Source organism: Hippopotamus amphibius, chromosome 3, assembly GCF_030028045.1.
Source record: "Hippopotamus amphibius kiboko isolate mHipAmp2 chromosome 3, mHipAmp2.hap2, whole genome shotgun sequence".
NCBI classification, from domain to species: domain Eukaryota; kingdom Metazoa; phylum Chordata; class Mammalia; order Artiodactyla; family Hippopotamidae; genus Hippopotamus; species Hippopotamus amphibius.
The window spans coordinates 182,288,348-182,432,526 of record NC_080188.1 but is presented as its reverse complement, the minus strand read 5'-3'; the positions used below and the strand labels follow the sequence as shown (position 1 = coordinate 182,432,526).

The 144,179-nt window shown below is 37.5% G+C and overlaps 1 long non-coding RNA gene and 2 pseudogenes across 1 annotated transcript; 2 read left to right on the top strand and 1 right to left on the bottom strand.

Moving 5' to 3' along the window:
• Positions 1-39,737: 39,737 nt before the first annotated feature.
• LOC130849915 (uncharacterized) lies at positions 39,738-122,146 on the bottom strand. The gene is made up of 3 exons (XR_009052809.1): positions 121,946-122,146; positions 43,128-43,188; positions 39,738-39,867 (listed from the first exon to the last, which is right to left on the bottom strand). It is a non-coding gene; the product is annotated as an uncharacterized LOC130849915 (long non-coding RNA).
• On the top strand, positions 46,666-47,896 carry LOC130849914 (40S ribosomal protein S4, X isoform-like; annotated as a pseudogene).
• On the top strand, positions 77,393-78,886 carry LOC130849913 (protein phosphatase methylesterase 1-like; annotated as a pseudogene).
• Positions 122,147-144,179: the final 22,033 nt, after the last annotated feature.

The following is a 144,179-nucleotide window of genomic DNA, read 5'->3' as shown; positions in this document are numbered from 1 at the left end:
TGCCTTTCCATGAGTAAGATGATTCTGGTATTTCTGCCACTTTTGTTCATTAATTATTGAACATTTCGTTCAACAATTATTTATTGATTGTCTAGACTGTGTCAGGTATTGTGTTTGCTGCTGGACATATAAAGTAGGGTAAGATACAGTCCTTCCCCTGCTCCACAATCTTGATGTATTTGCAGAGAAAGGCTTATAAAAGATAATTTCAGTAGATAAGCATTATAACAAGTGTGCACCAACTCCAGTGATGAAACTAAAAGAGGCACAATTAACTGATTGGGAGGATTTGAGAGGGAAATGTTTCAGGGAGAAGAAGATCCTTGAATTAATTTCCCAAATTAGAATAGGTATTCTAAGGCAATTCTGATAATGGTGAGGGACGTACTGTATTAAAATACTTAGGCATGGAGCAGCTTGGCACCTTCAGGAAGCTATTAGTGATTTGACATGACAAAAGTGTGGGGTATGAGCAATAAAGTCCTAGGAAGTATATTGATAAATGAAGACAAGTCCTAGATCACAAAATACAATCACTTTCCGTATCTGTAGGTTCTGCATCCGCAAATTCAATCAACCGAGGATCAAAAATATTTTTAAAAAAGTACACAAAGTTCTAAAACCCAAAACACGAATTGGCTATGTACTGGTAACTATTTACCTATCATTAACTTTGTATTAGGTGTGATAAGTAATCTAGAGATGATTTAAAGTATATGGGAGGATGTGTGTAGGCTATCTGAAAATACTACATCATTTTATATAAGGGACTTGAGCATCCACAGATTTTGTATCCATGGGAGGTCCTGGAATGAATGCCCCGTGGATAATGAAGGATGATCATACCTTCCATGTATGCTATAGAATTTGGTGTTCACTTTGTAGGCAATGGGAAGCTATTAGAATACATTTAGGAGGAAAATAACATTGTCAGTTTTATGGTTTTAGACAACTCATTTGGGTAGCCATTTGGAGGATTAGTTAAAAACTCAAATTGACTGTTTCAAATCTGTGATCATTTAACCTACAGATTCAGAGGGTCTGTTAAATTCCTACAACTGCATACAAAATCTGTGTACCTATGTACTATTCTTGGGGAGAGGCCTATAACATACGTTTGACTTTCAGTCACCGCAAGAGGACGATATTGAAGGCTGGGAAGCAGGGTGACCAACTTATCACAGTTTGCCTGGGACTTTTCTGGTTTTAGTACCAAGAGTATTGCATGCTGGGAAAACTCTAAATTCCAAGCAAACTGAGACAGATAATCACTCTACTAAGAAGTCAGAAGACTTTGGCAATAGTTCCTGTAAAAGGAAATGAGAACTTGTTAGAGGAGAAGGAATGACCTTAAGGGGTATAAGCTACAGAAATGAGTGGCTAATGGGTTTAAAGTATGGGAGAAAGGATGGATTGAGGATAAAACCTATGTTTCTAGCTCTAGTTACTAAATTTATGCAGTTGTCATAAGAGAAAGTGTGTGTGTGAGTGTGTGTGTGTGTGCGCGTATATAAGGATGATTTCAACTTTGAACATCCTGATATTAAGTATTTATGAGACAGGGAGGGCTGTGGGGGAATGAATTGGGAGACTAGAATTGCCATATATACATTACTAATAAGAAAAAAAATACCAAATTGTATACTCTAAATATATGCAGTTTATTGTATGTTAACTGTATTTCAATAAAAGTTCTTAAAAAAAAAGTATATATGAGATTCTGATGGACATGCCCAATAGGAAGTTGGATATTTAGATTTAAAGTGGTAGAAAATATATCTAGGAGAGATATGTAATTTGTAAGTCATTCTATTATAACTATTAATTGAAATTTGAATAAGATTATTCAAAGATGACATGTATAGTGAGAAGTAATAGTCCAGGAACGTATTCTGGGGAGTTTCTACATTCAAGGACATCCATGGGAAAAAGAACCTGCAAAGCATATGAAAAAAGTCTGCTCAGTACTATAAGCAGATTACCAAGAGAAACTGCACTCTCAGAAGCCAAGAGAAGAAAGATTGTGATTTTTATTTATAAATTTAAAATTTTAAATATTTTCATGGAAATATTAGCAAATGTAAACAGAAATAAATTTGAATATAAAAACTGAAAAGGAGGAAATGAGATATTACTTGAAGCTTGTATGATTATAACTTAGAAACTTATTTGAAAATATGATTGAAGACAATAAGAGAATTCAATAAGCTGGCTAGATACAAAATATATACAGAAACCAATAGTTTTTGTTTATATGAACAATAAAGAGTTAGAAGATTTAATGCAAAAAGACAATCATTTACAATAGCAAAAATAAGAGTTAATATTAAATGCTACTATTGATGAATACTGACTGTTACGTGCTAGGCACTCTTCTAAGTGCTTTCATATGCCTACTCCACTTAATCCTCACAACTGTATTTTACAAATGAGAAAATGGATGCAAAGAAGAGTTTAAGTAACTTGCTTGTTTTTATACAGGAAATAAGTGACAGACCTACATTTTAAATGTAGGGAGTCTTAATCCATAGGCTGTGGTTTTAACTGTTATATTATGTAGTTAGCAACCTTAAGAAAGAAAAGTAGTAGGTAATACTCAGGAATATACTGAACAAGAAAGGCCCAAAATCTATATGAAGAAAATGTTAAAATGCTACCAATGGAGAAAGGAAGTGCTGGACAAATAGACTTGGATGGAAAAACTTAATATAAAAATATGTTCTCCCTAAACTCATCTATAAATAAAACTTAATTCCAATAAAAGTGACAATAATTTTCCTGTGAAACTAGTTTTAAAATTCATAAAAAAATTTTAAAAGGAAAAATTTCAGAAATGAAGAGTATTATTGAGGGGATAGCCCATCAGATATTTTAAAACTATTAAAATTTGCAACAATTAAAAAAAGGCAGTGATGGCACATGAGCAGACAGATAAATGGAATTCCAGAAATAAATTTAAGTGTATAAGGATTCAGCATAAAGATGACATTATATAATATATATCATATATCAGTGGAGGAGAAGATGGATGATTCAATAAACGGTATTTGACTAAGGGGGAACTCATCTGGAAAAAATGAATTCATATCTTATCACTTAAAGCTAGAGAAATTTGAGAAAATTGAAGAGTCCATTGTAAAAATACTAAAGCATAAAATTAATAGAAAAATAAATTACTATTGAATATACTAGTTTATGAGACACCTTCATGTGTGTGACACAAATGCAAAGGCCATAAGAAATCATATTGATCTGCAAATCAATCAATGTGATATATCATACTAACAAAATGAGAACTAAAAATAGCATATCATCTAAGTAGATGCAAAAAAAGACTTTTGACAGAATTCAACATCCATTTATGATAAAAACTCTCAACAAATTGAATATAGGGGGAATGTAACTTAACATAATAAAGGCCATATATGACAAACTCACAGCTAACATAACTAGCTCAATGGTGAAAAGCCAACAGCCTTTCTTCTAAGATCAGAAACAAGATAAGGATGTCTACTTTCACCACTGTTATTCAACATAGTACTGAAAGTCCTATATGAAGCAATTAAGCAAGGAAAAGAGATAAAAGATATCCAAATCAGAAAGAAAGAAGTAAAACTGTCATTATTTACAGATGACATGATACCACATATATAAAAACTCCTAAAGACTCCAACAAAAAACTATTATAATTAATAAATGAATTTAGCAAAGTTGTAGGAGGCAAAATTAATATACACAAATATATTGTTTCATACACAAATAACAAATATCAGAAAAATATCCTATTCACAATTGCATAAAAATGAATAAAATAGCTAGGGATAAACCTAACCAAGGAGGTGACAGACCTGTACATTAAAGACTATATGACACTGATGAAATAAGACACAAATAGATGGAAAGATATTCCACACTCATGGATTGGAAGAATTAACATTGTTAATATGTCCATACTCCCCTAGGTGATCTACAGAGTCAATGGAATCCCTGTTAAAATATCAGTGGCCTTTTTTTCACAGAAGTAAAACAAATAATTCTAAAATTTATATTTTAGAAACACAGAAAACCCTGAATAGCCAAAGCAATCTTGAGAAAGCAAAACAAAACTGGAGGTATCAGTCTCTCATTTCAAACTACACCAACAAAGCTGCAATAATCAAAACAGTATGGTGGTTCAATGGACAGATTAGAAAGTCCAGAAATAAACCCACACATATATGGACAATTAATTTGTGACCAAGGAGCAAAGAATATGCACTGGAGAAAGTACAGTCTCCTCAATAAATGGTGTTGGGAAAAATGGACAGCCACATGCAAAACAATGAAGCTAGACCACTCTCTTACACCATACATAAAAATTAAACCAAATGGAGTGAAACCTGAAACCATAAAATTTCTAGAAGAAAACATATACGGTAATCTCATTGACATCAGTCTTAGTGATATTTTTTGGATCTGACTCCAAAGACAAGGGGAACAAAAGTAAAACAATGAGGCTAAATCAAACTATAAAGCTTCTGCATAGTGAAGGAAATCATCAGAAAAAAAAAAAAAAAAGGCAACCTACTAAACAAGAGAAGATATTGTATTTGCAAGATATATCTGATAAGGGTTTAATATCCAAAATATACAAAGAACTCATAGGACTCAACACCAAAAAACAAACAACCTGATTTAAAAAAATGGGCAGAAGATCTGAATAGATATTTTTCCAAAGAATTCATACAATGGTCAAGAGGCACAAGAAAAAAGATGTTCTACATCACTAATTATCAGGGAAGTGAAAATTAAAAAATATAATGAGATATCACCTCATGCCTGTTGGAATGGTTATTATAGAAAAGAAGAAAAAACAAATGTTGGAGAGGATGTGGAAAAAAGGAAACCCTTGAACACTGTTGGTAATACTGTAAACTTTTGCAGCCACAATGGATAACTGTATGGGGATTCCTCATACCAATAGAACTAGAACCAAGATATGACCCAGATACTCCACTTCTGGGTATTTATCTGATGAACACAAAACACCAATTTGAAAAGATATATGCACCCATATATTCATTGCATCATTATTGACAATAGCCAAGATATGCAAACAACCTACACATCATTGATGAGTGGATGGATAAAGAATATGTGGCAGAGGGAGAAAGATGGCGGCAAAGTAGAGGGACGTGGAATGCATCCCCCTCCACAGATGCATTGGGAATGCACCGAAGGACGCAATAATTCCCACAGAGAACCAGCTGAACACCAGCAGACGGCCTCGGACACCAGAAAGGACCGCAAGGAGCCCGACATAACCGGTAGGGAGGCAACTACGAGGGCTCAAAGAGGGTGAAGCGGCGGAGCTGTGGCAGATGGGATGGAGTGAGAAACATACAGAGGGTCCACAGCGCAGCTCCGCGTCCCTGGACTGAGACGTTGATCCACAGCTAAACAGAGGGTCCGGGAGCAGGAGCGTGGGAACTGGAGAGCTGGTTCAGGGTGAGAAACATTGTTGCCAGTAAGGTGACGGACCGAGAGGACAGGAGAGAAGAGGTCCACGGCGAGGAGTGCCTGCCGCTGAGAGCTGCCCGGCCATGATGGCGGCTGGAGGCTGCAGGCTCACGGGCGGTGGGGAGGAGCTGCGGCCATAGCCTCTCTCTCTCTTTTGGCACCTCTGCAACAGGCAGTGGAGAGACGCCCTGCCAGCCACCTAAGGCGCTCAGGGATAACAAGCACCCTCAGGCACTTGGGCAGGGCTAGATTAAAACCCCTTGGAAAGCCAGCAGCAGGGAGGCTGCCGAGAAAAACAAACAAACAAAAAAACCGGAAAGAGGGCCAACTCTAAGACTTTCTGTTTACACCTGAGCCACCGGCGTCCCTCTGCAACAGGCACCTCCAAGCCTGACTGAAACAACAGTGCACCAGTGCTCATTCAATCCCAGGAGAAGGAGCCACTATTGTACCCTCTCCCTCCCCACACACCGATGCTTACAGATGAACAATAAAGGAACCTCTATTGGTCACAGAATAATGCAAAAAAACCCAAGGTGAGAAGGACACTTACAGCTGAGACTCTAAGGAAACAGAAATATTAGTATCAATTCCTATTGAACTGGTCCATTCTGGGATCAGTTCTGGATTTTTTTTTTCTTTTTTTCTCTCTCTGTCTCTTTTTTTCTTTATTAAATACGATCTTAGCCCTAAGGGATCTACAAGTTTTATAACATAATTTTTTAATGATATTTTTTATTCTTTTTTTTTTTTTTTTTGCCTTTTTATATACTTCTATATCTAGCTAAGTTTTTGGTAGTACGGACAATATATCTCTCATAATTTCTTTCATCCCTATCTTTTATACATTTCTATTCCTTTCTTTTTATTTGCATATTTCCAACCACACTACGCTCTTCTGTTCCCCTTTCTTCCAGCCTTTTTAAGTTTATTTTATCTTAACATACTTATAAGCAACACTATCGATCTGCTCAGACTCCTTGCTCTATTCTCCAGATGACGCATCGCCTTGGTATTTAATATTAGGTTTTTGTCTTTATCTTAGTTCTTAGTACAGTTGTCTAATTACATTCTGAGAATCTCCATTCTCTCTGGTGGTACTCTGGCTCTTTTATATATTTGATCCAAGCTTACAAAATCTCCCTGGATTAATGTTTGTATGTGTAAGGTGTTATTTGTTTGTTTGTTTGCTTTTGCTTTTGTCTCTGATGTGTTCTGTTTCAGTTGTCAATTTATGTTGGGTTTCTCTTTGAATATCTGATAGCACACTGGGGTTCTGTCAGGTCTGTCTAGAGCCTTATGTCCTAACAGATTCAGTAATTCTGTGTCTTATACATGTATGTGTTTCCTAGACTTAATATTTGTTTAATCCAATACTTGGACATTACTCTGAGGCTTGGACAGTCTTCTATCAACACCTCTATCGCCAGGACAAGCAACCCCAAAAGTTTGGACAACCATGAGGAAACAAAGAAACACCATGCAGGCAAAGGAGCAGGAAAAAACCCCACAAGACCAAATAAATGAGGAGGAAATAGGAAAAATGCTTGAAAAAGAATTTAGAGTAATGATAGTAAAAATGATACAAAATCTCGATAACAAAATAGAGAAAGTACAAGAAACAGTTCATAAGAACTCAGAAAAACAAACAGCAATGGATAACAAAATAACTGAAATTAAAAATACTCTAGATGCTATAACCAGCAGAATGACTGAGGCAGAAGAATGAATAAGTGAGTTGGAAGATAGAATGGGGGAAATAACTGCCACAGAGCAAGAAAAAGAAAAAAGAATAAAAAGATTAGAAGACAGTCTCAGAGACCTCAGTGATAACATTAAGTGTACCAACATTCGAATTATAGGCATCCCAGAAGAAGAAGAAAACAAGAAAGGGTCTGAGAAAATATTTGAAGAGGTTATAGTGGAAAATTCCCCAACATGGGAAAGGAAATAATTAACCAAGTCCAAGAAGCACAGAGAGTCCCATACAGAATAAACCCAAGGAGAAATACACCAAGATACATATTAATCAAACTAACAAAAATTAAACACAAAGAAAAAATATTAAAAGCAGCAAGAGAAAAGCAACAAACAACATATAAGGGAAAACCCATCAGGATAACAGCTGACCTTTCTACAGAAACTCTGCAGGCCAGAAGGGAATGGCAGGATATCCTGAAAGTCCTGAAAGAGAGAAACCTACAGCCAAGAATACTCTACCCTGCAAGAATCTCATTCAGATTTGAGGGAGAAATCAAAAGCTTTCCAGACAAGCAAAAGTTAAGAGAATTCAGCACCACCAAACCAGCCTTACAACAAGTGCTAAAGGAACTTCTCTAAGTAGGAAACACAAGAAAAGGAAAACACCTACAAATACAAACCCAAAACAATTCATAAAATGGTCATTGGAACACACATGTCAATAATCACTTTAAATGTAAATGGATTAAATGCTCCAACCAAAAGACACAGACTGGCTGAATGGATACAAAAACAAGACCCTTCTATATGCTGCCTACAAGAAACCCACTTCAGACCAAGGGATACATATAGACTGAAAGTCAAGGGATGGAAAAAGATATTCCATGTAAATGGAAGCCAAAAGAAAGCTGGAGTAGCAATACTCATATCAGACAAATTAGACTTGAAAGTAAAGACTATTACAAGAGACAAGGAAGGACACTACATAATGATCAAGGGATCCATTCAAGAAGAACATATCACAATGGTAAATATCTATGCCCCCAATATAGGAGCATCTCAATACATAAGGCAAATGCTAACAGCTATAAAAGGGGACATCGACAGTAACACAATAATAGTGGGAGACTTGAACACCCCACTTACATCAATGGACAGATCATCCAAACAGAAAATAAATAAAGACACACAAGCTTTAAATGACACATTAGACCATCTCGACTTCATTGATATTTATAGGACATTCCATCCAAAAACGACAGAATACACTTTCTTCTCAAGTGTATACAGAACATTTTCCAGGATAGATCACATCTTGGGTCACAAATCAAACCTCAGCAAATTCAAGAAAATTGAAATCGTATCAAGCATCTTCTCAGACCACAACACCATGAGACTAGATATCAATTACAGGAAAAAAACTGCAAAAAAGACAAACACATGGAGGCTAAACAATTCACTCTTAAATAACCAAGAAATCACTAAAGAAATCAAAGAGGAAATCAAAAAAAATCTAGAAACAAACAACAACGAAAACACAACAACCCAAAACCTATGGGACGCAGCAAAAGCAGTTCTAAGAGGGAAGTTTATAGCAATACAGTCCTACCTTAAGAAACAAGAAAATGATCAAATAAACAACCTAACCTTACACCTAAAACAACTAGAGAAAGAAGAACAAAGAAACCCCAAAGTGAGCAGAAGGAAAGAAATCATAAAGATCAGAGCAGAAATAAATGAAAAAGAAAGGAAGGACACCATAGCAAAAATAAATAAAACTAAAAGCTGGTTCTTTGACAAGATAAACAAAATTGATAAACCATTAGCCAGACTCATCAAGAAAAAAAGGGAGAAGATGCAAATCAACAGAATTAGAAATGAAAAAGGAGAAGTAACAACGGACACCTCAGAAATACAAAAGATCATGAGAGACTACTACAAGCAACTATATGCCAATAAATTGGATACCCTGGAAGAAATGGATAAATTCTTAAAAAAATACAATCTTCCAAGACTGAACCAGGAAGAAATAGAAACCATGAACAGACCAATCACAAGTACGGAAACTGAGACTGTGATTAAAAATCTCCCAACACACAAAAGCCCAGGACCAGATGGGTTCACGGGTGAATTCTATCAAACATTTAGAGAAGAGCTAACACCTATCCTTCTCAAACTCTTCCAAAATATTGCAGAAGGAGGAACACTCCCAAACTCATTCTACGAGGCTACCATCACCCTGATACCAAAACCAGGCAAAGATGTCACAAAAAAAGAAAACTACAGACCAATATCACTGATGAGTTTAGATGCAAAAATCCTCAACAAAATACCTGCTAACAGACTCCAACAGCACATTAAAAAAATCATACACCATGATCAAGTGGGGTTTATCTCTGGGATGCAAGGATTCTTCAATATACACCAACATGATACATCATATCAACAAACTGAAGGATAAAAACCATACGATCATCTCAATAGATGCAGAAAAAGCTTTTGACAAAGTTCAACATCCATTTATGATAAAAGCTCTCCAGAAAATGGGCATAGAAGGAAATTACCTCAACATAATAAAAGCCATATATGAGATACCAAAAGCCAACATTGTTCTCAATGGGGAAAAACTGGAAGAACTCCCTCTAAGAACAGGAACAAGACAAGGGTGTCCACTCTCACCATTGTTATTCAACATAGTTTTGGAAGTGTTAGCCACAGCAATCAGAGAAGAAAAAGAAATAAAAGGAATCCAAATTGGAAAAGAAGAAGTAAAATTGTCACTCTTTGCAGATGACATGATATTATATATAGAAAACCCTAAAGACTCTTTCAGAAAACTGCTAGCACTAATTGATGAGTTTAGTAATGTAGCAAGATACAAAATTAATGCGCAGAAATCTCTTGCATTCCTATACACTAACAACGGGAGAGCAGAAAGAGAAATTAAGGAAACTCTCCCATTCACCATTGCAACAAAAAGAATAAAATACCTAGGAATAAACCTGCCTAAGGAGGCCAAAGATCTGTATGCAGAAAACTTCAAGACATTGATGAAAGAAATCAAAGACGACACAAACAGATGGAGGGACATACCATGTTCCTGGATTGGAAGAATCAACATCGTGAAAATGTCTGTACTACCCAAAGCAATTTACAGATTCAATGCAATCCCGATCAAATGACCAATGGCATTTTTCACAGAACTAGAGCAAGAAATCTTACGATTTGTATGGAAACGCAAAAGACCCCGAATAGCCAAAGCAATCTTGAGAAGGAAAAATGGAGTTGGTGGAATCAGGCTTCCTGACTTCAAACTATACTACAAGGCCATAGTGATCAAGACAGTATGGTATGGGCACAAAAATAGAAAGGAAGATCAATGGAATAGAATAGAGAACTCAGAGGTAAGCCCAAACACATATGGGCACCTTATCTTTGACAAAGTAGGCACGAATATACAATGGAAAAAAGACAGCCTCTTCAATAAGTGGTGCTGGGAAAATTGGACAGCAACATGTAAAAGAATGAAATGAGAACACTTCCTAACACCATACACAAAAATAAACTCAAAATGCATTAAAGACCTACATGTAAGGCCAGACACTATAAAACTCCTAGAGGAAAACACAGGCAGAACACTCTATGACATCCATCAAAGCAAGATCCTTTTTGACCCACTTCCTCGAATAATGGAAATAAAATCAAGAATAAACAAATGGGACCTCATGAAACTTAAAAGCTTTTGCACAGCGAAAGAAACCATAAACAAGACAAGAAGGCAACCCTCAGAATGGGAAAAAATAATTGCCTATGAAACAACAGACAAAGGATTAACCTCCAAAATATACAAGCAGCTCATGCAGCTTAATGCCAAAAAAGCAAATAACCCAATCCACAAATGGGCGGAAGACCTAAATAGACATTTCTCCAAAGAAGACATACAGAGGGCCAACAAACACATGAAAAGATGCTCAACATCACTAATCATCAGAGAAATGCAAGTCAAAGCCACAATGAGGTATCACCTCACACCAATCAGAATGGCCATCATCACAAAATCTGGAAACAACAAATGTTGGAGAGGGTGTGGAGAAAAGGGAACTCTCTTGCACTGTTGGTGGGAATGTAAGTTGGTACAGCCACTATGGAAAACAATTTGGAGGTTCCTTAAAAAACTACAAATAGAACTACCATATGACCCAGTAATCCCACTACTGGGCATATACCCGAAGAAAACCATAATCCCAAAAGAAACTTGCACCATAATGTTTGTTGCAGCACTATTTACAATAGCCAGGACATGGAAGCAACCTAAATGCCCATCAACAAATGAATGGATAAGGAAGATGTGGCATATATATACAATGGAATATTACTCAGCTATAAAAAGGGATGGGATGGAGCTATATGTAATGAGGTGGATAGAACTACAGGCTGTCATACAGAGTGAAGTAAGTCAGAAAGAGAAGGACAAATATTGTATGCTAACTCACATATACGGAATCTGAAAATGGTACTGATGAACCCAGTGACAAGAACAAGGACGCAGATACAGAGAATGGATTGGAGAACTCGAGATTTGGGAGGGGGCAGGGGGTGAAGGGGAAGCTCAGATGAAGCGAGAGATTAGCATAGACATATATATACTACCAACTGTAAAATAGATAGTCAGTGGGAAGTTGTTGTATAACAAAGAGAGTCCAACTCGAGGATGGAAGATGCCTTAGAGGACTGGGGCGGGGAGGGTGGGGGGGATGCGAGCAGGGGGGAGTGAAGGGAGGGAGGGAATACGGGGATATGTGTATAAAAACAGATGATTGAACTTGGTGTACCTCCCCAAAAAATAATAAATAAATAAAAAAAAAAAGAATATGTGCATACACAGATGTGGAATACCACTTAGCCAAAATAAAGAGTGAAATCCTACCCTTTTCAACAACATGAATGGATCTTGAGAGTATTATGCTAAGTGAAGTAAGTCAGAAGAAGAAAGACAAATACCATATGGTTTTACTGATACGTGGAATTAAAAAAAAACAAAGGAAATAATATAAAATAAACACATGGACACAGAGCACAAATTAGTGGTTATTAGAGGGAAGGGGTTAGGGGGTGGGCAAAATGGATGAAGGAACTCCACTGTATGGTGATGGGCGGTAAATAGACATGTGGTGATCACTCTGTAGTGTACATAAATTTTGAACTATAATGCTGTACACCTGAAACTTATATACAGAAATCAATTTGATAAATTCAACTACATAAAATATTTAATCCTGATCAAACTTCTGTTAGGAAAATCAGAAGATAAATGATAAAGCGGGAAAACAGAACAACATAAGAAATATGCACTTTCCTTTTACTGAAAATAACTCATAAATCAAAAGAAACTCTCACAAAAGAAATCCATCATTACGAGATACAGACAAAAATCAATTATATATCTATTTTAAGAACTTTTATTGAGATACAGTTGACATACAATAAACTGCATATGTTTAAAGTGCACAATTTGATAATTTTTTTCTTATTAGTAATGTATATATGGCAATCCCAATCTCCCAATTCATTTCCCCCCAACCCTCGCTATATATATACATTTTTTTAAAGGATTTAATACATCAGCAGGTAATGGAAACTATAAAATTACATAACAGACTTGAAGAAACAGGTAAAATTTGTAGAAATTAAAATAAATGTACAACTAAAGTTGAAAGCTGAAAGGACAAATTTAGCAGGAAGGTAGATATAGCAAAAGAGAATTGAGGAACTGAAAAGTAGGTCAGATGAAAATTTTCACAATGAAACACAAAGGTTAAAAAGAGGTGGAAATACAGATGAAAGAGCGACACACTGGAATAAAGTGAGAAATTCTAACATAAGCTTAATCAGGATCCCCAAAAGAGAAGAGAGAACAATATTTGTTGCAATAATAACTGAGAATTTTTCATTACTAAAGAAGGATGCACCTCTACAAATAAATAAATTGTAAGCACGATGAACAAAAAGTCCATATCCATACCCAATTCCATTTTACTGAAATTAAAAAAAAAAAAATAAAGACAAGAAGGAAAAAAATCTATAAATCAGTAAGAGGAAAACCAACCAACCAAACAAAATAACTTAGTTATTTTCAGAGGAGCAAAAACTAGATAGAAAACTGACTCCTTATTAGCAAAAATAAAAGTCAGGATATGATATATGATCCGAAGGAAAGAGCTACCAATTTAGAATTCTATGACTGACAAATTATTCTTCAAAAATAAACTCAATATATTTAGACAGACCAAATTGAGTGATGTTGTCACAAGCAAGTCTATATACACAAAGGAAAATTCTAAATCATGCACTTCTAAAAGAAGAAAATGATCTCAAAGGAATATCCAAATTGCAAGATGGAAATAACAGAAAAGGGCTTATAAACGTGTGAAACTTCAAATTAATATTAACTGTATCGAAACTGTAATAATACTATCTAGTCTGAATGTTAAAATACATAATATACAGCATTATAATGCAGACCTTGGGAAAAGAGTAAATGGACTTAAAGTGACCTACAGTGTTTGTTTTCCTCTGGTTGAAAGTTAAAGTTAGTGATTAATATAAGATCTTGAAAACTTAAGGGTGCATATTAGAATTTTTAAAGTAACCATTGAAAGAATTCACAAAAAAATGTTTTTGTTATATATTAGTGTAAAAAACCATGCTCAAATTTAAAGGACAATAATAAGGCCCTTATATAAGGACTCTTCTATTAAATTAGAAGTCCTACACATCTTAGTAAAGCAAGGAAAAGAAATAAAAAATATAAAGATTGGAAAGGAAGAAACATATCTATTATTATGCCCAGATGATATGATTATGTACATTAAAAATCCAAAATATTCTATATAACTAATAAGAGATTTAACAAGCTAGCTAGATATACCAAAAATATATAAAAAAGTAATCATTTTCTATTTGCCCAAAAATTATTTAGATAAATTTAAGAGAAAGGTTTACTTTAACATCACAAGTATCAAGTAGCTAGCTAAGAATAATTCTACCAGATTTCTGCAAAGAGCCAAGTATAAACAAAAAATACTCAAAGAAGAAACTGTGAATGCTGCTATATTTAAAATGGATAACCAGCAAGGACCCACTGTATAGCACAGGGAACTCGACTCCATATTATTTAACAACCTAAATGGGAAAAGAATTTGAAAAAGGATAGATACATGTATATGTATATGCTATACACCTGAAACTATCACAACATTGTTAATTAAGTGTACTCCAATATAAAATAAAAAGTTAAAAAAAAGAAAGTCCCAGCTTCCCCTCCGCCCCCCCACCCCACCCCACCCCATGTCCACCAGTCCATTCTCTGCATCTGCATCTTTATTCTTGCCCTGTCACTGGGTTCATCAGTACCATTTTTTTATATTCCATACATGAGTTAGCATACGGTATTTATTTTTCTCTTTCTGGCTTACTTCGCTCTGTATACACTACCGACTGTAAAACAGCTCGTGGGAAGTTCCTGCATAACATAGGGAGATCAACTTGATGATGGGTGATGCCTTAGAGGGCCAGGACAGGGAGGGTAGGAGGGAGGGGATATGGGGATATATGTATAAATACAGCTGATTCACTTTGGTGTACCTCAAAAACTGGTACAAGAGTGTAAAGCAATTATATTCCAATAGAGAGCTTAAAAAAGAAAAAGAAAAAGTGTGGATGAGGAAAGGTCTTGCTATATAGATAGTGAGATTTGTAAAACTATTGTGATTAAAATAGTGTGGGATTAGTACAGGAATATACAAAGGGTTGAATGGCACGAATAGAAAACTAGGAAGGTGACCCACACATATACAGATGCTTAAATATATCAAAACTGGCTCTGTAGTCAGGGAAATGACAATCTTTTAAAGAAGTGGTAGTGGTAAAATCAGGTATTTGCATGGATGGCAGAATTTGTTTTTTGTTTTTTGTTTTTTTAATTTATTTTTATTTTATTTATTGGCTTCATTGGGTCTTCATTGCTGCACACAGGCTTTCTCTAATTGTGGCGAGTGGGGGCTACTCTCTATTGTGGTGCGCAGGCTTCTCATTGTGATGTCTTCTTGTGGAGCACGGGCTCTAGGCATGCAGGCTTCAGTAGTTGTGGCACGTGAGCTCAGCAGTTGTGGCTTACAGGCTCCAGAGAGCCGGCTCAGTAGTTGTGGTGCATGGGCTTAGTTGCTCCTCGGCATGTGGGATCTTCCTGGAGCACAGATCGAACCCATGTCCCCTGCATTGGCAGGCGGATTCTTAACCTCTGCACCACCAGGTAAGTCCCTGGATGGCAGAATTTGGAATCTGTTTCACACATGAACAATAGGGAGCTGTAAGGGGATTATTGATCTAAACATAAAAAAACAAACAAGAATTCTTTTACAAGATAATACAGGGAGATATCTTCATCATCTGGGGCCAGAAAATGATGTCCCCAACAAGATACAAAAGCTACAGACAATAAGAAAACAATTATTACATTTATGATATTAACAATGTAAAAAATGTGTTTAGCAAAAGATATCATTAAGAAAATGAAATGGCAAGCCACTCAAAACAACATACGTAATACATATAACTGACAAAAGGGTCATATCTGGAATATACAAAGAAGTATATATAACAAAACTATAAGCAAAAGATAAATGGCAAAAAGCAAACCTATGAAACACAGGGAAAGAGGTGGAACAGAGTTTTCATGAGAAAGTAAATGCAAATTCAATTCGCTAAACAGTAATTTAAAAAAATCTGAGAACATCAAATGGTAAGACTGTGGAGGAACCAGTAAACTCCTTCACTGCTGGGGCAACATAAATTGATCAAATCCATTGGGAAATAGTTGTAATTTTTTAGTCAATTTGAAGATGTATGTACCTCGTGCTTTAGCAACTTTACTTCTAGATTTATACCCTAGAGAAATGTGTGCTTAGAGGTATACAATACCATACAGGAAAAAAAAAAAAGCATTAGTCCTCCACTGCAAAAAGATAAATCTTTAAACTCAATTTTTATTGAGCAAAAGAAATCAGATCCCCCAATATATTCGGAACATGACTCCATTTATATAGAGAACAAAATTAAATTATATAATTTATGGATAAATATATAAGCAGTGATACTTTAAAGACAAGCAGGAAGTGATAATTATAAAAGCCAAAGGCAATGCCTCTCCCTAGATGGCTTGTGATTAGGAAGAAGAGAGGAGAGTGGAGAGCAGGGTTGAGTTGCTTCTGGGGAAAGGTCAGTATCTCATTTCTTTATATGGATGTCAGGTACACAGTAATTCACTTTCTGTTACTTCATTAAATTGAATATTTATATTTTGTTCACTTTTCAGTATTTATATTGCATTTCATAATTTAAAAACTTGAAAAAATAAAGAATGATTTTTTAAGCTCTTTATTGAAATATAATTGCTTTACACTCTTGTACCACCTTTTGAGGTACACCAAAGTGAATCAGCTATATTTATACATATATCCCCATATCCCCTCCCTCCCGCGACTCCCTCCCACGACTCCCTCCCGCTCTCCCTGTCCTGGCCCTCTAAGTCATCACCCATCATCGAGTTGATCTCCCTTTGTTATACAGCAACTTCCCACTTTGTTTATTGTTGATTTTATTTCCATTATTCTAGGAGGTGGGTCAAAAAGGATCTTGCTTTGATGGATGTCATAGAGTGTTCTGCCTATGTTTTCCTCTAGGAGTTTTATAGTGTTTGGCCTTACCTTTAGGCTTTAATCCATTTTGAGTTTATTTTTGTGTATGGTGTTAGGAAGTGTTCTCATTTCATTCTTTTACATGTTGCTGTCCAATTTTCCCAGCACCACTTATTGAAGAGGCTGTCTTTTTTCCATTGTATATTCATGCCTCCTTTGTCAAAGGTAAGCTGCCCATATGTGCTTGGGTTTACCTCTGAGTTCTCTATTCTGTTCCATTGATCTTCCTATTTTTGTGCCAGTACCATACAGTCTTGATCACTGTGGCCTTACAGTATAGTTTGAAGTCAGGAAGCCTAATGCCACCAACTCCATCTTCCCTTCTCAAGATTGCTTTGGCTATTTGGGGTCTTTTGCATTTCCATACAAATTGTAAGATTTCTTGCTCTAGTTCTGTGAAAAATGCTGTTGGTAACTTGATAGGGATTGCGTTGAATCTGTAAATTGCTTTGGGTAAGATAGTCATTTTCACAATGTTGATTCTTCCAATCCAAGAACATGGTATGTCCCTCCATCTGTTTGTATCATCTTTGATTTCTTTCATCAGTGTCTTGTAGTTTTCTGCATACAGGTCTTTGGCCTCCTTAGGCAGGTTTATTCCTAGGTATTTTATTCTTTTTGTTGCAATGGTAAATGGAAGAGTTTCCTTAATTTCTCTTTCTGTTCTTTCATTGTTAGTGTATACGAATGCAAGAGATTTCTGTGCATTAATTTTGTATCCTGCTACTTTACTAAATTCATCGATTAGTGCTAGCAGTTTTCTGGAAGAGTCTTTAGGGTTTTCTATGTATCCTATCATGTCATCTGCAAAGGGTGACTTTTTTACTTCTTCTTTTCTAATTTGGACTCCTTTTATTTCATTTTCGTCCCTGATTGCTGTGGCTAACACTTCCAAAACTGTGTTGAATAATAATGGTGAGAGTGGACACTCCAGTCTTGTTCCTGACCTTAGAGGGAATGCTTTCAGTTTTTCACCATTTAGAACAATGTTGGCTCTTGGTTTCTCATATATGGCTTTTATTATGTTGAGGTAATTTCCTTCTATGCCCATTTTCTGGAGAGCTTTTATCATAAATGAATGTTGAATTTTGTCAAAAGCCTTTTCTGCATCTATTGAGATGATCGTATGGTTTTTATCTTTCAAATGTTAATATGGTGTTTCACATTGATTGATTTGCGTATATTGAAGAATCCTTGCATTCCAGGGATAAACCCCACTTGATCATGGTGTATGATCTTTTTAATGTGCTGTTGGATTCTGTTAGCAGGTATTTTGTTGAGGATTTTTGCATCTATATTCATCAGGGATATTGGCCTATAATTTTCTTTTTTTCTGACATCTTTGCCTGGTTTTGGTATCAGGGTGATGGTGGCCTCGTAGAATGAGTTTGGGAGTGTTCCTCCTTCTGCTATATTTTGGAAGAGTTTGAGAAGGATAGGTGTTAGCTCTTCTCTAAATGCTTGATAGAATTTGCCTGTGAAGCCACCTGGCCCTGGGCTTTTGTTTGTTGGGAGATTTTTAATCACAGTCTCAATTTCCGTACTTGTGATTGGTCTGTTCATATGTTCTACTTCTTCCTGGTTCAGTCTCAGAAGACAGTACTTTTCTAAGAATTTGTCCATTTCTTCCAGGTTATCCTGGAAGGCATATAGTTGCTTGTAGGAGTCTCTCGTGATCCTTTGTATTTCTGCGGTGTCCGTTGTTACTTCTCTTTCATTTCTAATTCTGTTGATTTGCATCTTCTCCCTTTTCTTCCTGATGAGTCTGGCTAATGGTTTCTCAATTTTGTTTATCTTCTTAAAGAACCAGCTTTTAGTTTCATTGATCTTTGCTATTGTTTCCTTCATTTCTTTTTTATTTATTTTTGATCTGATCTTTATGATTTCCTTCCTTCTGCTCACTTTGGGGTTTGTTTATTCTTCTTTCTCTGTTTTAGGTGTAAGGTTAGGTTGTTTATTTGATATTTTTCTTGTTTCTTGAGGTAGGACTGTATTGCTATAAACGTCTCTCTTAGAACTGCTTTTGCTGCATCCCATAAGTTTTGGGTCATTGTGTTTTCATTGTCATTTGTTTCTAGATATTTTTTTGATTTCCTCTTTGATTTCTTTAGTGATTTCTTGGTTGTTTAATAGCGTATGGTTTAGCCTCCATGTGGTTGTATTTTTTACAGTTTTTTTCCTGTAATTGATATCTAGTCTCATGGCATTGTGGTCAGAGAAGATGCTTGATATGATTTCAATTTTTTTGAATTTACTGAGGCTTTATTTGTGACCCAAGATGTGATCTATCCTGGAAAATGTTCCATGTGCATTTGAGAAGAAAGTGTATTCTGTAGTTTTTAGATGGAATATCCTATAAATATCAATTAAGCTGAGATGTTCTAATGTGTCATTTAAAGCTTGTGTGTCCTTATTTATTTTCTGTTTGGATGATCTGTTCATTGATGTAAGTGGGGTGTTAAAGTCTCCTACTATTAAGAATGATTTTTTAAAAGGTTGAAGATTGATTCCTAGTGACCACCACTAGTCACAAAAGGGACGTCTTGGTGCTGGTGGAGCTTTGTTTATGAAAATTCATTGAGCTATACACTTATGATTAGGCATTTTTCACACAAATAAAATGTTTTAAAAAATTAAATTGAAAAGGATAGAGGAAGCTAAATAGGAAACAGTCAGTGTAGACAGTTCTTTGTGTAAGCTGAGGTTTGAGTGGCTGTGAAGCTTGATGTGTCTTGAGGGTGAAACAAACTTTTGGAATTTGTATTTTATAGAAGAGCCTTGAGCATATTTATAAGTCAGGAAAACAAAGAAGAGAAGATAACTAAGGGCATTACTCATTTTTAAAGATATGGGGAAGGAAGTAGGTGTACAGATGGAAAGATAGGGCTTGAGTAAGGACAAGGGTCCATTTTCCTTTGAAACTTGGGAGGAGGAAATCAGAAAGGGAAACCTTGTCATGGGTAGGAGAAAAGATAAGCTTGAGTGTATAAGTCATGTATTTAAAGGTTTAAGCCCCAGACTACAAAAGAACATAATATAACCTATCAAGGGAACAGATATAGGTTTTCTCTCCAAGAAGAACATGAAGGATTATAAATGTTACAGTGAATATGGAAAAAAGAGAATGGCTAGAGAACTCTTCAAGGATTGTTGAGGACTTCCCTGGTGGTGCAGTGGTTAAGAATCACCTGCCAATGCAGGGGACATGGGTTCGATCCCTGGTCTGGGAAGATCTCACATGCCTTGGAGTAACTAAGTCTGTGCACCACAATTACTGAGCCCACATGCTGCAACTACTGAAGCCCGCGTGTCTAGAGTTTGTGCTCTGCAACACGAGAAGCCCATGCACTGCAATGAAGAGTAGTCCCAGATCGCCACAACTAGAGAAAGCCCGTGTGCAGCAACGAAGACTCAACACAGCCAAATAAATAAATAAATACATCAAGTACAAAAAAAAGAAAGGATTGTTGAGTTGTGCTGATGGTTTAGCAGCATTGGGAGTCAATATATGCGGTGGCATTTATTTCCAGAGTTAAGAAGTTATCTTTAGCAGTTTAGGGATAGGGAATGAAGTAGAGAATGACTTGATTGAATGAAGATCGAAAATCTTCAATTAAATTTGGCAGAGGTTTATGGAAAAACAGGTTGAATTAACTGTTGAGTCCTATTGAGCGTACGGTTAGAGCGTACAAATGGGGCCTCGAATTTATAGGGAAAGAAGTAATATCAAAATAGGGTGATCCAATGAAACAATTGGAACGGTTGATGGACTATAGGTCTGGGAAAGGTAGAAGAAAAGGCAAATAAGAAAAAGGCAAGTAGGAGAATTGCACTGATACTTCACCCCAAACCAACTAATTCTCCCCAAAAGTCTGATCAGAGTCTGATCAAGATTTTCACTTTTACAATGGAATCTTCTAATTCTTCTCCCTAACACAAAACAGGATTCAATAGAATACCCGTTTTGTAACTTCAAGTAATAATTTTACACAGCTTCTCTTAAGAACAGGCCTGGAGAATAGCATTTCATTGAGACTCCACCTTATAAATAGGAACTTAAGTTAAATATCATGGGAGAGTAGGTAAGTCTGCAAAAAGAAAATCAAAGCACGTATTCCAAAGCTCCAATACGTATTTACTTTGGGCCATTCCCTATTTGAGTCATGGCTTGCCTTTGCACTTGGATGACAAGTTTTTGTAGGTCTCATATGGTTGGTTGGAAGAGTAGAACTCTGCCAGGAGTTCTTCCTAAACTGTTCATGGTCAGGAAAAAAGAAAGAAAAGAATCAGAGCAAAACTGTTCTGATTGCGGCTGAAACTGTTGCTGTCTGCTCCATCTGTGATTCTCTTCACAGGAAGTCGAGTTGCCTGAAACCTTGGTTAAAAGCCTCCTTTTCCCTCTCACTTTCACCCCCACCCCTGATTTCAGGACTCCAGTTGGTCTAGTTGTTGCTGTCATTTCCCACCCACCCACAGTGACATGCAATACCACCATGTTGAACAGAAAGGGTGCTGCCACAAGCGAGGTAAGAAGAATGAATCCATCAACCGGAAGGTAACTGGTGAGCAAAACTTCTGTTAGGTACAATGAAGGATATTAAAAATGCATAAGAAAATGCATATCTTTGTATGGTGACAGATGGCAACTAGATTTATCATGGTGGCATTTTGAACTGTATAGAAATATCAAATCGCCATGTTGTGTACCAGGAACTCACACAGTGTTGTAGGTCAATTATACTTCAAAAACAAACAAACAAACACTTATAAAAAAGAGATCAGATTTGTGGTTGCAGGAGACAGGGGTTGGGAGGAGGGGAAATTGGATAAAGGCAGTGAAAAGGTACAACTTCCAGTTATAAGATGAATAAGTATTAGGGGATGTAATGTACAACGGGGGTCCCCAACCTGTCCGGCCACGGACCAGTACTGGTCCTCAGCCTGTTAGGAATTGGGCCACACAGGAAGAGGTGAGCAGCAGGTGAGCAAGCAAAACTTCATCTACCCCTCCACATCGCTCGTGTTACCACCTGAAGCTCCCCACCACCCTTTGTCCCTGGAATAATTGTCTTCCATGAAACCAGTCTGTGGTGCCAAAAAGGTTGGGGACCGCTGATGTACAACATGAAAAAGATAATTAACACTGCCATATGTTGTAAATGAAAATTATTGACAGAATAAATTCTAAGAGTTCTCATCACAAGGAAAAACATTTTTTCTATTTCTTTAATGTTGCATCTATATGAGATGATGGGTGTTCACTAGACCATTTCATGGTGTATTAAGACAAATCATTATGTTGTACACCTTAAACTTACACAGTACTGTATGTTTATTATACCTCAATAAAAATGGGAAAAATGTTCATTCCCAGTGAGGAACTGTTTCATGTTAAGTAAAGCAGCCTTATGGGAACTCTTTCAAGGCTTGTACTTCAGTCTATTAATTGTCAATCTGTTCTCTTTGTTCTTGTGACTGTCCTATTCATATTATCTTCTATTTCCCAATAAAAGGCTCGCAATAGCCAATGTTGTCACTTGAAATCTCTGCATTTAATCAAGTCACAATTATTTGTGCCAGAGAAAGGAATAACTCAAAAACAATTTAGTTTGGAATTCGAATAAAATGTGTAATATTACTTGAAGTCTATTTGTCCTCCTCAATTTGGTTTGCTTAGGCTAATGATGAAACAAGATTGCATTTTCTGAGCACACACGAGAGAGCAGAGATACATGACTTGGCACTGGAGGTGGCGAGGGAAGCCACCCTAGGATAAAAAAATGGCAAATGATCCTGAATCACTTTCTTGTTGTTTTGGCCAAACACAAACAGCCTCAGAACATCTGGGATTTCCTCATTTTAGTTCCAAATTGTCAAATTTTCACACATTCTTGCTTTTTAGTGCTTGGGCTAAGGTATTTTTTTCTAATTTGATTTGTGTCCTCTTGCAAAACTGTTAAGAATTCCCATCAAACGGGGACCTTAGATTTTCCCATGTAGTCTCTCTCTTATAATGGCAGCTGGTGTGGAGGGAGGAAAAGAAAGACTAGAGATGAATAAAGAGAATTTCAGATTTAAAAGACAACAACAAAGTAAATTATTAAAGAACATTTCCTAAAATCTTTAATTTCAAAGAGATCTGTAATTTGAAATTGTGGCACACAGTAGAATGACAGCTTCCAGACATCTTAGAACCTCCCTAGAACTTCAACTTGCCCCTTCCAACTTTCACACTTTTGTCTGTCTTCTCTACTTTAGTTTATTGCCCTTAGCACTTTTCATTTTCTAATGTACAATATACTTTGCTTATTTTATCTTGTTTATACTTTGTCTTCAGCACTAGAATAAATATTTCCATGTTTCTGCATCGTACAGGCTATCTGAGAAAGAACACTAGTAAATTTGGTGAAAGGATGGATTGAATAAAAAATACATCTTGGATGTGAAGATAATGTATAGTGAATATGTTTTAAGGCTTGTCTAACCCAGAGTCATTTACTTACACTCCAGGGTAGTAAAAACCCAGGAAATTTCTCTTCCCCTCCCCAGATACTTATTTATATTCTAGTGTGAAGGACTTTCTTATTCTGGAAGGGAGAATGGGCTCATGTGACAGCCACCCTATATAAGCTTTGAGTCTCATAATTTCAGGGTTCCTCTCCTAAGGTACAATGCTGGTAAATGTTCAATGAACATCTGCCCTCATTGTATTGCCCTTGGGGGACTAGAAAAATGATGCTGAAATGCTCTGTGGGTAACAAACAATTTGTTTTCTGATTCAGAGATTTGTGTTTTCTGTCAGAAGCTATCTATCTATCATCTATCTATCTATCATCTATCTAGCTAGCTAGCTAGCTATCATTTATCTACCTATGTAAACAGACAATGGAAGGAAGGAAGGAAGGAAGGAAGGTTGGTTGTTAGAAAATCTTTATATTCCTTCATTGGATGGAAAATTCTACAGATAATAATGGAGGTCTATTCAACTTTTAGATATAAGTTGTTCTACACATATATTTTTCAGATCACTCTTGGTAATTTAAGGTGATGTTTGCAGTTCTATGTCAACAAAAAAGCAAAATAAAATTCAATTTTGAGAAAAAAAATGAGGACTAAAGAGGATTCAATAAGTTTGTTTTTAAAGTATTTACTAGAAAGTATGTAATTTGCTAAGTATAAAAATGATTAATCATTTATCTCTGACAAAAGTCTTAGTAAAAAATTGTCCAAGAAAAGGAATGGTAGTTTAGTTGAGATAATAACAAAGAACTCCTTTTCTGAGATAACATATACGAGGGTGAGTCAAAAATTATCCACTCTCTGGTTATATTAAAACTTCTGTTGGCTGCACTGTCTTATCAATGCTTTCCATTCAAGGCTACTGTCTTCCCAGTCACTGCTGTGCAGGTATCAAGGTGTTACATCAGTTCATCTATAACTGTGATGTGAGCCAAAATGGATGCCCCACTTGTGATTTGCATGAGAGAAGAGCAGTGTGCAGTGATTCGTTTTTTGTGGTCTGAGGGTGAACCTCGTGCTGTTATTTATTGAAGACTTTGTGTGCAGTATGGAAAAAGTGTTTTGTCGTGAAGAAGTGTGTATGAATGGATAGAGATGCTTATTGAAGAGCTGAAGCCCAAACTTTGGATTAAATGCACAGGACTGCTATCCAAGGCATTGTGATCTTTCATGACAACGTACATCCGCACACTTCTGCCTACACTGTCAACACTCTGCAAAAACTTTGTTTTGAGGTGTTAAAGCATCCTCCCTATACTCCTGATCTTGCTCCATTGGACTTTCACCTGTTTGGTCCCCTGAAAGCAGCCCTATGAGGAAGATTCACTTCTGATGAAGAAGCGAAGACAGTGGCACTTTCATGGCTCGCAGCTCAGCCTAAGACATTTTCTAATGAGGGAATACAAAAGCTTGTTGACAGATGGACAAAGTGTAATGAAAAGCAAAGGAGATTATGTCAAAAAATGATGTTTTTGTCTTTTCTAAAAGTTAATTTAAATAAATTCTACCGCCAGAGTGTGGGTCATTTTTGACTCACCCTTGTAAATCCATAAAGATGATCTCTTAAAACGACTAAAATGGGAAGAAGAATCATTTGGCCTAAGTTTTCTCAGGATGTGCTCAAAATATACTGAATTCTCCTCTGAACAGAAGAAATAACAAAACCTATTAAACCAAAATTCCAGAAACTTTTAACTTGCTCGTTTGCTGACATTTTGGGTATTGAGAAAAGCTTTAGTCAAATGAGCAACTTGTCAATTTATCTATAGCCATTTCAAGGTCCCCCCCCACCCAAGTCCATTAAGGTATAAAGTGAATCATCAAAAACTTCAAAAGGATTAATTTATGCACGTCTAGTTTCTGTAGTTAAGATATTTGAAAGCTCTTTACTCCCCCCAAGTTTTATGGTGATTCGGCTAAAAAAATCTCTCATTGGCAGAAACACATGTTAGCTACATTTATACACTCAAGAGAAACACCATAGAGACCAAAATATTATGTTACTAAGTTAATGATATGCATATCTTACAGAATTTTCTGTAATCGATATCTGTGACCAAGTTGGAAACAGATCAAACAGTTCCCCCAATGGAATCCCTGAGAGGCCCCTCCTCTGATTGCTTCACTCACTGACCATTACAGAATTTATTATATGCTTCACCTTCAGACGATAATTCACTGCCAGTGTATGATCCTACTACAGCTGCTGCATATATATTTGGGAATTTCCATCTTGCTGCTCAATGTCAATTATAATTATAATATTTATTTACTCACATGCTAACAAAAGCACTATGGTCCATACATTAGCTATATAGATATTCTTTTAGCTATATATACAGATATCCAGTGACCTAGGCAAAAACTGTGTACCCCAACTTTGAGAGAAGACGGTACAAGGAGGGTATAAAACACACTCAACATAATATTCTATATTTGTCTGTCGTGCCATTGAATGGTTTCAAAGCAGTTTCACTGGCATTTCATCTGATCTTCAGGACTACAAGGTGACCCATCTTCTGGTTTTCAGGGCTGTCATGTGTGACAGGTTTAGGCTCATTCTGAATGACCCTAAAAGGTAGACTAAACCAACAGATGAAAACTGTAAGGAATCACATTTTAACTTCCAGTAAAGGAGGCTTTTCTGCCTATTAGATCTCTGTGGGTACACTAGTTTGCTTTGTAGTTAGTGTGTTTCTTAATGAAAATATCTAATACAGTGATGAAAAGAAGTCAAGAATCCACTGAATAGCCAGATGAGATGACCTTTCAAATATCCTCAGATGTTGGAACCCTCAGTAAGTGCTCTAGGATTCCTTTAGTTAAGAATAGGTTGTAGGCATGGGAAGACACGGAGATCATGTCTCTCCACAACTAGAACAGTTACCGGAGGCCAGCGGGGGACCTGAGGCCCAAGCAGACTGCAGGAACCCCGCAGCAACCGGCTTGTGGGATCTTGATACACAAGCCCAGTGTCAGGCCTGCGTTCCTGAGGTGGGAGCTCTGAGGCCAAAACATTGGACTGACAGGGAAACCCAGTTCCCAGGAAATATCCTTTACCGTGAGGTCTCCCAGAGGTTCTCAACTTAACACCAAGACCCAGCAGGAACACAATCCCGCCCATCCAAAGTGGGGGGAAAATGAGATGACAAAAAAATATGCCACAGATGAAGGAACAAGGTAAAAATACACAAGACCAAATAAATGAAGAGGAAATAGGAAAATTGCCTGAAAAAGAATTCAGAGTTATGATAGTAAAGATGATCCAAAATCTACAAGATACAGTTAAAAAGGAATCATAAGAACTAAAGAGCAAACAAACAGTACTAGATAACAAAATAACTGAAATTAAAAATACTCTAGATGGTATAAACAGCAGAATAACTGAGGCAGAAGAATGAATAAGTGAATTAGAAGATAGAATAGGGGAAATAACTGCCACAGAGCAGGAAAAAGAAAAAAGAATAAAAAGAATGGAAGACAGTCTCAGAGACCTTGGTGAATACATTAAACACACAAACATTCGAATCATAGGCATCCCAGAAGAAGAAGAAAAAATGAAAGGGTCTGAGAAAATATTTGAAGAGGTTATAGTGGAAAACTTCCCCAACATGGGAAAGGAAATAATTAATCAAGTCCAAGAAGCACAGAGAGTCCCATACAGAATAAACCCAAGGAGAAATACACCAAGGCACATATTAATCAAACTAACAAAAATTAAACACAAAGGAAAAATATTAAAAGCAGCAAGAGAAAAGCAACAAACAACATATAAGGGAAAACCCATAAGGATAACAGTTGATCTTTCTACAGAAACTGTGCAGGCCTGAAGGGAGTGGCAGGATATATTGAAAGTCCTGAGAGAGAAAAACCTACAGCCAAGAATACTCTACCCAGCAAGAATCTCATTCAGATTTGAGGGAGAAATCAAAAGCTTTCCAGACAAGCAAAAGTTAAGAGAATTCAGCACCACCAAACCAGCCTTACAATAAGTGCTAAAGGAACTTTTCTAAGCAGGAAACACAAGAGAAGGAAAAGACCTACAAAAACAAACCCAAAACAATTAAGAAAATGGTAATAGGAACATACATGTCAATAATCACCTTAAATGTAAATGGATTAAATGCTCCAACCAAAAGACACAGACTGGCTGAATGGATACAAAAACAAGACCCTTCTATATGCTGTCTACAAGAAACCCACTTCAGACCAAGTGGCACATACAGACTTAAAGTAAAGGGATGGAAAAAGATATTCCATGCAAATGGAAGCCAAAAGAAAGCTGGAGTAGCAATATTCATATCAGACAAATTAGACTTGAAAGTAAAGACTATTACAAGAGACAAGGAAGGACACTACATAATGATCAAGGGATCAATCTAAGAAGAAGATATAACAATTGTAAATATCTATGCACCCAACATAGGAGCACCTCAATACATAAGGCAAATGCTAACAGCCATAAAAGGAGACATTGACAGTAACACAATAATAGTGGGAGACTTTACACCCCACTTACATCAATAGACAGATCATCCAAACAGAAAATAAATTAGGACACACAAGCTTTAAATGACACATTAGACCATTTCAACTTAATTGATATTTATAGGACATTCCATCCAAAAACTACAGAATACACTTTTTTCTCAAGTGCACGTGGAACATTCTCCAGGATAGATCACATCTTGGGTCACAAATCAAGCCTCAGTAAATTCAAAAAAATTGAAATCGTATCAAGCATTTTCTCTGACCACAATGCCATGAGACTAGATATCAATTACAGGAAAAAATCACTAAAAAATACAACCACATGGAGACTAAACAATATGCTATTAAACAACCAAGAAATCACTGAAGAAATCAAAGAGGAAATCAAAAAATACCTAGAAACAAATGACAATGAAAACACAATGACCCAAAACTTATGGGATGCAGCAAAAGCAGTCCTAAGAGAGACGTTTATAGCAATACAGTCCTACCTCAAGAAACAAGAAAAACATCAAATAAACAACCTAAACATATACCTAAAACAACTAGAGAAAGAAGAACAAAAAAACCCCAAAGTGAGCAGAAGGAAGGAAATCATAAAGATCAGATCAGAAATAAATAAAAAAGAAATGAAGGAAACAAGAGCAAAGATCAATGAAACTAAAAGCTGGTTCTTTGAGAAGATAAACAAAATTGAGAAACCATTAGCCAGACTCATCAGGAAAAAAAAGGGAGAAGATGCAAATCAACAGAATTAGAAATGAAAAAGGAGAAGTAACAACGGACACTGCAGAAATACAAAACATCATGAGAGACTACGACAAGCAACTATATGCCTTCCAGGATAACCTGGAAGAAATGGACAAATTCTTAGAAAAGTAGAGTCTTCTGAGACTGAACCAGGAAGAAGTAGAACATATGAACAGACCAATCACAAGTACGGAAATTGAGACTGTGATTAAAAATCTCCCAACAAACAAAAGCCCAGGGCCAGGTGGCTTCACAGGCAAATTCTATCAAGCATTTAGAGAAGAGCTAACACCTATCCTTCTCAAACTCATCCAAAATATAGCAGAAGGAGGAACACTCCCAAACTCATTCTACAAGGCCACCATCACCCTGATACCAAAACCAGGCAAAGATGTCAGAAAAAAAGAAAATTATAGGCCAATATCCCTGATGAATATAGATGCAAAAATCCTCAACAAAATACCTGCTAACAGAATCCAACAGCACATTAAAAAGATCATACACCATGATCAAGTGGGGTTTATCCCTGGAATGCAAGGATTCTTCAATATATGCAAATCAATCAATGTGAAACACCATATTAACATTTGAAAGATAAAAACCATACGATCATCTCAATAGATGCAGAAAAGGCTTTTGACAAAATTCAACATTCATTTATGATAAAAGCTCTCCAGAAAATGGGCATAGAAGGAAATTACTTCAACATAATAAAAGCCATATATGAGAAACCAAGAGCCAACATTGTTCTAAATGGTGAAAAACTGAAAGCATTCCCTCTAAGGTCAGGAACAAGACTGGGGTGTCCACTCTCACCATTATTATTCAACACAGTTTTGGAAGTGTTAGCCACAGCAGTCAGGGATGAAAATGAAATAAAAGGAGTCCAAATTGGAAAAGAAGAAGTAAAATTGTCACCCTTTGCAGATGACATGATAGGATACATAGAAAACCCTAAAGACTCTTCCAGAAAACTGCTAGCACTAATCGATGAATTTAGTAAAGTAGCAGGATACAAAATTAATGTTCAGAAATCTCTTGCATTCGTATACACTAACAATGAAAGAACAGAAAGAGAAATTAAGGAAACTCTTCCATTTACCATTGCAACAAAAAGAATAAAATACCTAGGAATAAACCTGCCTAAGGAGGCCAAAGACCTGTATGCAGAAAACTACAAGACACTGATGAAAGAAATCAAAGATGATACAAACAGATGGAGGGACATACCATGTTCTTGGATTGGAAGAATCAACATTGTGAAAATGACTATCTTACCCAAAGCAATTTACAGATTCAACGCAATCCCTATCAAATTACCAACGGCATTTTTCACAGAACTAGAATAAGAAATCTTACGATTTGTATGGAAACGCAAAAGACCCCGAATAGCCAAAGCAATCTTGAGAAGGGAAGATGGAGTTGGTGGCATGAGGCTTCCTGACTTCAAACTATACTATAAGGCCACAGTGATCAAGACTGTATGGTACTGGCACAAAAATAGGAAGATCAATGGAACAGAATAGAGAACTCAGAGGTAAACCCAAGCACATATGGGCAGCTTACCTTTGACAAAGGAGGCACGAATATACAATGGAAAAAAGACAGCCTCTTCAATAAGTGGTGCTGGGAAAATTGGACAGCAACATGTAAAAGAATGAAATGAGAACACTTCCTAACACCATACACAAAAATAAACTCAAAATGCATTAAAGACCTACATGTAAGGCCAGACACTATAAAACTCCTAGAGGAAAACATAGGCAGAGCACTCTATGACATCCATCAAAGCAAGATCCTTTTTGACCCACCTCCTAGAACAATGGAAGTAAAATCAAGAATAAACAAATGGGACCTAATGAAACTTAAAAGCTTTCGCACAGCAAAAGAATCCATAAACAAGACAAGAAGACAACCATCAGAATGGGAGAAAATACTTGCCAACAAAGCAATGGACAAAGGATTAATCTCCAAAATACACAAACAGCTCATACAGCTTAATACAGAAAAAGCAAATAACCCAATCCACAAATGGGAGGAAGACCTAAATAGACATTTCTCCAAAGAAGACATACAGAAGGCCAACAAACACATGAAAAGTTGCTCAACATCACTAATTATTAGAGAAATGCAGGTCAAAGCCACAATGAGGTATCACCTCACACCGGTCAGAATGGCCATCATCAAAAAATCTAGAGACAATACTTGTTGGAGAGGGTGTGGAAAAAAAGGAACTCTCCTGCACTGTTGGTGGGATTGTAAGCTGGTACAGCTACTATGGAAAACAGTTTGGAGGTTCCTTAAAAAACTACAAATAGAACTACCATATGACCCAGTAATCCCACTACTTGGCATATACCCAGAGAAAACCATGATCCAAAAAAGAAACAAGTAGCATAATGTTCATTGCAGCCCTATTTACAATAGCCAGGACATGGAAACAACCATCAACAGATGAATGGATAAAGAAGATGTGGCACATATACACAATGGAATATTACTCAGCCATAAAAAGGAATAAAATTGAACTACATGTCATGAGGTGGATAGACCTAGAGTCTGTCATACAGAGTGAAGTAAGCCAGAAAGAGGAAAACAAATACTGTATGCTAACACATATATATGGAATCTAAAGAAATGGTACTGATGAACCCAGTGACAGGCAAGAGTGGAGATACAGAAGGAGAGAATGAACTTGAGGACACGGGGCTGGGGTGAGGGGCAAAGGGGAAGTTGGGACGAGGTGAGAGAGTAGCATAGACATATTTACACTACCAGCTGTAAAACAGATAGCTAGTGGGAAGTTGCTGTATAACAAAAGGAGATCAACTTCATGAGAGATGCCTTGGAGGGCCAGGACAGGGAGGGTGGGGGGGAATCACGGGAGGGAGGGGATATGGGGATATGTATATAGATGCAGCTAATTCACTTTGGTGTACCTCAGAGACGGGTACAAGAGTGTAAAGCAAATATATTCCAATAAAGAGTTAAAAAAAAAAAAAAAAGAATAGGTTGTAGCTTGCTGTCCTTCAGATCCTAAGAATCTATCACCCCTCTCTTCCCTGTCTATATTCTTCAGTGCTACTGGACACATGCCCAGTTAAGACGAAGAACAGTTCAGCCATGGGCTGCAGCTGCTGCATGGCTGATGGATAAGACGGCCAGGAATGCACACTCTCTCTGTCTACTCCATGCCAGCAGGCTTGCCTGGTCTGAACAAAAATCCACTCAATCCGCCTGTTTGGCACTGTGCAGGCAACACATCTGGGTGCTTCACAAGATTTCTAACTAAAGCAAGGGGCTGATTTCAAACTATGTAGACCTAACATTAAATGCTCTGTTCCCCACTGGGCTGTGCCACAAGCCAGTGAAAGCTGGGAAAAGAATGAAAAAAAAAGTAGATATACATACATGTATAACTGATTCACTTTGCTGTACACTTGAAACTAATACAACATTGTAAATCAACTATACTGCAATAAAAAATTTTTTAAAAAGTTGGCACCATGAAATTCATGGGATCTTGGAGCAGCAAAGGGTCTCAGAGATTTTACCCCACGTTTCTCAGAATATGTTCCATGGAAACACTGCCTTGTGAAAGGCTCCTTGGGAAGAAAATGAACTGTTATCAAAGAAATTAAAAAAATATTGCATATTAGGATCTTTCTAGAAGATTCACAGTGCACATTTATTTATTAAATGTTTTGAGAAGTCTCATGGCAAAGAAGCTTCAGTAAATGGAGATCTGATCAACACTATTTTTTTCCTTTGCATGATGGTCATTAAGAGCCTATAGAAAATACACTGGGGTATAACGACATTTTACGACCAAACCTTCCTTTTTACATATGAAGAAACTTAGATCCAGAGAAATAAAGTGACTTGTCCCAGGCTGAATAAGCTGACAAGAGTTATGACTAGACTTGGGTTTCCTTGCTTCTAATCTTATTTTCTTTTTTCCTGGAAGATTGTCATGATCACATATGCGACCTTTATGCTTCATTGTATCATGCCTAGGTCTGGTGCTCATCTTTAGACTGATCAGCTCTTGCTACAGGGAAGAGTCTGGGAAAAGCCTTAGGAAAGTGCAAGTTTGGCCAATTTACTGGAGCCAAGAGGAGGTCATGCTGCAAAAAAACCAATAATATGTCAGACTGTGGAGAGATAGTCTATCAAATTTGGAATTATTCACAACTGAGAAGTTATCTGTCATTCTATGGCTGCTCTAACACATGCAATTCCTCATTTTCATACAAAATTCCTAACGAGTCTTTGCTTAACGTAATCCACCTATTCCACACAGAACCTCAAGTCCACTCAGCCCAACTCAAAATAAGACAACTAGAGATTACATCCTATTAATGTTCCAGAAGTGATATCATCATTATAAATACAGAAACTCAGGAATCTTTCTCCAGATGGCTCAGTCAGATCTAAATATGGCTTTTGAGATGCATAAAATATATGGACTTAAAATCCTCCTTGGATACAGCCCAGTATGCAATGGTGGTGGGGATGGGGTGGGAAGGCGAAGATAGCAGCAGTGAAAATTCCTACTTGAAAAATTAGAGAGGGGAGCACACTGTACCTTGCACACTTGGATGAGTGACTAACTTCTTTAACAATTAACAAATCCTCATAAGTGGTCAATATGGACCCCAAGATCAGACTCCTGGGAATATTTCCCTTGTGGTTTTCAGGGCCATCCATGAAAGAGGCACTGTAAAACCCTCGGGTTGCCCCAACTTAGTTGTTTAATTCTCTTGCTGGTGATTTTGGTGACTGTGAATGGCCTAAGATGCTGAGAAACAGAGTCATCTTTTTTTTTTCAGTCCTGAGAATCTTTCTGATCATAGAGTTACCCTAAGAATTTAAGTGGCTGCTGCTCAGCATCGTTATTGTAGACACTCCTTACTAACTAGCAATACAGGAAATCGTATGGTCTAGACTGAACTACAAACTCAAGACACTGTCCAGTTTCCTAATTTCTACTTAAAATGATCAGCCTTGGAGCATTAATAAAATACAGTAGGCAGACTTGGGGCAGCTAGATATTTTTTCCCTAAATGAATTTATTTTAGACCAGAGCTATCCTATAAAATGTTGTGCAATGATGGAAATGTTCTTATTTTATGCTGTCTGCTTTGGTAGGCACTAGGCACATATAGCTACTGAGCACTCAATAAGTGGTTAGAGCCAATGAGGAAGTAAATTATTTATTTTATTTAATTTTAATTAATTTAAATTTACATGGCTACATGTGGCTAATGGCTACCATATTGGACAGCACAGCTCTCTAATGATTCGATGCCAAGGTTAATTTCCAACCAGAACTACATATTACAGCAATTATCTAAGGGTGCTTTGAAAGCAAGAGACTGTATAATTTGGGTTCTCTGATTCAACTTCTCTTTTTCTGTGTATTCATATTTCAAACCATAACCCTGTGTTACCTTTAGCATCAGAAGCAGTCTATTAAAAAAAAAAACTATACTAATGTTGCAGCTCAGAAAAACCAATGATGATCTGATCTTAAGCAGTTTAAGATTTTCCTTGTAACAAAGTTATATACTTACCCTGTTATTTCCAATTCTATTTTTCAGCAAAGTAATCTTGGACAAGAACTTCTTGCCCTCTTGCAATATGTCTATGGAGGCCATCAGAAATATTCAGTAATCTCTGATAATCTAATAATTTCCCACAAAATTCTTAAAATTTCAGCCTCAAAGAACATAATATCTGATCCCAAGAGAGAAATCAGGTAATTGTCACCAAAAATAACCATTTTTCATTCTAATTCTAGAATGGGGATATACTCACTGCTTCCAGCCCTCATGAGTTAATTCCATATTTTCTCCAAGCTTCTGTTTTTTGTTTGTTTGGTTGGTTGGTTTTGTCTTTTTAACACTTGCCAATTTGAGTACTAGAATTCTTTTGCTTCCAAGTGAGAGAATCCATTTGAGACACACAAAAAATGGGTAACTATGGATATAGGAAGGCCTCATAAAAGGCAAGACAGGAGTAGTCAGCCATATTTATAAATAGGAGCTGTATTCCAGGTATTCCGGGATACCTGCTAAAATGCATCGCATCTTTTAAAACCCAACCTGAACATAAAGGTGTAAACTGCCTTTCTTCTGTGAACAAATCTTCAGGAAGATTCCTAAACTCTTTGTTTTGTTTTTGTTATAGACCATCTATATTTTAATTTTTCTTAATAGCTCTAAGACAGATTTTAAAATTTAGTTGTGCTCCATATTTGTAGTTTACCAGGACCTCTTGAGGACTGAATTTCCTCTGTCATATTTTGTTCTCACTTAAGATTCACTTTATCTCAAATATTTTGAGCTATATGTAGTGAGGCGGATGGACCTAGAGTCTGTCATACAGAGTGAAGTAAATCAGAAAGAGAAAAACAAATACCGTATGCTAATGCATATATATGGAATCTAGAAAAATGGTACTGATGAACCTAGTGGCGGGGCAGGAATAGAGATGCAGACATAGAGAACGGACTTGAGGACACTGGTGCTGGAGGGGGGCGGTGAAGCTGGGACGTAGTGAGGGAGAAGCACTGACATATATACAGTACCAAGTATAAAATAGATAGCTAGTGGGAAGCTGCTACAGAGCACAGGGAGATCAGCTTGATGCTTTGTGAAGACCTAAAGGGGTGGGATAGGGAGTTTGGGAGGAAGGCTCGAGAGAGGGGATATGGGAATATATGTATACATATAGCTGATTCACTCTATTGTACAGCAGAAACTGACACAACACTGTAAAGCAATTATACTCCAATAAAGATTAAAAAAAAAAAGATTCACTCTATCTGATGAGTCGCATGCTTTGGATTCTTTGCTGTGGCTTCCTCCATCAAATTACTTCTAGCTTCCCTTTGTAAGAAAGGACTTTCTTTTTCTGCCTGCCTTTACACACCTTCCTCTTTCCTTTTTACTTTTCATTTGTTTTCCATTTCTGTTCGTATTCCCTTCACATGCCCAGACCCAAGAGGCCTGAAATAGCAAACAACATGTCAACAGCAGCCCCAAAACACTGAACAGTTGGCACAACTGGGAAAACGAGAGAGAGGAGCAGGCAACATGAAGGGGGAAGGGGCTCTAGTTTTCTGCTACTGGGGACCATGGGACAAAGACCCACAGCAGAAGTACCAAAACACTTCAGTGAAATTTCATGAAATCTGTGTGGCAATTAGAACAAAAAACTGATGGCTCTATTCTTAGAGAACCATTTGCCTTCAGAAGAAATCGGTCATGATGGCGGATGGACATGAAACCAAGTTATTTGAAGAATGATTGAAGATAATGGAAAATTGAGCCTAGCATCAGAAAATTATATAACCTACGGGTCAAAATAGTACAACATAACCAAAAGCCTCTTCATCCAATCTTCTGTAAAGTGTTTAAATTTCCTACCAACTATTTGTCCAACCAATGCGTAAAATAAGGATTAGTTTCCTCATTCCTTAAATAAGCAAAGCAGCTTAATTAATAGACACATTTTTAAATAACCTTTTACTGAGTTTATACAAACACACAAAAATTTCACAAATTATAAATGTACAGCTTGATGAATGTTCAAAATATGAACTCACTCTGCCTTCTTTTGTTCCTAAGGGTCATCTCTCTACTTGATTTATTTTAAAAAATTATTGAGGTATAATTGACATATAACATTATATTAGTTTCAAGTGTACAATATGATTCAATGCTTGTATATATTGTGAAATAATCACCACACATCTATCCCCTCACAAAGGTACAATTTTATTTTCTTGTGATGAGAACTTTTAAGATCTACTCTCATAGCAACTTTCAAATATGCAATACAGTATTATTAACTACAGTCACCATTCGATACATTATATCTCCATGACATTTATTTTATAACTGGAAGTTTGTACTTTTTTATTGAAGTAGAGTTGATTTACAGTATTGTGTTAGTTTCAGGTGTACAGCATAGTGATCCAGTTAATTTTTCTGATTATATTCCATAAATTATTACAAGGTAATAAATATAATTCCCTGTGCTGTACAGTAAATCCTTGTTGCTTAAGTACATCTTGGTCCCCTTCACACATTTTGCCCCCCACCCACTCCCTGCCTGCAGCAACCACTAATCTGTTCTCTGTACTTATGAATGTTTTGTTTTAAGACTCCACATATAAGTGAGATGATACACTGTCTTTCTGTGACTTATTTCACTTAGCATAACGCCCTCAAGTTTCATCCATGTTGTTGCACATGCCAGGATTTCCTTCTTTTTAATGGCTGAATAATATTCCATCATACATGTATATGATAGATCATAAATATGGTGGAATATCATATATGTATATAGCATTACATTTCATTGATGAATATAATCATCATAATGAATTGAATTCCATTATATATATTTATATTTATATGTATATATATGGTGCATTTTCTTTATTCATTTATCCATTGATGGATGCTTAGGTTCTTCACATGTCTTGGTTATTGTAAACAATTCTGCAGTGAACATGGGGATGCAGATGTCTTCTTGAATTAGTGTTTATGTTTCCTTCAGATAAATACCCAGAAGTGGAATTGCTGGATCATATGGTAGTTCTATTTTTTTTTAATTTTTTTGAGGAATCTCCATATTGTTTTCCGTACTGGCTGCACCAATTTACATTCCCACCAAATGTGCACAAGGGTTCCCTCTTCTCCACATCCTGGCCAACACATGTTATTCCTTGTCTTTTTAATAACAGCCATTCTAATAGGTGTGAGGTGATATTTCATTGTAGTTTTGATTTTTATTTCCTTGATGATTAATGATATTGTGCACCCTTCCATGTATCTGTTGGTTAAATGCGTATATCTTCTTTTGTAAAAAATATCTATTTAGTTGCTCATCCCATTTTTCACTCAGAGTGTTGGGGTTTTTTGTTATTGAGTTGTATGAGTTCCTTAAATATTTTGGATATTAACCCCTTATTGGATATATGTTTTGCAAATATTTTCTCCCATCTCATAGGCTACCTTTTCATTTTATTGATGGTATCACTTGCTGTGCAGAGGCTTTTTAGTTTGATGTAGTCCCGCTTATTTACTTTTGTTTTTGCTGTCTTCGCTTTAGGTGTCAAATCCAAAAAAAAAAAAAAAAAAAAAAGAAAGAAAAATCATCATTAACACAGATGTTCAAGGAGCTTACTGCCTAAATAGGAATTTTGTGGCTTCAAGTCATATTCAAGTTATTAATCTATTTTGAGCTGGTTTTTGTGTATAGTGTAAATTAGTTGTCCAGTTTCATTCTTTTGCATGTGGCTGTTCAGTTTTCCCAACACCGTTTATTGAAGATTCTGTCTTTTCCCTTGCTTCCTTTGTCATAAATTAATTGACCATATATGTGTGGGTTGATTTCTAGGCTCTTTATTTTAATCCACTGATCTATGCGTCTGTTTTTATGCCAAAAAAAATAATCAAACAAAACTGGTTTGATTACTATAGCTCTGTAGTAGAGTTTGAAATCAAAGAGCATGATGTTTTCTTAAGATTTCTATGGCTATCTGGGGTCTTTTGTGGTTCCATACAAATTTTAGGATTGTTTTTCAATTTCTGTGAAAAAATGCCATTGAAATTTTGAAAGGGATTGCATTGAACCTGTAGATTGCTTTGGGTAGTACGGACATTTTAATGATATTAATTCTTCTAATGTATGAACATGAAATATCTTTCCACTTATTTATGTCTTCAATTTCTTTCATCAATATCTTATAGTCTTTAGTGTATAGGTCTTTCATCTCCTTGGCTAAATGTATCGCTAAGTATTTTATTCTTTTTGATGCAATAATAATGAACTCTCCATTTCAATTACCAAGAAACTAGATCATTAATAGCATCCAAGAAACTCCCTTCAGTTTCCTTCCCCTTCACTTCATTCCTGGAGATACCACTATTCACTATCTGTCAACATCAATTAGTTTTTCCCGGTTTTGAATTTTATATAAAATGAAATTATACAGTATGTACTCTATTGTGCCTAACTTCTTTCATCCTCATATACTCTTTGTGGGAGTGGACATTCCTACAAACATTTTGGAATACTGTTTGGCATTATCTAGTAAAAACAAACATAAACTCACCCTATGACCTAGAAATTGTACTCCTTCCTATGCATGTACCAAATCTAAATGTGTACATATGTGCACTAAAAGACATGCTTAAGAATATCCATAGCAGTTCTATTTATAATAGCCTTAAGTTGAAAACATCAAAAGTCCATTTATAGTAGAATGGATATGTAAATTATAATACAGTCTCAGGGTCTAATAAGAATGAATGAACTATTGTTTCACACAACAGTAAGGATGGATGAATCTCACAGTCATTCAGTATTTTGACAGGTCTGATTCTTGAAGGACTTTTTATATTTCAGTGGATGTCTGACCCTAGCTCTTTGACCAAATTTAATTAAAGAACAAATATAATCTTGCTTCCATGCTACAGATAAGATTGCCATGTACTGTTTATAATTGTCATCTTAATGGGTAAAAGGAGAATTATAATGCACCCATTGACAAAGTCCAGGATGAGTTGAAACAGCATGTCACGTAAGAAATATTTAAAGGGACTGGTAAGACGTTACACAAGACCATAACCCTGCGGCTCTTCTTCATCCACGAGACTCTTTCCTAGTCCAGCTCTAAGTAACATTTAAAGGAGACAGACAATGGCTTTTAACGGAAAAGGAAACAGATATTATGCTGTCCATTTAAAGATGTTATTTTGTTCAGATAATCCCCCTGTTATCTAACTGGCCTTAGATAAGTGATGCAAGTATTTTTTCTCAGTTCTTCGTGTATTATATCTCTGTCTCTACTTCCAAGATCTGGTTTCACTCTACTGATCATTCACATTGCCCAACGAGGCACTGCTCCTTCAGAATAGCCCTTTTTTTTTTTTTTTTTTTTTTTGTGCTTACCTGACAATTTACACAGGAAGCTGCTGGCAGACACATCTGGAACATCCCTGACTCTGAGCTTATAAGGCATGATGTACTTCATTTGAGGGAGATGAGGAATTTCTCTCCTACCTTCAGTTTTCACCTCACTTCTCATAGGCTCTCCTTTAAGCTCATCAAACTTAAGGGGAAAAAAATCTCCCTTTACCAAAAAAAAAAAAAAAAAGAAAGAAAAGAAAAGGAAAAAAGAAGAAAAGACAATTTCAAAATAACCTGGGAACAGATCAATATCACATCTAACATCTTACATCTGTTTGTAAGATGCTAATGTCATGAATAATTTTCTACCATGAGTTAAACTATAATTCAATAATAATAACCAAATCTCCCTGAAATGATATAATTATGTTTAGACTTAAACTGGATTTATTATATTAGCATTTATCCATTAATTTAATCAATATTTACTAAGCATCTATCATGTGCCAGACACTGTTCTAGACACTGGAGATGCAGCAGTAAATAAAACAGACAAGAAAAGTTAGATATTCATATATCGAAGAAAAAGATATCAATATATCTGAGAAAAAGTGGTCAGAAAGGAAGGAAGAGGGGGTTGGAGTTCAAAACCATGACCTCTGCAGGATCCTGCGCAAGGTAAATCATGTTAACACACTATTAGATTAAATATTTTCTACCTTCTATCTTGACAAAATATGCCTTCCTAAGGACCTCAAGAGTAGGTTTGAATTTAGAATTCTGGTATCCCTAGGACTCCAAGCTGCAACTTGGCAGTGCAGGGAGATCTAGCTTCACCTTCCCAATCCTGAACCCATGACAGGACCATCACTTCAACCCTTTGTATTTCCAAATTTGCTCTAATTGTACCAAAAGAGGCCTCATGCACACCTGTGTGCATGCCCCAGTTTACCCCTTGACCTCCTTGCAATCTACTGGTGTGTGTAACAGTGGCAGAGGCCCCCCGCAGGAGGACAGACGTAGGCCAGAGGCCCTTGCGAGATCTGGAAGTAGGCTCAGGGACAATTAGGTAGGAAATTTTGGAGTTTTTTAATATCTGGAGCACTGTCTTGAAGGTGGGGTGGGCACAAGCTCCAGGTGGCCTCATAGATGCCTAGCTCAATGACTAAGGATAAGACATTCAGAATGGGGCCTTTTAAATTGAAGGTTCAGGATAAAAGTCACCCCTCCTCTATCCCAAGTTTAAGTGTGCTACTGACTGCCAGTACTTTTCCAATCTCTACCCAAATGAAGGCAAGTTATTTGGCCCATAGATTCCATATTCTGATTCTATAGAGATATAACTATCTCTACATCTATATTATCTATATCATCTTTCTCTATGTGTACATCTATAGCTATCTATCCACACATGTGTATGTATGTGTAGATATAATTTATAGTATATATACCACTCAGCGATCACCCAGCTGATCTTCCCCGGCAACACTACGAACAGAGCCTGAGCCAATCAAAACTTCCACAGTCTTTCTCTGTCTGACTTAATTCACTCAGTATGACAATCTCTAGGTCCATCTGTGTTGCTGCAAATGGCATTATTTCGTTCTTTTTATGGCTGAGTAATATTCCATTGTATATATGTACCACATCTTCTTTATCCATTCCTCCGTTGATGGACATTTAGGTTGCTTCCACACCCTGGCTATTGTAAATAATGCTGCAATGAACACTGCGGTGCATGTATCTTTTCTTTTCTCTCTCTTTTTTTAAATAAATTTATTTATTTATTTATTTATTTATCGACCTATTTATCAGCTGTGTTGGGTCTTCGGTGGTGCGCATGGGCTTTCTATAGTTGCAGGGAGTGGGGGCTACTCTTAGTTGTGGTGCACAGGCTTCTCATTGCCATGGCCTCTCTTGTTGCAGAGCACGGGCTCTAGGCGTGCCAGCTTCAATAGTTGTGGCTCGTAGACTCTAGAGCACAGGCTCAGTAGTTGTGGTGCAGGGGCTTAGTTGCTCCTCTGCATGTGGTATCTTCCCGGACCAGGGCTCGAACCTGTGTCCCCTGCATTGGCAAGCAGATTATTTTTTTCTTTTCTTTTTGGTAGGCACTCCTTTATTATCAGTTACACAGTGGGTATGAGGAGAGGAATGAAGGCTTACAGAACCTGAGGGTATCCAGGGCCAGAACATGAGATCCTGGGTGTATTAGGAGGCCCAAAGCTGGTTTTCCACAAATCCCTCTCTGACGGCAGGCAGATTCCTAACCACTGCACCACCAGGGAAGTCCCTGCATGTTATGTTTTCAAATTATGGCTTTCTCCAGATATATACCCAGGAGTGGGATTGCTGGGTCATATGGTAGCTCTATTTTTAGTTTTTTAGGGCACACTACTCAATACTCTGTACTGGCCTATATAGGAAAACAATCTAAAAAAGAGTGGATATATGTATATGGATAACTGATTCACTTTGCTGTACATCTAAAACTAACACAACATTGTAAATCAACTATACTCCAATAAAAATAAAAAAAAATCAAAAAACCTCCACAGTGAGTAAAGAGCCCATGCTTTATATAGTATATAACTCACAGAGACCTGAGTACTCTACTCACCTTGTCAGCTGCTAGGTGTGTAGGGGGGCTTCCTGTGGTAGGAATAAGACCGGCAGGTGTCCTGCAAACAGACCCGCAGTAGGTGCAGCAAGAGAGTGAGAGGCTCATGTCTTAGATTCCCTCTCCTCCTCAAGCATCTAATTTTTTCATAACTAGATTCTTTTCCTTATTTTCTTCCCGTTGGTGGGGCTGCCTTTACGTACGTCTATGTCACAGAAACATGACATACACATCGTTCTCAATGAAACCCCCCTGAACACTGAAATTACGCAGCTACCTAGTGTTCAAAAAAGATGCACTCCTTTTAAAGGAACATTTTTAAAAAATAAAAAAGTGGCTTCAGGTAGTAAAGTTCAAATGCTCTGAACACCAAATTTTATGGAGCACACAACAAGGAATCGGACAGGTAGGTATTTGTTGGGATCCAATCTTTAAAATGATGACTGGCTTCCTGGTTAAAGGTTGTTTGTTCTAGTCACCTTAAGAACAGGACATGTCAACCAACAACCCAGGGAGAGATCTATGACTATCTGAGCTACATACAACGCACTACACACACCACCCTACCCAGTATGACCACAATGTACACAGAACATAGAACCCTCCCTCACTCTTTTCTTTTCATCTTTTTCTCCTTCCTCTCTCCTTTTTATAACTATTTATTGGGAGTTTACTCTGTGACAGGCACTTGGGCAGGATATAGAAGTGAAACAATATGTTTCAGGTGATTTGGGGAGCTTAAAATCTAATAAGGTAAGTGCGAATTAGTCAAGGGAAAAGTCTTGTGGGAATAAACCTTGCAGGCCAGCATGGGTAGCAAGGTGGAGTTAGCTTCTCTGGATGGGAGGAATAGGAAGAATTCTTACCCTCTGTTCAATGCTGGTTCCCCACAGCTACCCACACGCAGCATTATTCTGGAACAATCCACTGAAAACATAGAACAACACATCATAAATGTCTACATTTTTGTGCCATGAGAATACTATATACCTTTGTGACATCTTGTTTGCTAGAATATTTCAATGAGTTACAAATGTACCCGTGCATTGTCTTACATCAACAGAGCTTCTAAGAATACACGTTTACACATTGCTCAAGGGCAGGGATATTTTATCATGAACTCCTCCTTCATCTCATTTAGCCCAGTAACTTCCCAATACATGCAGAGAACATGCAAGTCAAACGATACCCCAGTGCTGTCAACTAAACTGAAGACGAGTTTAAAATGAAACGGATCTCTTCTACCCTGAACGTTCTAAACACATGTGAAAGTTAGAGCTTAGGTATTTTTCTCATTTCCAGGCAGCAGGATTCCAAAGACTTCTTTCTAGAACATTAGGGACACATTATCAAATTTATCAAAATAAGAAACACATCTTTTTTCATATAGGATAATATGTATCTGCAGTTTTAATCTCAAGTACACAGTCAATAAAATCATATGCTAATTAAATTTTAAGAAGAATAATTCTGAGGAACAGATCAGAAGGTTTACTTGTTCTTATGGCATATTTCACGGTAGAAGTGTGTTATCCTAGACCTTGACCCTGCCCATGTTACTCTCCTTAGCACCCCCATTTCTGGGAAAGTCCAGCCAGCTCTACTTGTGTGGCATGGGAGAGACGAACATTCTTCAGTAGAACGAGTTATGCAACTGAACGGATCAGTGATAACTGTGGTTTAAACTAAATTGAAGAGTAGCCAAAAATTAAACTCACCAAACTTCAGTTCCATCTTGGCCTTACTTGAACTTATTTAATACGTCTGTGACTGTTTAACTTTCTGCCTTATAGAATGAAAATTAAATTTTTCTATACTAGCCCAGGGAACTATATTCAATATCCTGTGATAAACCATAATGGAAAAGAACATGAAAAAGAACATATATATCTATAACTGAGTCACTTTGCTGTACAGCAGAAATTAACACAGCATTGTAAATCAAGTATACTTCAATAAAATTTTTAAAAGTTTTCTATACTAATAAGCAGGGAAGACCCAGCAAAAACGAAACACTCTGCTAGACAGAATTCAATGAATTATTATTTACTGGCAATGACTCTGCCTTCCTAATTAGATTTTGATGCAAATTTGTCATTTAAGGTCTAAAAGGTGCTTTAGGGTTTGTATAAATGTATATTATCATGGGGGCAAAATTTTGCAAAATTATACTCCAGTTCATTAGAGCAACAGAATACAAACACAAAATACATCTGGAAAAGAAGATAAAAAAGAAAGCATGGGTGGTCACTTTCCTAACCTATACTCTCCCTAATAAATCAGAGTTTGCTTCTATACAAAAATAATATATCATCTCTCACATCTTGAAAACTGCTAGAATCGTTTCATGGAAAATTGACTTAATGCCTAAACCATCTTAATCTATCCTAGAGTGTCCTAAAACTCCCAATGAATGATATCTGTTTACAAAACATTTATTTGCTCCCTTGCACAATGTGGGCTACATCTCAGCTTCCTACCCAATCTTTGGTGTAGCCTGTAGATGACCACAGTCTTCAATTGTTTTTCCAGAACATTCTACCACCTCTCCCTTATTTGTTTCTTTTGAATCTGACTTCTGCTATTATCTTTTGGATCTTTGGTTGAAATTCTTAGAAAAATCCTCCTGGAAAGCTGTTTGTTCTTTTCACTCTCTTATTTGTGCCTTGGAGAGCAATACAAATAAGAGACTACGAGCAAAAACAGAACAAACCATTTTATCTCTGAGTTGTGTGGCCACAATCAAAATCTCATTTGTGACACATAATCATGTAATATTTTATTTTACCTTGTCAAAGATGCAACACTCTCAAACATCTTCACTGCCTGGCTTCATTCATTCATGGCTGTAAGAGTCAAGTGGGGTGAAATGGAAAAGCGGGCGAGGAAATTGAAATTCTTGTCCCCCTCAGAAAAGTGAATTGTTTTGAAAACAGCAACTGAATTCATAGTCAAAATATGTAAATCTAGTGGGCCTGAAAAATCATCTTCATTTTTCAGAAAAGAGAGAGAGAGAGAACTGATAACCACTCTTAAGAAACAACTGCTTGCCTCTCTCTAGACATATCCAATCCTTCCTAGATATGTGCCACTTGGTGAACTGCTTTTGCAGTACTGGGAAAATGCTGATGTAATAACTACTTCAGAGTTTTTTCTTATGTTCCATACAGCACCTGTGTTGTTTGGTCATTTTGTGTGTGTGTGTTCTTTGAGAGGAATCGAATGGCTGCCTTGATCCAATGTGTACATAGAAACCATGGGGAAAGCATTCCTAGGGGAATATATTGCATTTGAAAAACTGCACAAATAAAGACAATGTAAAATTTCTGGTAGGTTCACTGAGTGTGTGTTTGTGTTTTTGGACACCCACAAGTGTCTGTACACACAGATATGAATTAACTGTCCACTTCAGACATCAGTAACTGCTGGCTCTTTTGTAAAGAGGATGCTGTGTCCTCCATTTTGAACACACATGGAAAATGTTCTTAAATTGCTTTCTGTTTCTATCATTAAACGTGGGAATATACCTAAAAACCACAGCAAAACTATTCTTCATGTGTGGTCTGAATCATTTATCCATTTTTCCTATAGAAGTAAGGAAATTCTATATTTAGCCTTTTGTGGTAGAAGGTAATAAATGACTCCAAGATCTGAGAATCACTAGAAGGTTTATTCTATTAATAAACTAATGATCTTGGTATTTGCTTTGCATGCTTAGGAACTTTTAATTAGCAATTCGGTCTTTGTACATTAAAAACAAACTACATGAAAATTAACATATTATTCTATACTTCATCATTAATGAAATTGTACTAGAAGGTTCAAGATTTTTTATTGGCAAGAAAATGAAATCCTTTCTCTGACAAAATTTAGTTTTTTTTTATTTTTAAAGAGCATAAAGCCTGGGAATAATGGAGGAAACTTAAAAAGGAAACTCATGAGATTATAAATAAATGTTGAGTGAAAGATGCTTCGTGGATATTCCATTCACACAAACTGTCACACTGAGATTTAGCAAAAACTGTGTGGCTACTCAGGATTGAATATTGGTCCCTCCTGGCCTGGCTTCGTCCTCCCTGGGCTCTCATCATAAATGCCCAATGCTTCAAAGGTATCAGACTAAAGAAGCCCTTCTGTCCAACAACAGAGGCTCCTCTTGTCCTTAAGTCCAAAGAGAATAAGATGGCTTTAAGCTCTTCCATATCAAATATCAACACTCGAAAACTTTTAAACCCCTCATACTTCTTTCCTCCATGATGACATATTATCTACTGTGTAACTTTCTCTAAAATAGACCTTTTGTCTATTTTGGAAATCACTAGGGAGATTATTTCCCCTCTGATGATTTCTCCAAAGCTTGTATAAAACTTCTCACATTCATTCTGCCTGTATACAGCCATCGTTTGTGGTCCCAAGGGGCACCCGAAGCAGGTCACAGCCTCAAGGTATTGGATGCTGGACAAACTGACCCATGCTTGCTCTTTGTCCATCCACCTGTGCCCCCAGGCTGAGAGAATGTCTTCCCCTCAAAACTTTCTTAAGGAACAGACAAGTGTGCCCTGACAGGAGATAAAATAACCAAGGTCTGCATGCAGTGATCCATTACGATTGATGGGCCAAGTCCACTGGGCTTCATCACCATGGTGTTGTCTTTTCCATTTATCTGCTCAGAAGCAGACCCTCCTCTGGAGTATGGGGGAGAATAGGGAACAAAAGTGAGTTAAGCGAGCAGATAGTTTTCCTTTCTGAATGTGGAGACAGGAGAAAGTCTGAGTATACCCATATGTGAATCACATTGTACTAAGTATAAACTAAGTATAGGCTCTTTATATTTATACATTTTTATCATAATAAAGCCAAATTTAACTTGAAAAGTCTATTTTAAACACTAAAAAGCAATAAAAATTCAAATTTACCATATTAATTTAATGTGAACATTAAAATTATTCTGTTGAATCTAAGTTGGCATATCACATCTGTTACCTTAGCACATGATGGCTTTGAGTTTGTGATACACACACACACACACACACACACACACACTACCTATGCTAGGAAAAAAAAAGATTGATGACCAGGTCCAAGCTGGTATAACCTACCCTTCTGGTTTTATGGATGTTATTGGCATTGACAAGACCGGAGAGAATTTTTCTCTCTGCTCTATGACACCGAGAGTCTCTCTGCTATTCATTGCAGTATGCCTGAGAAGCCAAGTACAAGTTGCGCAGAGTGGGAACAAGAAGAGTCCCTCATCTGATGATCCATGATGTTTATACCATCTGCTATCCTGATCCGTTCATCAAAATGAATGACAGACACCATTCAGGTTGATTCAGAGACTGATAAGATTACTAATTTCATCAAGTTTAACATTGGTAACCTGGGTTTGGTGACTGGTGGCGCTAACCTGGGAAGAACTCATGTGATCACCAATAGAGAGACATCCCGGCCTTTTGGATGTGGTTGATGTGAAAGATGTCAGTGGTGACAGCTCTGCTAACCTGGCCTTCCAACATTTTTGTTCTTGGCAAACAACAAACCATGGATTTCTCTTAACCAGGGGAAAGATGTTCACCTCACCACTGCTGTAGAGAGAAAGAGACTCTGTTTGGTAGCCAAATGGAGAAGTGGGTGAAATGATCTTTAAGTGATAGGGATGGGGAGCTCTTTGAGGCTAAGTAGAGATAACACAGCACAGAAATCAAAAACAAAAACAAAACTCCTTGAGAGATGTGGTATCTTGCCATTTGTATGGATTCAAATTCACCCTCCTTGAATTTATGTAACCTTTTGTGATGGACAGCACTTTCAACAAAGACTCCAAATTCTCAAACTCCAGGCCTTTTCTTCAATTAATATTAGATCTGTGACTTTGATGCTAATCTTCTAGCCAGATACTTAAAACCTGGCTTTCAGCCACAATCTTTGTCTGTCTTTGGCAGAAGAATTGTTGATTTCTTAGATCCAGCCCTTTTTCCAGGCTAAGTTATTCTTTGTTACTCAGAATCATTCCTTCTGTAAAATGATTCTTTCCATATTCCATGTATATTCCTGATTTTCTCATCATTTTGTAATAGGGAAGAACCTTTGTATTTTATTACAAGTTGATTACTAAAGTGATGTTGCCTATAAGCTTAAATTATACATAATGACCCATCTCTGGGAACTCTTCCTCCCAGGTAATGAGCGTTAAGCTAAAATACCTTTGTTTAGCTCACAGGAAACATCCTGACCAGGCCTACATGTGAACAAAGCAGGAAGGAAAAATGAATGCATCTTCTCTGGAGGCTGACAGGAACCAGGAAATGTTTGACTTCACTTCCTCCCTTTCAATATAAAGGAAGCCTGAATTCTAATACAGGGAAGCTAGTTCCTGGGGACACTAGTCCATCATCTTCTCAGTCTGCTGGCTTTTCAAATAAAGTTGCTATTACTTGCCCCAACAGTCGGTCTCAATTTATTGGCCTGTGGTGCAGCAAGCCCTATGAGCTTGGATTTGGTAAAAATTTCATGTTTGTAATCACATAATTTCATTTCTGTTGTAATTAGGTACTTTTTAAAAATCATTTGTACTTATTACCTATTACTATATTAATATAGTTTCTTAATATATTACATGTACTTATTACTATAGCATTTTTAGCTTTTTGTTTTTTCACTATATATCCAAACCAGGAGGAAGAAAAACAAAGTATGAATTTTCAAACACTATCATACTTACTTAACCTCTCCTTTTCTACATCTTCTACTAAAATGTCTATCTCCTTCTAAATCTCACCTCCTTTAGGGCTTCCTTGCTGGTGCAGGGGTTAAGAATCTGCCTGCCAATGCAGGGGACACAGTTCGATCCCTGGGCTGGAAAGATCCCACATGCTGTGCTCTGCAACAAGAGAACCTGCCGCAATGAGAAGCCTGTGCACCACCACGAAGAGTAGCTCCCACTCACGGCAACTAGAGAAAGCCCGGGTGCAACAACAAAGACCCCACGCAGCCAATAAATAAATAAATAAACAAATAAAAATTAAAAAAAAAAATCACCTCCTTTAGAAACCTTTAAAGACTTTGTTGATATAAGAGCATTCACTGGCCACAGGAATTGGCACCCCAGGGCTGTTTTCCCCCTTGCTCTTTCCTCAGCCATGCACTACAGTTCATCTTATATTTTGTACCAAGTGTGGAAGTCTCACCATGAGGAAGGCAGAGTGACAATACAAAAAGAGCTTGGATCCCATTTCAGAACTGCCTTACCAGCCTTGGACTGCTTATCCCCAGACTATAAAAGGAGAGAGAAATACAATTCTAATACACAAGACCTACTAAGTTTAACACAGCTATGTTAGTCATTCTTTTTTGGTTCTTCGTTACAGCATCTGGAACCTATATCATAACCAATACCTAAATGGAAAGGGGTCTTGAAATAGAATAGAGAAGAAAATTGCACCCATTTATGGAAAACAGAGCTATGATTCTTGCACTTCTGAACTTGTAACCTGAGGTTCGTATCTGCTACATGAATATGAAATTAAAAATTCTGGTAATTGCTAACATGGAAAAAAGCAAGATACTGCAATAAAGGATATCAAAAGGGAGACACTTTCCTTAGATATTGTTAATAAAAAGAACCCCTGTGAAGAAGGGATGTTTAAACAGTGATTTGAAAAGTAGGAAAGAACTGGCTGTGTGCAGAGCAAAGAGAAAAACCTTCACAGCAAGGTAATCTGCATTGGTACAGATTCTGGAAGGGATAAACATTTAGATTGTTAGAGAAACTGAAAGACTTCCAGGTGACTAGACTTTGGAGGTAGTTGAAAAGTAGCCTGAGATGAGGCTGGTGAGCTAGGCAGGGGCCAGAACATGCAGGATCTTGCAGGTCAAGCTTAGGAGTTGGATTTTATTTTTGGTGCAATGGTGCACTCCTTTAAATAAGGGAGTGGTAAGGTTTACACTGTATTCTAAAAAGATGAATTTGGTTGCTGCATAGTGAGTGGATTGAAGAGAAGAAAAATGTAAGAATAGGAGCAGCAGGAGCTGTAATAGAATCCTGATGAGAAATAATGAGAACTTTGCATAAGATCATGGAGGTGCTACAGAAAAATGGAGAGAAGTGGACAGATCTGATGAGTTTTCAGGTATACTCTGCGAAGTTGGGTAAGACTTGCTGAAGCATTGGATTTGGGGAATGACAGAAAGAAAACAAAAGCTCTGTTTTGAATATATTAAGGATGAGATGATTCTAAGTTATTTTTATGTCAACTTAGGTTTCTATAGCAAACAACCCTCCAATTTTGTGATTTATCAAAATGAAAGCTTATTTCTCACTCATGCAACAGACCAGCATGTGTCTTCCAGTCTACATAAGTTTCCTGGGAAACTATTCCCTAAGTAGTAGCTTGAGGACCCATCTTTTCATCTTGTGGCATTGCCTTTCTCTAGGTCCTTAGGGTTTTATCCATTCACCCTGCTAATAAATAAAGAGAGTATGGGTAAGCAGGGAGATTTGTGAAAGAGAAATACACACATAGGCCTGTTCAGGCAATGGCATCATGTCTACCATATTGCATTGGCCAGCGTCAATCACATGACCTAGTCTAATTGCAAGAGATGCTACAAAATGTAGTCTAGCCATGTGCCCAGGAGGAAGAGAAAAGGGTAGAGCAGCCTTGACATAATATTCAGTGGGGATGTCAAATAATCTCTCAGATGCAATGTCTGGAGCTGTTTTCTCAAATGAATTTGAAGAAAAAATTAAATGTTATTGAGTCCCACTTCTAATGATCTAACTTAGGCATTTCAGAGGATGCACAAATGAACCCCCCTTTCTTACTATCCACAAGGGCTGTGTAAAGTAATTGAAAAAAGAAGATACAAACCTCTGAAAAAATTGTCAGTGAGAACAAAGGGAGATTGTCAGACAACAGCAAATAACTACCAAATAAATTATGTAGACAAGGTCTATCATACAGTCAGGGGAGGGAAATTCATCACAGGCTAGAGGGATGTAGGTAATTTTCCTAAATGAGGAAGAATTTGAGGTGATGAAGAAGAATATGTAAGAGTTGTCCAGGAAAAAAAGGCACAAGAAAATGCATCAGTAAAATTTTTCTTCTGTATTTAAAATAACTGAAGTTTTGTAATAACTAGCATTCTTTTTAGAAACAACAGATTGAAATGTCAAACAACTATTTAGTAATCAGCTACTAAATAACTTTATTTGAAATAATGTTTATACGGCTTAATATAATTTTTCTCTTTCCAAACAGGCTTATGTATGCAGGTACAGCCTCAACTGCTAAACCAAAGATGGGCTCATTCACACTTTGAATTTGAATCTACGACTCACCGTCCTTGGTCTCAGTTCCCTGTTTTACACAGTTAGAGGGATGAGATCTCAGGACTCCCAGGGGATCCAGGTCAGATTGCTAAGGAGAGTTTCTACATATCAGATAGATAGATAGATAGACAGACAGACAGATAGATATAGATGAGATAGATAGATAGATAAATAGATAGATGATAGATAGATGATAGATGATAAATAGATAGATAGATAGATAGATAGATAGATAGATAGATAGATAGATAGATGATAGACGATTGTATGAGGATCAGGAGCAAGCTGGAGCTGCTAGCAGCCAAAACAGAGTCAAGGAAGTGGAAGCAGGGGATGGTTTGTCTTTTCAGAGACAGGCAACTTATTTCAACTGCTCTATTGCTAATTGCCTGCAATTAAGGTCAGACTCTCAGATCAAGCAACCAAGCTTAGAAGATGGAGCCAGGCCTGAAGACAAACACCGTGCTTCTCCTCTAGGAGACTGCCCTTGGCTACATGTGAAACAGGTGCATGATGATGACGTTAGTAAGGATAATAATTTGCACTTACTTAGTAGCTTCAATGCTACATTTTCAAAGATGTTATAAACACTAATTAATTAAGCCCTACAGAGGCCCCTGAGGTAGCTATTACCTGTATTGTGTGAATAATTACGCGAAGCAAAGAAAGGTTAAGTGAGCAGCCCAAAGTTATACAGGAAATCAAAGCTAGGGAAACAGAGACTGATTTCTAGCCACAAAGTTGGCTCATTGCTGTTGTTTCCTTGGGAAAGGAAGTGAACAGTTTGTAGAGCACATTATGGGCGGAAAGAGCCGAGATCTGAGGTCTAGGGGTCTCCGGGGGGCTCTCTCAGAAAGTCAGTAATCCAATATGGATGTGGACTTGAAGCACGATGCTCCCAAACGTTGCCAAGCCTGACTTTCTGCCGGTGCGCGCATTTGCGCAGGCGCCTCACCCCAGTGATCCGATTACACGCCTGGCTTTACCAGAACGCAAGAGAATTACATGTGGCAATGGAGTTATTTACTTTGATTCCACAACATGTAACACAGCACCTGGCATATCAGTTCGATTGGTTGGCATGATTCAAATTCTGTGTTTAAAATTTAGAATTGTAACTTAACTGAGACGTATCTATTCCCATTACTCCTGTGCGATGTGAGGGTGGACGTGAAGTTAGCATCGATCAACTCAAAATGCCTGCACTGCTATTCCCATATTTCCCCCTCTCTGACCGTCTTAGTGATTGAATTTGTCACTAAGGATCACATGTAAAAATCAACCGTTTACAAATGTACTTGGTGTCACAAATATAAAAAGAGCTTAATTTAGAACTTTAAAGTCAATAAAGTTTATTTTGGAAAGCATGAAATTTATTTTTAAATAAGAGCAAGTGAATTTAAGAAAAAGTACAGGGGAAATAGGGTGGATGCAATAATTACATTTAAACTTATTTTTAATCAATAAAAGCACCTTTTAACAGTAACCTACCTAATTTTTTTTGTAATGCCCTCACCATTGACATGTATACACCTCTGTATAACAATTCTTACTCAAATTCTTACTCAAAAATGAGAAAACTGTTCATGATTTAAGGATATATTAAACCATTCAGCATTAAATAAAATACCAACATATTTGAAAACCAGTCTATTAGAAATAAAGACAATAAATTTATCTGGACGATAAATGAGATAATATCCATAATAGATGGAGTAGTGAGATATTGTTTGTTGAGAATTTGTTTTGATGACTTTGGAGCATTTTTTACCTAAATGTCCTAGAGATTATTAATGACCCTGAATAATTTCTGTACCCATCAGGTAATTTGCAACTGTAAAAATTTCCAGTAAGCCATTGTTCTGTGCACACCGTGTGTGCACAAATCCTAAACTGAGTGCCACACATTATTTCAAAGTTGACGCGGCTGCATTTTGCTGGTGATCTTGTTTTGCTGTTTCTGTTATATGTGGGTTACAGATATCCTTTATAAAATTGTTCAGAATGCTAAATGTGTCAAGTGTGTGAGCCACAGTGAATATTAAAAACAGTTACTTCTATGGAATTGGTGCCAAATGCTGTTCATTGAAATAGTTGTCTACGAAGAAGTTGAACATTTTGTACAGACTATTTAGGGCATCCCTGCCTAAACACATGGGGATGAGCTCAGTGAATCGTCCAGCTCTCTTCTGGTTCTATGAGTTTCCAAAACAATGACCACTATTGGCATTTTTTTCTTCCAATTTTTTTTTCTTTTTGCTATAACATTTATTTTTTTAATTTAATTTTTATTGTATATTGGAGTATAGTTGACTTACAATGTTGTGTTAGTTTCAGGTATACAAGAAAATGATTCAGATTATATATATATATCTCCATCTCTCTCTCTCTCTCTCTCTCTCTCTCTATATATATATATATATATATATACATATATCTCCATTTTTTCAGATTCTTTTCCCGTATAGGTTACTACAGAATATTGAGTAGAGTTCCCTGTGCTATACAGTAGGTCCTTGTTGATTATTTATTTTATACATAGGAATGCGTACATATCAATCCCAAACTCCTAATTTATGCCCCCCCCCCCAATTCTCCAATTTTCATATTTCTTGGTAGCATTTCTTTTTTCTGGATTGTTTGATAGCTGATGATATTTAATGTTAGCTAGGGGTAGTTCTGCTTTGAAACACTTTGAAATGTTTTAAAACTTGCTCTGGGTTTTACTAAATGTAATTGCATGTGGTTTGAATGCCAAATGTGTAAATCTAGTCCAAGAGAAAAATATCTTAGGTGGAATATGCTTAGAGAATAGTAAGAGACCTTTTCAATAACTTCCTTGCTAAAATTGATGTGCTGGATTCAATTAATTCGGTTTTGATGAATCAGTACAAGAAACTAAAGGTCCACAAATGATGAAATAGAGTTTATCTTGATCACAGCAAATGCAATGAAACTCAGTGTTTCAACTGGGAAAAATATATAAGGATAATAATGGTTTCACTGATCTGAAACCTTAGTTGATTATATCACTCTTCTTATGAGAAATTTATCCCTAGGTGGGAAAACGACCACACAAATCAGAAAGTCAGGATCTAAAAACACAGGATGATTCAGCGTTTCCTGGGGTAACACACTTGATTTTCAGGGCCTTTGTTAGTTACCTCATGTGTGAAAGAGTTTTCTATTACTATACAGTATCCAAATTCCCTTCTGGCTTGAAATACTATGATTCCAATGGACTGTTGGGAAAATAAAGAAATTTGAGTTCTATTAGGGTTTGAGTTTTTTATATGAATGACCAAGTTGACTAAAATAATTTTTCAAGGGAAACGAACTAAGCGATCAATAATGAGACAGAGGTCAGAATGATGTTAATACGAAGTATTTAACTGTCATAAAAATCCTTTTAAAGCCTGTGTTGGGAGCTTGTGATTTCTGTGATCATGTCCACTTTTTCCAGCATTTCCTGAAGAATCAATTTATACTAATTAGCCCCTTGCTGTTCATGTAGAGGTGACAAATGATTTTCTTGCTGAAATATTATGGGGGAGGGCAATCAGAAATGAGAGAAATAGGTCCTACTGCTTCTCCAGAAGGCTCTTATCTGCTCTCACTGGCCTGTTGGTCCTATGGTCCTACCACCTCTGCCAAGACCTTTAGTCACTGCTCAAGGAGTTGGGACAGGGGCCCTTGAAGTGACATATGCAAATGGTCTTACTCCTTTCTCAAGAACTTCCCTGTCTTGCTGGTTTTCTTCAATCTTGGGCATGAAGAAGGGTTTTTACTGAAAGAGTAGCTATATCTCAAAACCAGCACCAAGCAGGTTGAAGAGAGATTGTGATTTTATATAAATTGTTCTCTAGTAACATACAAGGAAAGACGCCTTGGAAACTTAGCCTTCACAAAGAGTGACTCAAAAGGGAAGTTCCCAAGGGATGTGTCCTAGTTTCCAGATGTGTCTCTCTACCTCACCATCCCCTCATTTTCCCAAAGACCCAGGAAAGCTCCTGGTCTTCTACCAATCCCTCCCCCTCCTATTAGGAAACTCCTGACAAATGTTCTCCTCTTGCTCGGTGTTTGAATTCTGCCAACCGTAGCACTTGGGCTTTTGCCCAAACACGACTGAAAACATTTTTTAGCCTGGACATTGCTTGACTCCTGACGGCAAGGGGAGGATTCTGGTGCTACGGGCAATGGTGATGGTGGGCACTCTGAGGTCAGTTCAGTCTCTCCATCATGCAGAGCTGTAGCTGATTTCTTCCTAGTTATGGAGGAAGCACCACAGGCATTTGCCGAGGTGAGCATACCTTTTGGTCTTGGTAGTCAGCATTCTAAGCTCACTGGAGAAAAGCTCATTGATTCATATGACTTTGACCCTATACCTTGCAAAGAAGAACCTTAACACTATCGCGCTAATGAATATTTTGTCCCCCTAGATTGGGGTCTCTCAACAGTGGTAGTGTTGACATCTGGGGCCAGATATTTCTTTGTTGTGAGGAGCTGTCCTGTGTACCATATGAAGTCTAGCAGCATCCCTGGCCTCTATCCACTAGATGCTAGTAACAGTCCCAGGCTGTTATAATCAGAATGTCTCCAGACATTACCAACTGTCCCCTATGGGGAAAACTCTCCCCCATTGAGAAGTATTGTCCTAGATGTATCTTAAAAGAATCTTCACAATAGCCAGAAATGGCTTCCTCGTATCTATGCCAGGTATCAACATTAATTAGACTCTTCTGTTCCAAGTTGCTCCACATTCCCAAAAAGTGTGGGACGCTCTGTGTATTTAACAGAAATAAATACATCACCCTTGCAATTAAAAACCCCAAGATCTGATATTGAATTGGTGAAGTAAAGCCTATGAGAGCACCCTATTGTTACCATCTTTTTTGCCTGAGGACTTCCAAAACTCCAGTTTACTTTAGCCTGATGGTAAGTTAACACTTAATTGCTCAGCTGTTAGATGTTCTCTTTTAAGGCTGGGGCTTGTCCAGGGAACTGAAGTTGCTCACAGAAAAGACCCAGTGAGGTGTCTGTGGCCCCCTAGGCTCTGCCTCTGCCCTGTACCAGCGTCTCTACTGGGTTCATGTTACCATTGCTGGAGAGCCTAGGAGAAGTGAGTTTCTGCTGGTGATATAAAAACAGTTACTGAATCATGTGTATAGTGTTCTAGGAATGCATATGTACATATTCTTTTAAAAACATATCCAGTGATTTATATATAAAAACCAGGAGAAAGGCACACTGGAATTTCCTTTGTCATTTCTTCCCAACTCTGTCAATTTCTAATATTAACTTAAATGTGGTCCACTTTTGACTTTTCTTGGAAAGTAGGAATTTAAAAAATTCAGCTTTCAAATTTCCCCTTCAAATTTAAGTTAAATGCCCTTCAGGCTCTCATAGAAGAAAATATTCATTACTTTTGTTTGTGACAATCAGGGTGGGGAAAATGTTTTGGTCCTTTTAAGGGAGAGAAGGCTTCTGGAAAAATGCTAGCAAGTGTTTGAAAGATTATGATCACACCACATAAAATTAAGCATTCTTAGAAATGTATTATGGTGCTTTTTTTTTTTTTTCACTGTAGGGTAAATAAGGAACAGATTTTTCAGTTTTCATTTTTTTTTTTTAGTTTTATTGGGGACATTTTATAAATCACAGCACAGTGAACCTCACCACATGAGTTGTGCTGGACACCTGCCACCACTCAGCTCCATAAAAGCACTCGCTCTCCTTTGAATTCAGAGAACCGCTCTTGGCCCGTGAGAACATCTGGGGCTCAAAGTCTTGGAAAGGAACCGTTCAGGTCCTTTAGAAAGGCTCTTTCTGCAGAGGGAACAGGAGTGCACACACACTTTAAAAGGATTTTGCAGTAGTACCCAGTGGCCAGAGGCACCGGCTTAGAGCTTCAGGTCTCAGAGAGATCAATGTGGGCCTAAAAAATACACCAGAGGCCTCATGAAATCACTCAGTGGGACTCAGGGGATCCGAATATGCTCTGCATCTCATTTCTGTTCTCTTTCTATGTGTTCTTTTCTTTTCTTTTTTTGAAAGTGCAGATGAGTGTCTGGTAGGTTGCCAGATGCTGGTGTCCTAAACTAGTGATGAGGGACGGGGCCTGGAGAAGGCAGGGGCCGAGGACACGAACAGAAGAGCCAAGATAAATCTGGTTCCACATATTGAGTGCTGCCTGGGGAGTTCTGACAGTGATTTTTAAGGCCCAGAGTATAGAGGTTCACAGGTGAAGAGGCTTGTCTAACAGTCATGTGAGAGGAAGCGATCTCATAAATACAGAACCGGCAGCCTGTCTAATCTACCAGACAAGGGCCCCCCTTCACAGCTTCTCTGTCTACCCACCCAGGGGGCTCTGACTCATTCACATCCAATAATGGAACCTCTTGTTCCCTGGAGGGGATGAGAGACAAAGGAAAAGGTGGGTAGAGGAGGGCGTGCCCAGCCACAGACACAAGTATATTTATCTCCGGCAAGAATATTTCCTTTCTGACTCATTCAGGATGCCTTGAGCTGAAGAGATACATTATTCATTCAGCATAATTACCTGAATGATTTTAATTGCAAATCATTAAGGAGAGATAGCCTGGTGTTTTCTTAGAAAAGGAAGCACTTAAGAAAGCAAGTTGCTCCTTTCTCTGATCTCTTGGCTTTATGGACGTGTGTTAGGAGTGTTTTGAGACCAAAAGGCCACTGCCAAGCGCCCCAAGCCATTATTTCTGAGAGCCCCATGTGGCTTCAGTCATTAACCCTTCCTCTGAATCTAAACTCTTCTATCTGTTGAATCCGATCTGTGCCTTTTGCATCTGTCACTGTCCACTATCTTTGGTGTCTGATTGCTTTGTGATTCCAAAGCAACCGTGTTGCCTCAAGGCAACCTTCTCAATGCTATTGCTACTGTGGTCTGACTCCTGTCTCAGGAGCTCAGGAATGTCCAAATTTAGCTACTAGAGACCCTAAAATGTGGTGAATCCTCCCTTTAATACTGCAAAAAGAGGTCTACCTTGCATTCCCAATAAGTCATGAAGATTTGAGTGAAAGCAGTTCTCATTTTGTTCAACCTTTATTTTGGCCTAGGATTTCATGGCGCTTTGCTGAGTTTCAAAGAAAAACCATAGTCACTGGATTCAGTGATGACCATGGATTCATTCCCTCTTCCATGCAACCACCTTTCCTCTGGAAAAAGCTCCTTCAGAGAATCGTAGGTTCCTCACACACAGACTCATGCTAGGCTACCTCCCAGGCCTCCAAACAGATCAAGGTGACAGAATTTGGGTTCAAACCTGGGCCCCACCTCCATATGTATTAGTTATACATTGCAGATATTTTAATTCATTCTATTTGCAAAACAGAAGCAAGCAAAGCCATGGGACTATAATCTACATATACAAAGTCTGGATAATTTACAATAAGAGAACTGGACAAGCCAAGATTGACAATCACTTAACATCTCAATTTTGTTTTGCTTTGATCCATTTTTTTGTTTTTAGTTGGTATTAATTAGGGTATATAGTCTCTGTTAATCGATATTAACTGATAACATAATGTTTTGTTTCCAGTCAAATAACATAATAATTATTTTTGTTATTTTTAATTAAAAGAATTTTGCATATAGTTGATCTACCATATTATATTAGTTGCAGGTGTACAACAGTGATTCAATATTTTTATAGATTATACTCCAATTAAAGTTATTAAACAGTACTGGCTATATTCACTGTGCTGTACAATATATCACGAGGATTATTCACTTATTTTATATACAGTGGTTTGTACTTAATCCTCTATCCCTATGTTGCCCTTCCTTCCGTCTGTCTCCCCCTTGTTAACCAGTTGTTTGTTCTCTATGTCTGTGAATCTGTTTCTGTTTTGTTATATTCACGTTTGTTTCATTTTTTAGACTCCACATATTACTGATAACATACAGTATTATTCTTTCTCTGTCAGACTTACTTCACTAAGCATAATACCCTCCAGGTCCATCCATGTTGTTGCAAACTGCAGAATTTTTTTTTTTTTTATGGTTGAGTACTATTCCATTTAACACATACCACATCTTCTTTATCCATTCATCTTCTGGATGAACACTTAGGTTGCTACCATATCTGGCTATTGAAAATAAAGCTGCTATGAACATGTGGGCGCATACATCTTTTTGAATTAGTGTTATTTTCTTTGGACATATACCCAGTAGTGAAACTTCTGGGTCATATAGTGGGTCTATTTTTAGCTTTTTGAGGAATGTCCATACAGTTTTCCACAGTGGCTACACCAATTTGCATTTCCACAAGTAGTATACTAGGGTTCCCTTTTCTTCATATCCTCACCAACATTTGTTATTTGTGTTCTTTTGATGATAGCCTTTCTGACAGGTATGAAGTAATATCTCATTATGGTTTTGATTTGTATTTCTCTGATGATTAGCAATGTTGAGCATCTTGACATGTATCTGTTGGCCATCTGTATATATTGTTTGGAAAAATGTCTACTCAGGTCTTCTGCCCATTTTTTAATCAGGTTGTTTGGTTTCTTTGATATTGAGTTGTATGAGCTGTTTATATATTTTGGATATTAACCCCTTATCAGTCACATCATTTACAAATATTTTCTTTCATTCAGTACATTGTCTTCTTGTTTTGTTGATGGTTTCCTTTGCTGTGCAAAAGCTCTTAAGTTTAATTAAGTTCCGTTTGTTTATTTCTGCTTTTATTTCCTTTGCCTTAGGAGACAGACCCAAAAATATTGCTACAATTTATATGAAAGAGCGTTCTGTTTTCTTCTAGGAGTTTTATGGTTTCTAATCTTACATTTAGGTCTTTAATCCATTTTGAGGTTTTTTGTTAATATGGTGTTAGAAAATATTCTAATTTCATTCTTTTATACATAGCTGTCCAGTTTTCCTAGCACCACTTATTGAAGAGACTATCTTTTCTCTATTGTATATTCTTGCCTCATTTGTCATAGATTGACTGACTGTAAATGCATGGGTTTATTTTTGGTATCTCTATTTTGTTCCATTGAGCTGTGTCTGTTTTTGTGTCAGTATCATGCTGTTTTGATTACTGTAGTTTTATAGTAGTCTGAAGTTAGGGGGTGTGATATCTCCACCTTTGTTATTTTTTTTCTCAAGAGTGCTTTGGCTATTTGGGGTCTTTTGTAGTTCCATATGAATTTTAGGATTACTTGTTCTATTTCTGTGAAAAATGTTACGGGTATTTTGAAAGAGATTGCATTAAATCTGTGGATTTCTTTGGGTATTATGGACATTTTAGAATTATTAATTCTTCTAATCCATAAACATGGGATATCTTTCCATTTCTTTCTATCATCTTCACTTTCCTTCATCAATGTTTTACAGTTTTCAGAATATGATCTTTCATCTCCTTGGTTAAGTTTATTCCGAGGTATTGTATTCTTTTTGATGGGATTTTAAACGGGATTGTTTTCTTGCTTTCTCTTTATAATTGTTTATTATTAGTGTATAGAAAAGCAACAGATTTATGTATATTGATCTTGTGTCTTGCAACTTTAAGGAATCATTTATTACTTCTAATAGTTTCTCGGTGGAGACTTTAGAGTTTTCTACATGTAGTATTATGTCATCTGCAAATAGTGACAGTCTTACTTCTTCCCTTTCACTAATTATTGTTAACTAGATGAATTTGAAATTTCTAGTTAACAAAATTTATCTGTATTTCTTTCTTTCAAATTCACTTCTGTGAGTCATGAAAGACCGAGTACTTCCTAAAGTTCATTGGTATTGTGGAATACTGTGCTCATTATGTAGCTAGATCTATAGATTTCAAGACCTATAGCAAACGCTGGATTATCTGGCATTCCATCACATAGAAAATAACCACTCCTCTACTTCTGCCTATCTATAGAGTATAAGCTGAATGAAGTTTAAAATGAAGGCACTTCATCCTTCAGAAATTTATAATTCAGTAACTTCAGATCTTTCAGTAACTTCTGAATCATCGATGAGTAAATCAGGTTTAACTGCATTTTACTGTATTTTTAGTGAACTTGGCTTCCTTAGAAATTGACAATTCTGTATATTGTACACAGTAAATGGGTATTAAATGAGCTATTTGAGTAGCATAGTCACTATCCATAAAATGCAACATAGGCTTTTCTGTGGTCTCCTTATCCGATCTCAAATGTGCTTTTGAACTGGGTATAGATATACTGTGAATAACAAGATCTATTTACTGACTCTTGCTCCCTGCCTAGGAGTCTACTTTTGAAATTCAGGCTGTCAGTAACAGAAACCAGAGGCCCCTGGATAAGTAGAAAACGAAAACGTTTGCCTGCCAACGTGGTTATGATACAACTTAAGATTGACTTGTTTGGAGCTGTCAGTGACAGTTCTGATCTTTTCACCTCCTGGGAAGAACAACAGTAATACATATATGCTCTTACCTCCCGCTCATCTGCAACCCTCACAAAAAATCAAAAGCCCTCCCAGCCTTTCAGAAATCAGAGAAGAGAGTCAGAATTATGAGAGACATCATATATCTGTGTTCATCACATTTGAGCCATTTTAAAAGCCAAAAGTTGAGAGCATCATTCAAGTCCATAGTGCCATTCTCATGAAACAGAGTGAGAGGATCACCCTGGCCTTTGTGCTAATGGCCTCGGGCCCTGGATGGAGGGTGGTGGGAGAGACTTGAGACCTTTCCATACAATGCTACTAAAGAAAGTCAATATACTGATAGGATCCATGGGAATTAAACACTTGTAAAGAAAAACAGCCAAACTAACAAATATTTACACTTCTATGGTGTTACTTAAAAGGAAACTAGTACAACCAAAGATAACATACATAAAAAACGGTGACTGGGCAATCTGTGAGCTGTGTGACAAGCCCTGTCATCAAGTGGCACACTGTCTCCATTTTTTTGCCAGCATTCACGCCTGATGTTCCTGGAAATATGTGTTTTGCTTAGTTGAATAATTCTCTATAGGATTGTTCCAGAAGATCAGATCTAAGGATTTTTCTGATCTGACTAAAATATAAGCACCACAAGAGGAGGGACGTTTGTTTCTTTGATGTGTTGGTATATCTCCAGCACTTAGTAGAGTCTCTGGCACACAACAGTACTCAGTACATACTTATGACCAAATGAAGAAATGAATGAATTCCATGGTATGCTTTAACCTCTCTGCAGCATTTGTCACCCTTGCAGAAGACTTGAATCTGTTCCCTCAGCATCCATGTCACTGCAGGCTTCTGGTTTTCTTCCCAACCTCTCTGACTACAGTGTTTGGCTTTGTTTTGTTTTGTTTCTTTCCCAGATTGTCCTCCTCCCACTGCCTTCTTCTATTTATTTATTCTTACTCTTACAAATCATATCTGTGTTCAAAATTTTCAAATTATACCATAATAAGAACAAATTCCAGCCCTGGTCCTCCGGCTCGGGACCTTTGATCTCTCTCTAAACTAATTTAAGCCATACAAAAGCAGGAGGGGAGTGTGCATTGACTCATTAAACTGAACACTACAGAGCAGAGTTAGCTGAAAGCATGGCTAGATTCAGAGATCCTTGGAGCTGGCTGTATCCTAAGATTGTGTTGTGATCCCTGGGAGCTTCAGAATCATATCCTCATCATTCCCTGCCCAATCAGAGGGATAAGTGACTTCCCTGCTAGTTCTGAATTACACACAGCTTGAAATGAGAATGCATTGCTTGCCTTAGTATATGTTTCAGAATCTACCTGGCTTCCACGAGAAGGAAATCATTCTCAACTGAAATACATGGCTAAAAGAGGGAAGTGATTTTATCTTCAAAGCAAAATTCTCAATACTTAGATTCTCTGCTAGCATCTTAAGAGATGCATGCCTTAAGTAGGCTATGTAGTTAAGGTCATGAGAATGGCTAACTTGGGGTGGGTGGAGGGGTTTGCAGTGTAATGTCTGGAAGAATTTGGGGATGCTAGTAACATATTTTTTGATTTAGGTTGCTGGTTTCAGGTGAAAATTGTTCCATATCTACTTATGATTGCAGTCTATGTCTATATAGATTTTATAGTTGAATAGAAAGTCCACTTAAAATTAAAAAAGAGAGAGAATGTGTTAACACATGTTGAGAGGTAAATCCTCCCTCACATCCGATTTTCTTTTTAATCAATGGAGATTTACCAGTGGGTATAACCCTGACTTTTTCTTACCCTGATTCTGGAGTGAGGAGTGACTTATTTGATTAATGAGTTTGGAAGCGGGGTTATTATACTACAAGTTCCTTGAGGTTAGAAAGCATGTGTATTTAGATTATTCTCCACAGCCATAGGACCGTGCTTTCCTCAATAAATATTAAGAAACTTGTGAGTGAATACATATAATGTATGAAGGTCAAGGGAAAGAAAATAAAGCCAAGGATGGGATAACTGAACCCAAAGCCTCAGGACACTCTATCCCAGAAACCAAAGATTTGCTAACCGTAGTCCATGGGCCAAATACTGCCCGATAGCTGTTTTTGTAAGTAAAGTTTTATTGGAACACTCCATGCATATTTGTTTTTATATTGCCTATGGATGCTTTGGCTACAATGGCAGCGGTGAGTAGTCATGACAGAGACCATATGGTGCAAAGACAAAATATTTATTTTTTAGTCCTTTATGAAGAACGTTTGCTGATCCCTGTTGTAAACCATCAGCCTGGACTCAGCCATTGATTAATTGATTTACTATCTATTGATTCATTCACTAGATCTCTGTTGAGAATGTAATAATAGGCCAGATACTGTGCGTGAGGATCAGGGGATAAACAACAAAGATGAGATTTCCACCACTGTGAAACTTACAGACTAATGGATTACTTTCAGCAGACCAAAATATTTGAAAATGATTGCTGTTTCACCCTCCTCCAACCCTCACATATATGACTTAAAAATATCAAGGCTCCAAATAACTAACCCAACCCCCCAAATAACTCTTAAAGCAATTTTGTTCTGGGGTAAAATACCTGAGGTAAATCGCCAGCACCATGGGCTTTTGTTGTTTATTCTCAATATTAAGAGACAGGGTGAATTATTGATTGTCACTGTTTTGTAATCAGGGAATGCTTTGGGGAAAAAAAATCTGCAAACTCTTGGTCAGCACATCATGAAAATGAAGCAGTTAACCACATTTTCCTCTCTTGATTGTTAGTGGAACAAGTTAGACCTTAATCAATGTACTTTTCAAATGTAACTGTTTTTAATGAAACATGGGGTTACAAAGTTCTCATTCTCTAAATCAAACCAAGCTGAAAAAAAGTTTTTGGGTCAGTGAACACATGCTTCTTATCCACATTGTGGCATTCTGCTGGGGAAAAGGAGGAGTTGTTCAGAGAAGGGATTTGGCCATTAATATTGCTGTTCAAATGTCCTAAAATTTAGAATACAGCCGGCTAAAGGACTATTTTGACTTTGTTCCTTTGCCCCAGCTACAGGTGTGAAAAGAAAGAATTCTGGAAACTTCTGTACCGTTTCCCCTGTATTAGAAACATTTAATGATGCCAAGGTGAATGTGTGAGGAAGGATACTGCAGATTCCTCAGTCTTACCCTCTACAGGCTTCTAGTGTTTTCTATGGGCTCAAAGCACAGCAGGTTAAACCAGGTTATAACAGAGGGTGCATGTCCTCAACACCTGCTCCCCACATGGCAACCTGTATCCAGAAGCTTCTTTTAAAATTCTTTGCAAGTGTGGATATTGCCACCATGACTGTTGGATAATCCTAGAAAATCTTGGACTATGATGTATTAAGATTCAACACCCATGGATATACAGCAGGAGGGACAGCAATGACAAAAAGAATAAGTTCAAATGCAAAGGGGGATATTTCCTGTACAGCAGAAAATAAATACTTCTTTCGCTAACACTTGCACCTATGCTACTTCAAATGAAATTAGACTCAACAAATTCTGTCTGCTACTTCATCTTTTAGACCGAGATTCACTGTGATAAGTGATGTCATCCCAGACTGAGGGTGAAGAGAGCTCTGAGACATCTCTCTAGAATGTGAAACACTCCTGCACTCTAATCAGAAAATCTCCAGAGTATCTGAAAATGCACTATGAAGCCTAACAATTTTAGAAAGAACTGGAAATCTGATCAAAAGAGGGAATGGCTCTACAAAGGTTGTTAACCCACTTGACATTTTAAGTTAATGGAAAATGTCAGGTACATATTAATGTATGTGTTACTGTATAGATGTAAGTTTACACCACACAAACAAATCAGGCCTGGAGCATCCTGGCACCTAGCGTTGCTTCATGTGAACTGGCAGCTTTAAGCCAGAACTGCTTTTCTCTTTGAAGGTGATACTGCTCAGGGCCGAAGCCACTGCATAAACAAACTGCCGGCTTGAAAAGAAACACCCCAGTTTTAATTCCATTTGGAGCTAAGTTTAGATCATAATTCATCTTGCAACAGAATTAAATTTTTTAAAAAAGATGTTTTTGATTTAACCATTAGCGTTTCTGTATATAACAGATGCAGCCCAAACTGTGTCAAGTTCAAGTACTTTCTTCTACAGCAAAGAGAGTGAGAGCTGTCACCCCAAACAGCCAACAAAGTCCAGGAAGGTTGAAGAGTTCCAGTGGGGACCACTCGTGAGGGTCCTTTTGCTGTTTTCTTTTCTATCACAATTAAATGCAGAGGCCATGCAGTACTACCTCCAACTCCTGTCTAAGCGAATAGCCCCGAATTAGAAGACATCCACCCATCCCTGTTGACACTTTCTTAGATGGCCCAACAATGACAGTGTTCAAAAATGGAACAAATATTTCACATGCGGACTGCTTCTCAAACTTCAAAGCACACCCAGACTGCTTGTTCTTATTTAATAAAGATTCTGACTCAGTAGATCTGGAGCAGGGCCCGAGATGCTATGTTTCTAACAGGCTCTCAGGCAATGCTGCTGGTCTTCAGACCATACTCCAAGATGTAAAACTCCAGAGTGTCAATTTCGCAGTGGCTGCCTAGAATGCTATATTGAAAAGGAGATTCTTTATTTTTCTATTATTTTTTATTGGAGAACAGTTGCTTTACTATGTCGTGTTAGCTTCTTGCTGTACAGCAAGGTGAATCAGTCATACATATACACATATCCACTTTTTTTGTTTAGATTTCCTTCTTGTTTAGGTCACCACAGAGCATGAAGTAGAGTTCCCTGTGCTCTACAGTAGGTTCCCATTAGTTACCTATTTTATACCTAGTAGTATATATATATATATATGTTAATTCCAATCTCGCAATTCATCCCCCGTCCTCTCCCCCCAAAAAGAGATTCTGAGGCTAAATCCTGGCTTTTGGGAAAAGAGTGACGCCATCGATGAGTAAACTTCGCCATGGTGGTGGTAGTGGCCACCACAGTGTCAGTGTTTTGCCACCCTAGGCAATTGTAACAACATCTTACTACCCTGTTTTGGGAGACAGCAAGTCGTAGAGTTTATTTCTAGAAGAACTTAGAATTCCTGCATGCTGATGAGAAAATAAGGTGGTATCATTATGCAGAGTATTTTGCAGATGGAGGACGCTCCAACAGAAAGGTTAAGTATGGTAGGGAAGGTCAAGCAGAAAATCAAGAACACACTTTAGTTTTTCTGTCTCCCAAAATACTTCTATGATTACATTAGCCTGCAACTCATTTTGGGTATCAAATATATGTGAAATCGAAGCAGAAAATAAATATAAGTTACGTCCTTAAAAATCCTGTATATAAAAATTCATATTTTTGTTGCAAAAGATAAACTGGGGAGAAATGATTCACATTTAAAAAGGAATCTTATAGTAAATTCAGTAAATATATCAGAATAAATTAGTCCTCTAAAATCACGTGCATATTTTTATGGAGCATATTATTGGGGTACATCTATAAAAATAACGCTGCTAAAAACTGGATAGAAACACTATTGGAATGGAGAGAGCACTGGAATGCAATCTGATTTGAGTTCCTGCACTACCATTATCTAATTGCATGAACCTGGGCAAGTTATTCTCTGTGTGTGTGTGTGTGTGTGTGTATGTGTGTGTGTGTGTGTGTTTATGTGTGTATGTATATGTGTGTGTATGTGTGTGTGTATATATGTGTGCATGTGTGTGTGCATGTGTGTACATATACACCCGTGCATGCACATTCATGCATGTGAAGAATATTTCCCTGTGTATATTACTGAGTTATAGTAAGAAATAAAATAAGATGATGCAAAAGACTCTATAAACTGAAAATACCTGTACAAATGTAAATCATCGTTTTTACGATAATAATCTTCTCAAGATGTTCACCCATATACTATATATAGCGCAAAACACTTAACAATTCATCTTGTGTGAGCTGGTGGTGGGAGCGCTTAAAAACATTAACACAGTGGTCCTAGCAGGCTCTGGGATTGTGGGCAATTAGTCATTAATTTCACTGTGTGTGTGTGTGTGTGTGTGTGTGTGTGTGTGTGTGTGAGAGAGAAGGGGAGACAGAGCAGTATTGCTGAGGGATGCTATCCTTTTGACAAAAGTGGAGTTAATGCCGCTATCCAATGCTTGTTAATCAATAAAAACCTACGCAGTAACAAGAGGAAATAAAAGTCAGTTTGCCACCAGGTTGGGATTATCCAAAGAAACAAGGTAAATAAGTAGTCAATTGGCATCAATAAAACCCGTCAAACAGGGGATACTATTAGAAAGCCAAACAATTAGGGGAAAAATTCCTTGTGTTTTAACTACAAAACATTGCAAGTTGACAAGCAAAATTAAAAACACTCGTGTCACACCTCAGAAATTAATTTCCAGAATTAATCCAAATGCATCTGAAATGACTATCACTAAATTGAATTAATTGAGCTATAGATTTTTAACAAAATAACAAATTAATTGATCTATAGATTGAAAAAACAGTTGCCAACTACTTCCCATTGCCATGACTCTGGTAAGGACCACAGAGTAGTTTTCTGCACAATGCTTATGAATCCCCAAAAGTCTTCTCCCTTCAACCACTGTCTTGTGTAGACTCAGAATAACACTGGTTAAACATTTCCAAATTATCACTGCACTGGAAACCAACCCTCTGCAAAGTTTCAAACCCTCATTGTTAGTTGCCTCAGCTTCTCCTTTCTGAACTCCCTTCTATCTTTCCACCCATCCCAGGTATTGTCTACTTAACTTCTCCTAGTTATCAGAACGAAATGGAAACACGACCCGAAAGTGTCAAATATCTGATAGAAGTTTGAGTAGTCGCTTTTCCCAAGAGAATTCGTACTTTAGTAAGAACCAAAACCTGAACACCCTGTAAACAGGATGTACAGAGGATCCCATGTTTGTTTTTCTGGCACAGAGCAGGGGTGAATAGTGCTGATGACCAAAGGCTGACCTAAAAGCAGGGATAAGGCACTGAGGCTTAAGAAAGACTCAGTCTCCTGCCCCCAAATTACTTCTCTCTGGAGGTCTAAGTTTTCCCCATTTTTTGTCACTGTACCTGAAATTCTATCCAGTACCGACATATATATTTATGTTAACAAGTGTACTCTTCTACATATTTCAACAGAAGTTGTGTCTCATTCACTTAGTACGTGTTGTTATAACTGGATGTTTTCCTCCTTATGCTGACTACTCCAAAAATGTACGAAGAATTTAGAATAAGGAGCCTGGGACCTAGATATAGGGTAAAGCTAAGGGAGCTGGATGTGAGGGGATACACAGTCTCAGCAGGTCTCAGAAATTAATAGGAAAGATGGATGCAGGTGTCTGGACCTAGGTAGGTATAGACCTAGACGTCTACATCTCCAGGATAAAGGTGCATTCATAAATCTAACGTCAGGGCAGTGCTGGGTGTCAGAAGTAGGTGAGGCAGCACAGGTAAGATTCAGAGAAATAACAGGTGGTGGGTGGAACCTAAGCTGAAATTCTCTGTGTGTTAGCATATTGTGACGCACAAGGTCAGCTTTGAAGATTACGGTAAGTGGTAACTATGCCACTCTGGGAGTTTGGACATTATAACTCTTAGAGATCAGGCAACAGAACTGAAACCTAGACAGCGTTTAGGCCATATAAGTAAAAACACAGTTTCAAGAAAGAAAGCCTGTTTCATCTGAGCAAATATTCTCTGTAACCTATAATTTGCTTTCCCTCCGGTATGCTACTTGTTAGAATAAGAACTCTGTCCCACGAACAGCTGGCTTCGACTTTATAGGTGGAATAAGCATAGGTAAGATAGACAGAAATGGATGTTACATCCTGTCGATCTAGATCTCCTTAACTTTTTTCTGGTTAGTGACAAATTGACCCCTGAGTCCATGGTTGAGCTGCAAAGACAGGCAGACGAGAACACAAGAAGCATGCAATGCGCAAAATGGGTAGGTTCCCAAATAGATGGAAAGTGGACCTCTCTTCACGAGCAACAGAAAACCCACCATCTATTGGAAGAATCATTGATAGTTGTAGACATACAGTGTGGGGGATGGATAAGAAGGAGAGGCGTTTCTGTGCTGTTGACTCTCTTTGGGAAGCCCTGACCCCACAGCGCTCAGATGGAAGCTTATGTGAGCCACATGTAAAGTTGCCCTACGTGTGAGTAGATTATAGGTACCAGGATGAGGTCCCACGAGATTAAACATGGAAAATGTGGCTACTGAAACATTGTACAGGATTAGAAATGTACTTGTACACCGGAAGAAAAAGTAATAAATTCTACAATACTATTACCTAGACTTGTGATCTATTGGGACAATAAAGTAATACTAATGTTCAGTGAATTTGTTAATAATCACATTAATACAAAACATTCAGGATTAGATAATGTTTATTTTCTGTTATCGAAGAGTAGCAACTTTTCAACAGGGAATTCATAAGGCCTATTGAGACACTGTCTGCGAAACCTTTCGGCAATGAATAGGTGTGAACTGACAGAGTTTCTAAAGAGAAAATGGCATGTAAATGCTTACTTCTTGTACACTTCAAATAATCAACTGCCTCTTGAAAACAGTTTTAATATCAAGGGATTTAGGGACTTCCTAGGTGGCGCAGTGGTTAAGAATCCGCCTGCCAATGCAGGGGACACAGGTTCAAGCCCTGCTCTGGGAAGATTCCACATGCCATGGAGCAACTAAGCCCGTGTGCCACAGCTATTGAGCCTGTTCCCTAGAGCCTGTGAGCCACAACTACTGAGCCTGTGTGCCGCAACCATTGAACCCATGCGCCTCGAGCCCGTGCTCCGCAACAAGAGAAGCCACTACATTGAGGAGTCCACGCACCACAATGAAGAGTAGCCCCCACTCTCAGCAACTAGAGAAAGCCTGTGTGCAGCAACAAAGACCCTATGCAGCCAATAAATAAATTAAATAAATAAATAAAATAAAAAAATCAAGGGATTTATTATTTAAAATGGAGTCATCCCTTCGATATTACACCCTGAAACGTTCTGGAGGACACACACATGCACACACCTTGTTTAATTAGAGCAACCTGGGCTGTCGTTTTTATGAATAAACATCTTTTAAAAACACTTTATTTTCTATAATATACGAAGAAAAAAACCTGAGAATAAAGCTCTAGTATTTAAAATTCCTAAAAATTTTAAATACTAGAGCTTTAAATACAGTTTAAATTTTAAATACAGTTTCTAAGAAGTAAGACAAAAATAGTCACTCGCCCTAGACATGTAGGTAAATCTTTATTACATTCAATAAATGAAAGGTGGCAAATGCAATTCACAGCCACACAGAGGCCCTCCAGAGATGTCCCAGGGCTGGGATGCTATGGCAAAGCCAAGGCCATACCTAGAGCTCTCTCTAGTTAAACTGCATCATGGTTCCAGTTCACTGAGTCACAGGCAGCAGGAAACAATCAGAAATTCTGATATACGTAGGTCAGTCAATTGGGGAAGCATTTAAATTCCCGGTGGAGAGAATATCAATTAACTCATCTGGGGAAAAATGCATTGTTCTTAGAGGAAAAAGAATTGGCATGGATTTAACAATGTTTAAGTAAAATCACTAGAGCTTTCCTTAACAGCTTTACTCATTAATAAAGAGAATGAGAATTCTCTTTTCAAGAGCCTCTACCACTGGTAACTATCAACATCAATAACTTGAAGTATTCCCAAAGTTAATGGGTTTATATGAATTAGGTTATAGCTTTGCGCCTGCATGTTCCTCCTTAGGCAAAACCCAAAGAAAAACAGTGATTGAAACATCCCAAATTCTTCTTTGACATTCTTCATGATCTCGGTTAAATCACTGAAGAGTTTTAGATTCAAACCTTCCTTCCTAGAGAAATGATCCTCAGCTCTTTGTGTAAATTGTAGTGGTTTGTGAAAAGCCATCTCAGTTGTTTTAGTTTTAAAATATGGTACTAATGAGCGAAAGGCCACATAGTTAATCTCTGGGTGGGCTATTTAACTTTGCTCTGTTACATGACCACACACTTTATCTTAACCAAAGACTTGGACCTAATAAAATATCAATTTGGTTCAAGTTTATTTCAGAAACTATTCTGATGCTCTAGTTTAATTCTGGTTCAGTGGCTTTCAAAAATATAGGGTTGGTTTCTGTTCAGAAGTTCTCACTGGATTTTAAAACAAAACAAAACAAAAATGTTGGCTTTACTTCTTTGTAAGGTTGCTCAGCTCAGCTCAGGGTTCATTTAATCAGAAGCTCGTTCCAACTTTGAGTATAAATTGAGTTGATAGTTGGAAATGGTTCAACTCTCAGCTTCTAATCTTCAGTCAGATATCTCCCTGATAGATACTTTCCACCACAAGAGGAACAAGGCAGGTGGGAGTGGAAAGATTCAGTGCATTTCTTTAACCTGTGCTGTAAAGATAAATCCTACTGAAAGTTGGAGAAATCACATCATGTTATATAATCAGGACTTCTGAGGACTCGATCATAAAAGCTACTTTATTTCTGTCTCCCACAGTATCTTTAAACTGGCTCAGTGGGGATATTCCTTCCCCTCACTTAGCATAGAAGCTTGAGTGGCCTCATGATTTCCTGGTCACCCTTAGGAAATAAGGTAAAAACACAATCTCAGTTCAGTAATTAATTGTGTCTAGTGACAATCCCTGTAATAATCAAAAGTTCAAATCTGATTTAAATCTAAATATTCTCCCCCAACCCCCACCCCGAAGCCCTACCCGCAGCTGGTCCTGCTAAGAGTGAGCTCCTCGTGCAGAAGAGATGTGTCCCTTCCTCTCGCTCCCTGCTCCTCTTCTTCCTGTGTCTGTCCTCTTCAGCACAGGAGTGGAGAATGCAGGTTAGATTTTACTAACAGGTATATATAAGACAGTGATCCACTCTCAGCACCTGGCAGAGTTTTAAACCTGACTTTCTCGTGGAAATTTTTATGAGCTTCAGAGATCAGGGACCTCTTCTATTTGGTGCATCTCTCTGAGTTTCTCATATATAACACGAGTGGTAAAACCCACAGAATACTGTAATAGAGGTAATATAGGAATAAACATATGTAACTGAATGCATCCTTGTATGTAACAGTAAAGAGACTAAGTGCAAAAAGGGGATAATCTGACAAAGGTTTTGGAGATAATCAGCCTTGAGGAGAATTTTAGTTGCTAGAGGAAGAGAAAGGTCATTCCAGACAGTGAGCACAGCATTAAACTGCCTGAGAAGTAAAGCGATATGGCAGGTATGGGAAGATGACTGAGTGACTTTCCCAATGGGGGTAAATCAGTCTCTGGCAGGAAATCAGAACCTGGGAGGTAAGAGAGTAATATTCATTATGAATGATCAGAAGATTTTAACCTGATTCAAGAGGGAATTGGAAACCCTCATGGAGATTTAAGAAAGAAAATTCGAAGATTAAAATATTGATGGAGATGATTTTGAAAATGGTGGCGGGGGTGGGGGACCAGAGAAGAGGGTGTTGCCTGTAACATAGCTGAAGAACCAGGTCTGGTAAAAATAGAATAGTTTTGTGAAATCTAGATGGTTTCATGTTTTCCAGCTCAAAGAGATAAACAACATATCCCCCTGTATTTTTTCATCATTTTTTATTTCTTCCTGTTCTGCACTCTAAGAATAGACCCTTTCCTACTGATTGCTGAAGTCAAAAAGGGTGAGGTATTTGAAAATTTTGGCATATGGTCATGCCATTTTTTCAAATAGTGCATGAGCAAAATGTGACTTTATAGCAAAAAAGCAGCATTTGAATAATATAATTTTTAAAGTCCCAGTAGTAAGTGTTCACTGATGTTCTATAGAAATGAAGAGAGCTTTTCTTCCCACCTTGGGCAATGGACCCACCTCCCCTCTGATGGAGGGTGTGATGAGCACGAACCTGTGGGTGTTTCATGGAGTGTTTGAAAGCACTGCATGGAGCCCCTGCTCTCCAATCATGGTTCACATGATTCCAACAGTTCTGCGAGGTATAACTTGCATTGTCCGAATGGACCAACTGAAGTTCAGAGAGAATTAGAGGCTTCCCCAAGTCACACAAATAAAACACTGGAAATGCAGGGACTCAAATCCAGATCAGCTGACTCTACATTCCAAGCTCTTTTTCTTGACACCAAACAATTGGCATAAACAACTATTCATGTGCTAGTCATTAACTTCATTCTGTCTGCTTCATTTTATTGAATCGTTACCCCACGTGCTGGGGACAATGCGTGACTAAGCTATTAATGCAAATCTGTTAATATGGACATGCCATATTAAGTCATGAGAAGGCTAACTCAATTACCCTTCCTTTGATTGATTTTTGGTAGGGACTTTTCCTTTTCCTTGTGGTTAACCTTATGACAAGTTGTAAACGTTAACACGCACTATATTAACCATCTAAAAAGAACTATAGTTTTTAAAATGCTTGTTAAAGAATGAAAATATTAAGCTACATTAATATTAATAGTTTATTTCTGATAGCCACAATCAGGACAACCACTAAACAGTTCCTTGAAGGATCTGGAAACTTATGAAAGGAAGATACAATTAGACAAGGAAACATCTAATAGATAGGGTATGGGATGGGCTACTAAAACTTTTGCTTATGGGCTTAGCAATTCAAAGTAAACCAGGAGAAGACAGCATTGTATTAATAAGTGCCACTTATCTGATTTTTCTCCTTCTAGGTATCAGAATCTTGATAAGAATTATTTAAGGAGAATACAACAAACAGATTAAACACTATCTGATCAATTCTGTACCTGGAGATCTTATAAATATTGCAAGTCAGTTACTGACAATGCAGAACATACCCATTTTATGAGGCAAAGTTGCACACAGTTCTAGTGAGGCAAAAATGCACTTACATTATTCTCACATAGGCAAAGAAAATTTAATTTCTGTAATTTTCTCTAACTCTAATCTTCCCCAGGAGCCTTCATCTTATTGTCAATAGGGAAAAAGAAATGTTATCCAATCTCATCAATTCAATAGTTTAATTTCAGTGTTTCAGATCTCTTCTTCTGTCCTCTTCTTGGGGAATGATGCTTGGTATCAGTGGGGAAGCTTTATGGTGCCCTGTTCCTTGGCAGTGGAAAAGGATAGAGGCCATAGATTTTGGATCCTCCCACTTTCTGAGCGACAAAGCTCTGTTGGTTGGTTCTCTGGGCTAAGGATGGCTGAAGTAAAACTGGTCCTGCCCAACATGTTGGCACCCACCTCAGCAGGCTGTGGTCCCAGACATCTGTCCCAGCGATTGAGACCCCAACACAGGGCAGCCTCTTTCTTCCAACCCTAGGCCCCTGCTTGTCATCTGTGCCTCTCAACACTCTGCTCTCCTTCATAGGAGAAAATGGGAACTTCTAAATTTCTTATATGCTACACATTCCATGAGGAGCCAGGATACTGTATGCGGCTCATCCATCTAGATTCCACTACTAACAGTTGTGCTATTTTCCCCTGATAAGATTGCTCCACGGCTTGAAGCTTGCATGTATTTTACTCACCTCCTACCTCTGTTCCCTCCTCCTTATTAATTTGAATATATCTACCATGGCCCCACTTTGGATTTCCATCTTAAGAAAGAGAAAGCATAATATTCCATTGTGTGTGTATATATATATACACCCCACATCTTCTTTATCCCTTCGAATATTACAAAGCCATAAAAAGTAATGAAACTATGTCATTTGCAGAGACATGGATGGACCTAGAGACTGTCATACAGACTGAAGTCAGCAAGAGAAAAACAAATATTGTATATTAACGCATAAGTGCAGAATCTAGAAAAATGGAATAGATGGTCTTATTTGCAAAACAGAAATAGAGATACAGACATAGAGAACAAAGGTATGGATACCAAGGGGGAAAGGGGTGGTGGTGGGATGAATTGGGCGATTGGGATTGACATATATACACTACAATGTATAAAATAGATAACTAATGAGAACCTACTGTATAGCACAGGGAACTCTACTCAGTGCTCTGTGGTGACCTAAATGGGAAGGAAATCCAAAAAAGAGTGGATATATGTATACATATAGCTGATTCACTTTGCTGTACAGCAGAAACTGACACAGCGGTGTAAAGCAACTATACTCCAAATTTAAAAAAAAAAAGAGAGAGAGAGAAAGTAGAGGTGTAAGAATGTTTCCACATTGTACATTTAACTCCCATTTTCCCACATATCACTTGGGTAGAAGAGTTGGCATAGAGTTCTCTTATGTAAAACTCTGTGATTAAATCAGCCAGGCTTTGGATGTGAAAGAATCTAAAGATATTTAAGAATCCTCTTCTTTCCTCCCAAGACACCCAGCATTCCAAAGGTCGGCGCGAATGCTCAAAGGCTGGTGATGACGTTGTCTTTGTTTAGGTGGTAAGACATGGCTCAGCCTTAGTGGCAAAGGTGAGGCAACATGATTAAATGGGGAAATGAAATACATTCATTTAAATCCCCCTAAATCTCATCAAACCTCAAACTATAAACACATTAATGTGAGGTTTTGATAGAAACTTCCAGATTCTTCTCACCAAGTTTCTTGTGGAAATTATTTGGTCTTATAATTCAGATGATTGCCTTCTTCTGATCTGGTCTGTCCTTCTGTTTTCTTAATTCTGATGATACTTTCCTGTCTTTCATGTCATATTTTTGTTGTTGTTTTTTTTGTTGTTGCCGGTTACCAACCTAGAATCTCACTTTCTTCCTTTATTTCCCTTTTAAATCTTTCAGTTTTTTAATTTCTTCACTAATTTTCATTAAAATGTTATTTTATTTCCATTTATAAAAATAATGCATGCCACTTTGGAGATATTCTTCAATACAGAAAGATACAATATAAATAAAAATCTCCAAATTCTAATTGCTAATGTGTACTCTCCTTCTAAGCTGTGTTCTCTTCACGCAGCAAGTAAAATCTAAACTGTTTTAAATCTTTTTAGAGAGAGGCATAAGCCAGGTGAAAACGGCTTCCATACAGTAGGAAGCAACACAGATTTTTGATATTTCCTAGAAAACAGCATTAATGCAACAGCAACTCACTAAATGTTCCTCTTAATCCATTTCAGGCTCTCTGGTACACATGTGAAGCCTTGCAAGATGGATTATAATACTGAGAACTAGAAACGATTTTATTAAAATATTATCAAACAAACATAGTCGTATGTTTTAGCAAAAAAAGATTCTCGCAACCTTGTGCTGATTTATGTTTTTTCACAGATCTGTTGTACTTCTGTGTATTGTTTTTAAGCGTGGATCTTAAAATCCCTAGGCAGACAACTCTTGCACAGGCATTGAAAACTGAAGAGGCATGACGTGAACACTAAGATACCATGGAGTTGATAACCTCAAGAAGCAGCTGGGGTGGAGTTTACGGAGCCGGTGGGCGGTGCTGCCGGTAGCTGGGTGCTGTCCAAAGGCGACAGGGCGTCGCTAGGGGAGCGAGCTGTGACCGGTTGGGCCGCACTTAGCGTGGGACGAAGCTTCGGCTACTGTTCGACTGCCTGCGGCCTCCCCTTCATGTCGGCCCTCGAGAAGAGCATGCACCTCGGCCGCCTGCCCTCTCGCCCTCCTCTACCCGGCAGCAGGGGCAGTCAGAGCGGAGCCAAGATGCGAATGGGCCCTGGAAGAAAGCGGGACTTTTCTCCTGTTCCTTGGAGTCAGTACTTTGAGTCCATGGAAGATGTAGAAGTAGAAAATGAAACTGGCAAGGATACTTTTCGAGTTTACAAGAGTGGCTCAGAGGGCCCAGTCCTACTTCTTCTGCATGGAGGAGGCCATTCTGCCCTTTCCTGGGCTGTGTTCACGGCAGCAATCATTAGTAGAGTTCAGTGTAGGATTGTGGCTTTGGATCTTCGAGGTCACGGTGAAACAAAAGTCAAGAATTCTGAAGACCTTTCTGCAGAAACAATGGCAAAAGATGTTGGTAATGTGGTTGAAGCCATGTATGGGGACCTTCCTCCTCCAATTATGCTCATTGGACATAGCATGGGTGGTGCTATTGCAGTCCACACAGCATTATCCAACCTGGTGCCAAGCCTCTTGGGTCTGTGCATGATGGATGTTGTGGAAGGTACAGCCATGGATGCACTTAATAGCATGCAGAATCATGCAGAATTTCTTACGTGGTCGTCCTAAAACCTTCAAGTCTCTGGAGAATGCCATTGAATGGAGTGTGAAGAGTGGCCAGATTTGAAATCTGGAGTCGGCCCGTGTCTCAATGGTTGGCCAAGTCAAACAGTGTGAAGGAATTACAAGTCCAGAAGGCTCAAAACCTATAGTAGAAGGAATCATAGAAGAATAAGAAGAAGACGAAGAAGGAAGTGAGTCAGTAAACAAAAGGAAAAAGGAAGATGACATGGAGACCAAGAAAGACCATCCTTACACTTGGAGAACTGGCAAAAACAGAAAAATACTGGCAAAAACAGAAAAATACTGGGATGGCTGGTTCCGAGGCTTATCCAATCTCTTTCTTGGTTGTCCTATTCCTAAATCGCTGCTCCTGCCTGGTGTTGATAGATTGGATAAAGATCTGACTGTTGGCCAAATGCAAGGGAAGTTCCAAATGCAGGTCCTACCCCAGTGTGGCCACGCAGTCCATGAGGATGCTCCAGACAAGGTAGCTGAAGCTGTTGCCACTTTCCTGATTCGACACAGGTTTGCGGAACCCAGCGGTGGATTCCAGTGTGTGTTTCCTGGCTGTTAGTGACCTGCTCTCCTTCCCTCCCTCAACGTTGAGCTCGGTTGTAAATACATCGCACCAGAGGCCACTGTGATGCCGCTGTCTCCTCCTCACCATCCCGCCCGACCACGTGACACCGGCTCCCTATAGATGGGCATCCCCAGATGTACAAACCCTTCCGTGTATTCCTACCAAAAGCATTGTTTTCCAGGGCCTTTGACCAACATTGGTCTCCCCAGTCTAAGGTTCGCCAGCTCCTATCCCTTCCCTGTTCAGGGGTAGCCCCTGCCTGTCCTCCTTGCCTTGCCCAGGGTGAAGCCTCCATCAGAACTGACACCCTGGGCCCCTATTCCTGGCATTAGGCAATGCACCTGGGCCCAAATGTTTCCCCAGGCTCAGGGACCTCCATTCCTTGAGATTGTTCTTGCCATGGTCCTGCCCTACCTCAGGGGATGGACTGTGTGCAAAACGGTCCTTGTTTTTTCCCTTTTAAATAAAACACCAGTCAGGTACCTTTTTATCCCCGTCTTACTCTTCTAGGCTTGGAAGACCCAGAGAGGCCAGGATCTCGTCCTTAGGTACAGGGAGGGTGGTGGATAGCATCACAAGAAACCAGCCTGAAAATCAGGCCCAGTCAGTCCAAGCACATGGCCTCCCATCTGGGGAGGGCCCACCGTCCCACTCCCACGTCTGGGCACCTGCCCTGGGCTGAGGCCAGGCTGCTCCAGGGGCCTCTTGAGCCCTCCCCTGCCACAGAACAACCCAGGTTGAATACAGCCCATGCACAAAGCCACCGGCTAAGGCCCGTGGAGTTGTTTTTAAGAATCAGATTTAACCCTTTTCATAATTGGTCCCTGGAGGTGTGCGAGTGCCTGCTCGCCTTTTCGAGACCCACAGCTTATCTTAGCCATTTGTGGTTTCCATGTCGCTCTTCATAGAAACAGTACAGCCCAGCATCCTCAATATTTGCCCTCTTCCAGCTGCCTCATCACAACACGTCAGCCTCCCCCTGCTGCCCAGGCACGCCATTTCCAAGGGCAGGGAGGGGCCGTCTCTTGCAGCCCATCTTTTCTGTGACTGTCTTAGGTGATACGTAGCCCCCTCCACCTTTTGACCCAGCTATCCCTGTCCTGCTGCAGGGTCCAAAGTCTGGGACCTACTTTGTTTCTTTGTTATTTATGACCTTGTTTAATGAAAATAAATCTCCCAACCTTTATCTAAAAAAAAAAAAAAAAAAAAGCAGCAGCTAGGCTATGAATTTCTGCAGAGCAAGGACAATTTTACATGTATAATGAATATATAATTTCCATTACAGTACACATAATAATATTAATGGAGACAGTGGGTATTTAATTCTTAAAAGATCAATAACTGTCAAATGCTCCTTTTATTTTACTGTGCTTATACATTTATTTTGTTCCAAGAGTTCCTAAAGAATTATCAGATTGATTTATTCATTTGTCAGTGTATCATTCATCTAATTCTGAAAAATTAGCAATATTATATGCTAAGCTGTGGTCTGAGGGACTACAAACTAAGTGACAGCCTAGGAAAAGTGCAATTGTTAAAGAAACCTGTTGCCATGCAAAGCCATATAATGCACTGAAAGTCTAATATAAACAGTGTTAGGTTTGTCTTGTGTTTTGGTTTCTGCCGTGCAATCAATCATATCATCCTGCCTATTCAACCTCCACTCCCTACAAAGAGGTAGATGGGTAAGATTTACTAAACAGCCAATGAAATGTCACGTGCCTAGGATATTATTCCTAGATGTGCCTAGGAAATTATTCCTAATCCAACTTCAATACTCAGCTCAACAGTAACAAGTCATATAATTTTGACAAGTTATTTAACTTTCTAGAGTCTTATTTGACTTAATGATCTCTTCCATTCATTTTCCTTCTGAGACCATATTCTTATCAGTTCAATAGTAGAAAGGGGATAATATACAATCACATCATCAAAGGGTTAACACACCTTTATCCTCCTCACATTCAGGCACATGTAGTATGTAAAATTGAGAAACACAATAAACATCTTTTGGTAAATTAAGTAGCTTTTTCTTTCCCCTCCTTCTTTCACAGTTAGCAGTGGCATATGCAAACTCTGAGTCAACAAAAATGAGCATGCTAACTTACAGCAGAAGCCTGTCCACATCTTGCTGTTCTTCAGCTCATTCCCATCTCAACGTTTTTGAACATGTTGTTCTGCCTGAAATGTTCATCATCACCTCTCAGAAAGACCTTTTAGTTCCACTCTACCTAAATCCTATCACCACCTCTCTTTGCCTCCTCCTCCTGCTTTATTCTTCTCTGTAACACTTAACAATACTATCTGAAGCTATATTTATTTATTTGTGTTTCCTTGTTTGTCAAGCGTCTCTCTGCTAGAAAGTGTGCTTATACAACAATAGGAATTTTGTCTGCTCATTGTGCTTCTGAGCTACCAGAGGAGTGATTGACACAGAGTAGGTGCTCAATACTATATGTGGTATGCCTTTTTTCCAATCTTTTATAGTTTAATTCTTGGGTTATTTAAACACATTTTGATTGAATATATGCTTGGAATGGTACTAGGAAGTAACAATAAGAATGATTATGGTATAGATTTTGCCACCTAAGAATTTATGGTCTAGACACTAGATATATCAATTTGTCTTTAGAATAGCTTCCATTTTATACTCCAAAAAGTGTCACAAATAAGATCTGAAAGGTATAGAGGTGTACTAGAACTCTACTAGTTACAAGAGACAGAAACCAAACTCAAACTTGCTTAGGCAAAAAGGGGAGTTTATTTGGTGATATAACTGAAAAGTTCAGTCTTCCAACTGGATATGAATGCCCAGATGATGTCATCAACAATATTTCTTCTTTTCCTGTCTACGCTTTTCCATGTGCATTTTTTAGCAGGTCATCTCCCAGAAGTAACAAAGAGACCACCAGGAGTTCTAGGCTTATATTCTATTGGCAACAAGAGAGTGGTTTTCCTCCCAACAATTCCAGGAAGACACCCATTGGCAGGACTTAGATCATAAGTCAGAAGCCTATCCCTGAACACATTATACTGGCCAGTTTGGTCAGGTCTAGGTTTTGTGTTTCACCTCTGCCATGGGTTCATGGTCTGAGACTTGGAGAATATCAATTCCATGGGAAATCAGTGGGGTTTGTTTGTTTGTTTGTTTGTTTTACTAAATAAGGATGTTGTGAGGGACACAGAGCGCAGATCTCAACTACAAACTCTGTATTTACACCACAAGTTCTATATATTAAGTGCCCACTTTCCCTTCAATTTATTAGTAGCATCTCAGAATAGCCATTAAAGAAAGAGTAATGTCACCTAAGTGGCAGAAGGGGAATGTCAGATTATTCCATCCATTATGATTCATAAAAGAGTAGAAAATTCTCTACAAACAGTTTGCCACTAGGAATAGATCATGGTTATCCAGCTAATAAAAACAATTATGTAAAATAAAATAAAATAAAATAAAATAAAATAAAATAAAATAAAATAATGAATTTAGTAAAGAAGAATGAGGTTGCTAATACAGATATAAAGAAGTAATCAATTGTTTCTCAAAGACAGAAATTTGGGGGCAGTGCATTTTCTGATGGCATGGGCAAGTTTAACATGCTCTGTCCTCTCCCCTTTTTATTGCTTACCTTCCCATTTCCCTAAAATACACCCTTTTTACCTATTCAAATCAATACTAAGCGCTAAGATACATTACACACTAACAATACTAAAAGTGAAAATATGTGTATGTATGACTGGAAATACTTCACGTGTTAAATTATTTAATCCTTACAACAATGTCAGAAACAGACACTATTATTACCCCCATTTTATCCATGAGAATACTGAAACCAGAAAGGTTCAGTAACTTGTTCAAGGTTACACAATAAGTAACCAGAATTTAAACCCACACTACCACTACAAAGGAACAGCTTAAATCTGTATCATGATGAAAACACCTCTGATTTTTCCAGCCCACATCTATTGCTTCATTCTTTACCTCATGCTATACTTATTACCATTTAATACAATTAACATTTTACAATGTGTTATCCTTAACCTGCAGAAATCTATTTTTCTATACCTAATTTTCTTTTCTGATAGTTTAATGCTTGCTTGTCTTGTCTATTTAACTCTAGTGCTGAGGTAAGAGGAGAAGTAATAACTTGAGTTTTGAATTTATTCCCTTCTCCAAGCAACTAACATATTGCTGGGTATAAAATAGCTACTCAATATACACACAGTAATTAACTTTGTTTATTGCAAAGTTTTTTATTCTTAATCATAAAGATACAACTTTGGTATTTTTCAGAAATGTAATAAATTCTTCTTTTACTTGTGTTAGAGTATCATCTTATTTGTGATCCCTCATGGTTTCTGAAGCTATGGAAGAATGAGGGACTAAGGTCTTCTAAAGCAGTAAGCATGGCTTATGTGACACAAGGATGAACAGATATGTATAGTGATGTTGTGTTTTGAAGGCGGGCATCGATGTGAGAGTGGATATATGGACCACAGACTGTATGCCCAAAGAGGGCTGAGACCATGTGTTTACTGTCAATGTCTAGTGCTGTGCCTCACGCGTAGCAAGCACTCAATATGTATTTTTGTCAAGTAAATGAATAAGTAAATAATTACTTCCCTAGAAGAGAAAGGTGGTATGCTTGTGGCAATTGTGTTGTATTTTAAAAGATATTTTTGTGCTTCCATGTAAACAAACACACATACATATCAGGGTACTTGGTTGCAAACAACAGCACCCATTCTGGCCATTTTTAACAGAAAATAAATGTATTAAGTGATAAGAATAGCTTAAAGAATGCCTAGGATGGTCAGAGGATTGGTCTTGGAGGTTGGACAACCAAGAACATACCCAAATGACACAACTGGGCCGCCCCAGTGGTGACCAATGGTGCCACTCTGAGGGTTGGGACTACAGTTTTCCAAGCAGATGCTGGGCCAGGTATGTTCTTTTAGGACTTTAGCCATTATTGCCAGAAAAATCAATTTCAGGGAGCATCTCCTTCACATTATTATCTTGAAAATTGAAATGCGCATGAGTATATCTGAGTGGAAACGCCTGCACCCCAGCTGCAACAGGGACTGGAAGAGTTAGTGTCTGGCTGTGCCTTTAGTGAAGTGGGATTCAAAGATGGAAAATTTCCCACACCTGAGAAAGCCTTCGGAAAGTTGCTGGATTCTAAATTATGATGGATTTGTTTTTATTCTTTATAGAATTTTTAGACAATAAAGAACAACTATAGGAGAAGAAAATAATCATTCATAATTTAAGGTAGTAAGGATTTTCAATGAATGTTTATGGCTTTCAAAACTGACAAATGTCTTGAGAGTGTAGCCTGAAACATATACAGTTCACTCTGTGGAGCTGACTTTATCCAAGGGTTGGACTCTGATTCTGAGGAGAGGTTTATAGCATTAAGCCAGGCCAAATCAAACCCAAATGCAAAAAGAAAACTGACATTCCCTCCAAGTAAATATAATGCTGCCACTGCTGCTGCTGCTGCTATTCTCTACTTAAAAACTTGATAAAAATCATACCTCTAACTCTTGCAACATTTTGTAAAGAAAGAAAAGTGTCTTAATGGTTTGCTTGACAGGTTTGAAGCTGCAGTCAGAGATTTGTTTCTTAATTTGGTGAGTTTCACATGCCAGGATCTGTCACCCAAAGGTAACAAAGAAATGTAGTGGAACACCAATTACAGGTATCTGTCAACACACCAGGACCTTGGAAGAAATAACTCATGTATAATTAACTATGTTTTGCCCTCTAAGAAGTCTATGAAATAAAAGGGAAAAAAAAAAAAAAAACTTGGCTGAATCTAATTGCTCCAGTTTAAAAAAAAAATCAAGTTTAATGCATAAACAAACTCTTCTTTGTAGAATAAATTGTTAAAGCTTTTCATTATTTTATCAGGGGTTCTAGAACCACTATCCTGACTATTTGAGAACAAAAATAAACACAGAAAATTTGAAATTACACAGCTTTTAAAATTAAAATGAAAAACTTAAATCAATAAAATCATAGTATATTAAACATAATTTACATGCCTATTAGAAAGACTTTGTTTAGAAGTGTGTTATTATCATTAAAAATGTTGGTTATAAGTTTAATTAGGTCCCTTTCTTTTTTCTTTTCTTACTCTAGGAGACGGATCCAAAAAAAATTGCTGCCATTTATGTCAAAGACTGTTCTGCCTATGTTTTCCTCTAGGGGTTTTATAGTATCTGGTCTTACATTTAGGTCTTTAATCCATTTTGAGTTTACTTTTGTATATGGTGTTAGGGAATGTTCTAATTTCATTCTTTTACATGTAGCGGTCCAATTTTCCCAGCATAGAAGAGACTATCTTTTCTCTACTGTATAGTCTTGCCTCCTTTGTCATAGATTAGTTGACCATAAGTGTGAGGGTTTATTTCTGGGCTCTCTATTCTGTTCCACCGATCTATGTGTCTGATTTCGTGCCACTACAATACTGTTTTGATTACTGTAGCTTTGCAGTATAGTCTGGAGTCAGGGAGTGTGATTCTTCCAGTTCCATTCTTCTTTCTTGAGATTATTTTGGCTACTCAGGGTCTTTGTGTTTCCACACAAATTAAAAAATTTTTTGTTCTAGTTCTATGAAATTTGCCATTGGTAATTTGACAAGGATTCCATTGAATCTGTAAGTTGCCTTGGGTAGTACGGTTATTTTAACATTGATTCTTCCAATCCAAAAACATGGTATATCTTTCCATCTGTTTGCATTGTCTTTAATTTCTTTCCTCAGTGTATTATAGTTTTCAGAGTACAGGTCTTTTGCCTCCTAGGTATTTTATTCTTTTTCATGCAATGGTAAATGGGATTGTTTCCTTAATTTCTCTTTCTGATATTTCATTGTTAGTATATAGAAATGCAACAGATTTCTGTAGATTAATTTTGAATCAGCAACTTTACTGAATTAATTGCTGAGCTCTAGTAATTTTTTGGTTACATCTTTAGGATTTTCTATGTATAGTATCATGTCATCTGCAAAAAGTGACAGTTTTACTTCTCTCTTTCCAAATTGGATTACTTTATTTGTTTTTCTTCTCTGATTGCTGTGATTTAGTGAGGCATGTTCCCTCTATTTTGTTGAGGTATGTTCCCTCTATGCTCACTTTCTGGAGAATTTTTATTATAAACTGACATTGAATTTCATCAAAAGCTTTTTCTGCACCTATTGAGATGATGATATGGTTTTTATCCTTCAATTTGTTAATGTGGCTTATCACATTGATTGATCTGTGAATACTGAAAAATCCTTGTAGCCCTGGGATAAATACCTAATTAAATTTAAAAGCTTTTGTACGGCAAAGGAAACCATGAACAAAATGAAAAGACAACCTACAGAACAGGAGAAAATATTTGCAAATGATGTGACTGATAAGGGATTAATTTCCAAAATATATAAATAGCTCATACATCTCAATATCAAAAAAACAAACAACCCAATTGAAAAATGGGCAGAAGACCTAAATAGACATTTCTCCAAAGAAGACATACAGATGGCCAACAGGCACATAAAAAGATGTTCAACATCACTATTAGAGAAATGGAAATCAATACTACAATGAGATATCACCTCCCACTGGTCAGCATGGTCATCATCAAAAAGTCTATAAATAATAAATGCTGGAGAGGATGTGGAGAAAAGGGAACCCTCCTACACTGTTGGTGGGAATGTAAATTGGTGCAGCCACTATGGAATACAGTATGGAGATAGCTTAAAAAACTAAAAATAGAGTTACCATATGATCCAGCAATCCCACTCCTGGGCATACAGCTGGAAAAGACAGAAACTCTAATTTGAGAAGATACATGTGCCCCAATGTTCATAGCAGCACTGTTTACAATAGCCAAGACATGAAAGCAGCTGAAATGTCCATTGACAGATAAATGGATAAAGAAGATATGGTATATTTATAAAATGGAATAGTACTCAGCCATAAAAAAGAATGAAATAATGTCATTTACAGCAACATGGATGGAACTAGTGATTATCATACTAGGTGCAGTAAGTCAGACAAAGAAAGACAAATATATGATATCACTTATATGTGGAAGCTAAAAACGTGACGCAAATGAACTTATTTACAAAACAGAAATAGACTAACAGACATAGAAAACAAACTTATGGTTACCAAAAGGGAAAGGTGGGAGTGGGATAAATTAGGAGTTTGGGATTAACAGATACACAATACTATATATAAAATAAATAAACAACAAGGCCCTACTGTATAACACTGGGAACTATATTTAATATCTTGTAATAACCTATAATGGAAAAGACTGAAAAAGGATAGATGTATACTAATATATATATGCATGTATAACTGAATCACTTTGCTGTATACCTGAAACTAATACAACACTGTAAATCAACTATACTTGAATAAAAAATTAAATAAAAAATTTTAAAAATATTGATTATAAGCATCCAAAATGTTTCTTTTGAATAACATTTAATCATTTCATAATTTAATCAATTATATGATCTTGTAAAATATATTCCCATTTTAAAAAATTTTAAGACATTGGATGAAATATACCATATTAGCTTGTATTTTTTTAAATGAGTTCTGTTAAGACTTACATGGCCAGTTCTTAAAATGAAGAATCCAAGACTTTTCTTTACCATATCTTTTTAATTATTTTGAATTAAATCTCTGATCTTTTGGACCTGATTGTTCAGAGCCTCCAGACAATTACACTTTCAGTATAATCTTCATCCTGGTGCCGGAATTATCTTTCTAAAACCAAATCCTCACATTTTAACATAAAAATGTCAGTGATTTCCCCTTGTCTATATGATGAAATTTAACATTTTAAAAGACTTTGAACATGCTTCAGTTTCAGATTACAGCTCCATTTCCTGATGCTGTCAGACATGCACATAATAGGCCAGTAAACCCAACAATTTTCTGTTCTCTGGAGCTACTATGTCCTTTGGTAGCAATTTTCCTCTGCATATGGCATTTTTTCTGGCTGGCATGCTATTGATAATTATGATAATGATAATAATAGTGATAAATATTAACTGAGCAATTTCTACCCAGCACTAAACTGCTAAGCACTTCATACAGATCATCTCTTTTGATTTCATATCCCCACTTCACAGATATGAAAAGAAGCTTGTAGAGAATAAGTTAAATGAACGTTTGGAGGGTTTTTTCTCATATAAATGAACAAAATAATCTGTCATTTGGAGAGTATGCTTATAAGAAGCCAAGGAACATGAGTTTGATGTATGACTAAGGCATATGTTTTTGGTCTTGAGGAAGTTACTAGCCTATAGTCCTTCGTCTCGTTATTTTTCCATGTGTGAAATGAAACAATCCTACTGTGGATCTTTGAGTTAGACTTCCTGCTTCCCACTTGCTGACTGAAAACTGCCAGCTAATGAGGCAATGAGATTATAGCAGATTTCAAATATCGAGTGTAATGTAAAGACATGCAAAATAATACATGTATCTACTTCATTCTACAAATCCAACCATTCCACATTTAAGTGAGTTAGGGTAGAGAGAGGTTAGGAGTGTTACATTAGTAAAGATTCCACTGTATAGAGAACGAACTTATGGTTACCAGGGTGGAAGGGTGAGGGGAAGGGACAGATTGGGAGTTTGGAATTGACATGTACACATGTATCTAAAAGAAATAACCAACAAGGACCTACTGTACAGCACAGAGAACTCTGCTCAGTAGTCTGTAATAACCAAAATGGGAAAAGAATTTGAAAAAGAATAGATACATGTATACGTATACCTGGGTCACTTTTCTGTACACCTGAAACTAACACAACATTGTTAATCAACTATACTCCAATATAAAATAAAAAAAATTTTAAATGAAAAATAAATAAATAAATAAATAAAAGTTGTGATTCATAGTTGGAAAAAAAAAAGGAAAAAAGCAAAGAAAAAAATTCCACCATATGGAAGGAGTGGGCAAAACTACCCCCTCCTATACCCCTTAGCTGCTGCAATGCAGACATACTTTCTCTTCCAGCACTTGTGAATGCTATCTAGTCATAAGCAGCAGATGCTGCAGAGAAGAAAAGAAATAAGCTTTTATAATTGCATGGGGCTGGGGAAAATTTTCCCATGACCTCTTGGGGGATTCCATGGGAATTCATTCAAATTTTTCTGTTTGCTCTAGTAACACCCTATGGCAATCTGAAACCCTCATGTGACCATATTTAGTGAAAGAAGATACCTTCTGTGAAAGAGATCCCTGAGTTACAGACATTGTAGTCGAGTTGTTAAACAATGAGAATAACATTATTGTTGAACGAATGAATGGCAGCTACATTTTACTGAGCTCTTACTATGTGTCAGGTTCTAGTCTAAGTACTTTGCATGCATCAGCTTACTGAATCCTCATCATAGGCCTGTGGAAGTAAACATGATAACTAACCTCATTTTACTCTCAAGGACTCAGGCACAGAGACGTTAAGCAACTCACTGGAAATCATAACTGCTAGTGAGTGGCAGAGCCAGAATTTTAACCAGGGCATTTGGCTCCAAGTTTTCCTCTTCAAAACAGAAGAAGATTAAGTGATACAAGTTGGGCAAAGTGACCTCTTCAGACTCTCTAACTACATAAAAAATTATCTGGCAGATTTTTTTTTTCCTGAAAGCCCAGAAATCAAGCAATCATTAGCACAGAACTGCCTTATTGTCTTCTTATTAATCTGTTTAAGCATTAAACACTGGTTGTTTTGTTGAAATTTCCTGTTTACTTACTTTTCAGTGAATGGGATCCTCTTAGTAGGTCCTGGTTCTACAGGAAATTGTATGAACTGAAATTCCTCAAAGAGAGTAGAATCATGCCATCATTATCACATACAGTGATACCATTATTAGTCATTTTGAAATGAAACATTAAACTAAAGAAATCTGTTTTATTTTCTTCTCAACAGAAAAATCCCTGTCTTCCAAACAGAATTTGACATATGACAGACTATATTGGAAAAGAATGGAAGAGTAATTAGAATTATTAAAACCCTTAAGCATGCAATCTAAAATCTGCTCATTTCTCTATCTTACCCTAATAGAAAATATTGAAGCTTGTATTTATAACTGCATAACTAATAGGTGTTCACGCAGCAAACAACTATAATTTTTATGTGGACCATAACTTGTTTAAATGCTACTTGCTACATGCTTCTCATGAAATATTTATCTTAATAAAAATGATACTACCAAGGACAGCTAAATGTTAATAGGATCCAGTATGAGGTATGAAAAAAAAAAATGCCATGTAGCCATGGCATAAAAACAAACAATGATAACTTACTGTCCTACCAAAATGTTTTCTTTAACATGACTAAAGATAATAGGGTTCAGACTTCAGATACCATTCACTATACTATTGCATAAGATTTGAATAATCCCCATGAAGAAATGTGTTCATGTTTGAATTGTTTCAGATTCCTGCATTTCTTTCTATATAGTTGAAAATATATATGTAAATATTATAGTGACAGTCTTTATCTTGGCTTAAAGGTAAAATTCTAACTGTTTTAGAAAGCAGCCTATTATATGTTATAATGGTCAACAAACATTATCTACCATATCTATGGAGTTAGGCATTGGTGAAAATAAAACCTGGCCTGTGACCTGATGTGGATTTCATTTGTTTTTATGCAGTATTACAGTCAGGTATATAGATGTCTGCATGAGCTGTTAAATGTGGCTTAATGATCATGTGAAAGGATAAAGATTATCCCTCTGTCTAAATACCCAGATAAAACACATAATAAAAGTCTTCACACTGACTTTCTCAAAGCCTACTCCCTCAGTAGAATTAGTATTTTTTCACTTGATATTTTGCCTAAAAAAGAATGCTGGAAAAATAAAATGAAACATAAAAGAAAATAGATTATGCAGCAGTGTCATATTTCTAGTCAAGGTATAAAATACTTAGTTGCACCAGTACAGGAAGGTAAGGATCTAGTGTTATCTCAACCATGGAGCACCACAGCCTTCTCTTTTGGTTTCCTCTGTCCTTTGAAACTAGCATGTAGTTAGGGGATTTCTGATCAGTGAGAAGGGTGTGAAAGTTCTAACTTCCTTTCTAGATGGGAGACTACAGTTAAATTGCTTTACTTCTCTAAGTCTCAGCTCTCAGCTATGTAAAAATAAGGCTAATTATACATCCACAATAGAGGTATCATAAAAAGTAAACAAGATAATTTATTTTAAAACACTTCACAAAATATATGGCATTACATTAGGTGATCCTTATTTTTGTCTGAATGTGAATCTGAAGCATGTGTCACAGATAGGTGTCACTTATGTTACACAACAGATGTGTTAATTACCTATTGCTGTGTAACAAACTAGCTCGAAACTTAGGCATTCAAGAGTGGCTTAGCTGGATGGATGTGGTGCAGGGTCTGTCAAAAGGATTTAGTCAAGAAGTTGGACAGGGTCAAGGCATCTGAAGAAGCCACTTCCAAGATGGCTCACTCACATGACTGGCAATGCAGCACTGGCTGTTAGATGGAGGCCTCAGTTTCTTGCCATGTGGACCCCAATATAGGGCTGTTCGTGTGGCCTCACAACATGGAGGCTTGCTTCCTCCAAAACATGCTATCCATGAGTCAGGGAGGCAGAAACCATAATGAAATGACTTTTATGACCTTGTCTTGGAAATCATTCTCTATCACACTTCACAATGTTCTATTGGTTACACAGATCAGTACTTTTTAAAACGTGGCAGGACATTACGCAAGGGAATGAGTAAGAGGAGCAAAAGTCATCAGGGGACCATCTTGGAGGATAAATATCACAGTAGACTTTGGGGATTCAGGGGTAAATGGCTTAATATCAGGAGAACAGCATGTAGTATTAGGTCCTACCATCATATGGAAACTTCTGAGGTCTTCAAGGACAGCTTTCTGGTCATTCAGGGATTCTTTAGGTGAGGGTTTCTGAGACCCTTGAAGAACACTATTATCAAATCTTGCTGCTTCCAGAGACCCATATTTCCACAAGATGTAAGCATTCCTCCCTCAGCTAGTTTTCTTTCATCAGCAGGTACTCATCATATTTCCAGGTTTGATCTCAATGCTCAATCTATCTGGCTCAGTAGTTTCTTACAGGTTTGTGGAACTTTGACCTCTGGTTCCAAGAAGATTTACCTCCTGCTTTAGAGCAGGCCCAGCATTCCCTAAACGCACCACATCTTTGTAAGCACGAGCAATTGGCAGGCCAGTCAGAGTGTCTTTACTGACCTTATTAATGGATTACAGAAATGCAGAACCTGGACTCTACTCTCAGAAATCAGATTAATACAGAATTACTGAGCATCTCCTCCAAGCAAGGTAATATGAATGAGATACAATCAATTAGCCACAAATCCTGAAGGCTAGTAGCTTCTAAACTAGTTGAAGAGACAGATGACTTCAGTATCATATGGTAATATCTATTACAGAGTGGGGAACAGGATACTGTGGAAGCACTAGTGACGCACACTTAGCTCTCCGTATAAGAGCTTTCTGTATAAGATAGTGTCTGAGACAAGTCATGAGATCTAGGTCGTCTAGATGTTATCCAGATGTCTGCATAAAAGAATGTAGTCAGGCAAAGGAAACAAAATGAGGAAGTATGAAGGAATATCAAATGTCCAGGGAATTACAAACAGTTCAATGTCACTAGGAGTCTTAGGTCTGGTTCCCTGGGAAACAGACTCTGAGGCAGAGGTTTGCAAGCAGGAGGTTCGTTGAGCACTGCTCTGGGAATATCACCTGGAAGAGAGCGAGGGAGCAGGACTGGTCAGAGGGATGTTCAGTTGAGAAGCAGTGGTAGCACCGGGACCTTGGACAATCTTGAGGGGGGCTCTAGAGCTGAGGTGGTCCTTCAGAGTCATCTCAAATTGATTCAAATGGTCCAGGCCTTTGTACCGTTGCATTGACCAGCGGATGCAGGCTGCCCCAGGACAGGGGGTGTAACCTAGGCAAGGCAGCATTCTATGACCTTCCTGGAAAAGAATTTGTCTGAGATCCGTCAGCAGCCCCTACACTCCAAGCAGCTGGGAAAGTGCATGTTCAGGCCTCAAGGGTACATTCTACAGCCACCAGAGCATCCACTAGAGTAGGGCATAAGATAAGCAGGGTATGTCAGGAGAGAATGGAGGGACAGCCAAGATCTAGGCCCTAAAAGCCTGGATGATATTCTAGAATGAAGAGGGCCAAGTAGGAGGGTGAGCACTATTGATTGTGAACAGTTTGGAAGGACTGCTGTATTGAATGGAGATTCACCTAAGTGTCCACAAGTTTCTTCCAATACTAAAACTCTGGTATTATCTCATGGATATGGGCTGCTGTCAGCTGAACATGAGATTTGAGCTGATTTCCCAGTGGCAGAGGTAGATTTAAGCCATCTTTCTCCCATCAGTCCCTTTCTTACAACAGGTCCCTCACATTATAAGTTCATTACTATGTAATGCATAGCCACAGGGCAGAGGGAGTCTGGCCTACACAGAAACTCAGACCATGCCCCAGGTCTGAGCATACCCGAGCACTCTACTCTAACTGAAGCCACTTTCCATGTGGTCACACACAACCACCTTTGGTGTTTTCACTTTCTGATTCATGGTTTGAGTGGTCCCCGAAGACAGAGCCTGATGATTCTATTACTTTGTCACCTCTAGGTGTTGGTGATATTCTGGTGCAGTGATTTGTAAACTTTTTACAGATATGTTGGCAGACCAATGAAAGGTATGGCCCTCTTCCTAGGAAAACTCATGCCCATACATACACACAAAATTTTCCATATAAGTCTAAAACTCAACCAGTGACTTTCTTCTGTGGGGATTAATATACCACAGTTCTAGAACCATTTGACTGGGGGGTGGGGGGAGGTTTACTTGGAAATTGAGCAGATGACACATCCACCCAATCCTCAGACTGTAAAGGAAACCAGGGGCCCACCAAAACACTCAACACTGTCTCCAATATAAACTTACATTTCCAGGGAAATGGTCAAGGTCAGGTCACTGTTCCTAAAGGAAGAACGACCACTGAAAAAATACTAGAGTTCATTCCCACCACAGTTATCCTCACAACTTTTGCCATAAAAAAATAAATAAATAAAATAAAACAGGTGAGCACATAGTGGGAATAATTGTACCCACTATTTGATTTATGGCTCCTAGAATTGATACTCTGCATTTTTCTTTCCAGGATATTGATAACTAGCTTAGTTCATAGCCAGACTCAATTCGCTTAAACCAGATTGATTTTCATTGCCTTCGTTCACTTTTTCTTCTCTGCTTTGATGTTCTACATACCGTTGAGCCAGAATGCTAAATCACAGGTATGCATATACACACACGAGGGGCTTCTAGACAGGAGGCTTTAATGACCACTGTGTGCCCAGATAATTTGGCCTCATGATCAAAATCAGACATTTAAAAAGCTATTTCCAACCTGAGGCCATGTGCTCGCCTTCCACCCCTCCTCATCAATGCACAGCCACGATTTGCAAAAGATCCTATTTCTTTGATTTTATTTTGTGGTTTCAAAGGTAGGAAAGAATTCCACCTAGTTTGAAATTCCAGCTAACTGCAGGTAAAGAATGTTACTGTGTGTGCCTTGGTCCACTGGAGCCAAGGATAATATAAGGAACCAGCCCAAGACATTAAAATGTCTGCACCAATCGTGGCCATTGTGTCTGGGTTTGGTCTCATTAGGCAGCAAACCTGGTAGATAGATCTTGGTGTGTGGGCCTCCTGTCCCAGTGAGAACCCTCCTAGGGAGTGGGCTGGCACCACTGGAGGGTTTGGGTACAGCCGCTGAACCTGAAATCAGGTTCTGAAACTAAGTTCTAAACTTAATGGAACAGCTGTCTCCCTTTATTCTCAGTTCTTGAAACTCCAGAGAGAAGAAAGCCTTGGGTGGGGCAGGTGGGCAGGAAGCAGGAGCCAAGGAAAGCATTTTCCTTCTGCTTAAGAATCCATGAACCTCCTGATCCTGGTGCTGAGCCCCAGGGTCTTAGACGCTTATGGTTTGTAAGGAACAGGTTGCAACCCGCTAGCTGATTAGGGAGTCACAAGGATCCTTTGTGAAAATGCAAACATACATATATAAATAGATTAGAAAAGTATCAGAGTGTATCTCAGGTAACAAGAGTAGGAATGTTCTAGATAACCTGTGTTTCAATTATGTTTATGCTTATATTTGTATATGTGTGTGTTCAATTGTAATGCAAATTTATTTATTTTTTATCATGGAGTGTTGGTCAAAAACTCTGGAAAGCCATCTCTTTAGGTTCTCAATTAGGAGAGCAAATGCCTTTCTTTTTCAGCATCTTGTGGCCTTTTCTGGTGTCAATAAGAGAATAGAATCACTCATTCTGAACTCATGTTGCTTCTTTTTAAGGAAGTTATTCCTTTCAATTAAAAAAAAATTTTTTTTTTTTTTGGCTGCACTGGGTGGCATGTGGGATCTTAGTTCCCTGACCTGGGATCAAACCCGTGCCCCCTGCAGTGGAAGCGCAGAGTCTTAAGCACTGGACCTCCAGGAAAGTCCCAAGGAAGTTATTCCTGAGATGAATAAGTTCAAATGAACATCCTCACCCCTTCCTCCTTCTTTCCCTAAGACCACCTCTGTTCAATAAAATCCAGTCCCCACACCAGAGCCCTCCGTCTGGTCTGCCTGCTCCAACAATTCCCTCCCTCCCTCCCTCCCTCCTTCCTTCCTTCCTTCCTTCCCTCTTTCCTTCTTCTGTTGGAAAACAGGAATGAATATTTCAGTCAGGAAGGTTTAGTAGCCAAGGCAAACTGTGGTTAGAAGCAGAAATTGTAGCAAACAAGCAATTAAGGTGGATACAATGCCCACCCCCGCCCCAACACCTTCCACAAACATCCTCATCCTGGAGCCGGTCCGCATCACCTCACACCTCAATTATTGCCACAGCTCCCAGCTTGCTCTCCGATTCCAGTCCTTCCTCACACAACTCTATCCCGCCCACATATGCCAAATTAGTGCTTTAAAATAGTGTTTTCATCATGCAATTTTCCTTCTCAAAGTCATTTAAGCCTCCCATCACCTCCAGGTCAGATCTGAGCTCCACTGCATGAAATTCTGGACTCTCCACAATCTTGCTTTGACCTGTCTGGAAAAACTTACCTCTGGATGCTTCCCAACTTGAAGCCGACTCCTTCCTCCCATCAGTCTCCTGATGGATTGCCCAAATCCTCTTCCTCCGGTCTCCCTATACCAACTTATGCAGATTGCTCTTCAATCTCAGCACATGCAAAATGATCTCTATCATTTCTTTGAGTTCTTTCCATATAATCTCATCATTGTTTTTGACGGTTTCATACTAGTGTATCTGATCACTTCGAGTTAATCAAGAGCGAGTTAATCAAGGGCAAAATCTCCTTCCATGTCCCACTTGCCTATTAAGATGTTACACGATATCGACATATTAAAACAACAGCTAACACTTACTGAGCATTACCAAAAATGGATGAGATGGAGGAAAGAGTGGTTAAGAGGAAGAACTATGAGAAAAAGCAAGAGCTATCTATCTCTTTCGAGAGACAAGAACTATCTGTTTCCTTGGAGAGACAGCCTGTGTTTTCACCTAGCACCTTACAGACCTAGAACTTACAAAACATTGGTTCTTAAATATTTTCAAGGCTTGCAGACTCACTTAAAAATCAGATAAAAGCTATGGAATGTCTTTCCAGGAAAATGCTTGTATTGCACATTGAATGTTTGCATTTAGTTTCTAGGGTATGGACTTCTAAGGCCCATCTTTGGGTCTGCAGTGTCCATGAACCCAGGTTAGGAATTCCTAGAATAAACATTATATGATACAACATATTCAAATCAAAGGTTTCTACGGTGTCCTCCAAAATCAACTGCCTTTATACAAGCAAACTTTTCACAGTATTACCCTAGAAATTGGAGACTTGGTGTAATGTGAATGGGAGATGTGTGTGTGTGTGTGTGTGTGTGTGCGCATCTTCATAGCTTATCTATAAACACAAGCAAGCAAATTTTCTTTAGTTTCAGCCTTATTCCTATTTTAAAAATGATGACCCTTAGTAGGGGGATAGAGCAGTTTATTATTATCTCCATTTGATCAATGAGGAAGCTAGCTCAGAGAGGGTCTTTGATTTACCTAAGATCACACAGCTAACTTAGTTCTCTGCTTCTTCACTGGAGCTTGTTGAAAATCAATGAGCACTATAGAGGAATCAGAACCACCAAAGGCAGATTATTGAACCAGGGCAAAGCTGAAAGCAAAGAAACTGGAATTTGATGTTAAAAATCATTAACAATAAGTAGTAACAGTGGTGCCTTAACAAGGATTCCAGATGCCTGGCCTTCATGCTTTCACCTGCAGACTATAGCTGTCAATTTCTGAGGCCCATACGGGAGAGCAAAAGTGCTTTTTGAGAATGTGTAATGGCTGTTATGATATCTATATGTGGTAAGTGAGTCCATAAATGTCAACGTGCTTCTCAATGTAAACTGGGTTTTCAGGTCAAAAATCACCTGGTTTACTCTGCATTAGCTTTCTGGTGTAATAAGTGTATTTAACCACCAGAAAAAATGAATATCAGCAACAGTTTATTTATAGCTCACTTCTGGCCTTTCAAAGTCCCTGTTTCCAGAACTCCTTACATTTTCTGCCCCATGAATTCTTAATGAGTTCCAGTTGAAAGTGCTACAGTTCCACATTCAGGCTATTAAAAAAAAAGAGAGAGAGAGAGAAAGAGAAAAAAAGAAACCTGAAAAGTATGTTTCCCCCAACTACCAGGACTTGTAGCTGATATAGCCTACCCTTTTTTCCTCCCTCTTGGCAAATGCTGGCAAATATGCTAGCAGCTGGACAGGCCAGCTATGTTTTTAAATCCTTTTAATCCTCTTTATAGTAACAGAAACATTTGAGGCTGATCTTTGAAGACTCTGTAGAGCTCAGAACACCTGCAGCTCACCGCTTTGTGCTAACAAACACCCCGTGTGAGCCTAACACAGTCAGGCAGGCTCAGAGCCGGCCCCCAGAATCCTCCCAGAGTAATGAGGGTTTCTCTTCCCCTCTGACCTCGTCTTCTCCAGCTTAAACCTGCTCTGGTAAATGGCACCCTTGCCCTCTGACCCTCCCCAAATGGCTCAATGAATCACATAAGGGCTCATAAAAATGATTTGCCAATATGTCAGGAAGCAGAAAAAACGAAGTCAGTCCTAGTTTGGAAATGGCTCAAATCACTAACAAGCCCTCCTTCCTTCTATCCAGTTGCTAGAAAAGTTGATTATCCAGGATTAAAGCCAATGTTGATGACAGTCTGACAACCAAGTAGGAAAAAAAGGACATTATTCTCTCCCCTCTTTAAGTCCTTCCCTCAAAGAATGAAACAAAACCAGTGTTGTTCATGACCTCTCTGGTATCGGTTGAAATGTCTTCACACATTATTAGATGTTTCTCTCTCTTAGAGTACAGATCGTATTTGTTCCCTACCATTTATATCTATGCTCCCTTAACTTAGTTGCTTTACTAGCAATATCTGAGTAGGTTAAAAAAGTCTACTCTGCTTCAAACCAACTGTACATTTAAAAATTCACATTTATCCAAAGCATATGTGTATGCATTAGCACTGTTTAGTAAAGGGATTCACTATAATATTTTTAGATTGAGAAACACTCTATTGTGCTAAATATATTTGATGGAAAGAAATATGCGCAGAGTTTTTTAGAAAAATACCCAGTATGTGGTAAACTTCTTCACTTTGGGTGTTGTCAGTTTATCCCACTCATCAGTTGAAAACAAAAAGACACACATGTTACTGAGATCAATAGGGAAACCCAAGCATATATAGTGTCTCAAGTCACCTGAAAAACAAACCAAAAAAAGTATATTCTTCTTGGATTTTTCTCAGCCTAATTACAGTGTTCGAATGTAGTCAATTGCCTCTAGTCCCCTCAGGTCTCTGGGGCCCAATCCAAACTCGGGCATGAACACGAAAGGTCCATCCCATTTACCGTTCAAACTCAACATAAATGTTGCCTCTGCCTGAAATTCATCCTCCTGCCCCTCTCCCAACTGAAAACAGGTCTCTCTTCGGTTTGATCTGCTTTCATGTCTCCCACAGACAGTCATAAGCCACCATCTGGAACACCTGCTGCTGTTCACTGACATTGGGTTTAGGCGGTAGAGCATTTTTCAAAGTGAGCCGATGAACATTTAAAAATATGCATTTTGACACATCTGAACAACTGGGTTTCCCCATGCATTCCCCCATGCATTCGGATCTGTTGCTTCTTTGCTGGTTGGTTAATGTGCCCAGCCAAGCAAAGAAGCAGGAAACACAACTAGCACTTGAGTGCTCACACCTAGGCTTTTGTGACCATATTACTGCTACTCTGTGGTGCTGCTGACATGTATAAAATGCAAATGTTTTGTTTCTAAAACACATAGCTATTTTAGAATGTATGCTTCTATCTAACAAAAGGCAAGGTTTACAGTGATACTGAAAATCATTAGGCAATTCCCAAATTCCATTAAAATATTTCTTTTCAGATAGTGCTACATCTCAGTATTTTTATTCTACTTAGCCGGGGGATAAAATGACTGACTTTATTTTCTTTCACTTTCCCTTCTCAGGATCACTTCATTCCTGGGATGATGGATGGGATAAGCAATATGGTAAATTAAGAAGAATGTTTGTTTGACAGAAAACTAAAATTCTAAGTTTAGACCACTCAATATAACGGACTCTGTGAACTTAAAAAGCTACATAAATTATTCTCAATTTCTGCATTTATAAAGGTATTTTGGGGTTAGGTTACATTTTGTCTGAAGTATTTTTGAGGTTTAAAATTCTATTACCCTATAAAATTAAAATTGGATTAAAAAAGAGGAAAATAACTAATCTGGATACAATAGAGATTACAGATATGTCTATTTATCCCAGTACATATATATATGGGTATAAATATATATACAGATATGTATACCTATAATACATATACCTTCACCACCCTGTAAGTAAGCAGTTGAGGTGTGTGGCTTACTTTGAGCCCACAAGATAGAAGAAAAGAAGAAGGAGAAGAAGGAGGAGAGGAAGAAGGGAGAGGGGGATGGGCAGGAGGAGGAGAAGAAGAAGAAGAAATCTTATCTAGAAATAAGTATAGCCAGGGAGGGCATATTCAGATTCACTGAATAAAATAGTAGGAAAAAATGTCTGGGCACCAAATGCAAGGCTTCAGATTTGATTTATTAATGGTAAGAATAAGAACATACATAATGGACCATATGATAATGTAATAGTCTACCTAGGTCAATCCAGGAGTATTCGTTAGATGGATAAAGGGATAACGCTGTCTTTCACTGCTTAGAAACTCCACTCAAGAATATAAGCATTGTGAAAAAATGAAAGACATTTGATACGAGGATAAAAAGCATTTGCTATAGAAATATAGATGCTATTTTCATCAAAGTAGTCCATAAGCTCTGTGTCAGAAGGACACAGATCATGCTTTCTTAATACAGAGCAAGTAGAAATGGAGAATTTCAAATAGCTACACAGATTCTTGCACCTTATCCTGATGAACATCTGAAAAATCTTTGATTTTTGCCTCAATGGACTTTTTACCTATCAGATCGTAAAAATAGTTAAGAATGATGTATTCCAGAATGATTTCAGTTTGCAACAAATGGTACCAATAGTGAAAATGCCATTTAAAATTACTTTCAGAATAAAAGAAAACATTAAGGGGGTCTTCCCTGGTGGCGTAGTGGTTAAGAATCCACCTGTCAATGCAGGGAGACAGAGGTTCAATTCCTGGTCTGGGAAGATCCCACATGCCACGGAGCAACTAAGCCCATGTGCCACAACTACTGAGCCTGCGCTCTAGAGCCCATGAGCCACAACTACTGAACCCATGTCCTGCAACTACTGAAGCCTGAGCACCTAGAGCCTGTGCTCCGCAACAAGAGAAGCCACCTCATTGCGAAGGCCACACACCACAATGAAGAGTAGCTCCTGCTGACTACAACTAGCGAGAAAGTCCATGTGCAGCAATGAAGACCTGATTCAGCCAGAGGAAAAGAAAAAAGAAAAAAAAAAAAGAAAACATTAAGGAGCCTTAATACTAGGGGCATATATATATAAATAAATATATATATATATATATATATATATATATATATATAAAACATTAAGAGACAAAAAAATAAAAGGGCAGAATTTCTTAATTCCACTTTTGCCCTGTATTCTCTATTCAGGAGAACGATCTTCAAGTAAGAAAGGCATCCATATCACCGTGGTTAAAACAACTGGATGAAGAAAGAACTTCCTCTACCCTATCTTCTTCTGTCAGTATAGAACTGACAGATCGATCAACAGAAGAAATAGATTATTCTAAAAGACAAAAATATATATGATAAATGAGCCACTGCACACACATGGTGAAAGAATAGATTATTAAATTAGGGGTGGGATAGTGATTTTTCTATATAGCTTATACATACACACACACACACACACACACACACACACACATACTGGAACGCTAAGTATGTTATAGGGCATGGAGGCTATTTTGACTTAATCACGTAGAGGGGCTCTGGGCAGTAGAGGTCACACCTCAGAGGTGACTGCATTAAGTACAAGAGAGCTGTGTATTTATACTCCAGTGTATTCGATGGTCATAGATTAAGGGCTGTCCCTAGGAAAACATTAACTCCCAGAAAAGCCTGGCATGAGCACAGGCAGCATGGATACAGCCTAAGGAAAGAGCCCTCCAGCAAAGAGATGGTTGCTGGCTGAGAGAGGAAAAGCTCACCTGTGGCCTGTACATAGGAAAAAGAAAGCGGATTGGGGAGGGGCTTGGGGGGAGCAGCTACAGCTGCCATTCCACTCCCTCAGAGAAGAGCTTCCCTCACACGTGTAGGGAGGGTGCTTTTTTTTTTTTTTTTTTTCCAGCATTCTTGCCAGCCAATTGAAGACATACTGAAAGCAACCATCAGATCTGTGAATGACTCAAAGACATAGGAGGAATAGCTAATAAATTACATCAAGACTGGGAAAAAGCTTAAACGATAGATGCAGACTAACAATGAAATTTGAAGAAGATAAAAATAAAGCCCTCCCAATTTAGCCTCAAAAAAATCACCTGGATAAGGTGTAACGGGGGAGAGGTGGATTATAGCAATGTATGTAGGAAAGACAAAGGCCTTATAGTTGACTACAAGTTCAGTATAAGTCAAGTGTGCCAAACTGGATAACACATTGGACTTTGCACAGAGAGACAATGGAAGAACTGAGGCTGCTTAATCCAGATGAGGGAAGAATTAGGAGAAACTGAGTGTGAAAGGAGGATTAGATTTATTCCACGTTGCTCTAGAGGGAAAACTAAGAATGAGGGGAAAAATCATAGGAATGCAGATTCTGGCTCAAGATGAAGAAGAACTTTCTCACCATTAGAGCTAGACAAACATGTCTTAGAAGGGTGTGAACTCCCAGTGCTTGGACTTGCCTGAGCTGAAGCCGAATGAAATTCTGCAGAAATGGCATGGTGGGGATTGTTGTATGGGGTGAGGGAAAGAAGGAGTTTGGACTGAGGACTCCACATCTCCTTCCAACTTAATTATTCTATGCTTCTATGAATTTAGCTGCTGATTTTTCAACGAAATGGCTAATAGAAACGCCATGGGGACTGGATACCCTCTTAATGGATATATAAGTCTCTGAATTATGGAAACTGGCAATACTTATTGAGCATCATTCAAAATTCCAGCTCAACTGTGAGTGTTTGGAAGGTAATGAGAAAGATTTGCTATCCTGGACACACCTATGCTTATGACCAAGCAAAGAAAGCCAAGGAGAGAAAAAGACTTGGAAAATCTCCTTACAGAGAAAAAGGCGAAACTTGGATGAGTATGAGGAAAGGAAACACAATGACCTGAGAGGCAAGACATTGTGCACCTATTCACCTTTGCTCACCTCTCTAACCGACTCACTGTTGTTTTGGATGCCTTTAATTCCTTCTCCTCTGGGCCCAATCAACGGCTAACCACATCTGTTCAATTGGAAGTATACGTCATCTTGGTTTTGGAATATAGGCAAGTATGCACTTAGTTCTTCTCCAAGCCAATGTTGCTCAACATTGAAGGCTTCTGCTGGTAGAGAGCCAGAAAACAGGAAACAATGGTATCGGGACAGGGACGTGTGCAAGCAGGAAGCTGAGACTGTTGTCATTTCACACGCCTGTAAGGCCCTTCTGTGACCTTTTCAGCAGGGGGACACCCCACCCATAAAGAAGAGCCTCACATAAACTATAAAGATATCTTTACACTTTATGAAACTTCCTTCTTCTAGGATCTCAAAGTACTTACCTAATTAACAATTTAATCTTTATGAATTTCTCAGAGGGAGACTGCAACAACTATTTTTGTGTTCCCTTTTTGTATGAAGAGATTTGGAGGTTAATATTTAAAGCATAAATGGAAGAATCTAGAGAGGAGAATGGAAGTCTCCTGAAACCCAATTCAAAAGCGATGTAACAGACCATAGAGACTTTCACGCACAGAGTTTTGTAGGACTGATAAACCCCAAACAAATCTGTTACAAGTCTTGGGTAATAACTTGGTCACGTGGAGAGATTCCAGTGACAGCAGAATTACGTAATGCCCATTAGATTTGGCAGGGGAAACTTTAAAACTTGCTACAATAAAAGCTTCAAATGCTCTAGCCTCTTAGAAAAAGGACACTTAAAACTGGACTGATTATTTTCTTTGGGTGTAAATTTCCCACCCTAGTAAGCATTTAGGTCCAGGGTATTTACAAACATCATTGTTTGAGGCACTATGACTGTTTTTGTATTTAAACACACACTCACACACACAGAGGAATTAGTTGTTGGAAGGAAAAAGTCAATTAATCATTTCATTATTGTGATTTTTTCCATGAACAATCTGGAGAATTTTGAGGTTAAAATTTTTTTTTCATTAAGATACTGACTGTACATTAGTTTCCTTTTTCACTTCAGATTCAGTGGCAAGATAAACAAGCAAATGATTTACATGAATCCATTTAGAATATTCTTGCACCAGAAGAGTGGAGATGTACTCGAGAATGAGATCAAGAGATGGGAAAATTGCACGTGTCCAAATGTTTGCTGCTTATTTCTGTGGTTCTCGGGGGATATGGTGCTTTGAGGCAAAGGAGACTGAATGACAGAATAACTTTTTCAGGTTGATAAACAAAACAAAAATGCAGTAGGCCAACAAATTCACTAACTGCAAGGCTAAGAAAAATAGAAATAAATTAATGTTTGAGAAACTTTAAAACCATTTTATTAGGTAAGGATGAACAAAAATGCTTGGCATCCAATGTTCATTTGCCCTTTTGCTGTCTTCCATGTGGAACAGAATGAGGAATATTCTATACTAAAAAGTGCAAATTCTGAAAAAGCCTATCTGGTTATGAACCAGGACAAAATTTGGAGCCAACCTATTAAAATAAAATTAATTCACAACAATGAAAAACAGTGGACAACAGAAACTCCTAAAAATTTACTTTGTCTCTTTAGAGGTTTTGGATGGTAGAAGTCATTTGCATTTAATATTATTGCTGGGAGCTTATTTCATGACAATAAAAGCCCTTTGCTTTTTAATTGTTACAAATAATATGTACATATAGGTAGTAAAGAATGTAAACTAAAGAATCCAAGACTGAGAAATCCTAGATATATAAAACTGGACTGTAAGAGGAACAATTAATTCCCGTCCAAAGTTCATATGGAAAGCATGTAAATATGTGCAGTCAGCTGCTGATTAGTGGGCATTTGCTCAGTGTTGACTGTGCCATCGGTACTATCTGTAACCGTCGTTCTTAAACTGTAGAGTTAATTACAAATCACCGGAAGAATCTGTCAAAAATTCAGAGGCCCAACCCCCAGCCTTAGAAATTCTTATTATTAGGTCTGGGATGAGGCCAATGTATCTGCATGTTACTAAAACACCCTAGATTATTCTGACACATATATCCTTCTGACCAAATTCTAAGATGCACTGGGTAGATCAAAAGCACGACCCTTGAGTCATGTTGTGCCTCTTACTATTCATGTTGGACTCAAACTTAGTTTCTTCTTTTTAGAAGTGGATGACAAAATGACTCCCGCCTTCTGAAATTGTTATGAGGTCATATATGTAAGGTCCAGACACATACTTGATGCTCAATTAATGTTTATTCTCTTCCTTTCTTATTAGATCTTTTGCTCTATTGAGAATTAAATGAGGCAGCATGTACAATTCCTATCTTTAAGGTACTCCTGATATGTTTAGTGGAACAAATTACTTTCCCCAAAGACATGATGATCCTTTTTCATTTATTTCAACTAGATTGCATTAATCTTATCAAAAGACAAGGGACTCATATTCAGAATGAAATATCTTTAAGGAACTGTCAATAAATTGCATCTCCAAAGCCTCCAGATATTGGTCAAAGACGCGTCCCTTTCTGTTCTTTGGTGATATAAAGTAGACAGAGAGCAGCAGAACGTTGCACCTATAATGCATATTTTCCCCCAAAAAAGCCACGAGGCTATATTATTGAGAAAGTGGTCCAATTTTTAAATCAATTTTATTGAATCATAATTTTCATAGAAAAAAATCAGACCATTCTAAAGTATACAGTTCAGAGAGCTTTGAAAAATGTATGCCTTCAAATAATCAATAATCTAACTAAGATATAGAACATTCCCAATATCCTATAAATTTCCCCTGAGCCCCCTTGCAGCTGATCTCCCCATCAAAGGGATGTGCTACTCTGATCTCTATCGCCATAGATTCATGTTGCCTATTTTAGACTTGGCTTCTTTTGCCCATCATAATGTGGGCAAAATCCATCCTTATTTTTGTAGGTATCAGCAGTTCATACATTGTTGTTGCTAGATAGTATTCAGCTGTGTAACTATATCACAGTTTGTTTACTCGTTAACCTGTTGGTGGATATTTGGGTTACTTTTAGCTTGAAACTTTTATGAATAGAACTGCTAAGAACATTCATGTGCAAGTCTTTTTATGTATGTACGCATTCATCTCTCTTGGAATAAATTACTGGGTCATATGGGTAGATATGCATTCATTTCCCTTGGAAATGGAATTCCTGGGCCATATGCTTACATGTTTAAATTTATTTTTCAAACATTTTACATTTTATAACTCTCTTCATTAATGTATGAGAGTTCCAGTTGCTTCACTGCATCATCATTGGACTTATCAGCCCTTTAAGTTTTAGCCATTTTAAGGACTTTGAAATGGTATCTCAGTGTGTTTTTAATCTGTGTTTCTCTAATGACTTTTGACTCAGTAATGTTGAGTTATTGTTAAATGTTGAGCATCTTTTCATGTGCTTATCCTTATGACTCTGTCTCTAAAGTGTCTGTTCAAATATTTTGCCCATATTTTAAATGGAGATGGTTATTGTTGAGTCTTTATTATACCCTGAGTGGAAATATTTTGTCAGATACATATTACAAATAATTCTCACAGTCTATGGTTTGCTCTCTTATTTTCTTAACGGTGTCTTTTGAGAGTAAAAGTTTTAATTATAATGAAGTTAAATTCTTCAATTTTTGCTTATATAGTTTATGCTATTATTACTATTATCATTATTATTAGTCCTGTTTAAGAAACTTTTGTTTACCCTAAGAACCTAAAGCTTTTAGCCAATGGTTTCCATTAAAATGTTTCACATTTTAGATCTTATATTTTGGTCTGTGACCCATTTGTATTAGTCTGGGTTCTCCAGAGAAACAGAACCAATGGGACAGATAGAGACTGAGACACTGATCTCTATCTGTATAAAGAGATTGATTATAAGGCATTAGTTTACATGATTATGGAAGCTGAGAAGTCCCAAGAACAGCAGTTGGCAAGCTGGAGACCCAGAAACACCAATGGTATAGTACCATTAGAGCCTGAAGGCCTGAGAACCAGGAGCGCCAATGGTTGTCTCCACCCCAAGTTTGAGTCTAAAGGCGGGAGACCCATGTTCCAACTTGAAGATAACCAGGTAGAGAGCAAATTCTCCCTTATTCAGCCTTTTGTTCTATTCCGGCCTTCATTGACTGAATGAAGCCCACCCACAGTGGGGAAGGCAATTTATTTTACTCAGACTAAAAATTCATATGGTAATTTCATCTAGATACAGCCTCACAGGCACACCAAGAATAATATTTCACCAAATATCTGGGCCCTCCATAGCCCAGTCAAGCTGACACAGGAGATCAACTATCATACCATTTCTGATTAATTTTTTCTTACAGTGTTAAGTAAGAATACAGACTCATTTTCTTCCCACAGAGATGTCCAGTACCATTTGTTGAATGAATTTGATGTCCTAGTCAATAATAAATTGACCATATATCTGTGGGCTATTATTCTGTTCCAATGATCTTTTTGCCTTTTAACATTGTTTGGATTGCCAAAGTTTTATAGTAAGTAAGGAAATCAGGTTTGTTTATCGTTCTCAAAATTGTTTTGGCTATTCTAGGATTAAATGCATTTCCACATAAATTTTTTAATTATAGCTTGTCAATTTCTATGCAAAAAGCATGGAGATCTTGCACAACTTTTATTAAATATATTTCTAAGTATTTTAGGTCTTGTGATACATTTATAAATGATATTTTAAATATACTTGTACACTGTTACTCATGTACAGTGATACTAATGAATAGTGTGATATAATTGATTTTTTTCATATTGACCTTGTGTCCTGCAACTTTCCTAAAATTCACTTAATTCTAATAGGCCTTTAAAAAAATAGATTCTTTTTAATTTACTATGTACATAATAATTTGTCATCATAAGAAGACAGTTTTATTTCTTCTATTCCAATTTGTGTGCTTCTTATTTCTTTCCTTGCCTTATTGCACTGGTTAGCACCTCCAGTACAGTGTTGAATAGAAATGGTGAAAATGAATGTCCCTGCCTTGCTTACAATCTCAAGGGGAAAGTATTCAATATATCTTCATTTATCCTGATGTTATGTGTAGTTTTTGTAGATGTCCTTCATTAAATTAAAAATATTTCCTCCTATTCTTAGTTTTCTCAGAGCTTTACTATAACTGGTTATTGAATTTTATAAAATCCTTTTCCATACTTATTAATAAAATTATATGACAATTCTCCTTTATTCTACATGAATGTTGAGACCACCTTGTATTCCTGGAATAAGCCACATTTAGTTATGATATATTCTTTTTAAAAATATATTACTTGATTTGATTTACTAATATTTTGCCATTTTTGTATATATGTTTATAAGGGTAATATTCTATAATATTCTTTTATTTACTTTCTTTGTTAGGTTTTGCAACCAGAATTATGCTAGTCTCAAAAACTAGTTGGGAAATATTACCTCATCCTCTATATTTTTAAAGAGTGTGGGTAAGGTGATATTTTCTCTTTAAATATTACAAATCATTTAATAGATTTGGGGCTATTCAGATTTTTCATATCATTTTCAGCCAGGTACCAAACCTGTTATGTTATTCAAGGAATTCATCTAGTTTTTTGAAGTTGATTAATTTATTGGCAAAAAGGTTTTTTTTTCTTTAATATTGCCTTATTACATTTTAAAAATCTATAGGATTTGTAATAACATTGCCTCTTTCAAACTTGGTAATTTGTGTCATCTCTTTTTCTTGATCAGTCTTCCTAGAGATTTATTAACTTTATTCCTCTTCAAAAGAATCAGTGTTGGCTTCCTTAGTTTTCTTTCTGTTGTCAATCTCATTAACATTTAGTTAACTAATTAATTAATTGATTTATATTACTTCCATCTACTTACTTTGCATATAACTTGTTCTTTTTCTTTTTTTCTAAATTTTTCTAGTTTCTTTAGCTGGAAAATTGGGTCATTGATATTGTCTTTTTTTTTTCTTTATAATAACTATTTTTGTTATAAATTTCTTCTAAAGCACTTCTTTGCTTGCACATCATAAAACCACAAATGTTTTGTTTTCATTACCATTTGGTTTGAATTTTTGCCTGATTCCCCTTTTCACTTCTCCTTTAACTCACGTCATTTAAAAACGTGGTTTTGAATTTCCAAATACCTGAGGGATTTTTAAATAGTTTATTAGTTCATGATTTTTTAATTTAATCATGGTTCTCCTGAACAAAAACACATATACCAGAACTTGTGGGATGCAGCAAAATCAGTTCTAAGAGGGGAATTCATAGCAATATATACCTACATTAAGAAACAAGAAAGATTATAAGTAAACAATCTAACTCTACACCTTAAGGAACTAGAGAAAAGAACAAACTGAGCCCAAAGTTAGCTGAAGAAAGGAAATAATAAAGACTGGAATAGCAATAAATGAAATAGAGAACAAAAGAAGAGAAAAAAATCCAATTAAGAGTTGGTTCTTTGAAAAGATAAAATCAACAAATACTTAGCTACACCAACCAAGGAAAAAAAGAGAAAGAATCCAAATCAACAAAATTATAAATGAAAAGGGAGACATTACAATGGCTATCACAGAAATTGAAAGTATCATAAGAGGTTACCATGAACAACTATACACCAATGAACTGAACAACCTGGAAGAAATGAAAAATTATTTAGAAACATACAACTTACTAAGACTGAATCAGGAAGAAATAGAAAATCTGAGTAAACCAACTGCTAGAAAGAAGTACATTGAATCAGTAAGCAAAAATCTCCCAACAAGGAAAAGCCCAGGACCAGATAGCTTCACTGGTGAATTTTACCAAACATTTAAAAAATTAACATCAATCCTTCACAAACTCTTTGAAAAACTGAAAAGGAAGGAACATCCCCGATCTCACTTTATTTTCTTTTATTATTATTATTACTTTTTAAATTGAAGTATAGTTGATTTACAATGTTGTTCCAGTCCCAGGTACATAGCAAAGTGACTCAGCTACACACACACACACACACACACACACACACACACACACATTCAGATCCTTTTCCCTTATACGTTATTACAAAATATTGAGTATAGTTTGCTGTGCTATATAGTGGGTCTTTGTTCGTTATCTATTTTATAGATAGTAGTGTTCAAACTCATTTTATAAGGCCAGCATTATCCCAATACCAAAATCAGAAAAGAACACGACTGGAAAAGAGAACTACAGGTCAACATCCCTGATGAATATACACGCAAAAATTCTCAATAAAGTACTAGCAAACCAAATTCAGCAGCACATTAAAAGGCTCATATGTCATGATCAAGTGGGATTTATCTCTGGTATGCAAAGATTATTCAACATACACAATCTATCAATGTGACACATCACACTAATAGAATGAAGGAAAATAATCATGATCATTTCAACAGACACAGAAAAAGTATTTGATAAATTCGACATTATCCAAGACAAAAACTCTTAAGAAATTAAGCATAGAAGAAGTATATTTCAACATTAGAAAAGGGCATTTTTGACAAGCCCATGGCTAACATACTCAATGATGAATGGTTGAAAGCTTTTCCTCTAAGATCAGAATAAGACAAAGGTGCCCACTTTCACCAGTCCTATTCAAAACAGTACTGGACGTCCTAGTTAGAACAATCAGGCAAGAAAAAGAAATAAAAGGCATCAGAATTGGAAAGAAAGAAGTAAAAGTGTCTCTATTTTCAGATGACATGATATTATATATAGAAAATCTGAAAGACTCAATCAAAAAACTATTAGATATAATCAACAAATTAAGTGAGGTTGCAGGATACAAAATTAACATACAAAAATTAGTAGTGTTTCTACACACTAACAACAGATTTTCTAAAAAGGAAGTAAAGAAATTGATCAAAACAATAAAATACTTAGAAATAAATGTAACTAAGGAGGTGAAAGATCTTTACTCTAAAAACTACAAGACATTGTTGAAAGAAATCGAAGAGGACACAAATAAATGGAAAGGTATCTTGTCATGAACTGGAAGAATTAACATTGTTAAAATGTCAATACTACCAAAATTCATCTATAGATTTAATGCAATCCCTATCAACATTCCAGTGGCATTTTTTACAGGGTTAGAAAAAACACTCCTAAAATTTATATGAAACTATAAAAGATCCCAAATAGCCAAAGAAATCCTGAGAAAGAACAAAGCAGGAGGAATCACATTTCCTGATTTCAAGCTATAAAGTTATAATTATCAAAACAGTACAATACTGGCATAAGAACAGACAAATAGACCAACACAATAGAATTGAGAGCCCAGAAATAAGCCTTAGCATACACAACTAATATTTGACAAGGGAGCCAAGAATATTCATTGGAGAAAGGATAATCTGTTCAATAAATGGTGCTGTGGTAATTGGATATTCACATGTAAAAGAATGAAACTGGACTCGTATCATGTTAACACTACTAGCAAAAATTCACTCAAAGTAAATTAAAGACTTCAATGTAAGGCCTGAAACCTCATAAAACTCCTAGAAGAAAACACAGGAATAAAGATCCTTGATATGGACCTTGGTAATGCTTTTTTGAATAAGACACCTAAAAAAATAAAAAGTAAACAAGTGGGATGTGTCAAACTAAAAAACTTTTGCATAGCAAAAGAAATCATCAACAAAGTTAAAATACAACCTACAGAATGGGGGAAAATATTTGCAAATCATGTATATGATAAGGGGTTAAAATCCAAAATATTTAAAGAACTCATACAACTCAACAGCAAAAAAAAAAAAAAAACAACCCATTTAAAAATGAGCAAAGGACCTGAACAGACATTTCTCCAAAGAAGATATATGAAAGACCAACAGATACATGAAAAGATGTTCAAACATCACTAGCTTTTAGGAAAATGCAAAAAGATAATCACAATGAGATCACCTCACACCTGGAAGAATGGTCATTATCAAAAACACAAAAGATAAGTGCTGACATGAATGTGGAGAAAAGGCAACCATGTGCACTGTTGGTGGGATTGTAAATTGGTACAATAGCCATGGAAAACGGTATGGAGGATCCTCAAAAGTTAAAAACAGAACTAACATATGATCCAGCAATTCCATTTCTTGGTATTTATCCAAAGGAAACAAAAACACTAACTGGAAAAGATATCTGCACCTCCATGTTCATAGCAGCATTAGTTGCAATAGCCAACACATGGAAACAACCTAAGTGTCCATCAATGGATAAATGGATAAAAAGTTGCGACATACATTTATACACACACACACACATTTATGCATGTGTTTATTTATATAAACATAACTTCTGCATAAATGGATAAAATGGATACATATATATGTATATATACCACAACTCCTTTATCCATTTACATATATAAATATATCTGGATTTTGTTGGTTTTTTATGGCTGAATAATATCCCATTTTATATACACATATATACCATTTGTGACAACATGGATGGACCTTGAAGGCATTATGCTAAGTGAAATAAGTCAGACTGAGGAAGACAAATACTTTTATGATCTCACTTATATGTGGAGTCAAAAAACAAACAAAAACAAACCAACAAACAAAAACAAACTCATAGAAATAGACTTCAGACTTGTGCTTACCAAAGACAGAGGGTGGGGGGGATGGGTAATTGGAGGAAGGTGGTCAAAAGGTAGAGATTTCCAATTATAGGACAAATAAGTAGTAGGGATGTAATGTACTACACAGTGACTATAGCTAAACTGCTGTATGATATACTGGAAAGTTTTTAAGCGAGTACAGGCAGATCTCGTTTCATTGCACTTCGCTTTATTAAGCTTCACAGATGTTGCATTTTTTACAAATTGAAGATTTGTGGCAAGCATGCATTCAAGCAAGTGTATTGGTTCCATCTTTCCAATAGCATTTGCCCACTTCATGTCTCTTTGTCATATTTTGGTAATTGTCACAATTTTCAAACTTTTTCATTGTTATTTTATTTGTTATGGTGATCTGGGATCAGTGATCTTTGATGTTACTACTATGATTTACTGAAGGCTCAAATAACGGTTAGCATTTTTTAGCAATAAAATGTTTTTTAATTAAGGTATGTACTTTTTTTGGACAATGCTATTGCACACTTAATAGACTACAGTATAGTGTAAATATAACTTTTGTATGCACTGGGAAACCACAAAATTCATGTAATTTGCTTTGTTGCAATATTTGATGTGTGTGTGTATTTGTGTGTATCTGCACAATTACATAATCCCACTAGTCTTTTTTAAATTAATTAATTATTTATTTCTTTGAGGTACACCAAGTCCAATCATCTGTATTTATACACATATCCCCATATTCCCTCCCTCCCTTGACTCCCCCCCACCTGCCCCGTCCCGGTCCTCTAAGGCATCATCCACCCTCGAGTTGAACTCCCTTTGTTATACAGCAACTTCCCATTGGCTATCTATCTTACAGTTGGTAGTATATATATGTCTATGCTACTCTCTCACTTTGTCTCAGCTTCCCCTTCACCCCCTGCCCCCCCAAACCTCGAGTTCTCCAGTCCATTCTCTGCATCTGTGTTCTTATTCTTGTCTTGTCACTGAGTTCATCAGTACCATTTTTAGATTCCGTATATATAAGTTAGCATACAATATTTGTCTTTCTCTTTCTGACTTACTTCACTCTGTATGACAGACTCTAGGTCTATCCACCTCATTACATACTGCTCCATCGCATTCCTTTTTAAAGCTGAGTAATATTCCATTGTATATATATGCCACATCTTCTTTATCCATTCATTTGTTGATGGGCATTTAGGTTGCTTCCATGTCCTGGCTATTGTAAATAGTGCTGCAATAAACATTATGGTACATGTTTCTTTTGGGATTATGGTTTTCTCTGGGTATATGCCCAGGAGTAGGAATACTGGATCATATGGTAGTTCTATTTGTAGTTTTTTAAGGAACCTCCAAATTGTTTTCCATAGTGGCTGTACCAACTTACATTCCCAACAACAGTGCAGGAGAGTTCCCTTTTCTCTACACCCTCTCCAACATTTGTTGTTTCCAGATTTTGTGATGATGGCCATTCTGATCGGTGTGAGGTGATACCACATTGTGGCTTTGACTTGCATTTCTCTGATGATTAGTGATGTTGAGCATCTTTTCATGTGTTTGTTGGCCCTCTGTATGTCTTCTTTGGAGAAATGTCTATTTAGGTCTTCCTCCCATTTGTAGATTGGGTTATGTGCTTTTTTGGTATTAAGCTGCATGAGCTGCTTGTATTTTTTGGAGGTTAATTCTTTGTCCGATGTTTCGTTGGCAACTATCTTTTCCCATTCTGAGGGTTGCCTTCTAGTCTTTTTTAGGGTTTCTTTTGCTGTGCAAAAGCTTTTAAGTTTCATGAGGTCCCATTTGTTTACTCTTGGTTTTATTTCCATGATTCTAGGAGGTGGGTCAAAAAGGATCTTGCTTTGATGTATGTTATAGAGTGTTCTGCCTATGTTTTCCTCTAGGAGTTTTGTAGTGTCTGGCCTTACATGTAGGTCTTTAATCCATTTTGGGTTTATTTTTGTGTATGGTGTTAGGAAGTGCTCTAATTTCATTCTTTTGCATGTAGCTGTCCAATTTTCCCCGCACCACTTACTGAAGAGCCTGTCTTTTTTCCGTTGTATATTCATGCCTCCTTTGTCAAAGATAAGGTGCCCATATGTGTTTGGGCTTACCTCTGAGTTCTCTATTCTATTCCATTGATCTTCCTTTCTGTTTTTGTGCCAGTACCATACTGTCTTGATCACTATGGCCTTGTAGTATAGTTTGAAGTCAGGAAGCCTGATTCCACCAGCTCCATTTTTCCTTCTCAAGATTGCTTTGGCTATTCGGGGTCTTTTGCGTTTCCATACAAATTGTAAGATTTCTTGCTCTAGTTCTGTGAAAAATGCCATTGGTAATTTGATTGGGATTGCATTGACTCTGTAAATTGCTTTGGGTAGTACAGTCATTTTCACGATGTTGATTCTTCCAATCCAGGAACATGGTATATCCCTCCATCTGTTTGTGTCGCCTTTGATTTCTTTCATCAGTGTCTTAAAGTTTTCTGCATACAGATCTTTTGCCTCCTTAGGCAGGTTTATTCCTAGGTATTTTATTCTTTTTGTTGCAATGGTAAATGGGAGAGTTTCCTTAATTTCTCTTTCTGTTCTTTCATTGTTAGTGTATAGGAAGGCAAGAGATTTCTGTGCATTAATTTTGTATCCTGCTACTTTAGTAAACTCATCAATTAGTGTTAGCAGGTTTCTGGTAGAGTCTCTAGGGTTTTCTGTGTATAATAATCCCACTAGTTTTATGTTGATAGGGCTTACAAGCAATGACATACCATCAGTAATTAGAATATCTAGCACCCAAATTTTGGCTTTAAACACCAATGCAAAAACTTCTAAAAATAATAAGAAAGGTAAGGTATAAATTTACTAGAGTAATGTTTGCATTCTACATAAAAGTATAATCATAATAATCAATTCCATATAATTGAACAGAATTCCCATTTACGATGATAACACACACACACACAATACCTAGAATAAATAAAACAAGAAATGTTAAAAACTGCATAATAAAAAACTTTAAAACCATACAGAAAGACACAAAAATAGACCTGAATTAGTGGAAAGCCGTACCAGGGTCTTGGATAGGAAAATTCAACATAAAAAAATGCAAATCTCCTAAAGTTACATTTTTCAATATCATAAGACCACAATTAAAATACTAACTTTTTTTGCAGTTAGTCAAGATCTTTCTAAAATTAATAAAGGGCAAACAATCAAAGAAGAGTAGTCAAAGTCAAGAATGGAGATCTAGTGTATTTTTCCCCAAGAACAGCATGAATCATTGTCCCCACAAATGCCACATTCGATAACATCCTTCACTTTAAAATCATTGGGGTGGGCTTTACTTTTTAAAGCCCACAGCAGGACTCTAAGGAAAAAGAAATACATATATATTTTAAAAGGGGTTGGGAAAAAGAAAAGAAATAATATATATTATTGTGTTGATTTGATATGTGTCTCTGAACTACTGGCCATATGCTTTGAAGTAGAGGTAGAAGTAAATCTGATTAAATTAATGTAGCTGTATAAGTGAGCCAGAAATTGAAGGCAAAGAGAGAGGAGTTCTATTAAGTTCATTTGATTGATTATGAGTTGCCTAAGAGGCAATTTAAGAATTGGATATCTATATGTGGGACTTTGAGTCACCGAAGGGAACATGGTGATGGCCCTAGGACTGTGTTGGAAACAGAAATTTCCAAATGGCCAAAAAAGGAAATGGGAAGGTAGCAAGGGACCTTTACTCTCCCATGACCTGAAGTCAGCCAAGTTCCATATTTCACTACTCTCTTCCACCAGCATTTTCTCACTATACTATCATGCTTCCTTCTGCAAGGGTTGAATGTGGGGTAGTGAAAAAATAAAAAAAATTTCAGTGAGGGAACAATCAAATTATATCAGTAATAATTCAATTCACTTTAATGGTGAATAATGTTTTGAATGATTTTTAGGCACTTGACAGTAAACTGAAGTCTAATTTATTGAAGACCACAAAAGCTTAAAGTTATTTACTGTTTGGAAAACACTTTTTCCAAATCAAAAATGTAATTTGCCTTTTCTTTTTTTTTTTTTTTAAGACACAAAGAAATCTTCATCAAAAAGCAGAAACTCTGAAGACTTATTTAAGGAGAAACTCTGGACAGTTTCAGTACATGGCAGGACTGATTTTAGTCAAATGCTTCCATTCGTACCTAATGTCAGCTTTATTTACAAGTCATGAGCCAAGGACACCAAAGAGCAGTCCATGTTTTGTCCTTTCTACGTTTTGTTCATCTCTCCAGTGAAGGGATTCTGGACTACTATTCAGCACTAGGCAGGAGGCCAGAGTTCAGGGGTTGGCCAGGAAGAATGGGAACCCTCCTTAGATCAAGGGCTCCCAGTAACAAGCAAATGTAAACAAAGGAAGATGAGAAAAGGGTGGAGGCTGGATGTGAGTTGCTGACTTTCTGAGTTTCTATTTTAAATCTCTTGCACGGAATCTCTAGGGCGGATGCCATTTCTACACTATTATGAAGGTCACCAGCAATGGGATTTGGCAACTTGGGTTCTCTTTCCACCTCAGCAAGTCTGACACTGACGCTTAACCAGAAAAAGTACTTCAGCTCTTATTGTGAAAACATTATCTAAAAGGTGTAGCCTTAGGCTGCACTTTGCCAGCAAACACAGAAAAATGAGCATAATAAAACTTTAGATTGTTCAAGAATATTCAGTGCTCCATTGCAGAAAACACTTATCATATTAAAGCCACTGCTATAGAATGTTAAGTCCCTTCTCTCTTGACTTTACTGAAACTACATTCTTCATTCTTATTGTTTGTCTTCTTCTCTGATGTCTTCTCTGTCTTCTTGCTGTTTGCAGATGCTAGGTCCATGTATTCCCCAAAGGACATCATTCTGTTTTCTTTCTCTAACCACACTTCCCTGGATATATCAGTGAATCTCAGCTCCCACTTCTACATAAATAGTTCCCCAATTCACATTCTGACCCTGACTCCTCCTCTGAGAGTCAGACTCATATCTCCAATTAGCCAATATTTCAACTTATATGCCCTGTTTACCTAGATGAACCTGTTCAAAACACCTTAGATGAAACATTCAGATAATATTTCTTGTATAAAAAGCATGCATATGTAGCTACAGATGTCTCATACTGGCTTTTATAATCATAACCTAAGTGGCTGCATCCTGAATGCTCCCAAACACCCAGACATCTGGAATTCTTTAATGAATAAAAGGGAAAAAAAAGGCTGAGAGCCTCATCACATACAATGTCCCTCTTGATCTCTTGTAGGATTCTTGAAGAAGAGGGAACAGGTGTGATGGAATGGGAGCTTATATTTCTACTAGTCACCTCTCTAGTCATCTTGTGCTCCAATTTCCTGCTTTGGTTAAATCCTGAGTCTTAAGGGCTGCTTTCTTCTTTATGTTGCACATGTGCCAATGACTCCCAGATCTGATCTCTCCCTTGAGTGCTGGAATAAATTTCCTAAATGCCTTTTCAACACTCAACTTGGATATCTGATAAGCATCTCACACTTCAAGTACACAAAACTGGACTCTCCCCCTCCACACACCTGTTTCTGTGATTTTCCCCATCTCAGAAAATGGCAGGACCATTCATCTAATTCCTTGAGCTAAAAATCCAGAAGTCATCTTTGATTTTTCTCTTTCCCACACACTCAGCAATCTCTTTGCTCTATTTTAAACATATACCCTGAATCCAAGCATTTCTCACCCCCTCTGATATTTTCACATTCTCTCACCTGGACAACAGCAATCTTATTGACTATTGTTTTACTCTTTTCAGGCTTGCCACTCCACATTCTAATCTCGTCACAAAAGTCACCATGACCCTCCAAAACATAAGAGCAAATGATCACTCACAAATACCGAACTGTCCAGTGGCACCTCCTCCAAACCCTTTGGCATAAAGTCCTCTGTGATCTTGCAGACACCTGCTTCTCCATCTGCATCCCCAATCATGTTCTTCATTGTTTCTTAAAGCTCCAGCCACAGGTGCTTTCTTATTCTTCCTTTAACACAGCAAGCTCTATGCATTTCAGGGCATTTGTACTTGATATTAGTTTCCACATGGAATGCTCTTTCACCAGTTTTTTATCCTCTATGATTTAGTTTAATTTTTTTTCAACCTTACATGATTATTTGTGATTAATTTGAATCCATACTAGGAGCGTTCTTAGCAGGGGAACGGCTGTAACCTGGAATGTACACTCCTCACCCATGTTCTATTTATTCCTTTAGCCTTTAATTTATTTCTTTATAGCATTTATGATAACTGTAAATTCTGTTACACATTTACTTGTTTACTTTTTCATTGTCTGGTCCTCCATCACTCCATAGAGTATAAGTTCAATGAGGGTGGAATCCCATGCGACTGGCACACAACAGGCAACCAACACGTTTGTAGATGGAACATGTGGGACTCATCATTCAACTTTCCTAAACTTCACTTTTCTCATTTGCAAAATACAAGAAGTAATAAAAAGGTTGAGGGAAGTTTACCCCTAAACACTTGACATTCCCTTCTCTATTTGTCTGTAGAGTAATTCAGCTCTCTTTTCATCTGGCCCATCTTGGCTATATCTTGTGGGAGGAACGCCAGTCATATCTGGGATCCTATCAGCATGTCTCAATAAACTAAAGAAATTTTGATACCTTTATCTATGTATTTATTCTATCTATATGGGATTATCTATGTATGCAAAAATGTGTGTATTCATGTACTCTATATTGTATTTTACAGCACAACTAAAGTTTAGCGGATATTGTTCACTTGCATATTATTTATTACAAATGTTTCTCCAGTATGATCAGGTGTGGTGATAACAGTATTAATTGAAGTCTTCTCTTCTGCATTATGAAGACAGTTGTGGGCTTATACAGTGCTCATTGCTTCATGTGATGCCTCAGATGAACTCGAGAAATATCAAGCTGTGTAATTCAGCATCAGCGACTCTGTTAGTGCCTCCCCAGCAGAAGGATGCTATTTCTTTCTCCCCTCAGGATCCCTCGTCTTATTTAATTTTCCAGAAGAAATGTCAAGATATAGCCTGGAAAAAGCCAAGTAGGTACAGCGGGACTTGACCAAATACTTTTGTAGCTAACCCCACACCATTTTATTTTGCATATTCATTAACTATGTAATATCTGTATTTTTTTAATCTCTCTATTGCTAGTTTCACCTTTTAATTTTTTTAGCCTAAATCAAGACTGACTGACTAATGACCCTTGGAAATCCCCTGATAATTTTTTACAGGTTAATCATTTTATCAATTAGGCCGGGAACACTCCTGTTGTTTGAAAAGGTCACTTCCTTTCACTGGATACCATTTCTGTTTGCAATGAACGTTTCAGGAAATCATTTTCCATGGCTACGGTTATGTATTATTTCCTATGAGTGAGTGGCATATCCCATGATAACTTGCATAATTAGGAAATAGAAAATAATCTTCATCAAAACAAGGGTCACAACCTACAGTTTGAGACAGAATTATTGCTTACAAAAGAATAGTCTGATAAATTGTGGGGATCAGGGTGGGGATCCACCCAAACTCAACATGGAAGAACCGTTATCCACCAGTCACCTAAGCATGATAAGAATTTCGGTGATGACAATAACAGCTCAGTAACTATATAGAGATGCCTATACTTATATGTTTTATTCCAAACACCCTCCCCACTCCAAACTGGATGGTAAAGCAGGCAAGAGAGCATCCATTGAGGCCAAGATGAAGGTAAATATCTAGTAATAGATACCGGAGAAGGAGGAACACAGGGCTTCCTGCCCTGGCACATCTCACCTGGCTGTGAGACCACTTTATTACTCTGATACTCTCAGTACCTCTAAAAAGTTTTTGTGTTATTTTTCAATTATTAATACCATCTTCCAATCTTTAAGTCAAGACATTTGTGGGTATTAAGTCATTCATCATCACCAACACCCTTAGGGAATCAGAAGAAACCTCATTTTGCAGCTGAGAAAATAGAAGCTGAAATCAATTATATAACTTGCTCAGAGTCACCCAGGTTTGCAAGCCCAGGTCGGGTCCATCTTATTCCATAGTCCAACCTCTTAAATCCTAGGCTAGAGAATTCAGCTTGCCCCCACTCCACTACAATATGCTGCAGTGCACGTGGTGATTGGAGACAGTGGTGAAAGCTCTGGACCCAAAGTCACCAGACCTAGTTCCAAGCCTGGCCTGCCACTTGCCAGCTGTGGTCGTGTGGCCTACTTTCCCTCATATGTAAAATGGATTTTGATAACATTAGCTACCTTCCTTAACAGCATCAAATTCAATAACACATGGGAAATGTTTGCACAACTGCAATGCACTGTTTCAATACATGGCACTGTGTTACTTTGGAAACATTCTTTTTTTTTCAGATTTTTTAACATTGAAATATAGTTAATTTACAATGTTGTGTTAGTTTCAAGGGTACAGCAAAGTGATTAAGTTATACATATACACGTATTCTTTTTCAGATTCTCTTCCATGATAGGTTATTGCAAGATACTGAGGATAGTTCCACGTGCTATACAGTAGGTCCTTGTTTATCTACTGGAAGCATTGTTAAGTCACTTTTAAATGCAGATATTCTTTGTCTGAAAATGGATAGGTTGTTCCTCAAGGGTAGAAATTAGGCTATCACTTCTCGGGGCTGTTTGCTCCCAGAATTCATGTTGTGCTTGACAGACAAGCCTCTCCCACCCCACTCCACTCAGGTTCCCATATTTATTTACCCCCTGTCCCTTGGAGAGAGAAGGCAGAGAGGAACTGCAGAGAGCCCATGACAGCTGGGTACTGATGCTGAGTTCTAGGATGTGCAGTGAGGTGCATGTGTATTGGGGGAGGCATGGATTGAAGGAGGGGAAAGCTCAAACAGACCTAATTTGTGTAGCTTTGGTTTATGTCTCTTAAAGCTATTACCAGATTTCCCTTCCTTCACATAATTTCCATCCTTCTCTTTCTATGAGTCAATTTACTTGGCCACGTTCCTTAGATGTCTAATCATAACCACGGGAGAGCCCATGTTCTCTTCTGACTTATTTATCTCGTCCCCACAGCACACTGCACTGATCATCATCTGTCCTCACGACTTGCCCATGGCGACTGGTTCTTTGTGTACGTGTGGAATAATTCCTCAGGCACCTGGACATTTTCCTAATCTTCTTCCTGGCTTCACTCCAGTTAGAAACTAAGTGAAATATTATTTTTAAAAAATTCCTTGTAGTAAAAATATCACTGGTGTACCTGGTGTGTCCTGGTTTGCCTCGAGATCCTTTTTCTTCCTATTAGAGGGAAATACACTCCCATTTTCTCTCTCTCTCTCATACATATATATGTATGTGTACATATATATGTATCATTTTCTGTTTAAATAAGCATATAGATAGATAATATTAATTACATTTTGATCAGTGAGGCCACTCTCCTGGTGCAGCTTATCACAGAATAATAGCGAAGAAGGATCTTATCTAACACAATACAGGAAATGGTTTCTTTCTCCCCTAACTGCTAACCTTAGGGTTCTCTGTTAATCTCCCAGGACTACCATAACAAAGTACCCCACATGGCATGCTGTAAACAATAAAAACGTATATTCTCACAGTTCTGGAGATCGGAAATCCAAAATCAAGGTGTCAGCAGACCCATGCTCTGCCCAGAGGCTCTGGGTGCGGTGGGGGATGAGAGGGATGTGTCCCATACCTTTCTCTTAGCTTCTGCTGTTGCCAGCAATCCTTGCCTTGTAGCTGCACAGCTCCAATCTCTGCTTCTGTGGCCACACGGCTGTCTCCCTGTGTCTCCACACCGTCTTCCCGTGGTGCGTGCTTGTCTCTGTGACTCTTCTCCTCTCCTTATAAGAATACCAATCATATTGGATTAATACCAATATGACTCATCTTAACACATTACATCTGCAATTACTCCATTTCCAAATACGGTCACATTCTGAGGTTCTGGGAAAGACATGAATTGGGGGCCACTACTCAACCTAGTGCAGGTACCCTATGAGGCAGCAGCCAGAAAAACCTGCCATTTCTTTGTTTCTTTGAAGGGATATTTGAAAATAACTAAGTGAACCTGCAGAGGCTTCAGGAGTAGGTTCTGGTGGAAAGAACCAGGTGATCAGGGCTGACCCTTCTGGTCATACATCAGAACTCTTTTCCTACTACCTAGGACCTCTTCAGTCAGGTACACAGTGTTGATATATAATAATTGAGCTCTGTAACACAGAGTTTTATAGTTACATTCACAATCCCTTATCTTGAACTCTAGAATCTATAAAGAACTGAAAGGGGAATTTTTTGTTTTTCCTAAGTTGAGTACCAATTCTCTTCTGGCAGCAAAACCTGACCTGAATTGACATAGACCTCTTTATAACGTGGATATTCACATGTTTCACTGCAAAATTATTGTATTATATTAAGGGGTGCTGTCCAGACATCCCTTAACACTGGGAGTTTTATGTTATATACTGTAAATGCTCCCTATTACTTTTTTAAATTCTGAAAAAATTTCTAAACATGAATTCCCAAATGCATCCGGCTCCAAGGATTTTGGAAAAGAAAATACAGGCCTATTCTTTCAATTATTTTTAATCCAATCAAGTAGAAAAGCTCCCACCATTAGCTCTGAGTTCTTCTAGTTCAGTGGTTCTCAGACCTGCCTGCATACTGCAGTCACCTGGGGAGCTTTAAAAAATCCTAAGGCCTAGGCTTTACCACAGGCCAATTCAATCAGAATCACTGCAGGCAGGACTTAGGCATCATCATTGCTGAATCTCCCCAGCTAATTCCAATGTCTAATCAAGTTTAACAACAATGTCTGGTTCTAACTCAGTCATCCCCACAGTCCTCTCTGGTTGATCCAATCAGAAGACCATTCCAGCCCCTCCCGTGACCGGATCCTGATGACACCCCACGACCACGAGGCATAAACAGTTGCAAAAAGCAACTGAAATTGGTAAAAACAAAAGGAATTCACAGGTTATGGGCTGAATTGTGTCCCTACCCCCCACCAAAGTATATGTCCTAACCCTGAGGACCTTATTTGGAAATATGGTCATTGTAGTTAGTTGAGATGAGGTCATACTGGAATAGGGTGGGCCTTTAATCTGATACGACTAGCATTCTTGTAAGAAGAGTAGAAAAAAGGCACACAGAGAGGAGAAAGCCACGTGAAGACCCAGAGCTGCCTGGGACAAGACGGCCACGTGACAGCAGAGGCAGATATTGGAGTGATGCATCTAAAAGCCAAGGATTTCTGGCAAACATGGGAAGCTAGAAACCAGCAAGGAAGGATTTCAGATTTCAGAGGGAGCAAGGCCTTGCTAAAACCTTGATTTCAAACTTCTGCATTCCAGAAGTATGAGAATACGCTTCTGTTGTTTTAAACCACCTAGTTTGTGGTACTTTGTTCCAGCTGTCCTATGAAATGAATACACCCCACTTATGTCAATGAAGTACAGCCCTGTGTTTGGAATGTCCCCAGAGCTCTTGCACTCCACCATGAACAGCTAGTCATGGATGTCAAAGCATTGTAACTAGAGGTGAATTGAAGGGGACAGCTGTTTCACCGTGAGAAATGGAAATAGTCGTAACGAACATTTATTGAGTGCTTCATACTTTCCAGGCACACATGACCCACACTAGCTCATTTAATCCCAAACCTCCCTTTGAGGTAAGCACTATTTCGATTCTCATTTTAGAAAAGAGAAAGCTGAGGCTCCCAGAGATGAACTAATGTGCCCAATGCATTACAATAAAGAGAAGAAGAGCCAGGATTTGAACCCAGTGCTACCTGACCCTAAAGCACCTTCTCGCCATGTCAGCTTGGGAGAAGAATCTTGGTGAACCCAGGAATCTCATCAAGGTGACTTTCTTTAAGAAGCAGAGGCTTAGTTCGGCCCACTGCACGGCAAGAGTGGGAACCTCTGCTGTGACAAACACAGGAGTTTGGCATCCGGCTCTTGCAGCTGCCAAAGAGAATTAAACCAAGTGAATGAAAGCAAAGGAAAGACAACAACAAAAATGCCAGCACCAGCAGCAGCAGGAGGGAGGGCCCAATTACTACTGGTTGAAGTGTGAGGAAAATTAAAGCTGGTGATAGTTCAAGGTTCTGTTGAAATTCCAAAGCAGTGGGCTTGCATAACCATGAAACATGGAAATTAAAGTATTACTGATGTTCACACTGTTTATTTCAGGACTTCATTTTCCATCTCGCTTTGTCTCAACAAGTCTCAATTCAGTCACGCACTAACCACCACAGAGAAGGAAAAAAGACAGAGACGTGTGTGAGTGTGTGTACATTAAAAATGTAAATAAATTAGGAATAGGGAAAACTACAAAAAGCGTAATATAATCTACTTTGTTTCTGGCTATGCCCATGCATATTACGAGAACTGAAACAAATTGCAACCATGATAAAGTCCCAACAAATTTAAAACAGTTTTCAGGCAAAAGTTTTCTAAATTCACCAACCAAAAGCATTGATAACTTCTGAATCCTTGACAATAACAGTCACTAGATACACTGAGCATTTCCTAGGTCCCAGACGCAAACACAGTTAACCCCCATATGAACCTTCCAAAGAAAGCACAATTATCACCATTTTGGAGAGGAAGAAATTGAGCTAACAAAACTGGAATAACTGGCACCAGGTAATGAAGCTACTAAAAGGAAGAAACAAGATTTGAAACTGGGGCTGACTGTCTGATCTGAAAGCTAGATCTCCGAGTCACCCTATCATTTTTCTCTCACTGTACTTCTGCCCTCTAGTTGATACTAGCCACCCTGGGCTGTTCAACACCTTCCCTCCCCTTGGCACTTCTGGTAGTTCTGTAAGTGCTGTGTATGTGTTGATGACTAATTGCACAGCTTTATTTTTCTCAGACTAGAGGTTTGAAGTTATCAAATCAACAAAAGCAATCCAAGCTTACCTTCCCACACACTTGATGACAACGTCTTCTTCGGTGTGTTTGTACTTGAGGCAAACAATGGTTTTTCCCATAGCCTTTTTTTTTCTTTCTCTCCTTTTTTTCTTTCTTTCTTTTTCTTTCTTCCTTTCTTCCTTTCTTTCTTTCTTTCTCTCTTTCTTTCTTTCTTTTCTTTCTTTCTTTCTTTCCTTTTCTTTCTTTCCTTCCTTCCTTTCTTTCTCTTTCTTTTTCTTTCTTTCTTTCTTTCTTTCTTTCTTTCTTTCTTTCTTTCTTTCTTTCTTTTTCTTTCTTTCTTTCTTTCTTTTTTTCTTTCTTCCTTCCTTCCTTCCTTCCTTCCTTTCCTTCCTTTCTCTTTTCTTTCTTTCTTTCTTTCTCTCTCTCTTTCTTTCTTTTTCTTTCTTCTTCCGCTCTCTCTCTTCCTTCCTGCCTTCCTTTTGCCAGCAATTACTTTATTTTTTTAATTGGGGTATAGTTGTTTTACAATGTTGTGTTAATTTCTACTGTACAGCGAAGTGGACTTCCCTGTGCTATACAGCAGGTTCTCATTAGTTGTCTATCTATTACCATATTAGTGTATATATGTCAATATCAATCTCCCAATTCATCCTCCCACAGCCTTTTCAGAATAGAGTGACTGCACAACATTTCAATTAAGGCTCCTGTTCAATCTTCCTAACATAGTATTCACTAGCCAACTTGTAGTTTGAAAATTAAAAGAAAAACAATCATATCTGCATACCCAAATTTGATTTCACTTGGTTCCCTTAAACAAAAGAACAGGCCAAAGATGACTGTTGCTTTCCCACTGTACAACACAGTAGATTCCTGGGAGAATGGCAAACAGTAGATCGTTTTTATCACTCATCCCTTCAGAATATGGATAAAAGACTAAAAGATTAAATTCAGCAAAAGAAATGCCCTAAAGTAACAGGACCATCTTTTTAAAAGTTCAGGAATTTTGTAAAGATTTACAAAAATGAAAACAGTAAGAAAGCCAATTGGAAAACTTAAATTTCTGAGTTTGTTCTGAATAAACAATATTTGGAGAAAATTTTGCCTCACTGATCATGATACTTTCTGATCAATTGACAACGATGGTTATAGAGAAAGAGTTCTGGGTCAGAGATGGTGTTACTTGTTCACCATATCCTGTTTCATATTCCTCATTCCTGAAAATAATAAAATGCTATATTTTCCCACCCCTTGAAGGGTGGTAAAGGCATATGATGAGTTCTAGCCAATAAATTGTGAAGAGAAGTGACAAGTCATTTCCAGGATGAGGCCTCCTGGAGGAAATTCAATTCTCTATTGCCCTCCCTCAGTGATCAAGGAGGTCTCATACCGAGATGCTAGAGACATAAAATCCTCTGCATTGTTGAGCCCTGGAAATCTTTCCCTGGAGAGTCACTGGAACCTGTAGCAGATTTCATGTGAGTGAGGAAGATAATTCAACAGGAAAATCATTTAGGCCTGGTGTTTTCTTTGTGGAAAGGGTTTTAAGAAGGAACTTTGATTCTTTAATAACTAGAGTGATATTTTGAAATTAAAGTATTACTGATGCGCACAATGTGTATTTCAGAATGCCATGCTCCATTTCACTCTGTCACAACAAATCTTGATTAAGTCATGCACTTACCACCATATTTATAAGCAACTTTGTCCATTTTTCCTCTATTTTTGATCTTGTTTTGTATTTCATTGACTATTTTACTCTTGTATTTATTATTTCCTTCTTTCTACCTCTTTTGGATTTGCATTGTTTTTTTTCCAGCTCCCTAAGGTGGAAAAGTCTTAAGGACTTCCTGGGTCATTGATATTAGACCCCTCTTTTTCAAATTAAGCATTTAATGTTCCATGTGTACTTGAAAAAAAGTATATCCTCCAGCTGTTGTCTGGAGTGTTCTGTGACAATTAGGTAAAGATGATTGATAGCATTGTTTATTGAAATCTTCTATATCTTTAATATCTTTTTTCTTAAGTTGTTCTATCGATTACTTAGAAGATGGTATTAAGAATCTTACACTACAATTGTGCATTTTCCTGTTTCTCCCTATGATTCTGTCAATTTTTGTTTCATGCATTTTGAAGTCCTGTTATTAGGTGCATATATATGTCTTCCCAATAAACTGGCCCTTTTATCATTACAAAATATTCCTCTATCTGGGAATCTCTTGTCCTGACATATTCTTTATCTGATATTGACAGTCACCTTAGCCTTCTTATTTGCCTTCAACTTATCTGTTTTTTATATTTAAAGTACATATCTTATAGATAGAATGTAGTCGGGTCTTTTTAAAAAGCTAACATGACAATGCCTTTTAATTGGTGTGCTTAGAGCATCTACACTTAATATCAGTTTCAAGATAGCTGGATTTAGGTCTACCATTTTACTATGTGCTTTCTGGTTGTCCCCTAAATTTTTGTTCCTCAGTTCCTCCTTTTCTGCCTTCTTCTAGATTAACTGAATACTTTTGGAATTCAATTATAATTTATCTATTGGATTTTTATCAATATCTCTTTACATTAATTTTTTGTGGTTGAGATTATAACATAAATCTTTGACTTTTTAGAATCTACTTAGTGTAAATATTGCATTACTTTCCCCCAAAATGTAAGAGGCTTGCAAATATATATGGCCATTTACCTCTTTCTTTGTCCTTTATGCTATATTTGTCCCATGTACCAGATCTATATACACTGCAAAACTCCATAATAAATTATTGTGATTTTTACTTTAAAACTTCTTTAATTAAGAGGAAAATATCACCTATTGAATTTGACATTATGATGTCCAGGGCTCTTCATTTCTTCCTGAAGACCTGATCCCATCTGGCATCACTTTCTTTTGTCTTGAAGAACTCCCTTTAGCACTTTTTATAGTGTAGGTTTGCTGGCAACAAATTCTCCTACTTTGTTTTTATCTGAAAATGTTTGTGTTTTGATTTCATTATTTTTTTTCAGCTTTATTAAGGCATAACTCATTCCTGAAGAATAGTTTTATTTGATATAAAGTTCTGTGTTGAGAGTTTTTTCCATGTAGCCCTTAGAAATGTTGTTTCATTCTTTTCTGGACTTCACTGTGACTTATGAGAAGTTAGAAACAGTTTTAATCAAATTGTTGTTCACCTGCATGCCTGTCTTTTTTTCGTCTGCCTGCTTTCACAATTTTCTCTTTATCTTTGTTTTTAGCAGTTTGACTATGTTATGCACAGTTGAGTTTCTTTGCATTTATATCTTTCTCATTCATAGAACTTTTTCAATCGTAAATTAATTTTTAAAATTTTTATCAATTTAGATAATTTCATTGTTTTCTCAGATTTTTTTTCCTCTATTATCTATCTCCTCTTTTTATGAGGCTACAATTAGGCCTTTTGAAATTGTCCCACTGGGTCCTAAGACTTTGTTCATTCTTTTCAAGAAACTGTTTTTTCCTCTGTTGTTTAGATTGGATAATTTAAATTCATTTATTTCTATGTTTACTATCTTTTTGTTCTATCATTTCCAATGTACTGTTAAGCCCATCCAGTGATTTTTTTTTTTATTCAAGATATTTTATTTTTCAGTTCTAGGAGCTATATTGAATTTTTATAGTTTATATTTCTGTTAGGATTTCATACCTTTTCAGTAATTATGAACATAGTTTTCTTTATATTTTTTAGCATAGGTGTAATAGTTGTTTTAAAATCCTTGCCTGCTAATTTCAAACTTAATGTTTTTTCTGGATATTGTGGGTTTTGTTTTTTGGATTTTTTTATTGTGGAGAGTCTGGATTATGTTATTTCCTTCAAAGAGTATTAATCATTCTAGAGCAGATAGTTAAACTGGATGGAACTCAAACTACAAATTCTCTCTCCCCTGCACTCAAAAGCAGACTCCCTTTGCCATTCTTTTATCAAAGGCTACGTTGTTTGGAGTCTGGTTCTTGAAGCCAGAAGTCTGATGATTTTCTAGCTGAGTTTCAGCCCTATAGAGCTTACACTGGGGACTGCCATCAGCCGAAGAGTATTTAAACATTTGGAAACTCACCCAGAGTTCTTCCCTTCTTCTAAGTGTTGACTTAGCTCCAGTATTTTCCTGATTTGGACTTTTTCACAAGCCTTCAGGTATTAGTTCTTTAAATGTCACCTAGTGTTTACAAGTATTACTTGCTGTAGTGTTAGTACAATATGAGCTAATTGGATATTACGAGAGGCAATACCTCTCATGAATGAGAAATAAGCTTTGTGTTACCCACTGGTATTAGGAAGTGACTTGTACTGAAGCATGATTTAGGCTATTTTGAGTAGTACAAGGTAACAACTACAGTATTTTTGTTTTGGAAGCAGAGCTACTTGAGTTTTTATATAAAGTATTTAAAAACATAATGTCATTTTTACTGGCTTTCATAAATTTGCTGTGGGACATCGATCTTGCAAAATAAAATTTGCTAGTCACAGTACTTTTCAGAAGAGTAACCCTGGCAAAGTGTAATAGATTATTTTATTCATCACTGATTTTCTTAATATTAGTACCATATCTTCCTGCCCATGGAGACATCCTAAATCTTTTTTCTTCACAATTTAAATTATTCTAGACACTTTATATTTTTAAAACTTAAAACTTTAAACCACACCAGCTAATTCTTTGTGTATTTTGTTTCATTATAGAATGATGCTGGGCTTCTTTCCCTCTCTATAATCTATGTCTACTCCTCCCAGTCACAGGAGCCTAGATTGGTAAAACTAATTTCATCTCAAACAATCCAACAGAATTATTATAGTAATTAAATAGCTTTTACTTTGCACTTTTATTTAACATTTGCCAATACATTATCGAACCCCCACTCTTTACAAATCCATCATTTCATTCCAATCTTTGATAGGTGAAGGTAGGGCTACCTGTGGCTTGCATATTCACTATTAGGAAATAAAACATACAGTGTTTAGGAAATCATACAATATTGTCCAACTTCACACATTGAGATCCTATAGTTTAGCTTATTAAAAAATACTCAAGACAAGTTGGGGATTTAGGTAATTGTCCAGATTCTCCCATGGATGTACGAATCTCACTTCTCCATTCTTAAATATCTGCTTGTAATTTAAGATAAACAGAAAAGTTTGTTCCCATTTATTGCCCATCTTTTCTTCCATCCTTTCATTTACTCTGTCCTTTTTGTTTCTCACCCCTCTGGTCCCACCTTTTCTGGCTGGTTGTCAGTTCTGCTCCCAGCGGCTCCCTACTGCAATGGTACAGGTCATTACAGTTTCTCATTTAAAGGAAAAGAGTAGACGAGAAAAGAAACCTATTCTGCCCTCAGGTGTGGGGTCCGTGAGAACATTTTTTCACACCACCTAGATTTAACTATTCTATAAGCATTATGAGAGAAAGTCTGCACCCTTCTCATATTCTTACCTGGTATGTGTCCCAACCCTACAGAAGAAAGGAGGAGAAAAGTCTAAAACATCATGACACCTACACAAGGTGTTGCAATAGGTACAGTGGAGGAATGGTGAATGAAAACCCAAGTCTAGTGGGAAGTCACGCCTACATATGCAAATAATTCTAACCTAATGTGGAATAGATCAGAACAGCAGGATTTATAACATAATCAAGTACTAGGAAAGGAGTACAACTCTGCTACTTTGCCTAGAGGGTTTCAGGAAGTTTTTAACACAAGGGTGTGACATTTGAACTGAATTGAACTGAATCACTCCATTAGCCCTCAGTGTGACAGTTCTTTCTGCCTGCAGCACCCTTTCCCAATTCTTTCTTCGCATGACTGATAACTATCCTTCAGATATTTACCTAAGTGTTACCTAGTTACAAGAATCTTCATGATCACACCTTCCATGATGATAAACTACCACTCTACCACAGCTACCTCTTAATCTTCTTCCTAGAATGAATCACCTTCTTTATTGGTGATGTATTTAATCTTTTTAGCATTCATTTGTTTATTGTCGGTTTCACCAACTTAAATGTAGGCTCCATGAGGGCAGGAATCTGCATCTTAGTCACTATTATATTCCTGGTGCCTGTAGCCTCATGTCTAGCACGTAGCTGAATAAGTATTTCTTTCTTTCTTTAATTTTAATATAGTTACTCGTATGTATGTCTACCATCTTCATTAGATTGTGAACCTCTCTCCAAAGAGAATCCAGTTGTAATCATTTTCCAATTTATTTTTTGTATGGCCATTTCTCCTGACCTCGCACATGTGGTAGGTGCTCAATAAGTTCTTTGTGCATAAATACAGATTGTTCATTATTCTTCCTTTATCCACTACTTTTATTAGAAGGAAGGTTAAAAAAAAGTTCTAGGCTGGAAATTTTTTTTTAATTTATCAGAAAGTTTAAGGAAAAAAAAAAGTTGTGCTGCTCCAACTTAAGTAAAAACAGTTCTGCCATTTCACAGGAAGAAAAACAAAGAATCTTTGAGACAACTTTCTATATTTAATTGGGAACAAAATAGCGACAAGATGAAATATTCACGAATGTGACCACTAAATAGAACCCTGTTGAAAATGTTTTGATTTTTATCCTTGGACATATCTTGTTAAATTAGCAGTTTACAAGGTGACCAGAGATGACATTTCCTCCCTGCCAATGTTTGGTACATTCCCTTTGCCTGAAACGTGGCAAATATCTTGAATTTATGCCTTGATGTCCTAATTTTAAGATGACATTTTGAGGCCCTTCAAGTGACAAATCTACCAGCATGAGGATGCGTTAGAGCCAATATAGGTAAGTATAAACTTTAAAGATTAAGCACTGTCTGAATTTAAAACCTATACTTGGTCATCATAAAACTTTTTAAAATTTTATGCCTTAGTAGGACTTTTTATAGCCTAGTACCCACTTCCTGTCATAATAATCTTGGTCACTATGATGTCCCTGATGCCTATCCTCATGTCAAATGCTATAAAAGATACCTTGATCCTGGTTTATCTTCTGACCAGAGTTAAAGAAACTGCTATGAAGGTCAACTGAATGATAAACATTTGGCCAGAGCCTTTGCTGTTGAGTGAATTTAAAGTGAACAAATATTGAATACCTACTATGTGCGCAGCCAGAATTAAATAGGTATCACTGGTTCCGTCATTGTGTGCAGTCTGGGAGGAGATGCTGGCATCAAAGCAGGAAATTGCAGTTCCACATGGTGAGGCTAGAACAGGACATACACGTGGTGCCGGGACAGCTCTTAGGAGGGGCACCCAATCAACAAGTCACCAGGAAGCATGTTCCCCAGCTGCATGTCACATGCTATAAAAGATATCTTGATACTGCTTTATTTTTTCAAGAATAATCTGTATCTTCAGAATAGCTTTTCTTTAAGCATTGGTATCACACTTGTATTTATTAAATTTTATTCTTAGGATACTCGGTCTTGATTGTGTCAATCTATCCTATGTCTAAATTAAACTGGTGCTCACATAACAAAGCCACCTCTGAACTCCAGGTTATGAGAGTTCCCTGCTGCTAAAAAGACACATGCTAAGGCTAGTTTTGTCACTCAGTAACTAACCTTCAGTGTATGAGACCAAGACTGATCTGCTTTACATCTCCAGAGTAATTATTATAGCAAGTATCTGGTGCAAGAAAATTTTTGAATTGGTGGGGTCTGAATTTATGAGGTGAACTAAACTTGATGTAGAAAAGCAATCAAATTTTATAAAGCATAAGTACGAGAGAAAGCTGAAGTCACATCAGGATAATACCAAGTTCTACTGTGGCATATCTGGAGAAGTTCCAAAGCAGAGATCTCATGGAGATACAGGCCATTGGAGATAATATAGTCAGATTTAAAAATTCTACCTACCTTACTCACATGACCCACTAGTACTGAGCACTCACTCTCTCCCAGCAACCAGGGCAATTAAGAGCTTATTGTACGTATTGGCTTAGATGTTTTTCTTTACCTAATATGAGACTGAGAGTTTCTTGACAGTTGGGATCAAGTCTTTGAATACTAACATCTAACATAGTAGTAACATAACTGTGGTACATAAGGCAGGTTCAATCAACATTGTCCATTAATTGGTTGAACAATTAATTAAAAATGCTGAACATTAAGCAGATTCAATAGCTCCCTGAAGACAGCTCTCTCTATGAACAGTTTGTTTTGTTCACGTTTGATTCCAGAGCACTTAAAGACACTCAGTACATTTTTCTTGAATGAGTGAGTAGTCACTCATATCTATGCACAGTAAAGTAGATATGTCTCCACAGACAAAAATTTATCAGCAGAGTGAGAATCCTGCAGACATTTAAAAGATGCTTAGAGTTGCAGGAAGTGCCCACGAAGGCTGCTTAATTCAAATTCTCATGTCTCAAAAAAGGAGAAGCTTCCTTTACTTGGGTATTCCCTTTGCTTGTCCACTTGGGTGGTGAGAAGTGAACAAGCAGTAACAAGCAGTGGAAAGTATATCTTGCGTGAGCAGAGGAATAAAAAAATAGGGTTTTTCAGCCTCCAACCGAGAAACATAGTTTACTTATTTAGGATGGAATTTTATTTGCACATCAAGATCTATCCAGCCAGGATTAGAGCCATGTGAGAAAGAAAAAAAAAAAAAAAAATCCCAACCATCACAACACTGGCAAAAAAACACATTTTCACAGGTTAGCAATAAAGCAAAACATTTTTCATTCTTGCCTCAAATTTTTGGCACAGCCAAGGGACAATTTTCTCAAATAGGAGGGAAGAATAAAGAGAATGGCAACATGTAAGTAGAGTAATCATAAACTCTGGAGAAGGGTGAATATGCTAGATGCTGGTCAAAGGCCTGATTTTTTTGAGGAGTCCTTAGCAGGGTTTCTTGCTTGCTTTCGTGTCTGTTTCTTTCTTTTCACTGAAAGGCATATTTTCCTAGCCATTAAGATTTATAGTTTTCTGCCAACTACTTCACTGGAACAAGTTTTCCCTTTAATTTCACAATGCACATATTAGACTGTAATGTACCCATAAAATTTTCTTCTCGGATAGTGCTTACAAAACGCATTTCTTTAGGACTCAAGACGGACAGGAATACGGCATATGCCATTTGGAACCAAGTATGGCTCCCACTTATTTATTAGGCGAGCGTGTTGGTGCCGCTGTCGTTTTACCTAAAGGTCAAATTTAATAAATGAAACACATCCAGGTTGGGACAAGCACATAATCTAATGGTTTTCTAGAAAAATAGGTCTGTCACTGACTTCTCTGGTTCATTTGGTCTTCCGTATGGCTTACCTATTAGCTGGGCTCGGAGAAATCCATCTTCCTTTTCCCATCATTGCCAGACGTATGGACTTGGTGGCATTCGCCACAGTACTCTAAAAAATGAAGGTTTAAAAAGGGATTTAAAAAGAGAGAAAATTTCTTAATCGTGCTTTCTTAACTTTTGGTGAACAGTTGGTTTAAATTTCCAAATCACTCTTTTCAAAAGCATAGTATCAAAACACATGCAAAAAATAAAAGTCTAAATAAAGCACAATAAATTATTTCACTGCTAAGGTATTAGATTTCAAAGAGAGAAGAGAGTACACGTAAGGATGTTAGAGTGGACTCTATTGGATCTTTGGGAATTGCTGTCAGATATTGATGAAAACAGAGAGACTGTAGGAGATCAGATAAAAGAGAGAAATGATTACATTTGGAAGAACAATGTGGACTACAGGGCCAACAGAGATTTCAAATGTAAGCTAACAGCAACCCACCAAAGAACAAAGTTGGAGCCAGTCCCACATCTTTTACCACATTTACAATCATTCAGCATCTGTAAAAATTTTTACGTAGCATTTTTCCTCATTTCAAAATTTGCAAAATACATATTTAATAGGTTTAGCATGTCAGTCAGTCATTTTGTCCACGGGCAGTGAAAAGGATTTGTGTTTTTTAAAAATGAGCTGGGTTTTGATGCTGTTGCCCTTTCAGCTCTCCCCTAGCCAGCAGTAATCATGGCTGATTCACAGCCAGAGATGCTGTAAGCAATGTGTTCTGTACATTTCAGCATCCACGCTGCTGAGAAAACCCATCATCTTATACTTTCATCTTCTTTCTCCCAAGTTTCACAACCCAGCAACCTGGAACAGAGGGAGTGCATTTTCAAATTGCTTACTGTCCTCTTTACTTTACCAAAAATCACCAGAGAAAAAAAGATAAGAAAGATTTTCCCAAAACATGTTTTCCTATCCGATAGGAATATTAACCATTATATTCAAAATGATCAAAGACGATTCAAACTGAAACACAATTTGAGAAAATAATAATTGAAAAGCCAGCTGGGACAGTAACTGGGAAATTGAGCTGGGTCAGCCAGTTCTGCAAAGGCAGGATTGTCAAGTACACCTGGACTGAAAGCCCCCTTTGTGATGACCTCATTATATTAAGACAATTTGAAGTGGTCACAGCATGAGTAGCTGTCTGTTTCATTTCAATTATATAGATATTACTTCATCACAAGATGCAAGCTTTTCAAAGTGCTCCCAGTTGCATTCTGTCCTTTCTTCCTATCCCTAGTTGTCTGTATTTACACCAAGCTAACAATTGAAAAGAAAAAAGATAGTATTAATAGATGTCAAAGGCATGCTAGAAGGGCATCCTCAACCAATTAATTAATAGCATAGATCCTACTCCTCCTATAGCTTAGATCAATTACAACAGAGATTTGCTTCTGGATGGAGCATCAGTACATCTACTGTGGGGAATGAGCACCTCAATTAATAGCTGATTGTCTTTGGATTGGAGACCTTTCCTATGTTTGTGGGCAATAGAAAAGAAATACGGAAAGAAATTTGTAGGTGAAAACCTCTCAATGCTACCCAAATTGTACTATCATTTATAAACCCTAAACGGATTTGGTATCAAAACTTTGGGGTTTCATAAACAGAGGTTTGGAAAGCTTTTCCACTCAGCTCATTTCATCTGCCATCTGTAACAACCCCACAGTGACTCCATATTTATGCAACTCTATATTCCAGAGTTTCATAACAGAATACTATGACTTGCATTTGAATTACAAAAAAGAATTATGCAGATGTGGTATAACATAGAGCATTTCCTTAGTGGAGATAGTTTAGGAAGGGGGTTTATTTTCCTAATTTGTTTTCTCAGATATGAAGTCTTCCCAGTTTCACTGGAAGTAGAAAACATAGCCCAGGGTAGTACAGCATTATTAGAGAATTTACATCTGTTGGTACTTTTCAGTCATATCCCTAGGACAGATTTTTGAATTGGTTTCAATCTTGATTAGAGCCGACACAATGAACAAAAAAAATATTTCTACACAATGGCAAATCCTAACTGAAAATAATATTGTTTCAGTTTGGAAAAAAAAAGATTTTTCAAGGAAAGCCTTCCACTTTGTATTTTGAAAGAAAAAAAAGTACTAGCGAGAATTAGTGTCTTCCTCATAAGAAGTGACATTTTCCTCTGAGATGACTTAACTGGCATGATGGTAAGAATATGTGCAAAATAACTTTTTAGTTAACATGTCTTACAATTCTATAATGAGTCCATGTTACGGCTCCTTGGGTGTTTTTCTTTCCAGGGTCTCTCATCACATTCTAGTTTCTAGATAATAATCTAGTATTGTGGTTAGTGAAAGTGATCAGGGGTGAAACATCCTGGGCCTGAGATCTCAACCAATTCCTTACTAACTGTGAGATTAGCAAGTTACTCAATTTTCCTTAGCCTCTGTTTCCTTATCTATAAAATAGTGGCCATATTTCTTCCATTGTAAAATTGTTGTGAAACTGAGACAATGTGTAAAAAATGCTTCACTCATTGCCAAGTATATAATAATTGCACTATATTTAATATTAAACTGGCAAAATTTTTATAAGAAGAGAGTGATTATCTGCTGCTTAGTAATCTGGCTAAGGAAAACTACAAGCCTTGTAAAATGTCGAAGCTCACTCCCCCGCCCCCAGCCAGGACAAGATCCTCAGCCTTCCAGCACATGGGTACTGCTCATGACCTCTTCCTACACCCAGTCAATATGTTATTACTATTTTATCAAGTAAGTTAAAACTTCTTTCCTCTTAAACCCACACCCTCCTCATTGATCTAAGCTCTCTATACCTTAATGGGCAGAAGGACTTTCTCCCAATGTTTTATTTTGTTTTCACTCTACCCTAATGACCACTCCTCAAATCCAAGTTTGTTATCCTGGAACTATTATTGCTGTAAATCAAATTCCAAAGAAAAACAGTATCAGTAGACTTCTTTTCACTTAATGTACTATCAAACAATATGAAACACATATCTAACAAAACACGTCCTCAGTCTATGAAGAAATGCCCGTAGGTTGACCCACAAATTTGGTTTCACATCACTGACTCCTCTAAGAAAAAGAAACAAAATAAGAACAGAGCACCCCTGCTGATTATTTTTGAAGAACCTCCCTCATGTGATGGAGATGTGTTCAGCTGTAAGAGGTTTTTCAAATGGGTGTTGTTTAGTTGGTTTCTTATTATTAAATTGTCTGTTTTTATTCACTTTAGGAGTGTGACAGATGAAAATATTCAGCTTTCAAAAGCTCATAGGCATCAGTTATCTATCGCTATATAAACAACTACCCCCAAATTTAGTGACTTACAGGAGTGACCATTTTATTTGCTTATTGTCCTATATGTCAGCCATTTGGGCTGGGCTCAGCTGGGAGGTTCTTCTGCTTCTCTTACCTAAGGTCACTTATGAAGCTTCAGTCAACCAGTGATGAAACCGGAGCATTTAGGGATAAGTTGGCCTCACTGACATCTCTGGAGATTGGTGGTAACAGTTGGCTGGGACACATGTCTCCAGCAGGAGAATTGGGCTGGTGGCTAGGTTCCAGAGTACAAGAGCAGAAGCTGCAAGACCTCCTCAGAATTAGGTTCACACACCAACCCTTCTACTGCACTCTGTTAGTCAAGGCAAGTCATGTGGCCAAGCCCAGAGGCATGCATACAAAGAGAGGAATTATAGCAGCCATGTTGCAAATAATCCACCAAACCACATAAACTTTTATAAGAATAAATTAAGCCATATTTAATTTCTATTCATCTTCCCAATTCACTTAGCTGACTTTGTTTCTTACTATACATTGTGCCCAAGTGCTAGTGATACAGAAGGGGATATACATATGTACAGCTCTTGCTCTAAGTGTTTTCATGTCTGCCAAAGAAGAAAGTTGTGTAGACTTCCTGGATGGTGACTGGCTCAGTGACCATGTGATGCAATTAGTTGTGTTCAGCTAAACTGCTGAACCTGTTCAGGCATTGAAGAGATGTGTGTCATTCATCACAAAATGGACTGGGCAAGAAAGTTTGCAGGTGTTTATAAACCCAACTCATTACTTCATGACAACAAATGAAGAGATATTTCAACAAATCATGAAATATTTTTTGCTGAAACTGAGTCAATTACATTTACATCACACTTGAGCGATAGCACAGGTTTTTGATCCTTATTTGAAGGAGATTAGGGTGGTAGTTAAGAACTTGGCTACAAAAAGGAAAGGAAAGGAAAGCAAAGCAAAGCAAAGCAAAGGAAAAAATATATGTCTCTATATTCTCACTGTAAAATAAAGGCTATACAGTAATCTACCTCATACAATTATATTGTGGGATAGACAAAAGAAAATGTGAAGTGTGTAAAAATTCTCATCTTCATATATAACAATATTATTTTATAACTAATGAAGAAAAAGGACCCTTTTTCAGCACTGTCTGGGGAAAGATGCAAAATTTAAACTCGAGTGTCCACAGTTTCTTTCCTTTACCCTCTGCCTTTCAAGGATCTTGGAAAACCAAACAAAAATTAATAAAAGGTTGTAGATGTAGTATACTGGTTTGAATTGGGAGTCAACTTTCTTTTCTTGAAACATTTTTTTACTGGATATATAACATGGAGAAAGAGAGAGAGAGAGAATGTGTGTGTGTGTGTGTGTGTCTTCTACTGATGGTAGCAAATGATTCTGATTTTCTTTCTTTCTGATAGAAACTCTGCTTTCTTGTAATAGATGTTTTTTAATCCCTTACTCCCCAAGATGTATTGAGTATGGCATAACAGAAAGAAAGAATACCTACCTGACATACTCTAAATTCACTGTAGGGTCAAACACTGCCAATTCAGAAACAAGGACTGAAATCCATGACATAAGAATGAAGGTCACATTTCTGTGTTTTCAGTTAAGATATGCCAGGACTCTGGTATTTAGGCCCAAATTTCCAATGTGAGAAACTGGTTTTTACCTATTCCAAAGTTGTGACATTGTACCAATTAAAGAATAAAACATCTCTCTTCACTGTGGACACTACCAGCTAATGTCAGGAAACTCTTGCAGCTGACAATGTCTGATTCTAGGTTGTGATTGTTGGATTTTGGTTGGGTATGTCATCACTTGAGCATTATTTAAATATGTTTCTCCTTTTAATTCAATTTCCTGTTTTGTTTTCTCAAAACCATAAATTGTCTCTTAAGAAATTTTACAAAATGCATATTGTTCTCCCGTGAGACCTGTGCTATTCTTCAACTGGGCATTGCCTGCCAAATGACATTTTTTTTTGAAAAGTTTTCCCTTTATTGGTTTTGCATAATGGTTGCAACAATTTTCAAGTAATGAAAAAGGAATGAAGAATGTTTGTCCTTTCCAGCACATAGCCACAATGTTAATGTTAAAACAAAGCAAAACAAAACAAAACCCCACTCTCAAAGTGGTCTTGGACACCCAGCCGCCCTCTTCCCAGCTTCCTTATTTGGATTTAAGATGTTTCCTATCTTTTTCCCTCCTGTTCAAAATAAACTATTTATGCTTAAAGAAAATCTGTCATGTAGGACATCTGTAGTAATGTTCTTGTGGTTTGGGTTGGACCCTAGCTCCACTAGCAACTAGTGTAGAATCCATGGGGGACACAAGGTAACTTCTCTGAGCCTATATTGTGTCATCTGTAAACGAGGACTATTGGAGTTTACTTCACTGGATTGTTTTGAAGATTAAAGATAAGGGTGCCTCACACAGCATGAGCTGAAGCTAAATGTGAATCTATTGTCTCTTTTAGGGATGAAATGACCATTTTCTGCCCTCAAGGTGCCTTGGGTAGATGGAGTTGGAGAAAGACACAGTGGAGGGGCAGTGATGAAAGACAAGCATACTGGGGAGATACACTGAAAGTGAGGGACCAGATCCCCCCCTCCTGGATGGCAGAAAAGGATAATGGATCTGGATAAAATGGGGTCCCAACTCAGTTTTGTATCTACAACAGCACATAATAGGCACTAAGGACTGTCTGCTGAATTTTTTATTGTCCACACGTGAATTACCATGCACAGGAACCTATAATAGAAGTCCATAAGCTATAGCTTGTGGGCCAAATCTAGCTCACTGTCTATTTTTGTAAATAAAGTTTTACTGGGATAGAGCCATACCTATTTATTTAGGTATTGTTTATGCTGCTTTTGTGCTACAATGGCTAATTGAGCCTTTGCTGCAGAGACCTTTTATGGCCAACAAAGCCAAAAATAGCTACCATCTGGCCCTGGTCCTATACAGAAATTTTACCAAACTCTGGCCTATGGAATTGAGTTACCTATTCACTCTGCCTGAATAGAAGTCTACTGAGGAACCCTTATTTCACATGCCGTGTGTTTCTTTGAAGACTGTGTTTCAATGTAAAGGCTTCAATTTCCCATGGGAATTACTGACTTACTGCTTTTTTAAAGGAGAACATAATTTTACAAAAAAAAGGAAAAAAAAGAGTACCTATGATGTGCAGAGCCATGTCACTAGCTGCAGTAGGCATTTTGAAAAGATGAAGGAAGGGTACCATATGTAGAGGCTGACCAGGGCCTCGAAGTGGGCCCCTCCATGCTGAACGCCAGTATAATGGCAACACTAGGGTCACCACAGGAAGATAAATGAATACTACTGATTTCATCTTCATTCCCAGCCTTCCCCTGGGTCTGCGTGTCTACCCTGGACTCATGGGAAGTGTCACCACATGGAGACACTGGACAACCATGTGACAAAAGACACAGGTTGATGCAAACCTGACTTGTAGATCAGAGCCCCAGTTCCAGTATTCATTCTACACCAGGGCGATACCTCTGCCTTGACAGAATATCGTGTACATGTGCTCCTCATTCTCCATGGTCACGTTCTGGGTGCTAGAAAACACTGTGCAACTGTGGCTGGCTGACCTAAGGAGGAGCTAAACCATCAATAATTGACTTGGGGTCGTATCCTCTCTAAATGGCAGCTACTTACACTGTACTTACTGTACAAAAGAGGCCAAGTTGGCATGGCTTTTTAACTATCTCTGCAAAATCCATTTGGATCCATTTATTTTACTACCATCAACCTGGGTGGCAAAGGAAAAATCAGCCGTAGGAGTGTAGAAACCACTGTACTTAAAACTATATCCTTTGCTTATTCACTTTAAGCAGAAGGCCACACAGACACTAAAAAGCAGCGGGCTCATGAAACGAGATTTAAGGTCCATTCTGGCTAAAGGGTCCTCCCTGATGTTCAATCCTAGAGGCGGTACTCCTCAATCCTGAAGAATTTCCAAACCTTCCACGCCCAGGAGAGTTTCTCATATTGAAAGACTGCAGGATGGGACCCCATAACAATCCCCAGAAAGTTCAGGCTGAAATTACATTCAGGCCAAGTCTGTATGGTGCACTGCTCTGTAATTGTTGGGTCTCTTCCAGAAGGCTCTCAACACATGGGACTCCGATGAAGTTCAGCATGTGGAAAGGGCTGAAGCCTGAAGCCTGTGTGTTTGTAATGGAAACACAGCAGTGACCCCATGATCCAGGGCTGTATCTGTGCCACCATAAATTGTGTTTCTCTAAACACAGCAGCAGAAGTGCCCGTGATGGGTGGGGGCGGGGAGGCTCAGTTAAAGTCTCCCTCAGGTAGGGAGGTAGCAGGGCCTCCTAATAAGAAAACCATGAATTTAAGGAGGGCTTCATAGCTTGCAAAAGTACTTTCACATTGCAGATTCTCAGAGCAAGCCTCTGAAGTGGAGAAGGCAAGCATTTTCCCCCCTCCTTTTATACATGAAGCATCCGAAACAGAGAAGTCAAAGATCTTTCTCAAGATTCATAGAAAGTCAGCCAGAATCAGAGCCAATGTCCTTTGATACCTACCTTAGTATTTCTTCTAATAAATTATTCTCTGATCTTCATTTCTGTGTGACTGTCTAAAACTAGCATAAATATTCAAACACAGTAACTGTCCATAAAGTGAATCTAATGCAAACACTCTCAAAGATTTGACCAACCTGAGACAAGAGTGAAGTACAGGAAATATTTGCCAATTTTAATGATTATATTAATAAATACCTTGAGACCATAAAGCTTCTTTTATGAAATATAATCTAGTATAACTAAAAGTTTGGAATGGTCCCTTCAATCTTGAGTGGGGATGATTTCATCTTTATTGATGAGTAGGGAACAGAAATACTCAGGACCACTAGCCAGTAGTTCTGCCATCAGCCAGGGTTTGTGGCTGTAAGTTACCTAGAGGACCCACAGGCAGCCATGAAGACATCATTGAGTAGAACAAGGTTGAGACCAAAAGTGAGGCCCATGGGAAAGTCCACTTGGTCAGAGGAACAGACATGGCTCTCATCTTGGCACACACACACACACAGTCCTACCATGATCAAGTAAGAAAGCCCTTTAGCTTGCTCCCCATGACTTACTTTATCAAATATGCAGGGCATTCCACTGCTTGATTCTTCCCGAGGTGCTCAGGTGGCCTGGGCCCCACAGTTCTCCTTTGTTTCTGGCCCATTTGACTCCAGCGTCCCCTCTGCCCCATCAACAAATTCAAAGATATGGAAAAGGATATTGGAGGGATGCAAAGTATCTTGTTTCCATAAAGACTTACCAAATGTTTTGGACTATACGGTCCTGAAAAACAAAGTCTAGCCAAATCAGAAGTCAAAGAGATATATATGGTAGCAATCAGTTATAAAGGAACTGATAACCCTGCTCCAGGTTAGCTTGGTATTTTCTACCAGTCTTAGACACACCCTCTCCACAGACACTTGTGTAACCACAGTGCTCCATGCATCTCTCTTAAGACAGCAAGAATATGAATATTTTTATTGTCTTTCTTTTCGTACTTTTTTAATAGAGCTGTAATTCACATAGCACTAATTAAAAATAAATGTAGACTTTTTCAGCCTCCCAATATAAAAGCATATCAGAAATTGTTCTGACACAGGTGAAATAAAACATTATACTACATTGACCAGAAACTTTTTTTTTAATTATGTGTTTGAGGAAGAGGGGGACCCAAGTGGCATAGCTTGTTTTTTTAATTTCAGTACTTGTGATTGGGCTGTTTGTATTTTCTATTTCTTCCTGGTTCAGTATTAGAAGGCTGTATCTTTCTAAGAATTTGTCCATTTCTTCTAGATTGTCCATTTTATTGTCATATAGTTGTTTGCAGTAGGCTCTTATGATCCATTGTATTTCTTTGGTGTCAACTTCTCCTTTTTCATTTCTAATTTTATTGATTTGAGTCTTCTCCTTTTTCTTCTTGATGAGTCTGGCTAAAAGTTTATCAATTTTGTTTATCTTCTCAAAGAACCAGGTTTTAGTTTCATTGATCTTTGTTATTGTTTTCTTCGTCTCTATTTCATTTATTTCTGCTGTCTTTATGATTTCTTTCCTTCTACTAACTTTGGGTTTTGTTTGTCTCTCTTTCTCTAGTTGCTTTAGGTGTAAGGTTAGGTTGCTTATTTGAGAATTTTCTTGTTTCCTGAGGTAAGATTATATTGCTATAAACTTTCCTCTTACAACTGCTTTTGCCACATTCCATAGGTTTTGGACTTTATGTTTTCATTGTCATTTGTCTTTAGGTATTTTTTTATTTCCTCTTTGATTTCTTCAGTGATCCATTGGTTGTTCAGTTACCTTTTTTTTTTTTAATGATGTTTTCATTCATTCAAAGTATCAGCCTTCTATATAAAAAGACATATAGATGACCAACAGGCACATTAAAAGATGTCACCTCAAACTAATCAGTGTGGCCATCAACAAAAAGTC